This window comes from Athene noctua, chromosome 2, assembly GCF_965140245.1.
Source record: "Athene noctua chromosome 2, bAthNoc1.hap1.1, whole genome shotgun sequence".
Classification (NCBI taxonomy): Eukaryota; Metazoa; Chordata; class Aves; order Strigiformes; family Strigidae; genus Athene; species Athene noctua.
The window spans coordinates 65,465,280-65,587,175 of record NC_134038.1 but is presented as its reverse complement, the minus strand read 5'-3'; the positions used below and the strand labels follow the sequence as shown (position 1 = coordinate 65,587,175).

At 37.6% G+C, this 121,896-nt stretch overlaps 1 protein-coding gene across 6 annotated transcripts; it reads right to left on the bottom strand.

Annotated features, from left to right (window-relative positions):
• Positions 1 to 620: 620 nt before the first annotated feature.
• ZNF236 (zinc finger protein 236) lies at positions 621 to 92,072 on the bottom strand. 6 transcript variants are annotated; one of them, XM_074899323.1, is made up of 34 exons: positions 84,497 to 84,644; positions 83,384 to 83,433; positions 80,282 to 80,424; positions 78,882 to 79,046; positions 74,446 to 74,624; positions 71,213 to 71,337; positions 61,411 to 61,583; positions 58,882 to 59,028; positions 56,889 to 56,960; positions 49,684 to 49,887; positions 47,964 to 48,192; positions 45,990 to 46,262; positions 43,639 to 43,842; positions 40,217 to 40,361; positions 37,181 to 37,441; positions 36,681 to 36,931; positions 35,886 to 35,987; positions 30,892 to 31,043; positions 29,629 to 29,732; positions 29,384 to 29,535; positions 29,057 to 29,269; positions 28,347 to 28,626; positions 27,835 to 27,938; positions 24,667 to 25,032; positions 22,612 to 22,757; positions 21,112 to 21,355; positions 20,475 to 20,654; positions 19,068 to 19,220; positions 18,283 to 18,473; positions 16,502 to 16,633; positions 10,812 to 11,009; positions 6,231 to 6,360; positions 2,805 to 2,981; positions 621 to 2,371 (listed from the first exon to the last, which is right to left on the bottom strand). In XM_074899323.1, the coding sequence occupies exons 3-34, from the start codon at positions 80,306 to 80,308 to the stop codon at positions 2,244 to 2,246; spliced, it is 5,607 nt and encodes a 1,868-aa protein (XP_074755424.1). In that variant the 5' UTR covers positions 80,309 to 80,424; positions 83,384 to 83,433; positions 84,497 to 84,644; the 3' UTR covers positions 621 to 2,243. The 6 variants fall into 6 exon arrangements, with proteins under 6 accessions (XP_074755424.1, XP_074755421.1, XP_074755422.1 ...); XM_074899320.1 differs by lacking the exons at positions 83,384 to 83,433; positions 84,497 to 84,644 and adding an exon at positions 91,814 to 92,072; XM_074899321.1 differs by lacking the exons at positions 83,384 to 83,433; positions 84,497 to 84,644 and adding an exon at positions 91,814 to 92,072 and having other exon boundaries at positions 22,612 to 22,727.
• Positions 92,073 to 121,896: the final 29,824 nt, after the last annotated feature.

Genomic DNA, 121,896 nt, shown 5'->3' with positions numbered 1-121,896 from the left:
ATGAAGCCCCTGAGAAGCAGCAAGGCTTTGATGAGAAACAGGTCTTGGCAGAAAAATAAACTGCCGAGTTGTGACAAGGTGGCAGGGAAAAACAATGGATAGCTGCAACACTGAACTGGGAGAAGTTACTGCTGCGTGAACAGCACGTGAACGAGAAGCTGGTTGGTCTGCACAGCGTGGTCTTATGCTGACAGGAAAAAAAGGTAGATAGTTGTCTAATTGCTGATTTGCTAATTATGAAGAGCTTTAACCACTGCATAAGTACATAATATTGTAATAATAAAGGGCCTTTCCTTTTGCACTTCATGAAGAGTCCATGTCTCAATTGCCACACACATGGTACATGCAACAGGACATTTTACTGCATTATTACAGATAAACAGAGTGCTATGCCATGAGGCCACTATGCCTTCAGACAACTGTGAAATATAATGTCTTTCTTAAACAGCTGAAACACTAACAGGCTGTCCAGAAGGAAAGGCACTGCTGGAAGAACTTCACATACATTCTTTACATATTATACCGAGACACGCCATATTGAGACACGCAATATTCTGGTGAAAGGAGTTTTTAGAATTTCCTAGTCAAATGCTTAAAAAATACACGAAACAGAATTTGGAAAAAAGTAGTATTATTTAACATGTTTTTGAATTAAATATTCCACATAACAAAAGTGTTATTTTCATGTCACCAGCTATATTACTTATATACATATGCCAAAGAGTTAACAAAAGAATTAAGAGATGCCCTATCAAAACCAACAGTGACTTCTTGCTTCAGCAATCTGAAATAACTAGTTTGTATCATAGACAAAGTATAGACAATATTTACAGAAAAGGGCTTTTTGGATCGGAGAGCAATTATCTTTCAGAAGGTAAATTAAAATCCAGCTCTGTATTATAGTACAATAAATCCACCACTGATCTAGAAGTACTTACGGCAAGCCAAAAAGATGAACTTCCTGCAACTGGGATTAGTATTTACAAAATATACTGATCAGCCACACAGAGGCTCATATAACTTTAAATATACATATACATACAAGCACACATATATATATATCTATATATATGTAACATATAAATAAAATTCAAAAGAACACGGTAAAAAAAAGAGCTTCTGTCTTTGGAATGTCTAAAAGATGACTATGTTTTTACTCCAGTGTTTCTTTGTTATGAATATACTTAACAAGTGGCACCTTTCAAAGTATTACTTAGTCAACTAGGTAGTTTTTCTGAAACAATGACTTAAACAGCAACAAATAAAAGTAACATATTTCCAAAATTCACAAATAATGAAGAATTTACAGTTTTAAAATGATAACTGTTTATAGCACTGGGGAATATTGTATATTATAGGTGACCTAGTGTGCATCTAAATTTCTCACTGCTAACACAAAATTGTAGGTTTTACTTCCCAGATTTAGTATATGGCTGCATTTCCCACAGATACTGAGAGATGTACCTGCTGATCCAATACAGCAAACATGAAAGGAGGCTTTCGTTGGAACCTCTTCTAATTGGGATTCTCTTTAAATAATTATTGCTGAGGTTAAAACCTCAGACTTTTAATGTAAAAACTAACAACTAACTGCCTTTACGGTTGGAATGGAAATGAACATGCTCCCTCTCATAAGTTTAACTCAAGAAAAGCCGTAAGTTCACGGCATTTTATTTTTTTCGACAAAATTTCAAAATGTACGAAAAAAAGCTTAAAACAGAAATACAGAGCTTTCCTGTGCCTTGTAAAAACCCCCAAACTATCTTATACTGCATGCATCTACTCTGTAACAGTTTGTATCCAACCTCAATTATTTCTCTAAGCACATTAAAAAGAAAGCTGACTGACAGTTTCATGGTTTTCCCACAAAGTTATTCTTCACCTCCTTTAAAAATGGGAATCATTCTAGTCTGATATAAAGTTCCAGTTTATTTTTCAAATAGATATACTGGCTGTGAATTAGAAGTTGAAACTGTATACAGTATTACCTGAGTTCACTGATTCACAGACAACTTAGCACACATTAAATGATGTTTTCCCAATATTCTTCTACAAGCTTAAAAAAAGAATGATTCTTTTACATTATTTTTGTAAATAATTAAAAAAACTATAATATATTATTCTATTGTTAATATTTTCAATTCTTGAAGCTTTAACTGTAAAAGCTATCTTTTACTTTTCTGAAAACTTGTTTTGAGAAATTTGAGTCCCAGAAACATTTTTAGTTTTCAAATTTTCAGGTGTCATCGAAAAACATTGCCTATACTTTGCCATTCATTTGAAGATTCTTGTACCACTTCTTCTAAATTCAAAGCACGACTAATATCTTCCCCTTCTTGTTCTTGATGACTAGCAGGCTCTTGTACAGGACCTACCAAAGTACAAGAGAAAAAGATAAGTGAGTATGATATGATGTATAGTCTAAGAAAAATGCAAACACAGCACTTGGGAATAAAGGAATCATGATGGGAAAGGTATTACAAAACTACTTCAGATTCTGTAAATTCGCGAGACACACTTTAAAAAATTTGTTTTAAAATATCTAATTATAATTGATTGTTTTTCCTTTAATAGGTTTTGAACTTTGTTTTTCTGTAGTACAGAGCCCCACATAGAAAACAAGGAACCAGAAACAGTAACCAGTCTCTGTTTCAACCTGCTTTTTGGATTGTATGTGCAACTACTAGCTCTTCAACTTGGCTATTAGTGCCTAATTCCTCAATAACTTAAGGGAACTGCTTTGTGCTTTCCTAGTAAAGCATACGGTTCCCTGCACTCATCATTACTATCATTATGCTACATACCAGTATAACCATGAGCCCGCTTCATATGCAGTTTCATATTGCTTTTCTGTGTAAATCCCATTGCACAGTAATCACATTTATAAGGCCTCTCCCCTGTGTGCTTTTTCATGTGGACTTGAAGAGCACTCTTCTGGTTAAAAGCCTTTTCACATAGCATGCAATGAAATGGCCGTTCACCTTATAAAGAGAAAAATGTATTTAATAATTTCTCATTTCAACATAAAAATCATCAAGATGACCTAGAAGTTAAGTAGACATGATCTTTTTCCTTGAGACTTTCTCAAAACAGTGCTATGGCTCCATCATCCCAAATTAAATATCAGATTATTTACAAAAGTCATAAACCACTTATATTGTTATCTTTCCTATCCAATTTATTATCAAAGTAAATTATTTAATAGAGTTGCAAAAATCAGTTTACCAGGTTCACTTTTCTGACCCAAGGGAACCATCACCTTTTTAGATCATTCAGAATAATGTAGATAAAGCAATATTCTAGAATTAACAAAGCTGATGTCTGTAAGAAACTATACAGTCAAATGTGTTGAAAAAGTTCTGGTAATTCTGCATGGGACCCGTGGCCTCCTGTGCCAATAGCTACTAGTGATTCCTGTATCTTACCAAAGCAGGCCTGCTGTTCCTAATCTGCCAGAAGACTAATACTTTCTAAATAAAACCTCAGGAACATATTCATTATAAAAATATTTAAAATTCAAAAATGCCTACTTTGCAAAACCAGACTTTTGCTTCAACACTCAACACCACAACCCTCTGACATCAACAGAAGACACACGGCTGCATGTCATCAAGGACTTCTAAAAGCATCTGCTGAACTTACAAATACACTTTGTTATTAGTTAGCACCATAAAGCACATACGGGAGTATAAATACTTTTCCAATTTTCCTTAAAGAACCGATTTCTCTCTTCCTTCATTAACTGTATGTTAGTGTCACCACACGCATTGTAGCCTCCATGCTAAAATCAACTTCTCAGACAATCAATAAAAGGTCCTTTAAAGCACAGAAATGTTCTTTTGATTTTTGTTAACAATGATTTCACTAGTTTGAAGTGAAATCTACGTTTCCTCAGATACTTTTGACTCCAGGTTTTCTACTCCGTTAAGATGAACAGCCTTTTTGGTGGTATGTAATAAATTACCACATGTTCTTTTTGTAGAACTGGAAGAATCTGCTTCCCTCTAATTTCAGCAACATTTCTCCAAACTGCTCTTCACTGCTAAATCTGAATGTACAAGATATTTAGAGCTATTAAGAGACATAACGTGTTTTCCTTCTGGCCACTGACTTAGTAGGTATTGACCATTATAAATCGTTAAAAATGTTTAATCATGATAGAAATCACAAACACTTTCTCACAGACAAGGGACACACATTTAGGAAAGCGAATCAGTTCAGACTTACATTAGCATTTTCTATCACCATTTATGTAAGAGAACCCATCTAAAAACTTTTGCACAGCACATTTTCACTCTTTTGGTTTTAAGGCATTTTTAAAAGAACATTCTCTTCTGAAAGAATGACTATCACATGGATTGATTTGCTGTTTCAATAACATCAGACAACAGTAATATAAAAATGAATTTAGCAAGGATTGTAACAGTTTGTGGGCATTACTAGCACATGAGCACCCAAGTACAAGAGATCCAAAAACATCTGAGGATTTACTGTGTAAATTACAAGTTATTCCAAAATACAAATAATTTTTCCTATGATGGTGCAGATTTATGAGAAACAGATGCATAAATGGACTCTGCTCTGCTCTCAGCTTTCCCAAAGTGCTCTGTGTCTATTACAAGGAGCAGCATCAATCAAAGCAGGGAAAAGGGAAACTGGCCTTCTTTTGTACTTTCAGATTATTTTGTTGAATTCTTAACTAGAACACTGCCATTCTTTAAAGTCTGTATTATTTAAATCAGTTATGCAGAAAGCAAATTACTGGGGAATTCTAAAGACTTTTAAACTCCTTGGATCGTAACTTCTGCCTCTTTTCCTGCCCCCAGTATAACCCGAATGTTCTTTTCTACCACAGTAACCACAAAGCAGCTCTGTTCCCCTTCTTCAGTTTTACTCTGAAGAAGAGCAATCACCATTCCTCTTGGGGCAGAGGGTCAAGGGAAGAGAAGCATATACATACAACCCATCAGATGAGAATACACAGGGTCAGCAGAGACCCCTAACCCATAAAAACAGCCCTAGTAAATCAGATCAAAGTTTCTTCCCATGCTTAGATGAGAAACCACCTTCAACCAGTTGGTATGAACACCCCTTATAAAACATGCCTATACGTACACCCATCGTATGGTAATTGCAACTAGCAATTAGTTGCAATAGACTACTGTCTATCCATGCCTTCCCATTGCAACATGTCTAAACCTGTTCTTATGATTCCCAAATCTCAGAATTTCCTTAGCAAAGAGCTTGCCTGAATCCTCTCTATCCAACCTCCTATCTTCTCCTGCTAGAGAGTTCTCAGCCACTGAATGAAATCTAAAAAAAGTCAGGGCCTGGACCTGCGACCTCTCTGGCTTTCAGCTGCTGAGCAAACCCTAACACGTCAAAGCTCAAACACTCATGTGAAATAAGGTGCTCCTGAAATTACTGTTCCTACTTTACCTTTGACGGTATACAAACCGTGTGCTGAATTAGGCAACCAAAATGAGGCAAGTTCATTTTACCAGAGCAAATCAAAAAATGCCACAGTAGGCTGCACACTGTATGGACCTGATCTAATTCATTCACATTTAGAATCACTGAATAATTATTCTCTAATTCTTCTTTTTTTCCACGGTAAAACAAGTATCAGACTACATTAATTTCTTTGCAAACCTTGACTAGCTGTCTCAGTATCTGCTTATGTGCAATGGTCAGTATGAACTAATTTAACCCTAATGGAAGACAGACTCATTCATCACCAAAGAGAGACTTCTATATGGCCACTGCTATATGGGACATTAAAGCAGTTTCCTAGACTGTGACAATCTTAAAATGTTTTCAGCCGCATCTACTTTTTTTTTTTCCTGTCTTCCCTGGAAAGCCTTTTATCATTTATTATTCATAACATCACAGTACACAGCCTTAGACACAGACAGAAACTCTACCATATTAACTGCTTCATGAAAACTGAGCAGAGAGACAGACCCTACCTTTAAGAATGTGCCATAAGCATAATGTAAGAGAAAATAAATTAACTGATACACTAGTATATAAGGACATATTAAGATAATGTAAATTATCAAGACATCAACAGCCTATCAGATGTCATATAGACACACAAAACTTGTGGGTTTTTTAAGCTCATGTTGGTATTTAAATGCAGTTACCTGAAACCCTCAGCAAGGAATCCAAACATAATACCCTTTTATTCATAAGAAAATCTTGCAAGAAAAAATAATTTCTGGTGTTACCTGTGTGAATGCGACTATGTCTCTCCAGCTGACTTGGCTTAGCGAAAGCTTTTTCACAAGTATCACACTTAAACACTCTAGGCTTCTGTGAACTCAGTGAAGGTCCAGCCTGATGGGTTTGCATGTGTTCCTAAGCCAGTATAGAAAAAAAATACATTTCAGACCATTTAAAAGAACTTCAGTATTTAACATTAAAATGTATTCACACTTTGAAGACAAAAACATAGGATCTTAGTCACCAGCAGACAAGCTGGAGGAAGATGGAAGCCTGCAGGTTTTTTTCTTTTAAATGAGAGATTGCTTTTATATATCAACTCTTTATAAGGTTGATGCATCAGTACCTTTAAATTTCTGAAAATCTCTGTCAATAACTGTATGCATTTCTTTTTTTGCTTACATTAGTCCCTTCACTAATTATCTGAAGCAAAATAAAATTCAAAAATACCCCAAACCAGAGCTCTTGAAATGCTCACTTACAAACATGGATTTTGAACAACTGTGCACACTGTAAGTTAATGTTGGACTTTTTCCCTCCCCTCTGCAGTATCCATCTCCCCTCCCCTTGCCTCATACATACATAATTCGTACTCAGCACCTGAGTAAGTATCATTGTAAAACTGTACAGGCCTCAGAGGGGACTATCGCAATATACACACAGGCAGCTGCACAATGTCAAAGGGCAAATAGAACCACTTCACAATGAACTCAAATTAATAATATTTTTTTTAAAAATCACTAAGGTCCTTGCAGGTAAGAAAGCAGAATGAGGGTATGACATGTTTTACCTTTATGAAGAAGCACTGGTAACAGTTCTAACTTCAGTGTTTTTAATTCACTGATGCTGGGCCCAGAAGTTTTGCAAATTTAGAGCATCTTATGTTATCTATTAACTTCTTAATTTAAATCTCATTAGTAATACCAAGATAAAATTCAAATTAGAAAAGAAAGGAAATGTAAACATATTTAATTTTAAAAACTAATCAAGAACTGTATGTGGAACAGTACTGTGAGTGCTTGTCCCCTTTCTAAAATGCATGTGGATATTCTTTTCTAGTCTATTCATTACAGACTAGACTATTAATTAGTCTTTACTACATCTAAACAATAAGCCTTTTTGATGTTGGTGAAGTCCTATTCCTCACTCCATAAACTGAAGTAAATTGTGTCTGCAGAATTTGTTTTCATTGGTAAACCAGCAAGACAGTTACAGGGAAGAATATTATTATCATAGTAATTACAATAATATAGTATTATTAGGAAATAATAAAAGGTCTTCTAAGAAAATCACAGAGGAATCATAAACTACAGCTTAGCTGGAGATGAAAATCTTTGCTTTTATCTTGTTCATTATCTCCTGAAGCACTGAAATGGTAGAAGCAGGCTACAACCTACTCCAGAAAAATTACCTGAAACTGGCTGCTTTTTTCTGACCACTACAATAAAACCCCAATCCAAAATAACAACACCCCCCACCCCCCCCAAACTCTAACAACACCTCATGCTCCATTTTGTACTTGAAAGTAAACAGGAGAGCATTCAGATAGCTGTTATAAAATTTTCTCTCCCATCTTTCTCTGAAGAAACAGTTTCTGATGCAATTCTGTTCAACTGATCTGCCAATCCCTTAAACCTTTCCTGAAAAATATATGCTTTTGAAAATATTTCATGGGAATACAATGCGCTGAAGAGCAAGCACTTCTTTATAGACACCCTTAGTATTTCTTTGCTTGTTCATTTGATATTTTACAAGTTTATTTGTGTAATTCTCATATTTTTCAGACTGGAATTATCTTGGGGTCCCAAACGATCATTAAAAATAGGAAATGTTTGGAAGGGCCCTTTACCCCCCAACTCATGTACTGGTATGCGACTCTTATGCCCCACCAGTCTTGAAACATTAATTATAACCACCTCTGACAGTTGGCACTAAAACGTTTCATTCCAATGTTTTAATAAGATTGCAACCTCATTCTATTTTCATTTTAGAATGATGTCCGTGCTTTATGTACTATCTGAAGTCTTGCAGGTATTTCCACTACCTAATGATATGGAATTGGACTGTTTATTGTAACTGTGGATGTCTTAAGAATCTCCTCTCCAAAGCTCTAAAATCAGGACAGTCACCAACATCAGAAGGGGAACCAAAGATACTGCACAGGGCTGGGGCAGGTGGTGGGGGTGTTCATACATAATTTCTAAAGAAGCTTTTCTTGTGGATGATTGTGAAATTGCTGGTGCTGATGCCTTTCGAGAAAACAAATACAGTTAAGTATTGTCATTTAAACATTGGTACACTTCTCTCCTATTGGGTTTTTCTAGAAAGCCTGAAATTTGGCAGTGCTCTTAACATTTTTGGTGGTCTCCAGAATACCATCAGTACAAAATGAAGACCTTGAATAAGAGATCACTGAACATTGAACGCTTCCCCAAACCCTAAGCCCTAAACCCTAAAATGAAACCAATGTTTTCATTTATCTTTGTTGAACTTCCTGTTAAAGGCTGCTCACAGCTGTGAAGAGACCGACACCCACCTTGCTACAACCTCCTTTCAGGTAGTTTCAGAGAATAAGTCTTCCCTGAGCCTCCTTTTCTCCAGACTAAACAACCCCAGTTCCCTCGGGTGCTCCTCATACGACTGGTGCTCTAAACCCTTCACAAGCTTCACTGCTCTTCTCTGGACTCACTCCAGTAATTCAATGTCCCTTTTGTAGTGAGGGGCCCAAACTGAACCCAGTATTCAAGGTGCGGCCTCACCAGTGCTGAGCAAAGGGGGATGATTACTTCCTTGTCCCTGCTGGCCACACTATTTCTGATACAAGCCAGGATGCCATTGGCCTTCTTGGCCACCTGGGCACATTGCTGGCTGAAATTCAGCAGACTATCAATCACCACTCTTAGGTCCCTTTCTGCCAGGCAGCCTTCCAGCCACTTTTCCTCGAACCTGTAGCACTGCATGTGGTTGGTGTGACCAAAGTTCAGGACCCAGCACTTCACGTTGTTGAACCTCAACACAGTTGGCCTCAGCCCATCAATCCAGCCTGTCCAGATTCCTCTGTAGAGTCTTTCTACCCTCTAGCAGAATAACACTCCCACCTAACTTCACAGAATCACAGAATCATCAAGGTTGGAAAAGACCTTGAAGATCATCCAAGTCCAACCATTAACCTAACACTGACAGTTCCCAACTACACCAGATCCCTCAGCACGATGTCAATGTGACTGTAAAACACCTCCAGGGATGGGGACTCCACCACCTCCCTGGGCAGCCCATTCCAACACCTAACAACCCGTTCTGTAAAGAAATGCTTCCTAATATCCAGTCTAAACCTTCCCTGGCACAACCTGAGGCCATTACCTCTTGTCTCATCACTTGTTACTTCATTAAGGAGACTCATCCCCATCTCTCTGCAACCTCCTTTCAGGTAGGGCTGTAGCAGGATAGGAAGTTACCTTGTATCTTTAACCTGGGCCCAATATATAATGGAAGTTAAGGTTTAATTACGAACAAAATGTAATACCAGCTAGTTCTAAAAAAACAAATTGGAGAGACACTGATATTTACATTTTGTTATCATTGCTTACGGAAAACAAGTATCAATATTTCACTTTTTTTTCTTTTTTTCTCCTGGAAAATTTCTCCTAAACCAGAGGCTAACAGTTTCATAACACCACATTTTATGACAGTTTCCCCAAGGACCAAGAGTCTGGTTGACACACATGATCACTCCAAGGGGGTGAACTTCACACACCAGGCATATTTCCTCAAAATATGATACTAGAGTGAAAGGAAATCTATTGAAAAACTCTCCTAAGAGCTACTTAATATAAAGACATTGCCTCTGGCTCCAGAAATTTCCTGCTATAAATTCTGGGAAGCTGGCAAAATTCTGGACAAGTTATATGTTCACTTTCCATAAAGTATTTCTTCAAAACACTACCTCTTAGTATCTCTCAGAGATAGCCTACTGGCCTGGACATACTACTTGTCTAGTAGAGCCCAATATTCCTAACATGAACATTCTATAATCTCATTAAAAAATTAAACACACCATTGATTTTTTTAAAAAGACTTGGAAGTATCAGGTTGTTTGTAATCTAGAGAAAACTACATCAAAAATATCACTAAACAGCAGCAATAATAGAAGGATATTTAAAACAAATGCTTCCTCTGCAGACATCACTTGTACTCACAAGACAGAGCATCTAAAAATCAAGTGACAGAGTGCAAAGCAAATAGCTACTATAATTCAAAAAGCTTGTCTAGAAATCAGGACTAGCAGTGATGACATTCATAAGTAAATAAAGTAATTGAAATCTTTTTCTGGCACTGTTGTTTGCATGACAGGCATTCACATTTTTCATTCTGTGGTCAATATATGCATTAAAACCCTTTCCATGCTCCAGGAGAGAGTCCTCTATCTGTATACGTTATCACTTCGACTCCCTCTCTCAGATGCACACCCTTCACACTGTAAAAGGAAAGGAAAGGTAAAGGGATAATAGGTACCTTTCATAAATATAATGAAAAGTCCAAAACGAAAGAAGGAGTTAACAGAACAATCAACTGTTATTACCAAATACCTTGAGATGTGTGGCCCGCTTAAAGGCTTTATTGCAGACATGGCAAACATGTATTCTCTCCTTGCCATGAACCTCTTTACTATGGTGCATCAACATGGTGGCTGAAGAAAAGGTCTGACTACACTCAAAACACTGGTGTACGCGACCTTCTTTTTCTGTTTGACTGCTTTTAGTCACATTGGGAGAAACCTCTGTCACCTGTAACAATTTACAAAAACACTATCAAATAATTTCATAGGCACATCCACAACAGTGATTTATTTTTCAAATTCTACCCCAATATGACCAATTTTTGGAGAGTACTTGTAGGCAATTTACCAACACAACAGAAATGAGTAAGTTGTATGTAAATATGATCATGTATTTCATTGATCTTAAGAACAACACATATATGTATTTTAAGAAAACAGAAATATTATCATAACTACGATCAAATTCATTTACACATTATAAATAGAATGTGTCTGTATCAATATTTTCCTACATCCAGTTTTATATTCCTGACCATCTCAGATGATTCTCACATTTCTCACTGAATAAAATTCAAAGCCAAAAACATTTCAGACAAAAAAAGAAAGTATCTCTGATTTTACAGAGGAGATGAATATTTTCTATTTATTTAATTTTCATAAGGAAGTAAAGCTCTGAGCTACCAATACAAAGTTCCAGAAGTACTGAAACACAATAAAAAGTTGATAGACTTTGGATGGAGTTGTGCCGCAGTTTTGTTTTCCTTTAATCAATTTGAAAATTTCCCTTTCTTCAAATAAAATAGCACAAATTTCCTTCAACTTTACAGATACAAAAGAATCTTAAATACAATAACTTATAGAAAGAAACAAATGAAGATGAAGAAAAGATAAAGGAAGCAGTACTCTAAATGAATTATTCAGGATGAACTAAAAAGACACAGAACACAGTAGGATATTATCCATACTAGAAAAGAAAGATGCAATATAAGGCACACTGAATGAAAAAAATCCTGTGTGTGCACACGTCCATGTGTTTAGTTTCCAACTAGTTGGAACCTCTCAGGAAAAGGGTGAAATGTTGAAGGTCAATCAACGTAGTCGTCATGATTAAATAAAACACACAGGGAATGATAGAAAACTAGTGTTACATCTTGACTGTTATTACAGTAGTGCTACTCAGACATAGTCACACTTTACAAGTGACTTTAATGAGTCTTATGAAATGGCACCCTGATTTGTAAGAGAATATAAATTGAATGACACAAAAACTCTAATTTTAAATTCAGAAGAGTAAGAAAATATGTTCATAATAAATTTTAAAACACCCATTTTCAGAGAGTATTTGAACACTAAAATTGTTAAAAACTCACGCTCATAAGCATCTGCAAGTGTAAAAATCATATGCACAAGATGTTATTAGAAACAGAATAGTTCAAATTGGACGGGATGGCTTGAGATTGTCTAGTCCAATGTCCCTTGAGCACACTCAGGGCCATATCCAGACACATTTTGAATGTCACCAAGTATGGAGACTCTATAAGCTCTCTGGACAACCTCTTCCAGGGTTCAACCACCCTCACAGTGAAACAGGGTTTCTTTGTGCTCAGATGGAATTGTTTTAATTCGTACCCATTACCTCTTGTCCTTTCACTGGGGGCTCTGTCTGCTTTACTTCCTCATATCGGGCACATATGGACATTGATAAAAAAAACCAACCCAGAGCCTGCTCTCTTTTAAAATGAACAGTCACAACTCTCTCAGCCTCTCCTTCTATGCTGGATGCTCCAACTCCTTAATCATCTTTGTAGCCCTCTACCGCACTCACTCCTGTATATCCACGTCTTTCGTACTGGGGGCCCCAGGACCAGACACAGCACACCAGATGACGTGTTCTCACTACCACTGAGGGGAGGATCAACCCTCTTGACCAGCTGGCAACGCTCTTCCTAATGCATCCCAAGATGCTGTGGCCGCCTTTGCCACATTGCTGGCTCATGGTCAACTAACTACCTGTCCACCAGTGCCCTCTGGTCCATCTTTGAAAAGCTGCCTTCCTGCTGCCCTCCGTGCGCACTAGTGCATGGGGTTGTCCTTCACCAGGGGACGGGACTTTGTAGGTCCCTTTGCTGATCTTCATGAGGTTCCTGTCAACCCGGTTCTCCAGTCTGTTGAGGTCCCTCTGCATGGCAGCACACCCATGCAGTCTGTTAACTACCTCCAGTTTTCTATCACCTGTAAACCTGCTGAACATGCACTGTATCATGCATATCACTTAATGAAGAATATCAGTTAACAGTACTAGCCCCAGTATTTGAATCTGGGCGTAACACCACTAAGGACTGGCCTTGAGATGGACTTTGTTCCGTGGAACATCCCTTTTGAGACCAGCAGTTCAGCTAGTTTTCAATCCAACTCACTGTTCCATTTTGCTAACCCATACTTCATCAGCTTGCCTAATGAGTAAGTTATGGGAGACAACATCAGAAGTCTAACTGAAGTCAAGACAAACCACATCCACTGCTCCCCTCATCCACCAAGCCAGCTGAATCTCCTCATGGAAGGTTCTCAGGTTAATTAGGCATGATTTCCGATCCATAAATCCCGGCTGATTACTCCAAATAACTTTCTTGTCCTTCATGTGTTTGCAAATGCTTTCCAGGATTATTTACTCCATCACCTTCCCAGGGACTGAGGTGAAGGTGACTGACCTGTACTTGCCCAGGTTCTCCACCCTGCCCTTCTTGAAGGCAGGAGTAACTTTTGCTTTCCCCCAGTCCTCAGGAACCTCTTCCAATCACCCTCACCTTTCAAAGTTAACAGACAGGGGTCTCATGACAATATCAACCAGCTCCCTTAGCACTCATGAGTGTATCCCATCACCAATGGATTTGTGTATGAACCTACTATACTAAGGGCAAGTATTCAATGCTCCACCCATTGCCACTGATCCTGGTGATCTGGGATTGCAGAAGACAAATCTTACCAATAAAAATGAAGCAAAGAAACACTCAGTACATTGGCCCTTTCCAAATCTCCTGTCATGAGGTCCTTTGCCCTAATCTGTAGCAAGCCAGCTCATCTTCCTTTTGCTGCTGATATCCTTGTAAAAGCCTGTCTTATGACATTTTATGTCCCTTTAAGCTCCAACCCCAGGTGGGCTTTACGTTTCCCTAACTCATCCCTATCTCCTTGAATGATGTCTCTGTAGTCCTTCAAGGTCACTTGATCCTGCTTCCAGTAATGCATGCTGCTTTTCTGTCTTAGTTTTGTCAGGAGCTTCTTGTTCCTTCACACTGATCTCCTGTCACCTCTGACTTCCTACACATTGGGCCTGATGATTCTTGAGCTTGGAGGAGAACAACATTTAAAATCAACCAGCTCTCCTGGTCCTCCTTCTCTCCAGGTCCACTTACCATATGATTATTTCAAGCTGTACTGGGTTTGCAGAGCAGAGAAGCCCATGGCAAAGACCATGGTGGGACAGGCTGTCCCCTGCAGCCCATGGAGGTCTATGGTGGAGCAGATACCCACCTGTAGTCAGGCAGGTGGATGCCTGAAGGAGGCTGTCACCATGTGGGAAGCTCATGCTGGAGCAGGCTCCTGGTGGGACCTCTGGACCCATGGGGAGAGAAGAACCCACGCTAGAGCAGGTTTGCCAGCAGGACTTGAGACCTAGTGGGGGACCCACGCTGGAACAGTCTGTTCCTGAAGGAATGCACCCCGTGGAAGGGACCCATGCTGAAGCAGAGGAAGAGTGTGAGGAGTCCTCCCCCTGAGGAGGGAGTGGCAGAAACAATGTGGGATGAACTGACTGCAACCCCCATTCCCCATCCCCCTGTGCCACTCAGAGGGAGAAGGTACAGAAATCAGGAGTAAAGCTGAGCCTGGGAAGAAGGGAGGGGTGGGAAGAAGATGTTTTAAGATTTAGTTTTTATTTCTCACTATCCTACTCTGATTTGACCAGTAATAAATTAAGCTTCCCCAAGTCGAGTCCATTTTGCCTGTGAAGATAACTGATGAGTAAACTCTCCCTGTCCTTATCACAACCCATGAGCTTTTCAATATATTTTCTCTCCCCTGTCCAACTGAGGCGGCGAGTGATAGAGCAGCTTTGGTGGGCACCTGGCATCCAGCCAGGGTCAACCCACCACTTAAGTAGATCCCTGAACAGACCAAAGTCTGCTTTCCTGATGCCCAAGGTTGTGATCCTGCTGTTTGCCTTACATTTCTTCCCTCGGGATCCTGAGCTCCACAATCTCATGGTCACTGCAACAAAGTACGTCCCTGACCTTCACATTCCAAATCAGTTCTTCCTTGTTTGCAATTATCAGGCCCAGAACACCCCCTCCACTTCTGACTTCTTAGTCATTTGTATCACGAGTTTATCGTCAATGCACTCCAGAAACTTCCCAGATTCCTTGTATCCTGCTTGTTGCCCTTCCAACAGATCTTCGGCAGGTTGAACCCATGCAGACCAGGGACTGCAAATCACAAATTTGTTTAGGTTGCAAAGAACCTCTTGAGATCATCTAGTCCAACTTGTCTACTCCAGAAGGGTCAGCTAGGGCAGGCTGCCAAGAACAAGGTGAAAGCTTCATCTTCTATTTCTTCCTGATCAGGCGATCTGTAGCAGATGGTTAGTACTCACAAATGTCACCCACGTTGGTCTGCTTGCCAACCCTTACCCATAAGGTCTCAGCTGGCTCACCATCCAGGCAGAGCTCCATGCATTCCCACTGCTGTCGTGCCAGTCTGTCCTTCCTAAAGATCCTAATTCAGCCATGGCAGCGCTTCATTTGTGTGAGCTGTAGCACCTTCTCTCTCTGATTCCAATGAGATCGCAGCCCTGCAACTGCATGCAGACATCGAATTCCTCCTGTTCATTCCCCATGCTGCGTGCATCAGTGTACAGGCACTTCAGAGACACCCAGTTGTGACAATTTTTCCAAGAACGGTGTTGATGTTTCTTCTATTATATTGTTGTCTCAGCACCTTTACTGATACGAATACACTTAGGTGGGCACCCTCCCTTCAGTCCTTATTATTTTTGAGGTTTCTCATGCCCGTTATCAGCCATGACTTGCCCACATCTTGTCCTTTGCTTGCCAGTCCAGTCCACCACTTCTTCACTTGATTGTGGGTCACCATCTGACTCATTTTTCCTATTTTAGAGCTTTCATTACCAGGTTGGTTGAAAACATTCATTTTGCCTTCAACAAGGGAAGTCTGAACTACTTTTTCTAATACTAATACTGTTACATATGTAAAAGTTTCTATTGAAATTCAGATACACAGGAAGTTGAAGGGACTTTGAAATGCATCACTATTAAAGCAATTTGGTTACAAAAAGAGAATGGAAAAGGGGTAGCAATAGGTGTTATTTTTTTTCCACAGCTCTCAACTTTGTCTATTTTTATTATCTAATGACAAATTTACTTGGAAATTTTTGGAGCAGTCTGTGTTGAGAGCAGGACTATGTAATTTGTAGAAAGAAACACATTATTAGTTGCATTTCTTTTTTTTATATGAAAAAGTGTTTTTAAGTCAAAACTTAAAACAGAGTCTGGGTGACTAGGAAATCACAATGAACCTCTTCCCAATACTCTTATTTGGGAGTGATATCAGCATTCCTGCTTCAGGATAAAGAGGAATCATTCCAGTATTTTGATTAAATAATGTCCTTTACCTACAAAAGATACAGAAATATATTGTATCTACCTGATATGTTATTTCATCGGAGTTTGCAGACGCTGAATGGGGTGTATGGCTCACCAGTATGACTTGCTGTGAGCCTGACCCACTTTGGCTAGCAAGACTGGAATCTGTGAGTATAGCAGGGAATTGCTGACCCTGTTGGGGGAAGAAAATAAAAAAAAGGTAGAATAACTACATTTAAACAACTAACTGTAGATCTTTAAATTATTTTTACACCTCAAAAATATATTTTTTTTTCCCTTGCAAAATACCTTTCCAGAATCCTATCTGAACAAATGCCACTGTTTTCTCCTTTCATCTAAGTCTAACAATTTAAGGGTAACAACAACTGGAAGTCTGTAAGAGTAAAGATTCATTTCTGATTCATTTTTCCCAGCAATGCATCAACTGCTGAAAGTTTCAGTCTTTCCTTTATCTCTCCAGCTGGTACTTTCCTTAACCCATATATTCTGCTTTCCTGTATAGTCTTCCCACAATATTTTCCTTTTTTAAAATTTTTTCATTAAATCTAATTTAAAACCACATAAAATCAAGGCACAAAATTACTACTTAAGATATAAGATTGCTAATATGATACTGCTACTTCTATTTCTACGTTATTGCAAAAGACTTTTCAATTTCCCCAGGCAATGAAGTATCTTCATTTACTACCTGTCTATTCATCACGATTCCTATAACACAGACTGTGTTTTTATAATGCCCAAAACAATGTTTTGTTTTTATTTATGCCTGCCTTAACATTAGGCACAGTGTCTTATTAATAAATACCAACACACCCGAATGTATTTGCTTAAATTATTACAAAGTCTGAAATGAAACAACATGTTACTTTGTTACTCTGTGATGCCCGAAATCACAAATGTGTCATAAATCCATTTAAGAAGTCTTTTCTTTCCCTCCCCACAGCAAAACTGCAGAGGGAAGCATATAATCATCCTCATATACTTTGTCTATCATATGGTGTGATTTAAACCTGATGAAGCAATCTCATTCATATACATTTACTCATTGTAATTCAGGTCAAAAATTAAGTAAAAATCAATCTAAAGCTATTTAAGCTAAGAAAGGAGAAGAAACAGCCCAAGTTTTCAGATGTAAAATCTACGCTGAAATGCCAGTGACACAATGACCCTTAATTTTCACTTTCCAGTCTTCTATAATTATTTGTTTTCCTTCTCCCCACTCCATACATTCTATTTGCCGATACGTTTCTGGATCTTGATGACACCACAAAAGTCTTAAATTATACTAAAAATTAATCTAATTCTAAAGCTACTAGGGAGATTATAGTCCATAAGCACTATTCTTATAAAATTTCTTATAATGCTACCTGTTATTAAAGTAGTCAATTTAGTTTAAATTCCATCCTTATTTGCTGCAAAAGAAACTGTTGCAATTGCTCCTCAACTCTCATGTTCACAAGGAGGAAAAGAAAAATTTACCATAATAAACAAGTTTAGGAATACTAAACTGTATTACTGAATAGTAATGATGAAGTACACAGTTTAGTTTATCACTAAAATTTGATCTCAAACATTTGAAACAGCAGAACCAATCTGTTCACTGAAAAAACCACCCTGCAAAATGTACCTGTATTTCTGTTTAAATAGTTTATGCTTCTAGATGCCAGCGTGTACACAATTGGCAGAAAGAGGGAAAGTTAACTGAATTTTCAGATACTATGTATTTCTAGGACAAAATTATTTTCTAAGCAAAATCTCCCACTCCTGCCCTGTAAAACAGTAACATAAACGGATCTGTCAGTTCAGAAAAGCATTTCTTACCTGTGAAGTGATATTAAGTGTAACTGCATCAAGACCACCTGACAACATTCCCTGAGTGTCAGCAAGAGTCAAAGTGACACTACCATCTCCTCCAACTCCTGATGAAGACATTACCAAATTCTGGGCAGAAACTGTAGATTGAGATATGGGTGTTGTTGAAGGAAGGTTTGTTCCACCTGTTGTACTAAGTTCTGAAAAAATGCAAAATAGTAAAAATAATAAACTGTTATACATAAACTCCCAGCTGTGAAGTTATTTTAATTGAACTTAATTTCTCATTTGCTAGGCCTTTCTGTTTCGGAAGCAAATAAATTGGTGAGACAGCTGATCACATGTGAAACAGCTGATCACATGTCAAAGTCAGAATCAGATGATAAAATTGGAAAAACTACATCTAAATGTAGCTTGATGGTCATTATACTGTAAAGCAGTAACTCTGTAAAACAGGACATGGGAAATGACTCATTGCTGAAAAGACACATGAAGATTTTAGATATGTCTTCTTGTTTTCTTTTTTTTTTTTTAGCATGTGGAGTAAAGTTCATTTAACTTGGCATAACAATTTAAAGCTAGTGAGAAAACACATAAAGCCATGCAGTTGCTGAATCATAATGCGTAAGACTATACTATTTTGTATTTAGTTACCTGTTCTAATGTTTATTTATATAGTATTATAATTAATATATTATAAATAAATAATATTTATATATATAAACAATACTTGTTCTAATAATATTTTAACAAAATGTTATTATTTTTAATTAGAAAAATTACTGTATGCATACCTGGAGCATTTAGTGAAGTGCCCTGAGAAAGAAGCTGGTCGTTGCTTATAGTTAATGTAGCACCTGAAGTCTGACTGTTGATGGTTGGTGCTGTCAGCCTTAAGCCATTATTCAGATCACTGCTTCCAGAATTATGCTGAATAAGATCTTGGCCTGAATAGAAATTAGTCCTGTTATAACTGGAAATGTCTCAATGTTATTCTGTTACTGTACTTTGAATTATAAACAAGTGATCATAAAATAATAAAAAGGAGCAAATACAACCAAAATACAAATGTAATTTCTACACATGCCAATTTTTATGCAGAGGTTTGGCAAGTTTTTAATATAGTTGTGTTTATGCATATCTAGATACTAACAGCAGAGAATACCTGAGATTATTAATATTAATTTAGATAAATATTGAACTTACTTATCTAGATTCAAGGAACCAACTTTATGAAACTACAAAAATCCAGCAAACTAAAGGCTAATGGTTAAAAATGTGATTTTTTTCAATCTACTATATGGATAATGAATTGCAAAGAACCTGTCCTCTTTTGGAGAAACATCATATGCTGTTACTTTTGTGGAACGGTCAACATAAAGAAAATGAAAACAGATTCTCTCAGTTGTTGGACACATACTCCATTTTTCTTAGATGAGTGAACATCCATTAACAAGCAGAAAAACAGAGGTGGGGGACCCTGACACCCTAACACAGACATTATTGTCATGACACATAAAAACACTGAACACGTTATAAAAAATGGAAAAAAAGATAAATTAATAAAGAAGAAAAAAGAAAGAGAAGACCACTAAATATTATACTGAATCAATCAAATAAATGCTATGATACAAAATACAAACTGTCTTTGGGGGAAATAGGAAGATATTGATATTGTATATAGGATCGGTCTATTAGAGGCAGTAAGAAAGTCAGTCTAATTTATTCAGAGACCCGAAGTATTAATTACGTATTATAAAGACTGTATACCTCAAAGAATGATCAGAATATCTATTAGAACACTGTTCCACCGGCATTTAAAGAAAACTAGATTATAAAAGCTCATCACCAGTGCCTGCCCTGCTTGTTCCCGTCCCAGGAGTTGAACTGCCCCAAGTGAAGGGGTAGGTACAGCAAGGAAATAAGAACTGGTTATAGGGGTTTGCCACTGAGATAAACATCTGCTGACTCAAGGCTATGAATAGGGAACCAACCTAACATGAGTCCTCAAAGCAAATGTATTTGGTTTTCAAAAGCAGATTTGTGGAATATCTTTTAAAGCTGATGAATATAGAAAATACACCTTGGGAAAGCTGTGGGCTGTGAAAATACCCTCAAAATGCTACTGTAATGTTACCTTATAAATGCTACTTTATAAAAATGGAGATCTGGTACCATTAAAGATCATTAAAAGTACCAACCAGATATAGTAAGAGTGATTTCTTGAGGACTTCCTGATGAACTTGTAGTAGTAGAACCTGAAGCATGAGCTAGAACTTGACTCAAACTGGAATTATTTATGGTCAACATTATCTCATGTTGTCCATTTGAAGATGATACCATACCCTGTGAAGTCATGACCTGAGAGATGTCCTGTGCACCTAAATATAAGCAGAACAAAAAAAATTCATGAAGATCCTTTCTTTATAATAGACACAGCTTTTTAAAGCAATTAATACATTATTTTCTGAACTACTATAAAAGATGTAGCCACAGTATGATGCTAGAACTTCTACTCTAAAGAAACAATTATTTTCGTATCGAATTTACTCCTCTGCAGGTTAAGACCTTCAGAACAAAGATTTTTTATTTTTCTAAAAACTCTAAACATTCTTCAATATTTTCTGAAAAAAAATATATTAAAAAAGGTTACGCAAAGTTCTATTATATTAAAAAATGGTAACACAAAGTTGTAAAATTCGCTGAAGATGCTGTATGCACATTTTATTAAATGAGATATTTGATGAGGGGGGATTGGGGGCAGGATTTTCTCACTGTGGGTAGTACCATAAGTAAAACTAAGAAATTCAGCACAATACAATTACTGACACTGCTTACCACTAGCGTTGGTTGTCAACACAGACTCTTGATCAGATAGGGATCCTATTGTCATATTAGCAGATGATGTTACTGTAGGCTGCAAAGACAAGCCTGATATAGGCTGAATAACTACATTAGCTGGCACTGCATTTTCTGTTGCCTGGAGGGAGGGATTCTGTGGAGCCATATTGGGATCTCCAGTTAGCTGCTGAGCAAGTAAATTACTCTGCTGTAACGTCTGCTGTAGAATACTTGGATCGATCTGAAAAGCAAGTGATCAATCTGAAGTGAACAAATGCAGATTATGGGAATATTTTTAACATAAGAATTCATATTCATTGCCCATGTATATATATATAAAATATTTACACTTTATAATTAACAATTTTGAACTTAAATTTAAAGTATCTGTATATAGCCAGTCTCCAAAGTCACTACGTAAGCAGTCTATTAAGCTTCACCTGTAGATTCGTCCCTTACTTCCCTCAGCAAAATGTTTGGGAACCCATGATTGTAGTTATATATGAGCATGCTGGGCACCACCTACCCATGCTGCTGGAATTCTGTACTGTCCTACTGTTGCATGTAGTGCTTATCACTATCTTCAGGTCTTTGAAAGTGAAAAGGCATGGAGCAGAGAGAAGACTGATATGAGAAATTATCTATTTTTTTCAGCTCCTAGGGCTCATTAAGGTCCCAGTTCACAGTCAAACAGCTGTTCTTGAGAGTTAAAAGACAGACATTTTACTCTTTAGGGATGATTGGTGATTGGGGAAAACAAAACTGAACTATAGTTTTCTTTGTTTTACCCAAAAACTTCTTGAGTAAAGAACCTCTGAGCAGCCCAATGCAACTCTGAAGACGTCCCTTCCCTGATCATGGGGTTGGACCTGATGACCTCTAGAGGTCTCCTCCAACCTCGGTAGTTCTATGAAACTAATCAAACACAACCAAGACCATGAAAATCATTCTTTTACATAATTTCAAATACAAATTTTTATCTTATTTTTATTTGATTTCTTTTCATGTCACCTTTTTTTGTCATGCATTTTACACGCTCAATGGGAATTTAAGTTGTGAATCCAAATATTAGAAGCTTGCCAAATAACACAGGTGTCTTATGTTAAGGAAAATAACATTCTGTGCAATAATTTGGGTTTATTTCTAAAGAGGGGCTTCTTCTGGGGGGGATGGGTGGGGAGCCTAAAATGCTTTTGGAGTAAAAAGACAAAATGTAATTAAAAGAAAAAAACCTCAGATTTTAAAGCAATCTGTAAAAATCCTAGAGGGGTGAAAAACCCTGAAAAGATGAAAAGGAAAGAGACCAAACCAGAAAAAACAAACAAACAAACCACTGTACGGCTATTCTTCAAGTCTTGTAACTTATATAGCATGGCACTGCTGTATGCCTCACTTGACTCAAGGGATCTCTTTAAGAATTATCTATGCATCTTAAACTTCCTTCAGTCCTCAAAGTGGGTCTATAAAATTAAAAGGAAGAAACTGTGAGCAACCTACCTGTAACGTTATGTTGTTAATACTGGTGGCATCTATTCCAGAAATTTGAACATTTTGTCCAACCAGATTAGCAGCAAGTTGTAACTGTATTCCTTCAAGAGTGGCCAAGCTACCATCTGTCAAGGACACAGTTAAGTCACCTCCAGCTACCAAAGAAAACAGTTATATTATAATGTTTTTCTTTATTATTACTGACTGCCTCTTTTAGCTTATTTTTATAAATTAAATCAATACAAAAGCTATACACACACACAATTTATGCCAAGAAAAATAATTTTAAGTAGATGACTGCCTATTTTAAAGCTTCATAAACTCTATGTAATTTAAGGATTATAATTAGCATCTTACAAAACAAGAACCACTCCAGAGTAGCTTTAGAAACCTGGAGAAATTTGTATAAATTTCCTTGAAGAATGCGCCATGTGTAAATACTAGAAGCACTCACACATGCTATGTATATTCTGACTCTGAACGTACACATGAAAGATACTGCCACATTTTTGCACAGCACAAATAAGAAGGTATCAAAGTTCATCCTATGTACTCAGGTGGGTGGAAATAAAGGTACATTAGCATTTGAATTCCAAAAATCTTTATAACTTAGAAAGCTCCTCATTTCAAAAGCTGAATAGACCATCTCTACATCTTGAGGCACTATAAGGGAAAAGTCACTTTGCATTTGACGTACCTTCTCCAAACAACTTCAGTATGATCAACCAGTTTCCTTTGGTTGATGCTTCAAAAACATCTATATAATCTTCCCCTCTCCAAAATCCTTTAGTATAATAAATCTGGTTTACAATGCACCCAAGAAATACCTGCTCAGGACAAAACCCATACCACTGATCTCAATTTAAGAAGGTTCCCACCCCTTTCTAGGACATCTGAACATGCTAAAGGCTCCTCCTTACTGGCTTCACTCAAAAATCCAAGCAAACATCAGACGGTTTTTAATCACAAATTTATCACTAACTGTGCCTGTCAAACAACATTTACCAGTATCTTCCAAACAACAACAGTTTGTTGGTTTTAGACAACAGGTTAGGTCAAATCAGATATGCTGGAATGGCTACGGTTAAATATGAGACTGATACATTACTGTGAATGTGCAGGCATACCTTCAAAAATCACAGACGTAATGAAAAAGTGCCAAACAAAATCAAAGTCTCCCTTTCAGACGTGTCAGACAGATAGTCCAAGACCCGCAATTTAAGTAGTAAATTTATCAGTACCAGGGAACACTTCCAGACACCTGAACACTATTTGCCTCTTAAAACCATCCCTGTCCCAACTTTGCCTAAGGACAGCTAGCACTTAAACAAACAATTCCCGAAAGCGATTTAGAAATTTGCGAGAATCATTCTCAAACGGTCATTTTCTTGCCACATGAAGCATGTGGAGTATACTGTGCCAGTTGGCCTCAAAGAACAGTCTGTGGCACATTTAATGAGCTAATGCAGCTGTAGTCACTGTCAACTGTTAAGACTTCATATCCTAGGTGTTTAATTACTTAATATACATGCTGACAGTAGCAGTCTTTTGTATCGCTAAAGTGTTTTCTGGTTGGGTTTCTTGGGGGTGTTTTATTTTGGACTATTAACTACACACACACAGCAGAGCATGTGCACTGAAAACACAGTCTTCATTATTCATGTAAATAGTGTAGACAAACTCTTTTTTGCAAAGTACGTCTTATGGAATGGAAAGCTTACAAAATAACTGATTTGCTTCTCTCTTTTTAAAGAAAAGGCAACAGAGTATTACCAAAAAGAATGCAAGTACTCCATCTACTTGTTATCCGTATTTTCTTCTTTTCTGCAGTGTAACACCACAGCAGAACTGAAGAGATCTTTCTAGGTGAATTGCATACATGTTCCCCTTCATTCTTAAATAAATAAATTTCCATTTATGTCACCACCGTGCATTGAATCATGAATTCAGTACAACTCTTACCTGTTTGGAAGTAGTGTTTGGCATAATTTTCTGAAACTCTAATAAAAAGCAAAGTTCAGCACTTGATCTCAACACCACCACCAAAAAGCCATCCATCTTTACCTGACACTGAAGCAGGCAGGATAGCCTGGCCCACAAGTCCTTGCTGAAGTAAATTTTGATCAAACTGACTTGTCAAAACGGAGTTATTCATGATGAAAACATTAGGATCTGTTGAGGATGAATTAAGAAGACTGACTGGTTGTAGTCCCTCAGCTGAAGTACGAGCAACAGGCTTCCTAACTTTCTTTGTCTCTGGTTTGTAATGACACTGTATGTGGGTTTTTCTGCGCCCTGAAGTACGAAACCGTAAATCACAGTGTGGACATTTAAAGGGCTTTGCTCCTGTATGCAGACGCATGTGGACTTTTAGACTCCCTTTTGTAGAAAAAGAATTACTGCATACATGACAACTGAAGAGCTTCTGGCCTGGAAAAGTTTCAAAAACAGAAAGATAAGTGATAAAATCTCTAAAAATCAATAGCATTGTACCAACAATTTAAAAAAATACAGATCCTAAACTAATTTGAACAAAATAAATTTGAAGTAACTAGCCCTTTTCTTTGTAATTTTGGCTGTTTTTCAAATGAATTAAGGATCTCATTGAAGGGTATCTTAATTTTTTCCTTTTTCTAAAACTCAGTATGGTGTTAAAAACTTTCATGACAAAACTTACTTGGGTCACCTTGATGCCTCTGTCCTCCTCATCATCTCACCTTCCTGACTAATGAAGCTGTTTCAACTACACAGCTCATAAAAGTGGAGAATTAAGTTTCATCTCGACCTCTTCAGCACTTGGCTTCTCCTTATTTAACCACTTATTTCCTTTTTAATTCCAGCAGCTTTATTCTTCAGTTTTAGACTCTGCCTCAATACTGACTAGTATCAATGGATTACAAATAGGAAATTAATAGAATTCATAAGCAAGAAAATATTCTAAACCAAAATACCAATCATGTCAAAGTAATCTAGAAATACATAAATCTGGTCTATACACATACAGGCCTCTTTCTCTGCTCTCATATTAGATTGCACATCATTTGAAAAAAATCCTTGGTCTCAAGTGGAATTTTTAATGTACTACAAATAACAGCAATTAACTATAGAGTTCGTTTCATTAACCATATGCACAATTGTACAATTGTGCAGGGACACCTTCAACTACATCAGGTTGCTCAAAGCCCCGTCCAACCTGGCTTTGAACACTTCCCGGGAGGAGGCAGCCACAACCTCTCTGGGCAACCTGCTCCAGTGTCTCACCACCCTCACAGGTAAGAATTTCTTCCTTATGTCTAATCTACATCTACCCTCTTTCAGTTTGAAACCGTTACCCCTCGTCCTATCCCTACACTCCCTGAGAGAGTCCCTTCCCGCCTTTCCTGTAGGCCCCCTTTAAGTACTGGAAGGCTACATAAGGTCTCTCAGGAGCCTTCTCTAGGCTGAACAACCCCAACTCTCTCAGCCTGTCCTCTTAAGGGAGATGCTCCAGACTCCTGATCATCTTCATGGCCTCCTCTGGACCCACTCAAGCAGGTCCGTGTCTTTCTTACATTGAGGGCCCCAGAGCTGGACACAGCACTGCAGGTGAGATCTCACAAGAGCAGAATAGAGGGGGAAAATCACCTCCCTTGACCTACTGGCAACACTTCTCTTGATGCAGCCCAAAACACAGTTGGCTTGCTGGGCTGAGTGCACATTGCTGGCTCATAGTCAGTTTTCATCCACTAATAGCCCCAAGTCCTTCTCCACAGGCCTGCTCTCAATCCACTGTCCTTTCACGAATTAAAAATAGTTATAAAACTGAAAACAAAAGGTAGGATTATATGGACAAATTTTCATAAGACTGGAAGTCAGCAAGGGAGTTATTTAAGCACCCAAGGACCCAAGTTAGTCAATACTGTAATATAGATAATGTGGAAGAGGGGATGAACAACAGGTTGGAAAAATCCGTTAAAATTACACACTTCTGTTACAAAGTTCTGGTTTATATTATTAAAAAGTGTAAAATCATTAAAAGTTTGGAAAAAGAAAGATGAGGAACAATTTCTCATTGTTTCTCAAACAAAAGAACTAGTGGGCTTAGGAACAAAATCATCAGATGGCACACTGAAAACCGAATTTGCAACAGGAAATTTATTGCTACTGGATGTACTGAAGGGCATTTATTTTTACCCAGTTTTTCTGGGTTCAAAAAACAACTGGATAAAACTAATGTAAAATATTCCATTACAGGTAGTGAGCAAAAAGATACAATCTCTAGTTCAGTGTCCCACAACTTGCAAACTGCTTGAACCTGGAGGAACATCATCAAATCTCTACTTTGTTCTCCTCATTATCCTTAGCATCTGCTACTATCTGAGACAAGATACTAATCTACACAGATCTGGTGTAACACAAGAGCGTAGTATTTCTTACTAAACAGCAGTAGAAAGTACAAATACACTGAATTGGAAGGGGCGCTTCCAACATCAAACTAATTATATAATTACAGCATTAAAAGCATTCTTTTTTTTTTTTTTCCATTTTTGAAAAAGCTTATAACACACCTTCGCAAAACTGTAGCCAGTTTTAGAAATTATTTAATTTAGGACGGGGTTTAGTACAGAAGTTCAGTGGTAAGACGAAAGTAAGTATGAAAGATGTAAAAAGGTTTTTCTTGCATTTACACAAAACTGGGGTTGAAAAATACTACTATTAAAATCTCTCAAGAATACAAAGAAACTACTGTAGAAACCTAAATATTAGAGAAATTAGGTTTATATTCAACTTGCATGATTCAAATAGCTGAACGGTCAAATTTTTTGTACTCTTGTTTTTCAATTACTTGTCAGCACAAACATTAATGTTTTTTTTCTTTAACTTATTTTTATAAAATCCTCCAACTCCACCCTCTTGCTCAGGAAAATCATTTAGCATTGAAATGCTACAGCAGATCTGAAATTAAAATATTAAGATACACACATAGTTTTTCCATGAGCTAAGACTATGACTGCTTTACAAGCCTACTAATACAGCAGGCTGTAATAATATGGTTTATTCAAAATACCATATCATTCGATGATGCCATAAGTACCAAATTTCACTTCGCACTGTCATTCAAAAGTAGAGATTTGATGATGTTCCTCCAGATCATAGTGAAACATACCATTCCTTGCAAAATCTTTGCTGCAAAAAACAGCCACTCAAGAAAGCAACTAGTTTCTAAACAAAGACATTAAAAATCTTACTGACCTGTGTGTGTTTTAACATGACAATCCAGAGTGGATTTTACAGTGAAACTTTTTCCACATTCTTCACACTTATACGGCTTCTCTCCAGTATGGATACGAACATGCCTAATATTTCCAGAATACATGTATAGGTGAATTTCTACTTTTATGTCAGTTCGTAGAAATATTTATGCTGTATCTTAATAATTTTAGAATTAATTGCATACTTATATTAACATTAAACAGAACTAGTAAAACTGATTTTTACATGTTTTTAATATGCAAGTCCTATAGCAAGAAAAAAAAATTCTAAAACTTCATAATGATCATTTTAATGCTGCTAGAAAAGAAATAGGAAAAGGCTGGTTTAGTCATATTCAGAATATATAACATTTTGACACATATTTTTAAACCATACTGAAAAGAATAACGTATGTAAGTATGAGTCAAACTTTAGCTTAGGCATATAAATGTTATATGAAACTGTTACTGCTAAGTTTTTTGAAACTGAAAATAAGCAAAACACTTCCTTACCTGACTAAATCACTGGGTTTTTTAAAGCTTTTGGGGCAATAACTACAACAGTTGGCATATTTGGGCTCTGCTTCCAGTTCTGCTTGCTTATCTTTGATTTCACTAATTCTGTCTTTCTCTGCAGCAGATTGAACAAGAACTTTTTCTGAGACAGTAGCACTTTCTCGAGGTCTAATCTTTGCCAGTTCTGCTGTTTCTTCTTCTGTGAAAGTTATGACACCAGGACGAGATTTTCTGGAAGTTCTCTCAGAGTTTTCATCATCGTCTTCAACACATGCAACTATTTAAAAACAAACAAACAAACAAACAAAAAAACCCCGCATCTGTTTAGTTTAATCGGTCAGCTGAAATTACAAAAATAGCTACTCATGTCTATACTACTTTTAAATAAAGCTGGATTTATAATTCTTATTTTTACAATAATTAAATATAGGTATAAGTAATTTAGGACAAAAATTGTTCTACTTCAGTGACACACTAAAATAACTATGTAACATACAATACCTTGAATATACTGGACAGACCCCTCGAAAATTGATTTCTTTAAACAATTCAGATAACAGAGCAATGTCAGTGGCTCTGGACATTAGAGATTGTTCATGCTGGAAGGCTAATTTGTAACATTACTGTTATAGCATTCATGTAATCCACTGAAACATCTGTACTTCTTATGTAGTAAGGACTGTAAGAGTAAAAATGAAATAATTTACCTCCCCCTCCTGCTTCTGTAGCTGCTGCTACAGCTGAGGAGACTGCCTGATGTTTTTTCATATGTTTTTTGCAGTGAACAGTTGTTCGAAAGCTTTCATCACAGAATGGGCACTTGTAAGGCTTCATGCTCATGTGAGTTGCCATGTGCCTGGTAAGGCTGCCATTAGTTGTGAAGGAGGTATTGCAAATGCTACAGCTGAATGCTTTAACTCCTTAAAGTAACAGAAACAAATAAGTAGCAAGCCATTTGTTTAAGTTTAGTTATGAGGACATTTACAAAACCCAAATGTGAGTTAAGATAACATAGAGATGGTATACTCTGTTACCTGTATGAGTCTTTTCATGCGACTTAAGAACTCCTGAGGAAACAAAGCCACGGCCACAGAGCTGGCATTTATAAGGTTTCTCACCAGTATGTGATCGTACATGTTGTTTCAAATGGCTGGATTTCTTAAAGCCCTTGTTGCAATATTCACATCTATTAGAAGAAAATTGTTTTCGTTAGTTGCATGTAATTACGAGCATAAAAGATTCAGGAAATTCTGTAACAGAACCTAAAAGCATAACAAACCTATACGAACGCCTGCTTTGATCTTCATTATCCTCAAGAAAATGAGGCCGTTGGGTATGCAATTCAAGTTCTTGTGATGACTGATCTTGGATCAAGCGAGTAGTCTAGAAATCAAAGCCTCAAGTAAATTTCAATAAACAATACTGAAATAAAATCACACAAACAGGCAAGAAAAAATTACAGCATTTACAGTCAACACAAGTAATCAAATGTATGCTTTCAAAAATTACCGACAAGAAATTAAGAGTGTAATACAATACCTCACTCTTTCATAGTGAGAAGGAAAGCAGCACAATGTGTACCTGCTGAATGGGAATACATAACGTGGTGCACTTACACCTCCCTGTGAATCTAGACAAAAACATGTCTAGAGTCTTGTAGATTTTTCTGGTGTTTGAGGGGTTAAATTAAACACTAAAGCAACTATGTCAAACAGTATGAGCCCCAAACTGACTAGCAAAATGCACAGTAGTGCTTGACAGACTTCACTACTTTCTGAACAGATTTTTCCTCTAAGCAAAAACACCACAGAATAATCCTTGAGAATGACAGCATGTTTTAAGATCTGAAGACAAGAAAACTCCAAGGCCTGTAGGCTGAAACTACTTAAACTCTTCCAATCCTAAAACCCACCTCAGTTCTCCGACTGACATTTGCCCTTTGCAAACAGGCATGAAGGGACAATAATTCATGCAGCTCATTATGGTAGACACATGACTACTGATGGTCTTCATTCTAAGTACTGATACCATCATAGAAAGTTATATTTAAACTGTCAGCAATTGAGCTCTTTTACAAATTTAACCAGATGAGAAACACAAAAGAACATCATACATTGCAATATGCAATCTCCATGAATGATCGTGACACATTTGTAATTTTATTTTTATTGTTTGATCAGATCTGTATCTATAGAAATTTTAAAAATTAGGACAGAATATAGTGCAATAATGTATAACTATTTTATAACATTAGGTACTTTCCTTTGTTTTAGACTTACAATCCAACCTTATAGCACTATATTGTTTTTTAAGCCTAGAGCATCAAAACTTACTTTTTTTTTTCCCCCCCCCCGAAACATGTAGCCAGGTCACTTACCCTCCCCCTGCCCTTTTATTTTCCAGTTGTTAAACACAAACATGCAAGAAAAAAAAATAATGACATTTTTCTGACTTCTCAGTCTACCTAATCACCAATAACATAGTTCAAAGAAACTCAGCACTGAACACAGAACCATTATCTCTGCCTTCTAGCAGTACTTACTACGTTAATAGTGTCTGTACTTGGAACCTGAAGAAGGGCTGGTGGATGGTAACTTGTTGAAAGAGCCTGAGATTCAAGTGTGCTTGAATCCTGCAGCTGCTGTACAGCTGGAAATTGAGTCTGTTGATTGTAGCTGTCATTCACTGCAAAACCTGCCGAAAATTGAACAGTCACAAACATGGAAAATACACTGAAATGGACTTTGAATAACACCACACTATTTTGAAGACTATCTTCAAAAGAGATTAAGTAGTATTACCATATAGTAATACTCATTTTATACTCTTCACTGTTGAAAACCAAAATACACAAATGTTTCTGGCATCTATGTAACATGCATAATAGGGTTACTTACCATTAGCTGGAATTCTATTGGAAAATCTCCTCCACAGAAAAACACTGTTTGAAGTTTCTTCGGGGTGCCACAATTACCTTAGAGCCATTGAAATTTTGAATTTCTTGTATGTAAGCATGCATGTGTCAAACAGGTTGACCCATCTCCCTTTATCCACGTTGGTACCACGCTCCCTTAACTACACTGGAAGCCGATCACAAGGATGCAAAGCTCAGTGGGGAGGATGGCGGGTGAGTGGAGGAGATGACCCAATAGGAGAACTCCAGTTTCTGATAAAGTAACCCCATTTTCTCCTACTTTGGATCTCCTCCACATATTCCCACTCTTTAGATAATAGTAAAGTAGAGCCTCTCAAAGGCAAACTGCAAAGTAAAAAATAGACATATTTTTATTCACATTTCCAGTATAAAGACCTGCAATTTGTATTCAGTTTTGTTCTTCTGAAATATCAGATCTTAATCACCTCCTTTTCTAAATGAATGAATGAAATGATAGAATCAATGATCCAGAGCCAGGGAAGTATAGCTCATTGCAGGGTTTTTTAATGCTATTAGAGATGTCCTTTATCTTATCAACCCCTCTAAGCCCTAATACTTCTAACAGGAAAAAATAAAAAAAATTTTAAAATCAATGTTATTTGGAAAAAAAATGAAACCACAAGTATCAGTAATTAAGGTAAGGACAGCAATTTTACTATTTCCGTGCAGTTTGCCTTTAGTGGACAAAAAGGGTGAAGATTATGAAAACAGGGTAGAAACAAATCCACATCAGATGTTCACAGCATCAAAGGCCAAAAAGCAATGCTTAAAGAATGTCTTGAATTACATTATATCAAAAACTGGGATGTGTTAAGTTTAAGTAGAAATTTTCCCAAAGACACTTTTCACAGTAGAAGAATACTGTTACACATATAGGAAAAAAACCTACTTGTATGCTATTGCTTACAGCACAGAATGAAAACTAACAAATGCAAACAAATCTTGAAAGCTTCATTAGTCTGTTTGTAATTTATCACCAAACCTAATGCCGCAACTGGTACATTAATTTCTCTCCTAGAACTACCAAGATTCCAAGAAAAAAAAGATTCAACAACTTGAACTTGCACCTCAATTACTCTTAGTGAAATGAAAAAAAAGTAGCCTGAAGAACAGCGATGCAAAGCTTTATGGTGGTAAGAGGGCTGCTAATTCAAATACATTTTAAAAGCACCTTTATGGAAAAATGGTATTCCGACTACACTTGATGAGAACACAAAAAACCAAGCCTCAAGAAACTGAAGCAAAAGTGATGTCACTTCCATGCCCTACATATAAAAAAAAAAAAGGACATGACTATTAAATGTACAAAGAAACAGCTATCTAAAAGAACTGAAACTTTCTTTAATCGAAAAGTAATTTTTACTAGCTAAGAACAGGAAAAGAAATTACTGTACCATGACCTATTTCACTTCACAGTGTTTTAATAAAAACAAGTATCGACATACTGAAAAATTTCCCAGGATCATGCCACAAAGTGCTCAGGAAGAACAGTTCTGAACTTAGAGATATTTTGGGACAAACTGAAGAAAGAAATACAACTTCTGAAAGTAGTTCTGGAATAAATGTAAACCAATGCCATAACAAGATTATACATGATGCAAATCCATTTTGCTCAATACCTAGTATGAAGGTAAACTTCTACCCGAAATTTTAGAAAGATCTGACAATTTTGAGCATGCTAAAGGCATTTGCTAACACCATACTATTTCTACAGAACAGTATTAAAAAAAACCCACAACACCAAACACCAGAAACCAGACATTCAGTCTGAGAAAGAGACAGAATTAAATTCCAGGACACATTTTCTGCTTGTTTTCATCATTATATATTGTTTTCCACAAGCTTTTGCTTAATCTTCAAAGAACAGAGAGCATTTTAAGCTCTGTATAATAAGGGGAGTCTCTTATTACTTACTACTCTTAAACTGTCATTAGATTTTGTGTTATTTCAGTACAAGTAATCATTTGCATTGCTTGGTTTTTTTTGGCTTTAGGACATAACCTATTCTCTTCTAGCTTATCAAAACATACTGAAAAAAATAGAAGACTCTGGAAATCGGTTTACTAGTGAAAAGATGTGTCTGACACATGAGAATGAGAAAACAACAGTATGATAGTTCATAGCAAATACAGTATTTTAGCTTAGACAAAACCTGAAGTCTTTACTGACAGATCATTTGAATTCTAACATTACAAACACATCTACATGCACATGTGGATGTCAGTAGGGGTCAGTGCCTAGCAATTAAATGTTCTGCAGGTTTGCTTCCTAGGTAACTTTTGGAACCAGATGAACAGTACTGACTGGAATCAATGTGTAAATAGGTACTGAAAGAATTGGAATTCCGAGTCCTGAGAATTCTTAGGAAAGCAAAACAGCAGTCTGGTAGCAAGGCCATATTTGCATGGGCTACGGAATAACAGTATTTGGACTTTTTTCAAGATCACTCTCCTATCACCACTAATTGAATTATTAACATTCAACCATGCTTACAGGAAGACTTTAAAGGAAGAAAAGGTATATGAATCTACATGAAAACACATTTCATGACAGATGATATTCAATAACCCAAAGACATTTTCTGATAAAAGATCCATTCGGTTGTTCTGATCACCCTAAAAAGTCTTGAAATGAAGACGCCTGAATATGTAAACTACAAAGAACGCTGAAGTCCTTTTTCTCAGTCTTCAAATCTAGCTCAGAAGAATAACAGATTATGATACAACAGTACCCTCATAAGATCTGCACTTCTTCACATGTCTGAACATATCAAGAAGAAAATCTATCTGAACAAACCAGAAATTCTGTGGAAGTATTACAAACAAACCTGAAAGAATAAACAAAGTTCTGATAAGGCCTGTGAAGACCTAGAGATCAGCCTCATCTGTCTGAAATGCAAAGATTTCCTTTTTTTCTTAAAAAAAGGAAAAAGAAAAATAAAAAAACCTATCGAAGATATTTTTAAAAACTCCTACATTGTTTTATTAATAAACACTGAGCCAAAATATTTTAACATTACAGTCTATGAATATCAAGGATAAAAAAGACATAGTGTTTTAGGCTTGAATGTTTTGCCTAGCTGATAGGAAAAAGAAATTAGGAGCATGAAGCACAGATGCAGACATAGGGAGAGGGTCGACCAATTTAACGCATGCATCCGCGCAAATGCTTACCTACCTGAAATTCAAAAATTTTGAAGGGCTCCAGGATCTTCAAGGAAACTTCAAAGAGTTGGGAATCTGTGGATGAGATTCCAAGTAGAATAGGAGACATCTTATACAAATGAGACTTTAAAAAAGCCACACCACAGTTCTGATTCTCTGTACCAATTCTATAATGTACCGATGATCAGCCTAGATTTCTGATGATGAAAGAATTGTTTTGTGAGATCTACAAGAGTCTCCCTCCGCCCCAAGAAATCACTCAGCATTCAATATTTATTTAATGGAGAAAGATACACATACATAGAAACAGAAGTCTAAATAAGACAACAAAACAAGGTTTACTATTGGATTTTCAAATCCTAAGGAGCTGTAAAAATCCAAACAAAAAACACCACCACTCTTGAGAGTAACACAGAGTGAAAGATTGCACTTTTTTTTTTCTGTAGTCTCTTTTCATTCATTTGGAAAACTGTAAAAGGTAACCAATGAAAATAATCCACAGGGTTTTAACAGAATCTGCTTCAAACTTGTTTAATAAAGGCGGAGACTTTAGGCTTTTTTCTCAGTTACACAGAAAGCATCACAACCTAGAGAATTAAAATCGGCAACAAATCATACTATTTCTTCACAGTGTCATGCAACTTAGCACAGTCAATTACGTTTTTACAAAAGGCACTATGCAATTAAACAGGGAATGAAATTAAGAACAGAGGAGTTTAAGCATATGGAATACCAATTACTGGTTACAAGTTATATAAATATGAAGCTATTTGGTGAAGTCAGAAACAAGGAGGAAGAGATCACCTGGTTAGCCAGTGAGGTCCGCTTCCCAGCCAAAACATATGAAAACCCCTTGAACATACACCCCTTCCCTGCTCGCCCCCTTCCCCCACCACTCCCCACCTTCCCCCCAAAAAAAACCACAAAACAACAAAACTACTAGCTTCATATCAAGCAACAAATTCCAGCAGTGAAAAGCAAACTGCTGCAGTTAGGTGAAAATATGATTTTTACATGATTATATTTTGCATTGTCTTTTTTTAATAATGAATCCCAACAGCTACTCAGTCAAATTTTAGGCCATGATTCTGTTCATCTCAGGTTATGAGCGCCTATATTTAAGGGGAAAGTTGTATAAACTGCCTACTGCCACAGCAATTTCAAACACAATCAAGGAAAGAATATGAAATGCCTGACTATAAACTCCATACTGTAATGACTAAACATTGGCTCATAAAAGCACAATTCATTTATATTTTAAGTATTGAAAATATGCTACCAAATATAGTTTCAAAATAGTAATTTAAGAAACAGTTTTTGCAAGCTCTCTGCATTGCAGTTACTTTGACTGTGGCTGCCCACTTTTGAAATGCTTTATGACTGCTATGCTGTAAAACCAGATTTATAAAAACGACTTTAAAAACCTTTATTACTAACCTTGTGATAAGCCCTGTTGATCAAATGGCTGCTGTGTTATAGCTTGCTGTTCAAATTGAGTGATATTTTCCTGTAAAGCATGCTGAGATGTCACAAATCTATCTGAAATGGGGAAAGGAAGAGGAGAAAAACAAAAACAAAAGAAAAACAGGAGAAGATATAATTAACTGGATAATTCAGCTGTTCCTAAAACCCTACATTTTATAGTCATCTGAATTTACTGCATTAAAAATAAATTATTATTTTTAATTTAAAAATTATTACCTGAATAGGTTATTTAAATCTTTGCTTTTCGTAGGCTTTATTTACATTTCTCTGAAGTACTTGCTAACTCATTACATCACGAAAAGAAGAAACAAGCAAAACCAAAATACTTTGTTCCACTATTATTAATAGAATAAGTACATGAAACATTTTGTATTCTCCCACCTCAAAAGACAGGTATTACTTCTCAAGCAGACTATTTAGCAGTGCTTTTTGTAAATAACAGAGGTGATTTGGTAAAGTTTTGTATGCATAGTACTATTTTCTGTAGGTAGGTTTAGTAGTTTTGTTTGATACAACTAAATGGTGTAAACCTTAATATTTTTATATTTTTAACAGTAAACCTAAAGACCAATGAATGAAAGAAATTGTACAATATACTTTAAGGAGTTATCTTTTACTCTATGCATTTTTCTAGCTGTTTACTTGCATTGTCTTGAAACCCAAATCACTGACATTTGTGAAGAAAAAGTGATTTGAGAACTTCTAAACTTACCTCATTATAAACCTTACGATATTTCAAATACTCACCCTCATCTTGCTCTAAAGGCTGATCAGTCAATTGTTGTTCTAGTGCTGTTTCTTCTGTGCCTACTACAGGCTGCTGGTCTAATTCTAAAATAGCCTGCTGATCTGTTGCAACAGCTTCTGACTGCTGTAGCTCATCACTTTCAATCTCCACTTGCATCTGCGTAGAAACATGAATGCTCTGCTGATCTACCGTAGAATCATCTATTGAAGCAGACTGCTGATGCTGCTGAAGTTGCTGTGCAAGTTCGTATCTGCAAAGAAAGGTAAGAAGGTCTTTCTATGGCTTCAGTTAGACAATTATCCTAACTATTTACAGAATTTTTTGATTATACACCATAATTTACCTTCAGAGTAAAGCTATCCAAGTGTTTGCTACCCATAAATAAATACACTTATTCAATTATCAGTATTTGCTACAGGGCAAAGATGCCTTTCCAAGTATCTTTAAGGAAGGGCTACTGAAATACATTGAAGGATTCATATAAAAATTGTAAACATACCTGTGGGTCTTCATGTGTTTTTTACAGTTTAGTGATGTTTTGAATGTTTTTTGACAATATGGACACATATACGGTCGAAGGTCATTATGGATCCCCATATGTCGCCTGAGGCTACCACCAGTAGTGAAGGCCCCATTGCATATAAGACACTTAAAAGCTTTCAATCCAGTGTGTGTTCTAATATGTGCTTTCAGAACTCCAGCTGACACAAAACCTCTTCCACACTGAGAGCACTTAAATGGCTTTTCACCAGTATGTGACCTTTTTAAGAGAAAGCAGAAGTTAAATCTACTTTAACAGCCTGACTTACAAACTTATTAAAAGACTGTATTTTAAAATGAGCAAAATAAACCCCATTAAGGCAACTGCTGTATGGATGGAAGAGGCCTCAGTGAAAATCCAGACATAAAAGCTTTAACAAATTACAAACAACCTGCATGTCAACAGTGACAGGGCTAGAAGCAATACTGTCTGACAGTTTTAATTATGTTCTACAGTCCCATCAAACCAATATTTGGGTTGAATTTTTCCATGCCAGATAATATACTATCTTTCTTCAGACTAGTATATTATCATTCACATGTATTTTCCACAATTCAGCTAAAGAAAAAGTTTGGAGAAAAATATACAGTCTTCCTCATATTACATAATGCTACTACATTTAATTACGAAATTTCTGGAAAAAGAACTGTGTCCATCCTGAATACCTCCTGAACAAGGCACAGTACAACCAGTCTTTCAGGTCTGTTGAAAACAATATTCAAGTGGGGAAACTCCCTCACGTATGCTACCAACATGTCCTACTCACTATGTATCTCTCATTCCAGAAGTGTTAGAGGAAATATTTATAAAGCAGACTGAAGGATGGGTTAGGAAATAGAGCAGAGTGAAATGAGAATTTTAAGGGTTATGACCATAGCATCCCCAGAGTAAGAGCTAGGAGGAAGGCAATGTGAATGCTAGGAAATGGAAGATAAAGGAAGAAGGATTCAACAAAACTGGGAAAAGGTAAGGATAGCTTATGATTATAGTAACCTTAGAAGCCTATGAACACTCTATCAGATTCCATAATAAAGAAGTGTGACTGAGATCAAGATTACTGTTTTGCTACCAATACACATCTATGGAAATCAGCACTAGGGTATCCCAACCTTTCCTTGGTGTGCCTGGGAGAATCTGACATACTATTCAGTCACTGCTCTACCGAAAATACCCCTACTACAAGCTTTCAAAGAGGGAAACAAGCTTTGTAAGCAATGATCAGCATCATTCCATGAAGACAGACTGACCACACAAGTGTCAAGTCTAGTAGTTTAGGTATAGCAATACCAACTTAGGAAGAATAAACATGGAAAAAGGGAAAAGTTTCCAATTCCTCTACAAAACCCCTAATGAAGGCTTCACTCAGCACTGTTGCAAAGATCAATCAGAAGCAGCACAGTGGCAAGTGACTGGTACCCCCATCACATCTTTATATTTTCAGTATAGGAGAAGAAAAATACAGATGCACATAAGTAACAGGGATTTTAAAGATGGTTTATCCTGAGCTGGAGTACCTGTATACCTAGCAGCAGAATGAATTCAAGCACAGGTATCTGAAGAACAGAATTTTCAAACACAAAATGTATTCTGACAAGAAAAAAAGTAACTGTATTCAGTGCATGTACACCAAGTGTTTACTTAAGAGCTGTTCATGTTCTGTGTAACTAAACACTTTCAATTTCCATTCCAAGATTTCTGGCAAAACTGAAACAAAAATGAACTAGGCCAATCAATCAAGTACATTTCTCTAAAACAAATGAAAGATGAAAAACTACAAATCTAAATAAAACTGTAAACTACATAAATGCTTCCATAAAGCATGCATAAATTTAGCTTATATTTAGGCTAAATAAGGCCTTCTTTAGTGGCAACTAACTTTTTAATGGTAACTATTGACAGTTACACTCTAAGAAAATAGAGACAACTGTGAAACACAATTAAAATTAACTACTACAATGAAGGTGGTAATGACGCAAACCAGCAACATTTACTAATTTAAAATTATTTTGATTTCAATCAATCCAGCTTGATTGTGTCTACAAATGACAGTGAGAAATCTAGGTAGAATACTACAAAAGGAAAAGATGTGATATTGCAAGGCTTCCTCCTCTCCCATTGAGACAGCATATAGAAACCAAGAACTGTTTCAGTCAGTTTGAGAACCTACCAATACTAAACTTGATTTCTAAGGAGAACATGAGGAACTCACCATGATCTGAACTAGAGAAAGTGAGAAAACGGTACAGAGCTTACATTGCAGGAACAAGCAGATTGCCACTTGCTTGGGGTTTTTTTTTTTCATATTTTGTCCTCCAGTTATTCACAGTTTATAAATCAGGGAGCAGTGTTTGGTAACTTGACTAAATGTCAAAACTCACTGACTATAAAACTCAATCTGACTTTGAAGCTACTCTTTCTTCTGAAAACAAGATTGGATTAATTACCTCCAGTGGTTCCCTCCAACATAAATTTTTCTGTGACTCCATGACCTTATGGTTGTAACAAACATCCAGTATATGGAACTTGAACCAAACTTCAATGAACAAAATGATCCCCAAGAACTCAATTACAATGTAAGCCTAAATTCTTTTAGGTTTAGTACACAGAAAAGAGCACACAGAATAAAAAGCTCGTTTCCTTCTCAAAAACCCGAAGTTGCATAAAAAGCAGATGATCTGGACTATGTAATTACAAAATTACAACAAGAATTCCCATGTAATATTTGCTATTTATATACGTAGTTTAGGAAAAAAGAGTCCAAGTGTTAATAAGCTAAACTGCACACTAAAAACCACCACTTGTACTGCTAGGACTGCACATACATATAAATTAGTCCAAAGCCTCCTCCAATTTTACCAGCAAAAACCAATTACCACTGGTTCACTGTTTAAGAGACAGTAAATAAAGTTCTGTCAGTGAATATTATATAAATGGCACGCTTTTCTATAAATTTGTTTTTACATACATTTATTTTCTCCTTTGTATTTATTTTACCTGATGTGTTGTTTAAGATGACAAGATTTTTTATAGGCTCGATGGCAATAAAAACATTTGTATGGTCTGTCTGCATCATTCACAAAATTATTGTTAAAATAATTTTGGAAGAACTGGCTGTTCCTTGGGATTGGCTGGATAAGACCTGCACACATAAACACACAAACACAAAAAGGAAAAATTAATTGGTAAAGTTATTCCAAAGTTATAGCAGTCTCAAGAGCTAGTATTTGAAAAAAAAAAAAAAGTGACTAAACTCTTAGTATACAAGAATATAAAGAAAACAAGCATGTTTTCAGCACTTATTTAAAATTATGCATGCATCTATTTAGCATTATAAATATTACATTACACATGTTATCTGTTTTAGTGATAGCTCTTCTTTTATCCATAGGTCCACCTCATTATATTAAGCATGAATTATGTCCAAAATAAGCATTAACTTTAAAAAAAGCTGGCAGTCATTAATTCACTGCTAATCAAATAATATTTTGTTCTTCCAAACTCCACCTTAACCAAATGATATTTAATCAGTGTAGCCCAGATATACAGTGTAACTTGACAAATATGTAATATGCATTTTGTGAAAAGTATAAAACACCATGATATACATCTGCTCTTACTTAAAAGGATAAAAAAGTCCATTAAAAATTCTTGTATTGGCACATCACCTACTTTGGTTAATCAGTCAGTTTTGCTAATTCTCTGGGCACATCCAAAAATCTATTGGAAAAAAACCAAAGCCAAAACCTCAGACCAACTTATTAAAACAAATGTTCTTTATACACTGGTTCCTGAAGTCAGTCAAGTGTCATTCTGGAAAATCAGTTATAAGTTCCTGCTACTATATGTCCAACTGGTGATGCAAGAGTATGCTGTCTCAGAAGCAGCTAACAGAAAGGAGTGACAGAATGAGAACACTAGCAGACTTCTCAAGTAAAAAAACCTAATCATCATTCACATATCTGTGAACTCAAAAGTGCTCATCACAATACTAATGTACATGGTTGAAGGAGTGATGCAAATATGCAAAAGACTCTTTTATGGTCCTAAATATTCACCACAAAAGCCTTTTATGCTGTCTTTTCCTTCTTCAGACTGCTTCATCTAGCATGCTTATGTTTCATATTAAGAAAGGAAAGCCTGAAGGGTTTCTGCTGACTTCCAAATGTAATTGAAAAGGGCAGAAGACAAGGAGAGGGAATTCTCTCAATTTTGAGAAGAGATGGCAACAATGAAAAAAGAAGTTTATCTGTCTCAGAAAAAGTTTATATATATATACATATATATATATATATATATATGTATGTTATACACACATATATTTATAAATACATATACGCCAAAACCTCCTTCACCTACCCCAACTAACTCAGCTGGTCTAGAAAACATTTTCTCTTTAAAACAAAAAAAAAAAAACAAAAACAACAAAACCAAAAAACAACACCCCACCCCCCAAGAAAAACCCCAAACCAAACAACAAAACCCCAAACCAAACCCAACCAAAGAACCCACCAAAACCACAACCCTACTTTCTAAATTCCTTCTGGCATTCTTCTGTGATGATAATTAGTAGCAGTGTACAGAACATGACAAAGTCTTCCAAATCAGAGAAGGAACTTCGTATGACAAATATTTACTCTCAGTTATTTTTGATCATATAAAAGCAGAATATGGTTAATTCTTAGAAAGAATGATAGCTGACTAACTTGTGAGCATATCCCAGGTTACAATGGTTCTGGTCTGCAGAAGCACTGCAGAAATTCCTAGTAACATACATGACAGAACAGAAATAATGGCAATTCCTAATAGAACACTTCCAAACTATCTACTCAATCTGTTCAACTTGGATAAGTGAAACCTTTCTCCAAACGGCTGGAACAGTTAAAGGTGGCTCTATAGTGGATATAGCAAGTCAGCAAAACAGTTCTCAGTAGGAACATTCTATAAAAACATTATTTCTTCTCCCATTAGTTCCACTTTTGGAAGCACAGTACACACTAGAAAAATTAAATTTTTTTTTTTCATTTTCTAGTCAATAAACACCAACAACTAATGCAAGAAAATGAATTGTAACAGGTAGAGAACAATTTGAGAACTTTTTTAATAGACTTTTAGAATACCTTAGATTTTATTAAAATGCAAAATATAAACTTTTTTTTCATCAAAGGTGCCACTCAGAAATTAACACTAGTACAGAGCAACAGTATTAGCAACTTGACATCTCTAAATGCAGCAGGATTTTTTTTCTGGGAATGGTGGAAACATTGTTAATGGGTTGAAAAAACATAACATCTTCTAGACAAATGGTGGAAATCCTTATTTTTACATTGAATATTTCAGTATTAGCACAGTTCACGTGTTATCAGTACCTGTAGGAAACCATTTTTATAGTCTTTCTTCTTTGTTAATATTAACTTTTTTCCCAAAATTGGAATTTCACTGCACAGATCTTAATTGTGTTGAATCACCTTTTTCTTTAAAATCGGGAAATAGGACTGTACCTGTTTCCAGGGTTCACTCAAGAAAGAAATATTGTGTGATCTGAATATCTGAAGCCATTAGCTAAGTTTTGTGGCTACTCTGAAAATTTAAGTTTCTTATACCTGATGCCAAAATAACTATCTCTTGCATACAGTAATTCTTGGAAGCAGTGAAAGCAAAAGGATTTTTAGAGACTGGTAAAGATTTTAGGCTAAAAAGATATTACCAGTATCATATTCTACTATACAAAGATGATTACACAACAGACAAGGCATGGGTTAGCAGACTAGCAAGTCAAACAACAATGGAGAGTAAACACCTTGCCCACTACATTGACCTCTATGTGACAACCTATATATTGTCTTGATTGTGCTGTACTACAACTTACCTTCTTCCAAAAAGTGGTTTTATGTCATGTTGTAACAATTATTCTACAGTAGAATTAAAATAACTGTATAAATATTCTATAGTACATTCCAGAATTATTCTGCCCTTTTTTGAAATATTACCACTAATTCAGTTGAGGTTACAATTATAGCAAATACACTAAAATCATACAACAACACCAACTCATTAATATATGTAATCTGAATAAACATGATCATCTTAAGAAGAATCTAGTTCATGAACTCTCTGTCATCTTTTCTATACCAACAGTCTAACAATAGTTAAACTCCTAACCTAATGTAAAAAATGCACACACTTTTTTCTGGTAAGGATTATAGAATTTCTCTGTAAATAAAAAAAGACTCTTATTAATTCTAGTACAAGCAAACTATAAAATACAGCACTTTTCTGAAGCGTGATCATTTCTGATTACTTATTTCAAAGTGCATCTTTCTGAATAGGCCATAAATGTGTTTGCTCTATTAAACTGTGACCTCTGTTTTCCAGTGAAATCCAAATTTCAAGAGAGCACAGATTTACTCGCTCTTTACCTAAATCAGTTATGAGTATGGGCTCTTGTAAAGGAATGTCTGGTACTGGAACACTTGTCTTTCCTACTCGAACTTTTGCAGGTTTACGTTGATGCCGCAGCTTTCTTAGTTCAGTATGTTTAAAATGTGAAGCAATGTGAGTTTTCCGGTGGCCCGATGTTCTAAACTTTTTGTCACAGTGAGGACAAGCAAAAGGTCTAACACCTGCAAAAGATTTAAAATAATGTTAGTTTGTAATTTTATTTCCACAGCCCTGGAAATGTAGCTTTGGAATAGATTCTCTTTTCTGCATTTTCCTTTTTGTTTTCTATTTTCTATATCTTATTGTTAAAATAGATTTTCAAAACAGATCCATAAAATCCAATCAAAAGTAAATATGAAATTGCTGAACTACTAACTGGTTGTAACACATCACTTTAAGCAAGCTCATCATCAGGAAACTGGATGATGAAAAAGTGACAGCAATTTTCAAAGGGTTCCAGCAGCTATCCTAAGAACTGCAGATAGCAAGTCAAATGTCCTTCCAAAACAAACTGCTAAAAAACTGTGAGAAAAAAGAATTAGCAAAAACACAGACAAATGATATATAATAGGATAAAACAGAGGAACAGTGATGTGAAAAAGTTTAAAGAAATTAGTCTAGATCAGTCTCTGAAAACATCAACACTGTTTGATGGCAGTCAAAAAAGCATGCCAACAGGTATTATTAAAGACAGACTTTTGCAATGCAAAATCCAGTAGATATCTCTCCTTGGAAAGGACACTGGAGAACCTAGTAAGCTACAGAGACAGGTGAAGCTGATGAACTTTCGGCTTTTTTTCAAGGGGAAATCCTGGACTTGGAAGTCTAGGAAACATGACTGTGTATTATGAAGAAAGCTCTGTAAAATCACAGGTGGAACAAATGAACAAGAATAAGAATGAACCATTCCTCACAACACAGTAACTAAAACATTACCTGAAACTACTGAGCAGAATATTTAAAGCAACAGAAAGCACTTCACTAGACATGCAGTTCAACATTTGAACTCATTGTGTTAGGTTGTTCTAGTAGTAAGTTCACATGGTTTCAAATTCAATTAGCTAAGTTCTTTGGAACAAAAATCTACAAAGAGCTGCTTAGTGCAGAGGTAGAGTCTGCTTCATAAAGCCCTCAACCCAAAGATTAGTGGAAGCTAGTTGTACGCTGCTAAGAAGGCATTACTGTAGGCTTCCCCTTTTCCACACACTGCTATCAGAGACAGAATATGGGGTTAGCTGAACCTGTAACCTGACCCAGTAAGCCTAACCTGCTAGACAGAGGAAGAAGCGAACATCTCTGACAGGAAAAATATGCATGCCGAACAGCGGCTAACTACATGCTGGAATTCCACAAACACTGGACTACTTATTTTTCAAGCCACCTAGTGCTTTTGCCACTTTCAATGAGTTTGACTTCTTAATTAAAGTAAGGGTGACTTTAAAGTAACAGAAAAAATACTGGTTTACAACTTCAAAAATAACAGAGTGAAAAACTTTCTGCAGACAAATCCAACATTGCTATTTCATGGATTAAAGGCATCTGACTATAAAACATATTGAACACCAAATACACATAGCCAATGAAACATACTTTTGCAGAATGTAAATACATAAACAGGAGTGAAAGGAAAGAGCAGCACATTTACGAGCTTATTTTACTGAAAACTTATTTACCTGCAAGAGCAAAGAAAGAAAACTGGAAAACAACCAGGTAGTCCACCAAGAGTGGAGAATTCATTTTTCTCTACGCAGAGGACAGAAGTTCAGGCACAGAAAAACAGGTATTGAAGACATCATATATGATGTAAACAAAGACCATACGAACAGAGGAGTTTTAGGGTATGCAGTGTGAGACACTGAAAACACGTATACTGGTGAAAACACCAAGCAACACCTTATTGTTGAAGATAAAAAGGAAAGTAACCAAGTTGTCCTGAGTGATACAGTGAAATTATCAAAAAGTGTGGGGGGAGGGAAGATGCAGAATCAATACAAGAGATGACTGGGGAAAAGTAAAATCCGAACTCAAATCCTAAGAGTATGAAGCTTGAGAAAGCACAGTTAAATGCACTCACAACAGCAATATTAAAAAGGAGTAAGAGCTGACTCATCATAAGAAATCTGAATGTCCATGGCTTTTCTAAGAGCCCAAAGTTTCAAAGCCATAAAACACTAGAAAGTTGATCGTGCAAGGCATTAAAACCAGTTCATTCTGATAGGTATCAATGATATAATGGACATATCTAAAGTTTAAGCGCTTCACATTGTCTTTTTTCATTTGAGGTTTCACCCCCATCATGGAAAATACAAAAGCAATTTTGAGGCCTTACCTGTATGTAGACGAATGTGAACTTTTAAACTCCCTGAGGTGGAAAAGCATTTCATACAAAATTGGCACTTGAAAGCTTTAATGCCAGTATGTGTTTTTATGTGTGCTGTGAGAGTACTCTTAACAGCAAAGGCGCGGAAACACTGGGGACACTTGAACGGCTTCTCATGAGTATGAATGCGAATGTGGCGCACTAGATCACTTGGTTTTTTAAATTCTTTAGAGCAATATGGACAAACATGCCACCTTATTCCATTTTCTTCACGTATAGAACCTAAAACAAGGAACAACATCAAAATGACTGATGAATGTGTTTGAAACATTTTAACAGTTCTTCAAAAATTCCATTACACTGATACCGTTATACAAAGCAATCAAAACATTTTGTGAAATAGATGCGATTACAACACACTTTGTAGACAATTAACTTCTCTAGCAGATACATTTTACTTCACAAAAATAGTGATGGGCTAGAATGATAAAAACAAAACCCAAGAGAATCCTGTTGAAATTCAAACATTTTTATGCTACTGAGAAGGAAGAAGATAAAAAAAATGAAGACAAAAGCCAAGAAATGTCTGACTTCACAAAGTAGATAGAATGTAGTTTGTATGCCACTTAGAAACACAGAATGTAGTTGTAATGCAATGTAATATACCAGTTAACTTATAAATATCATATTGAACACAAAATTATTCAACCATTAATGTAACTCCTCAACCATACCCACACCAAATTAAGTACTAAACACTTACCTAACTAACTGGAGAACTGGAGAAGATACTTTATATGGCCCTCTCTTCTACAAATTCAGACTTAAATTACATTTTATGAAACTTTAAAGCAGCAAAACTTCATAGTTCTTCTGAAAGATTTACAATTTAAGGCTACTTTTTCACAAAAGTTGTTTTATGATCCAACCTTAAGCTCTGACCTAAAGCAACAGCATACCTTTTCTCAACAAAAATGACAAAAGCACATTCTAAACCCTATCCAGGCTTTTTATTCATACATATTGTTCAATGTCAGATATGCACTCATTTAAATCAGTTCACATAAGTGTTTTTTTCTGTAAACCACGTCCATACACTGAGGTTATGTTATCAAAAAATAAAGGAGGTTGTGTTTGACTGTACAGCAGTGACCTTTTATTTTTATTTGCAGTCAGAGTTAGACAGTTGTTACTGTTACACACCAGGAACAAAACAGTTATTATTCCCAGAGGAACAAGTTAATGTTGATTTTTAGCACAGTTATGCTAGACAAGATGAGTTTTTGACTTTGGATCAATTTATGCATTCCTTGCAAGGAAAAAAGCAATGGATCTATGAAGCTTTTATGGACAGAGCTCAATGACTGCTTACGATAGAGCTGTCTCCACCAGGCCAGTCATTAAAAGTATGATGGCTATACTTGGAACAAATCACTTCTAGCAACCTTAAAGCTTGAGTAACTTTAACACTAAAGTAGCATTTAAGCACACACACCACAATGCCAACCATCATCCTTCCCTACATGGTCTAGATCAGTGAAGATCTGCACGAGGCAGCAGCACTGCACTTCTGCCTCTGCAAGGCCTCATTTCCAAAGAGGAAGAGTAGAGCTTGCAAGAACCTTCTGCTCCAGGACACACCATGAAATTCCAATCCTCCTCAGAGAAGGATGATGAGAAAAAGAGGGAATTTTTTTTTTTTTTTTTTTTTTTTGTCCTCCTCTAAAAACTTCACCAATCTATATCCAGAAGATTTAACAGTGTAACTTCACTTAATGCCACTCTGACACATTTTGGTATCAGTATAACAAAAATTATAAATGCTACTATCATAACTTATATACATACTGTGTTTTAGATAAAGTAGATGAAGACAGTAACTGATCCACAATATTTTGGAAAATCCCTTTATAAAGCCATCAACACACCCACAAAGACTGCAGTCCTTACAGCACAAAAAGTAACAAGCAGTGGCAACATTACCAGGTAAAAACGGTGATTTTTTCTTAATAACCTTTTTTTCTTTTTTATCCAGTTTATCTGTACTCTCTTGCTCCTTGTTTTGTTCTGCATTATTAGAGTCAGCCTGATGATTTGAGAGATTCTGGACATCTGGGTTCTGATCCTGGGCCCCAGGAGTCTTAGTCTGGCTGCAGTCAGTAGTATGTGCAGAGACGGGAATCGAAGACAATCCACTATTCTCTAAAGCTTGCTAAAAGGGAACAAAAACTTCCAGATTAAGAAGGAAACATTCCACAGTTGCTCAAACTTTTCTCAAGAACTACTGTGAAGATATAATGCAAATATAATTAAAGGAATTAAATGTCTGATCCTCCCAGAATTTCTGCTGCATTTCAAACTTGCAAAAACATTCTCACACAACACTGCCTTCTGATTGTCTGTGAGATTTTAAGTTGAATTTCCTGCACTAATACATGTGCCAACAACTGCCTTTTTGAAAACTGCCAAATGTTTCTACAGAATCAAGCATTTGCCAGGAATATATAGCTATCTCTTATGCCTACTACATGAGAGCATAGTTCCCCATAAAAGAACAAATTTGAAGCCCACAGGCTTGTGGAGAAGCCATAGATGATTTAAAGAAAAAGGAAGAATGCTAGCCAAAGGCAGGCTTGGAAAAGCTCAAAAGCCTCTCTTAACAAACTGCTGGTAATCATCGGACCGAGGCAAAGGCTATGCACTCATTTTTATGTACACCTGGAAGGGACTGAAGTGTAGGCACTTTTATGGATACTATTGTGCCTGAAAAGGCTTTGGATCAAAGACCTTAAACACAGATTAAGTAAGAGTGTGCAGATATTCTACGGTTTGGAAGAAAACTTTGTTTTATATTTATTTTGTACAACAATATGGCTAGTGATGCTCATACAATGACTAAAGAACCAACGTCAAAAATGGATTTTTTTAAATTTTTTTTTTTTAATAGCATTGCATTCCCAACATTAGAAAACTCAGAACAAGTAACAGGTAAACCAGCACGTTGCTACATGTAACATTCAGGTCTTCCAAAAATAAATTTATACAGTACTTAAAAGACTAGAGAAGAAAAAATAGCTTAAAGATTATCAGGCTACCACCAATACTAAAAAAGTATATTCTCTGCCCTGTTCCCTTATGCGGTGAAGGCTGCAGAACAAGCACAGACAGTTGAATCACTGCCTGCATCTCTTCTGTTACATAGCATCTCCTACTGCCAGTATCAAGGACAGAATAATGGTTTAGACAAAACATTGGTCTAACCCAGGACGGAATTTTCTTTGCACCAATAGGAAGTATTCAAATAGCTCTTATTAATTAGAACGCCTCTTAAATGTCATCATGTTTTAAGCACAGCATAACTTAAGGAAGTGCCACAAGCTGCTTTCAGGCAACAGAAAAAAAAAAGCCGAAGGGATCAATAAAATGTCCCATGTATGGGTCTGCAGACATGGCCTCCTTCTAGGTCATGTAATCAATATCTATAATGTTGCTTCTGTATTATAAAACTATACAAAAAGCTATCCTGGTGTGTTCCACAGTTCCACGTTCATTCAGTAGATCCTTATAAACCTTTCTTGACTAATAAATCATTTAGAAATGCAGAAGGAATGCTGTCATTGAAAATACTGAGAACAAATTTCACTAAAATAAAAACAAGAAAGAACCACTGAAATGTAAAGCTGTTGTCACACACAGCTCTTACCTGCAAAATATCTCTATTGATTCCCACTGCAATGTTGAGTTGTTGACCAGGTTGTTGAGGCTGGTTATTTTCTACAGGCCCTGGTTCTGATAACTCAAGGAGCTGCTGGATGACATCAGTTACAGCCTGCTGACCCTGATGAGCAGTAGCAGAAGACACCTGGTTTTCTGTCTGTTGAAGAAGCGGAGACCGAAAATGTGTGGCCTGAAATATACAGCGGTACATATGTAAAGCAAGATGAAAAGTATATATCAACCGATCTGGCTGGCTCCGTTATCTGAAATGTCTGTTAACTGTTCACTACAAGGATATCCACCTGTATAAGATAAAGGATTATACAGAGCTGTCATTCAAGGTCTTCTCAGTCCACTGAAGAATTGCTTCTGTATATGCCTTTCCTGAAGTTCTTCCCAAGTTGCGTAACTGTAAACTTACAGCTTGAATTAAGTTTATCGTAACTACTAAACCTTCAACCAGTTTACAAAACACAGGGATCACTTACTGAATTCCACATGTAAAGGCCAGGTGAAAAACAATTCCAAAACAAACAAACAGCAATGACATTGTTATCTTTTTAAAGGTCACATTTAACTAAAGCAAGTCCTTTGGAAAAATAAACTTCTGTTAGTTGAGATTGTTTTGTATGAAAATATTTTGTGCTGTGACATCAAAGCCTTTCAGAACAACCAAACTACCTTTTCCCTTCATCTTTCAATCTTCTAAATCTCTTATCTTTAGAAAAAGCTCTTTATAGTCTAAAAATTCAAATATACATAGAGCTGTGTCAAAATACTAAAAAATTTTAAAGTCTAAAAATCAAATTTCTTAATCTTTGATTTGATAATTGTATCTTAGGCAACGTTAGTAACAAATATGAAGAAAAAAAGTGATAAAAAGCCTTGGTATTTCTTTTTAAAATCAGAAATAAAGACTCCTTCTGTTCTCCTTTATTTATAAAGTTCTCTTCATTATAACAAATAGACTCCATAAGTATACTATTACTGAAGCAACTGCTTTGAATCATTTATTTTATTGCAGAAAAGAGAAATATATATTTATATAATGGCTATCCCCATAATTCTGTTTATTAGAATACACTGGATATTTGCTTCTAATATTCAGTCATACTCTCTAAAAATAATCACTTGCAAATGCACACACACACATACATATAAACACATATACATGAAACGTTATCTTCTTTCAGATGATTTTTAGCAAAGAATAATCCTAGGCTCCACGTGTGTAATATTTCTTCCAATCTGAAAACTCTTGAGATTTTCTTCATACTGACACATTACACTGGACAATTAAAATGACACTGTCACCAGATTTAAGGATGGTTAGGAAGAAATATATTAAGAAAATTTAGCTTGACTCGAGTTATATCCTGTGAATTTGATGAAGAGACGATATGAAACAAACCCTTACCTCATTTCTCTTGCATGCATGCAAGAACAGCATTTGCTCTTTTGCTGATTTAACCATTATTACTTTGTCGTTTTTCACCTCAACAGTGGGACAGATGGAAAAGACTCAATCTCTTCAGATTCCAATTTAGCAAAAGTGCTATAAACATTTCAATATGTATTTTACAAAATAAAAGATGCTATATGCCATTATCATTGCAATAAACAGGAACTGAAGCAAACCATTTCACTAAAAAGTGTAATAGCTCTTTATGGATGGAGACCATTAATTTTCTTGCAACAGAATGCAGAGAAGCACTTTAGTAGAGCAGGAAAGCCTACACTAAAAAGTCTGTAAAATTCTTCCAGGCTTTAGCAAGGGGAAAAAAAAATTGTTATTGACGGAACTGCTCAACATCACCTTTGACGTGAAAATTACTACATGTAACTTGCTAGTGTGTTCACGTATTATACAGCAGTCTAAATAGAGTCTCATGGAGGCCATCTTTTCTGAATAATAATATATATATATATATATGCACACATATAAAGTTTGTTACCATTAAGATACCCTTATTATAAAAAGTTTCAGAGGTCTCTTTGAGGGTCTCACTTCAAAACCAGATTTTAAAAATAGCATAGAGAATGAAGTGTTTTATTATTACTTTGTAATTCCATATTTGTTCAATTATAATAGTGGACCTTGTGATCACCCTTAGTCTGTCTGATCTGCTGCGTAACACAGACCATGTGACTGCTCTGAGTGAATTACTTCTTCAAGTAAAGTAACTGTACAGAAATTATATAAGTTCTTTAATTTATTGTGGTAACTTTTTCTGTTGCTATCCATCTTCAAGAACTTCTTCCAACAGTAAATTACCCACGCTAAAATTCCATACGTTATTTCAAAGTGTGAATTTGTTTAGCTGCAACCCTCAAAACTTTCTCTTCTCTGTTAAAAGAGATTACATATTTTTCCCTTTTCTTCAAAACAGCAGATCATGACATCCTTAAATATTTTATCTGATGGGCAAAATATATATAATAAACCTTGAATGTTTTCAATAAAAAAATACATCGTATCATACTTTAAGAATTCTACTGGCTCTGATTCCTCCTGTATCTTTGAATACAGTTCATAAATACTGAACACTATAAACAGACAACCAATAAACAAAGCTCTTGATTTCTATGTGAAGTTTCTTCTCTAAATAAAAAGACCAAAACTAATCTTTCCAGGCAAAGAAAACCTAACTTTTAGCTGATACATCAATTATTACCTCTTCCACCCCTATTTATAAGGGGAATTTAAAATCCTTGAAAACTCCTATCCTGTGAATATGGCCTACTTTTGCTATATGTGATATTATTCTTGGCCATGTCAGAACATATGTTGCTTAGTGCACCCAGCTCACCAAGAAATCCAGATCACTCTGTATCAGTGATTTGTCCTCTTCATAAATTATCTCAATCTTTGTATCATCTTGATCAGTGATGATTTTATATTTTCTTCCAGGTCACTGATAAAATGTTAAGTAATATAAGGTCAAGAATGAATTTCCAAGGGACTCTATCAGAAACACAGTAACAGTGGTGATTCCTTGTGCACCTCTTTTACAAGTTCTCTCAGAAAGTTTTAAAAAAATCATTAATGACTCCTCACATGAATTTCAGTCATTCTACTTGAAAATACAAAAACATATCTCTGCTTTTTATTACCTTTTCATACCTTAATGAAGATTCGTTAAGGATGCAATTAGTTCTACTTACCCAAAAAGCAAATATTAAATAAAAGTACCTATACATTTTCTTGAAACCATGTGTGATACATGGTGCAGTCCCATGGAGGAATCTGAACATATATCCTAGTTCAACAAATGAACAACAATGCCCATAAACAATCAGGCTGTGCATCTGCAGGCACAGAAACAAGCACGTAGCACATCAACAGAGGAGTATCTGAAAACATGTAACAAAACTGCTGCTGATTCACCTTAGCATTGAGGTCTGTCTGTATTAATTCTAAGGTGATGCCACATATTCCTTTCCCACAAGATTCCCATACGTGTTAAGAGTATATAGTTGCTGCAGTAAAAATAGAAGGTACCCTAGCAAGCAGAAGAATTGAGGTTTCTGCTCTAACTGCTAAACTAGTAAAGTCAGGCTTCTCCTTGCTTGGTTTCCTAGATCCACCACATGTAAGCTGAAGTTGACTTTGTAAAGGTTCACACTTAAAAATGCTTAGTGGCCCAGCAGTCACGAAGTATTTCTCTGGAGAAGAAACAGTTTTGAAGATGCTAGGAGTAAGGATGAAACTTTACTGGTTATCTCAGTTGCTAGGCAAGAGTACCAGGCAATTCTGGGAAGATGGGGCAATAGGATCCATTGCTCCCAAATGACACTTCTCACTGGGGGAAAGCCTGATATTTTGCATTGTAGAATCATAAAATGATTTGCGTTGGAAGGGATCTTAAAGACCATCTAGTTCCACCCCCCTGCCATGGGCAGGGACACCTTCCACTAGACCAGGTTGCTCAAAGCCCCGTCCAGCCTGGCCTTGAACACTGCCAGGGAGGGGGGAGCCACAACCTCTCTAGCCAACCTGTGCCAGTGCCTCACCACCCTCACAGGAAAGAATTTCTTCCTTATGTCTTATCTAAATCTACCCTCTTACAGTTTAAAACCATTACCCCTTGTCCTATCATTATACTCCCTGATAAAGAGTCCCTCCCCACCTTCCCTGTAGGCCCCCTTTAAGCACTGGAAGGCCGCTATAAGGTCTCCCAGGAGCCTTCTCTTCTCCAGGCCGAACAACCTCAACTCTCTCAGCCTGTCCTCATAAGGAAGGTGCTGTAGCACACTGATCATCTCTGTGGCCTCCTCTGGACCCACTTGAGCAGGTCCGTGTCTTTCTTACATTGGCGGCCCCAGAACTGGACACAGCACTGCAAGTGGGGCCTCATGAAAGCAGCAGAGAGGGGAAAAATCACCTCCCTAGACCTCCTGGCCCCACTTCTTTTGATACAGTCCAGCAGGATACAGTTGGCTTTCTGGGTTGAGTGCACATTGCCGGCTCATATTCAGTTTTCCATCCACTACTACTCCCAAGTCCTTCTCCATGGGGCTGCTCTTAATCCAGTCATGACCCATCTTGGATTTGGGATTGCCCTGTCCCATGTGCAGGACCTTGCCCTTGGCCTTTTTGAATTTCATGAGATTTGCACCGGCGCACCTCTCAAATCTGTCCAGGTCCCTCTGGATGGCCATCCCTTTCCTCCAGCATGTCAACAGCACCACACAGCTTGGTGATGTTCACAAACTTGCTGAGGGTCCTCACTCAATCCCATTGTCCATGTCACCAAAGAAAGATGTTAAACAGCACTGCTCCCAACACCGACCCCTAAGAAACACCATTCATCAGTGCTCTCCACTTGGACATCGAGCTGTTGACCACAACTCTTTGTGACCACCCAGCCAATCCCTTATCCACCAAGTGGTCCACCTGTCAAATCCATGTCTCTCTAGCTTAGAGACAAGGATGTCGTGTGCAACAGTGTCAAATGCTTTGCCCAAGTCCACACAGTGATGTCAGTTGCTTTTCTCTTATCCACCAACTCTGTAACCCCGTCATAGAAGGCTACCAAATTTATCAGGCACAATTTGCCTTTAGTGAAGCCATGCTGGCTGTCAGCAATCACCTCCTTGTTTTTCATGTGCCCTAGCAGTTTCCAAGAGCAATCGCTACCTGATCTTGCCAGGCACAAAGGTGAAACTAACTGGCCTACAGTTGCCCAGGTCTTCCCTTTTTTTAAAAAGAGGGTTATGTTTCTCCTTTTCCAGTCAGGAGAACTTCACTGGACTGCTATGGTTTCTCAAATACGATGGATAGTGGCTTAGCCACTTTATTCACCCGTTCCCTCAGGGCATGCCCATGCATCTCATCAGGTCCCATGCACTTGTGCACCTTCAGGTTCCTTAGATGGTCTCGAACCTGATCTTCTTCTATGGTGGGCAGTTCTTCATTCTCCCAGGCCCTGGCTTTGCCTTCTGTGTCTTGGGTGATGTGGAAGGAGCACAAGCTGTTGAGTACCTCAGTCTTACTATATCCTGGGTAACCAGGTCTCCTGTTTCCTTCCAGAGACAGTCTGCTTTTTCCTTAGTTTTCCTTTTGTCACCTATGTACCTATAAAAGCTTTTCTGGTTGTCCTTGACATCCCTGGCCAGAATTAATTCTGTCACGGCTTTGGCCTTTCTAACCTGATCCCTGGCTGCTCAGACCATTTCTCTGTATCCCTCCCAAGCTACCTGCCCTTGCTTCCACCCTCTGTAGGCTTTCTTTTTGTGTTTGGGCTGGTCCAGGTGCTCCTTGTTCAGCCAGGCAGGCCTCCTGGAGTTCCTTACCTGATTTCCTCTTTGTTGGGATGCATCACGCCTGAGCTTGGATGATGTGACCCTTTGAATATTAACCCACTTTCTTGGGCCCCTATTCCCTTCAGGGCTTTATCCCATTCTACTCTGCCAAGTAGATCCCTGAAGAGGTCAAAGTCTGCTCTTCTGAAGATCAGTGTAGCGAGCTTGCTGTGTGCCCTCCTCACCACTCTAATGATCCTGGACTCCACTATTTCATGGTCAGTGCAACCAAGTTACCCTTGAGCTTCACACTCCCCACCAGCCCCTCCTTGTTGGTGAGAACAAGGTCCAGCATAGCACCTCTCCTCATGGCTATTACTTGGAGGAGGAAGTTATCATCAATGCATTCCAGGAACTCCTGGATTGCCTATGTGATGCAGTGTTGTCCCTCCAACAGATATCAGTAGTTGAGGTCTCCCATGAGGACCAGGGCTTGTGAACATGAGGCTGGTCCTATCTGTCCATAGAGGGCCTTATCTGCTTCCTGGTCAGGTGACCTGTAGCAGACCTCCACTATAACATCTCCTGTCCCTGCCCTCCCTTTAATCCTGATCCATAAGCTCTTGGTCAGCTCCTCATCCATCCCCAGGTGGAGCTCCATGCACTCCAGCTGGTCACTGACATAGAGGGTGACACCTCCTCCTTGTCTCCCCTGCCTGTCCTTCCTAAAGAGCCTGTCTCCTTCCATTCCAACACTCCAGTCACAGGACTCAAACCACCATGTGTCCATGATGCCAATAAGATCACAGCCCTGCAGGCACATGCATATCTCTAGCTCCTCTTGTTTATTCCTGATGTTATGCGTATCTGCATAGAGGCATTTAAGTTGGGCCCCAAATGAAGCTGACTCACTGGCTGGAATCCTTTTGTGCTGCTCTTCTGTACATCAAGACTGCTTGCTACCCGGTTCCACAAAGCCAGCCCTGCATCACCCTTTCCCAGCTCCACAAGCTCCTCCTGAGTCTCATGGCTCCGTTGCTGCCTCAGTTCCAACTAACTCAACCAGCATGAACACAGCTCTCTCCACCCAAACCATGGTGTCCCTGAGAAGTAAAGTTGGAGGGGCAGAATAATCCAGTATATTTAAGAGTTCTTACTCTCCTTTGGTCTTTTTTATAGAGGAGAGTATTTGCCTCCATTTTAAAGAACAGAATTATATGCAAAATCATAAGTGTAATAACAAATGAGAGAATATAATCCATTCAAGACCTGTTCCATTCCTAAATAACCAGCTGCATTCACCACGAAGCTTGCCTTCTGATCAACTTATCATAGAAGAATGTTGCATATCCTTTTTCACCAGTTAAATGAAAGTTTACAAAATTCTGTAATGTTTCTCCCATTTTTAATCTTGACACAAAAATATGACAAGAATTCTATACTTACATTCTTCCATTTGTTATCAACCGGTTGCAAAAGATTAGCAGGGGATGTTGTTAAAGGCTGGGTGACAGAGTCCTGCAAAGAAATGAAAATAAATATTTTAAGCCTCTATACAAGAAGAAGAAAAATGCAGCTAATAACACACAGAAAAATAGCAGAGTTCATTTTCCCACAGTATGGAGACAAGAAAAAATGAGACTATGGGAGAGATGCAAATGTACACAGAATCACTAACATTGCTTCATAGTTTATATACATTATATAAATACAAGTTATAGAAACCAAGACCTTAGCTATAAGCACTGATGCAGCAAAAGACAAATAACAGCCTTACAGTAAGTATATTTTACAAGATTTACTCATATATCACACAAGAATCCATTCTTCAGTAGCACAGCACTTCAGGAAACTTCAACTTTTAGAAAGCATATTTATTAAGGACATAATCATTGTTTATTCCCAGGTACACAACAAGGAATGACAGACACTAATCTCAAACCTCAGAACAGAACTATTATACTGGATATTTGTTGTTAAAGCAGCTCTGCAAGTTTTGCACAGAATGAAGAAGTCAGTTCTAATCTAAGAATGCTAGTGCTAATCGAAGAATGTACCATCTTCCTACAGCTATAAAAAAATACCAATCATTAAATATCTGTAGTTTCAGATATAAAATAAAAAATAAAAAGCGCAGCACTTTTAATATGCAACTGACGTATCAGTTACATTTGTTCTTCCTTGTTAAACTTCTTGGTTTCTGTTTTCAGAAAGAACTTTTTTTCTCCCATTTTGCTTATACTATTGTATAGAGGTATTCTTTTGCACTTTTTTATTCATGCAGAGAAGTATGCATGCAGCAAAGATAACGACACACTGCTATAACATCAATATGAGCTGCAAATGCAAAATACTCAAGCAAACCAAAACAAGAAAAATAGAGCTGGCCAGGGAAAGCAAACATGAGGTAGTATGAAAGAATTCTCTTCCACCCTGCTTTTAAGATTAGGCTTGTGAATGTAGAAATGTACAAAAATATACAGAGATTTTATGTACATGCAAGCAAATAGGACACATTAGTCTTTTTTATTAAGCTGAAGACACAAATAGTATCTACCATTCAAAAAACCCTATGAAATCAAAAAGAAAAGTTCTCCAAACAACACTGCTAGACACTTGTTCTCAGAAAGATACACCTGCATAATGGAGTTCATACTTTAAATTTTAACCCTCCTCTTCAAAGTCTGGTATTATTTGTCATTCATTGAACACTAAAGCATAATAGTTGGAAATTGTGCAAAACAAAGTGGAGTAAAGGTAGTTCTATTCAAATTAAAAAAAAAAAAAAGTACTATGATATGTTAAATTTGCACTGGCTCAAAAAATAAAATAGTTTTATCAAACCAGAAGCATTTTCTGAATTTTAGCTCTTTCTTGTATCTTGGTAAAGAAAAGCATTCAGTGCTTCCAATAAAGCAAAGATTTTTCCCTTATGAAATGTCAAATAAGAAGCTAACATTTAAAATAAGTTATCAGAAATACTCAGAAGAATAATTCACTATGTGTTTATATGGACTAGAATTATAAAAACAATTAATTTCTGAAAATGAGTTTAAACTAATATATAATTTGAATAGTTCTAAATGTCATTGTTCCAAAAAAACTCCACAATTATTTTTATGTTATCTGGGAGGAAACCTCTCGTCCCCACACAACCTCTAAGGACCAGAATTATATTTTACTTAGTTAAAGAATTAAATTGTCATATTTTCAACCAAACCCTCAAATTGTAAGTCCTTTTTTGCATATACTTGACCAATTTACATTCTGTCAATATTCAATCATGCAAATCAATTCCAGAAATGATGCAAAATCTTAAAATCACAAAAGACAGCTACAAGTCTTTTAGTTCTAACCTATCCGAAGGATTACTGGAATTAAAATACAGACCTAATTAAACTCTTAGAGGCATTTTCACAATATACCAAGCATAGCTTACCGCCGTAACATGAGATACATCTGCTGAAGCACTCGCAGAATTCTGTGGACCACCCATGTGCATCTTGCTGATATGTGTATTTAAACTACCCAAGCTTTTGAAGACACAGCTACATTCTGTACAGTTGTACGTAGGGCCATTCTTGACCTTCAGTAAAACAAAGAAATTAAGTAAATTTTCGCTACTTCTACCAAATAGTGGTTTTCATTATTTATCCACATAACAAATATGCTATGGGATTATGAGAGCTAAAATGGTTTATTTTTCCAAGTTACTGATATCCAGTTATGGAATCTGGAATCTCTCAGATATCACATCAACTGTAATCTACGTGCATGACTGTCAACTCCTATTATCACTTCTCAACATTGGGAAGCACCAGAAAGCAAAACAAATGTCATCTGGCAAACAAGGCCTCGGACTTTTCCCTTCTTAAAATGTCCTAACATTACACACTTAGAAACAAAACAGAATTGTAACTTTATCTCTTATGTAGATGTGCCTGAAGACGTAAAATCATACATAACACAAATGGAAGTTTGGAAATAATAAGAAAAAAAAAAGCAAATAATTTATCTTCGAATTTTGGCTTTCTTCTGTTTACTTTTGAAAAAATATCTTTTAGAAATTTCCAAGAAAAAATAAAAACCATTTTTCAGGTAGAAGTAGAATGAAGGCAATAGACTGTCCCAAAAGCCATAGGGACTGGATGAAAAAACAAACAAACAAACAAAACAAAACACACCAAAAAAACCAACATGGTGAAAGGCAGGGAAGTTTAATACATAGTTTGAACTGAATTTGAACACACAAGATGATAAAGTGATCAGTAGCAACTTATTGGGGACTTTCATGGCAAGGGACTGAGGTAATTACAGTAGCTAAATTTGTGGATTCCAACCATTCTCACTTCCCCCTCCTCTCCAGTCTATCACATAGCAGTAACATCCAGTGCAGTACTTTCAATATATATAGGGAACAACAAAGTCTTCAAGAGCAAACATGCTGCGCTGCTTGCAATATAGTATGGAATTTTGTATCTTCTGACATTAGCTTAAACTGTTAACAAAACATTCAGAAAGAGGTATCAACTGATAAAATACTGGTACGACTAAATAGTGATATACGAAGTGAGAATCAGTATGTTTCATTATCACCTGTAATGCTATTTTGTGACTGTCTCATGTTAAAATGAAGAGTTAACAGAGTTCTGCATTCAGTCTTGAAGGAAACATAATGACAGCAAGAAAAAAAAACACACAAATGATCCAAAGCAATCACTAAAATGTAAGCTCAGGATCATGAAACACATTATAAGATGTGATCAAAAGGTAGCATTTATTTAAACTTACAGAAAATTTATATAACTTACAGAAAAACAGAGTAACAGAAAAAAGTGACAAGTATTTTTGGCTTGATCCCCAATGACCTTGTAATATTGAAAAAAATCAACATAAATGATGACATTAACGTTGGTACATTTTTTTATGTAACAAAATCTATCATATATAGGGAGCTGTGAACAGTAAGGAAAGACTAGTCACACAAAGTTGTATGAAACATATGACTTAATATAATTAAACATAATACAAACCACTAAGACATATTCATATACTAAGATGTTTCCTAAAAGTAAGAAACCAATGCACTAAAAGGGTCCTTAGTTAAAAAAAAAAATCCAATAACATCTATCATTGTAACACAAAAATGGAAAACAGGAAAACAAATTTCAGACAGTTAGGAGAAAGTGAGAGCAGAGACGATATTCTGCATGCAGGGAAAAAAAAAGCTGCCTCTATCACTTCATACCTTCCAAATCAAAACTAGGTCTCTTTTCTATGGGTATTTCCAACCACAAATCACTGAAGTCAGCAAGGAAATTACTGAACAAAGTTGCATAGCCAATGTTGCTCAGAAGATTATATTACATTATCATAGCAGTACCTTTTGAATCTTAAAAATTGTCTGTCACAAAGGAGAAGGAAAAATCGGGATAAAGATGTCTGAGACAGCAATGTTTTTTATCTTATTTTCTCATTTTCTTCTACCTGTAACTGCAAAACCTCTGAAAAAGGCTGTATGATACATACTTCAAGGACAAATTGCAAGTATGCTCTATGATGGAGTTAGTGGATTGCTGTTTGGCCTTGAAATTTTTCACCATTTTCTGCTTTGCTGATTTTGGCTTACTTTCATCTGATTCTAGCCCTTATTCTCCCGAGACTGACATAGGTACATCTTTAGATACCTAAAATCACTAATAATTTATTAATCTATCAATGTACTGAAAAGACAATGGTAAATTAAGGTTTTGCTACTTATCCTAAGTATACACTTATTCAGAATAAGCTATTTTAGCAAAGCTTGCAGATAAAAACCAACAAATTAGAATCTATACTACAGCAGTAAATCTATATTGGCTACAGAAAGCACCAGAGAGCATAGGAATAGCAAACAGGAAAATTTAAATACTGAAAATGAAATAAGCAGTATATTAGCACCAACCACTTTATGAATAATTGTATTTACCTCTGAATGAACTCTCTGTATGTGTGACTGAAGATTGCCTTTCTGAGAAAAGGCTGCAGGACAAAAGGCACAAGCATGGGGTTTTTCACCAGTGTGCTTGATCATATGGGTCTGCAATGCCCCCTTCTGGTTAAAGGCTTTTCCACATTCACTGCATTTGAAAGGTCTTTCACCTGAAGGAAAAAAGGAGGATGTGGGGGGAAAGGGGCTTTAAATAAACACTGCCAGCTTCCTGTATCTAAACGAAAAATCTTATCAGCTAAAATAAACTATTGCATGTAGGTATCTGTACACACACAGAGACACACACGTTATTAGGCATTTTGACAATTAAATTGTTTATCTGAACCACAAATCTCAGCATCTACTTTGATGAAGATGTAGCTTTGTGAAAAAGTTTTATGACCTAGCTGATGATTATCAGTTAATATGGGTAAAATAGATGAAACCTGTATGAAACAATTATTTAGAACAGTGTCCCTCAACTTGTGGTTTGGAAGATCCTAGAAGTTCCTACGTAAAACCACACGAAGAAAAGAAAAAGTGGAAAAGAAAAACCAAAACCACATACATCACTGTTTTACAGCAAATTCTATAAAATGCATATACCTGCACAGAAACAAACAGCGGAGCAGAGGGTAGAATGGACAGTAATAAATAACTAACAGTCAAATATTTAATCTTTTATTTATCTAAAATCATAAAGTCTTACAGCAACACTGCAGAAGATGGCTATGGCTCCTGCTCCCCAATGAGTATTAACAGACATACATTCTTTACTACCACCTATTGAAAAAGTGCAATAAAATAATGTTTTTATTACATGAGACATTGCACTGCCCTGCTCAAAAAATAACTTTTAAACCTTGATTACTCATGTTACTACTGAACATTAAAGAATAAGTAGGCAATACTGTCACAGGAATGCTCTGTCTTTATTTCCCAATTTTGGTGTTCTCAGTGCTGTGCGTACTTAAAATGTACTTATTTGTCCATTAACAGATGAAGCATGAAAAACTGTAGAAACTGTAAGTGACAAAACACAACACAACTACATAAACATATTACAAAGCTACATATTCTAAACACACAGATACTAAGAACAAAGTTCAGTTTCTTACAACCATGTGTCTTAACTGACTAGTGGAAATCTTGATGAACAACTCAGTATTATCCTTTTTTTTTCCTGTAGTGAAATAGTTTAGCTGTGATAACTCCAGGACCTTGAAAACATTTAACACACTACTTTTGCACATTTCTATAGCAAAACCACTATGAGCATATGTCCTGGGTTTGCCTGGGATAGAGTGAATTTTCACAACAGGCTGGGAGGGGACACAGCCAGGATGGCTGACCTGAACTAGCCAAGGGGATACCATATGATCTCATGTTCAGTATATAAACAGGGGGAGCTGGGATTGTGGCATGGAAACAGGCTGAGTGTCAGGTTCTGGGTGGTGAGCAATTACATTGTGCATCACTTGCTTTATATATTCTTTTATTAGTAAAGGCAGTATTTCCTCTCTCCTTATGTCGTACTATTAAACTGTCCTTATCTTAATGATAAGGACTCCTGTGAGTTTTTACCTTTCTCTTCTGATTTTCCTCCCCATTCCACCACGGGTGAGGAGTGAGTGGCTGCATTGTGCTTAGTTGCTGGCTGGGTCTAAACCACAACAGTCCTTTTTGGCACCCAACACGGGGTCCAAAGGGTTGAGATAACAACAGATCTTACCAGAGCGTGTTAAAATAAATTTGTTATACACATTTCTTACATTAGTTCAATAGTTATTGGTCACAATGTTTGTTCACATGGTGGTGTTTTTTAAATTCTTATACATACTATGTATTCCCTGTAGTGATATTTATCCCCTCCGGGAGAGACTCTCATTTTGTTGTACTGGGTAATGTTGACTTACAATATGATTACAGCATTGGTCATGAGGTGATGCTGGTATTTGTATGTGGCACTATTGTCAATCCCATACCTCAGGTGCCTTCTCTCAGAATTTGTTAGTAATCACACCCAGTCTATGGGGAAGATGAAGGGAATACTTTTTCCTGCTCTTTCACCTTTCCTTTCTCCTTCAGGCTAATTACAGCAGCTTTTGAGAATTCTGAATATCCTTGGGATGTTTAAGACAGCATGCTCTTAGTGCTATGTCTCCTGAATATGTTTCAAGTCTAGGTTTAGGGTTACACACAAATTTTTTAAGAATACCACCCAGAGTGGTATATGACTATCCAAGGCTGGGTAGTCATGGGTGGCATGGTATGTGTAAGAGAATATGGGCCCATATCTAGAGAACTTCTCAGCTCCAGTGGTTTGGAACTTTACTCCTGAAAACCTACAGAACCCTGATGAAGTGATAGAAGCCTTGAAAGGAAAATACTGTAGCTATTCCAAAGAGGCACAACTTACGACACTGTGCTGGGCCCTGGCCAGTATCTACCAAACACTGCTTGGTACGATGCAGCACCCGCAGGAGGAAGGGTGGTAAAACAAACCAACAGGCACTGAGGCTACTCCAACTCTCATAACAACACTGCAGCTACTCAAATGCTGGCAACAGGCACAGCAGCTGAACCAGAGAAACAACCTGTGTCAGTATCAGTCACCCCTATACAGAAGCAGAAATATATAAATAAAAAAAAAAAAAAATCAGCTCGCTCAGTGAGGGATGAAAATGAACCAAACAAGAACAGGAGGAAGAGGCAGAACCTGAGATAATCACCTGATCCCTATCCCTGAGTGAACCGTGAGATATGTGAAAGGCTTTCAGCCACCATTGTCACCTGGCTGCTCTGATGCTGGGATAACCAGGCCCATAGCTTGGAATCAGAGGGTAGGAAAGCCAAGCAGCTGGGATATCTGTCTAGGGAAGGGAGCATTCTCAAGTTGACTTAAAAAAGACACAAGCCCTCGGCCTCTGGGAGTGACTTCTGTCAGACACGAAGGAAAGGTACCACTTTCAAAGGAGATGTTAATGTCACCCAGGCAAGTGGATCACTGAAGGAATTAGCCATGCTGAAGTTGATCTATAATGATCCAGATGAAATCCAATGCACACAACCCATGTGGTGGATTTTTCTATGAAGTGTGCCACCATCATACGCCAACTTGTTGGCAATAATGTCCTGGAAAGAAGGCAAGGGACAAACGGTGGATGAAGTGTCCAGTAAACTCCAGAATAAGACGGAAGTCTTGCTTCTTCCCTGTGGGCCTGCATCTTGGCTGTGGAGAAACTGCCAGACATGCCAGCCAAGAAACTGTCCTGAGAAATCAAAGAATTTGAGAGTAAGTTCCACTCTCAACCTGTACGGGCCCATATCTCAGCTATTAGGAGCAAGAGTTCCTCTGCTCAAAACCACAGAGTGCCCTGTGGTTTCATTTGCATGACCATGGAAAAGACGTGACAAAGCACTTAGGAATATGGTGTAGTTGAGAACAGTCAGTGTTAGGTTAATGGTTAGACTAGGTGATCTTCAAGGTCTCTTCCAATCAAGATGATTCTGTGATATGGGATGGAAAACCTTCCTCGACACTAGAGGCACGAGTACTCGAGTTGCATGGAAAAACAATCACAAAACGGGGTTCTCCCTGGAAAAATGCTGCTCCAGTTTCCAGCAGGCAGTTACACAGAGTAGAAGGACTGATGTCACTTCTGATCCTCTTGAAAGGACTTCTGATTCACGTTTACAACAAATACTGTGACCAGGACCAGAGGTGCCCTGCCTCCAACCAAGAGGAGGAAGGGGACAACCAGGTTTACTGGACTGTGTGGATTCAATAGCCTGGCATGTCAGACCCACAGGAGTATAAGGCTCTGGTGGACACTGGTGCACAGTGCACCCTAATGCCATCAAGCTATAAAGGGGACAAACCCATCTGTATTTCTGGAGTGACAGAGGGATCCCAACAGCTAACTGTACTGGAGGCAGAAGTAAGCCTGACTGGGAATGAGTGGCAAAAGCACCCCATTGTGACTGGCCCAGAGGCTCCGTGCATCCTTGGCACAGATCACCTCAGGAGAGGGTATTTCAAGCACCCAAAAGGGTATTGGTGGGCCTTTGGTATAGCTGCCCTGGAGACAGAGGAAATTAAACAGTTGTCCACCTTGCCCAGTCTCTCAGAGGATCCTTCTGTTGTGGGGCTGCTGAGGGTTGAAGAACAATGGGTGCCAATCACTACCACAACAGTGCACCCGCAGCAATATCGCACCCGCAGCAATATCGCACCCGCAGCAATATCGCACCCGCAGCAATATCGCACCCGCAGCAATATCGCACCCGCAGCAATATCGCACCAGCTGAGACTCCCCAGTTCCCATCCGTAAGCTGATTAGTTGACTGGAGAGCCAAGAGGTGATCAGCAAAACTCGCTCATCCTTTGACAGTCCCATATGGCCAATGCAAAAGTCTAATGGAGAATGGAGACCAACAGTAGGCTACCGTGGCCTGAATGAAGTCACATCACCACTGAGTGCTGCTGTACTAGATATGCTAGAACTTCAACAAGAACTGCAGTCAAAGGCAACCAAGTGGTACACCTCCACTGATATTGATAACGCATTTTTCTCAATCCCTTTGGCAGCAGAGTGAGTGCCACAGTTTGCTTTCACTTGGAGAAGCATCCAATTGCCCCGGGGTGGAAACACAGCCCTCCCATTTGCCATGGGCTGATCCAGACTGCAATGGAACAGGGTGAAGCTCCAGAATACCTGCAATACACTGATGACATTATCATATGGGGCAACACAACAGAAGAAGTTTTTGAGATTATAAATGGGACCCGGAGCAACAAGCCTTTGAACAAAATAAACAGGAGATTTTTCACGCAGAGATTTTTCATCCTTGGGCCAGTCTGAACAAGACAAGATGTAAAAAATATGCTCCACACTGCAGTCAGGGAGAATGGCCCTACTTGGAGTCTCTGACAGAAAGCACCAGGGGAGACCCAAGTCTGACCCTCAGGGTTTTGGAGTTGGGGATACAGAGGAATCAAGGACTGCTACACTCCAACTGAAAAGGAGATCTTGGCAGCATATGAAGGGGTTCGAGCTGCTTCGGAAGTGGTTGGTATTGAAGCACAGATCCTCCTGGCACCCTGACTGCAGATGCTGGGATGGATGATCAAAGGGAAGGTCTTCTCTACACATCATGCAACTGATGCTGCATGGAGTAAGTGGGTCTCACTGATCACACAGTGAGCTTGAATAGGAAACCCCAGTCACCCAGGAATCTTGGAAGTGATCATGGACTGGCCGGAAGACAAAGATTTCAGAATATCACCAGAGCAGAGAAGGAGGTGACATGTGCTGAAGAGGTCCCACGGTGTAGTAAACTGCCAGATAAATAATGAAAACAATATGTCTCGTTCACTGATGGGTCCTGTTGCACTGTAGGAAAGCATCAGAGGTGGAAGGCTGCTGTATGGAGTCTTACATGACAAGTCACAGAAACCCCTGAAGGAGAAGGTGAATCCAGCCAATTTGCAGAAGTGAAAGCCATCCAGCGGGCTTTAGACATTGCTGACTGATGAAAATGGCCAGTGCTCTGTCTCTATACCGACCCGTGGACAGGGGCAAATGCCCTGTGGGGGTGGCTGCAGCAATGGAAGCAGAGCAACTGGCAGCACAGAGGCAAATCCATCTGGGCTGCCCCTGCCCCACTGTGCCAAGATACTACTGCTCAGCTAGCGATGGTTATAAGAGTACATCACATCGATGACCATGTACCTGAGAGTTGGGCCACTGAAGAACATCAAAACAACCAACCAGCAGGTGGATCAGGCTGCTAAGATTGAAGTGACTCAGGTGGATCTCAACTGACACCATAAGGGTGAATTATTTATAGCTTAGTAGGCCCATGACACCTCAGGCCTTCAGGGAAGGGGTGCAACATATAGATGGGTTTGTGATCGAGGGTGGACTTGACCATGGACACTATTGCACAGGTTGTCCATGAATGCAAAACCTGTGCGGGAATCAAGCAAGCCAAGCAGCTAAAGTCTCTTTGGTCTGGAGGACAATGGCTGAAATATAAATATGGGGAGGCCTGGCAGCTTGACTGTATCACACTCCCACAAACCCGCCAAGGCAAACGCCATGTGCTTACAATGGTGGAAGCAACCACTAGATGGGTGGAGACATACCCGGTGCCCCATGCCACTGCCCAGAACTTGAAAAACAAGTCTTATGGTGACATGGCACCCTAGAAAGAACTGAGATAACAGTACTCATTTCTGAAACAACCTCATAACACCTGGGCCAAAGGGCACGGCACTGAGCGGGTATATCACATCCCTCATCATGCACCAGCCTCTGGGAAAACTGAATGATACAATGGACTGCTAAAAACTACACCGAGAGCAACGGTGGTGGGACCTCCAAACACTGGGATACACATTCAGCAAAAGCCACCTGGTTAGTTAACACTAGAGGATCTACCAATTGAGCTGGCCCTGCCCAATCAAAACTTCCCAGGCACTGTAGAAGGGGATAAAGTTCCCACAGTGCACATGAAGAATATGCTGGGGAGACAGTCTCGGTTATTCCTGCCTCAGGCAAAGGCAAACTCGTCCATAGGATTATTTTGGCTCAAGGATCTGGGTGCACTTTGTGGGTGATGCAGGAGGATGGGGAAGTTCAATATGTACCTCAAGGGCATTTGAGTTTGAATGAAAACAGCCAGTGAATTAAACTGTATGATGTTAATTGCAAAACAGCCCTGTCACTGTATGTCATCACCACTACAGTTGCTGTGTGCCGTATCAATGGTATTACAGTGAGAATCACCCAAATCGATGAAGGATGGACTTTGATGAAATCAAGCAAAGTTCAGCGGTGATGGAATTTGAACTGACTTCAGCAGCTGATGCCCAGCAACTTCCGCAAGATCAACATTTCCAACCCACAGATCGTGGGCATGGGCCACACCAAACACCCCACCCACAAGCTCCAGATGCAGCATGCACCAATCCAACATCACACACCATCTCTCCTGCCCTGAAAGACTGGTATGACAGATGGAGCCCCAAAGTCAGGGATTAGATGAACTCAATGGACACATCAGAGGGATGTCCCACAGACTAAGGGAGTGGTATCTGTGTATATACAAATCTATATCTATCAAAGACAGGGACAGTGGTGGCGATTCACTGGGAAGTCTAGGATCTGGGCATGATGTAGACAATGCAGAATAAGGGGTGGATAATTTCCTGGATTCGGCTGGAATGGAGTTAATTTTCATGGGAGGCTGGGAGGGGACACAGCCAGGATAGCTAACAAGAACTAGCCAAGGGGATATTCCATAACATATGACATCATGGTCAGTATACAAATGGGGGGCAGGGGGGGAGGTGGGCAAGGAGGGATTACTGCTCTGAAATGGGCTGAGCACTGAATTCCAGGTGGTGAGCAATCGCATTGTGCATCACTTGCTTTACACGTTTTATTATTTCTTCTCTCCTTGTGTTGTCCTATTAACCTGTCCTTATCTCAACCCACTAGTTTTTACCTTTTTCTTCCGATTCTTCTCCCTATCCCACCAGGGCAGGGAGCAGTGAGCAAGTGGCCACGTGGTGCTTAGTTGCCAGCTGGGCCTAAACCATGACAGCATGCTATACATTATGTCTGCTACACCAGTAAGTATAGAATACACTAAATATTATGCACACTAAAGCAGTTTGAATGAATATTTGTGTATTACTTTTAAATATATAGCTGTAATTACATCTAGTTTAAAATTATTAATTCTTAATTAAATTCACATTGTTTGAAAAAAACCCAGCCATTTTCTGAAATAGATTACAAGCACATAACTCAGTATCAATTGAAGGAATGTACATTTTCTGCTCTGCTGCTTATGGCTTCTGAAGATGTTTTAAGATCTGTGGGGTTTAACTGTATATTTTTATATAGATTAAAATACAGAACACTGATTCAGGTCTTTTTGAAATACAGTGACAAAATTCATACTGGGCTTTCATAGGTAAAGGCCTAGCTTCCACTAATAGCTGTCAGTAGACACACAGAAGTATTGCTTCAGGTTAAGTTTCCCTATTTAAGTGAATGACATTATAAAAACTAAATCTTAATTCTAGTGTGGAAATGTTGAATTTCTGTATTTCTTAAGTATAACTTAATAAAATACAGATTTGGGAGTGGGAATGGGAGGTTCATTACCTAGTTATTAATATGGGAATTGCAATTCCCAAGTCTTTTTTTTTTTTCCCCAAATGGTGTAAGTGCTTGAAATTAATAGCTATGAACAAAAAATTTATTGCAATTAAGACACTAACAAATGCTGTACACGTAGCACAGACACGCTCTTTTAACAATTAAAGACTTAAGTATTCTAAATTCTTTGGTGTTCTTCTTTCCTACTTATTTTACAGTCCCTCAAGCAACTGGATGCCAGATAGATTGTCTGCAGATTTAACGCTTTACAAATTAAATGAGTATTCGCTAGCTACTTGGAACTTAAAATGACCTACTGTCATGTGCAGACTGGGATTACATTTTTTTGTCTCTCTTTTCCCAATAGACAAAGGTCTTCAAAAGAACTATAAATGCTCTTGAACTTTCTGAAGCTTTATGAAAGAGTACTCTACCAACTATAATCTTGTTTCTTTAATTCTGACAAGAATAAACTGAAATAATATATCGAATAGATACAAAATTCTAAAATAAGAAATATTATTTTTGTATATTACTTTGAGGCAACTTTTAAAAAAGGTACAAGGGTGACCTCTTGTGTTACTATTTTACAATTAAATTATAAAACTTAAGATTCCTAAGAAAGAGTCATGCAGCGGGATTTTTACTTCTCCCTTGGCAAACGAAGTATGTACGTGGCAACTTGTCATGTCACCATCTGAACAGCCTGCTAATACAAACAACATTGCACACTTTAATAATTTACTACTTTAATTAGGTAAAAACTAGACAAAACAATTTATTCACAAGATGGATATATACTGAACATCACTGAAGCCCTTTCAATGAAAGTTTTGTTTAAAGACAAACTTACACTATATTATGCTATATTTGTCTGGTTATTCTTACAGTTCTGTGTACACTTCAAAAACTTTTGTATTATTTTATTCTTAGCATTTTTTCAGTTATTTCAGTTGCCTAAGGATTAAACAAATACATGTTTATTACAGTAATTTTGCAAAAACCATCTGCTACTCATTCTGCAAAACTGAACAGTCACTCACTATACCTCAAGTATCAAAATTATAATCTAGGTTTATCACCTCCCAAGTTCACTTTGAACATGATGAAAAATGGCAGTTACAGTAAGTACAGAAGATCTATGGCAGTAACTTTAAAAATAACAATCTAAAAACAAAAGCAAGGCCACTATGTTCATAATATTATTCATTCTCATGTGTTTCAACCCTTTTTGTGATTGTAAATTTTAGAACCTGTTCTCTAGAGTATGTAAGACCTTATTTAGAGTACCTGACTGGCCCTTATCTAGGTATTTCAATTTTAGGGTCCATTGAAACTTTAAGTACCAAAACCGATATTCTGTAACAAATGAAACCTGTAAAGTAGTTAAAATTTCCAGATGATTATCATTAGAAATAGTTAACAAGGTTTTCAGAAGCATATCAATTTCCTAAGTGAAGAAATTACATAAAGGGTGTTTTAAACCAACAGGTAACAGCATCTAATGACCCAGGTGTATTAACACTATTTCAAGTCCCAACCAGAAGAAAAATATTTATCATTTCACAGATTAACTTTTGTAAAACAAACGTAAACTAAAATAATTAATTCCACAGTCTTACCTGTGTGTATCCTAACATGTCGTGTTAACTGACTCGGCTTCTGGAACGTCTTTCCACAGTGAGGACAGGAATAGGTAAACCCACTTCTGTCAATATTTCTGTTATAAGATCTGGTATTTGATACCCTGTCATTTAAAAAATAATAATAATTTAAATAAAATCCTCTTAATCCTAATATTAAGCATTATTTTGAAGAAGCTGATTTTACCCCATTTTTCACATACAGTGTAAATTTGATGACAATGTATAGTATGACCTGTGACAGTTAAACTCTTTAATGATACTCAAAGAATAATGTAAACGGAACACTTTTCTAAGAGCCTATAAACACGAAGAATTTTAGCTATTTCTTAGAGGTTCTCTAAAGACATTTTCACTGTATATTCTGCTAGAAGTACACAGTGACTTCACAACTACTATTTTGGAGAGAATTTTTACCTCTCTGCAACTTTAGCTTTTTCCTGAACACAGCAAGGCTTTCGTTCTTAACTAGAATAGAAAGATCTCATGAAGTAGGGCACAAATGCATTTGCTGAGATCTAACAAAAACAGGTTAAGAATTTAACAACCCAAACATTCACCACTGCTCCTCAAATACAAATCACAATCTCCACAGAGATACGGTAACAGATGATATAAACTCCCATAATTAATTTCTCTACAAATAAAACTAATTAGCTCAAATGACTGCTGAAAAACAGCAACATGGAAAAAAAAACTGATTTTATGCTGGAAAAGAGAAAAAACTAAAACCTAGGGGATATTAAAAGACCATTACAACAACTCAGATAAAAGAAGGTGAAACCACAAGGCAGCAGGGTATCTACAGCATTTCACATTTCCCGTAGTGCCCGAGTATTTACCCCTATACAGTAATCCAGCTTGTCAGTACTGCTTAAAGCTAACTGAAATTACACAAATTTAAATACCTGGTGTTTTTCTGAACAACTGAGAAATAAGAAATGTGGAGCAGATGTGCAAAATACACCACCACCTTGAAACACAGGCTGGTATAACAATATAAAAACTAGCACTGCTAAGTAACAGTCCATGCATAACATAGGAAATCATTAAACTTCTGCTCAAATGAGGCATCTTTCTACTCTAAAAGAACACAGATAGTCAATGTACATTTAAAGGAAAGCACATTTTCCCTCACAGTTACTTGAAATATTACATGTGTTTTTAAAATCTTTTTATACTCTTGCAGAGAGAGCACAGAGTTTGGGTAATATATTTTATTTTTACATATTAATTATATCTACCAAAATTTACTGAAGTATTCACAGTAAAATCAACTGAAGATTGAAGAGTAGGAGACAGAACAGCACAGATGTTACAACCAATTCATCTCTCGGGACAGATCTATCAGTCTGACTGTCAGAATATGCTCTCTGATGAGCAACATCTGTTTCAACTACAGCTGTGATATTTTAATAAATGAAATAATACCCAATTTGGAGACAATTGTAGGGACAGACCTTTAAGCTCAGGTCACCTTCTAAAATAGTTAATCATTTTGATTTATAATGACCATTTTTGTTTTAGCAAAAGGTAGATATCAAATTTAAATTATCACTTCATAACAGATCTCCATTCAAATGTTTCAAAGACAAAATAAACACCTTTTTGGGAAGGAAAAGTACTTTATGAGAAAAACTTAATAGAACAAGGCTTTTCATAATTTTAAATAGTAAAAATTTTTTGAAGCTTATTTTACAATGAAAAGCAGAGATCAAATAGTAAGATTTTTAACGAATGATGCATGTATTTGAACTTTTTATAGTCAAATAGTTTAAGTCAAATATTGTTTTCATAATTCATCTGAACAATATGAGAGGATTCTGCCAAATAATAAATTTTTTTTAAAAATCAGAATGTCCACATTTTTCCTTTCAAAATAATTTTTACTAAAACACAGAGAGTGGAGCGGGATCGCTTATGCAATTCATTAACCTGGGTCACATATTTCAGTTGTATTGGTATTACTGGTGAAAGGACAGTAAAGTACCATTATGCACAGTAGTTTCTTGAATACAAATGCAACATGTTTCTAATCTGAACTGATAAATAAGGTGTATCTCAGATAAGGAAGCTCTGAATCCAGAAATAATTCATGTTTATGAAAATAAACAAATTATCACAGAGCATTTATGACTCGTTTATATCTGAACGTAGCATGTAAATACTCTCTCAGAATCCCAGCATCCCAGCCATTATATTAGATTCACTCATCCATTCTTTATTTATTCATCCTTACACAGATGTCCACAACAAGAACATCTTTTGTGTGTAATATTACAGAACTCAATAGAAACCTAAAAACTTTACCTCAATTTTCAGTTTGCAACTGGAAATCTACAACACTTTAAAAAAAAAAACCAAAACAACTTCTGAAACACAACTATTAAGATCTCTCAAGCTGCATCATCTGCTAATAAAAGTAATCAGAAATACATTATGTTTCTCATTTTTAAATACATATTTTTCCCATCTGTTTTTTACAGAAACAGAGTAAAGATTAAACAGTGATCACCTGTCAAAAACCTTAGGCTTTCTTAACGTACAAACTAAACCCACAGAAGCAAGTTTTTCCTTCTGCTAACTTAAAAGTAATTTTCACCTTCCTAAAAGTAAACTAGAGAGCCAAAAGAAAGGGCAGAACAAATTTTATCCAAAAGAACAGTATTTAGTAGGCATGTTTTTTCCCTTCATTATTTGTTTTTTTCTGATTTACAAGAAACTCATAGCAGGCTGTGGTGAGGACTCCTTGCAAAAGATGATTAAACTGCAAGGAACAACTTCTTTCTTTGCAGAAGGTAAGTATTAGGATTTTTGAAATTACAGTAACTGGTATGTAAAATTAATATAGATTTGCTTCAATGTACTGCCATTAGCCTTTAAAATCACACAGAAACACACTTCAAAGATCACTCTGTATCGGAAAAACTTAACCTGTGCTTACAAATAGCTAGCAGATGGAACTATGCTTAGTATGAGTGCCTGAATATAAAAGCAGAAAAAAAAAAAAAAAAAAAAAGGCCTCCAAAAATAACCACCTACATTAGGGAGGTTTTAAAAAACAAATGCCATTTCGTAATAGCATACCAAAGAAAAGAAACAATCTGCATAGATCATGGCACTTCACTGACTGGAAACGCTACTCTTGCTTTCCCCAGCTATCATCATAAAAGTAACATCTGCTCATTTTGTTACAATCCTGTGATTGTCACCTTATTTTATAGTGAGTTTTCATATGCTCCTTTAGCTGTGAGGAGGTTTCAAATTCCTTTTTGCAAGACTTGCAGCTGTGGATCCTACTGCCTGCCAATTCTTGACGATGTTCTTCCATGTGTATGGACAGCTGACTCTGTAAAGTAAATTCATCTCCACACTCCGAACAGATAAGATTCTGAAAGAGATAATGAGGACTGATTTTTCAAAAGATTCTCAAACAGCTGTACACGTGCATCAGCTCTGCTCAAGTAGATGAATGTATCCTTCTACGGACATCAGCAGCTGGAAATAAGCAGCAATAAATGTATAAAAGCAAAAAAAAAAAAGTTCATGAGCCCCATAATATAAATCATGAACAACAATCACTGCAAGCTTATGGTAATATTTACATTTTAACAAACTCCACTGAAACCGAATTCTGAAAAAGTTCCTATGGTAGCAGAAACTAGCAGTTCAGTACAATCACCACCACTCCCTATTTCCTTGGTATGCTAGTTCAAGATACAGAGACTTACCTCAGTGCCATTACACTATGGTCTACCTAAAGATTTGTAAAAAATGCTAGCTTCTAACCAAAAACTTCTTAACTATAGATTCAGGGATTTTACACTTCTACTGGTTAAGATGATACAGATTGTCATTTACTTTCTAACAGTAATCCCACCAGTTACTATTGACTTTTCTTAAACTATCTTCACAGAAAAGATGACAGAAATAAATAGGGACACATAATGTTTTTGACAGACATCACTCCAACCCATTAATTTTACAGCAGTGTTAAACATACCACTTGCCATTTTTATTGGTATTCCACGTCATTTAGAATAGAAATTATACTCATGAAGTTTAATGCAAAAGCACTGCCATTTCTCTGAAAGAGGAAGAATCAAAGTCATTGTTTAAATGAAAACTAAGGGTTCTGCATTTATTTGATTCCTTTCGCTTTTCAAAACCATTAATTACTCAGCGTATCTTTATTTTTCAAAATCTAAGCAGAGAGTTAAGATTAAAAGGCTAAAAATGTTCACCCATCTCTTTGGCAATACATCTGTTACACGTTCCTTATTGGTGTGCATAAGAAACATCAGGTTTTGTTCCAGTTAATTTTTCAGTAATTGTGATTATCACTGGAAATGGAAATGTTTTTTACCCTCCCCCCCTTTTTTTTTCCTCCTTCAATCATCAACAAAAGGGGGGGGGGGGGAGGGAAACAGTGTTCATATAAAGATATTGACAAAAACGTTTCAATCATGAGGAACAAAAATATGCAGTGCTATTTTTAAAATTATTTTACAATGTATTTGTTCCCTAAGTCTGAAAAAAACAAAAATTCTGCAGTATCACCAGACAACATTTACACATGAAAACTTAAAAATCTGAAGTTCTTTAATGAAATTAAATACTACCTCAAAAATTACTTGTTAATCTAATCTACAGATCATTATTACTCAACTCAAGTTACAGTGTGGGACAATAATTAAATAAGCATTACTTTCTTTTCCAAGATCCACATTAAAATCTGAATAAGAATACTTTCTGTTTGTTGAAAAATGTTCTTATACAACAAATTCCTTTAATGATGATCCTTTTGTATAAGTGGGGAAAAGTTACCTAAAGATAAACTTACAATGTATGCTTTATCAAGCTCATGGTTCGCAAAACTGAGTCTGTCAAATGCTTCTCATCATTTTTCAGTCACACATTATCTATGACATTAAGTTGCTATTACACATATTCTATGAAGCAACTACTACAAACAAAAGAATAGCCTAAGAGGTATTTTAGGCAACGAAAGTTTATGTATTTTTATTCATTCCTTTACAATTTGCTGTAGAAAAGTAAGGACATGGTAAAATACAGAAACTGTACAAAAATCCAGCAATGTATCAAGCCTAATGGCCCCTCTCTGGAATAGGCAGTACCAGATTTATTTTTTTGCCCTGAAGCAAACAAGAAATCCCCGACCACACACAGAACAAGTAATTGCACATTGTTAACCTCACTAAGGTTAAACCCACCTTCTAACATTGAACAAAAGGGGCTGTTGTACATTGCTAAATAAAAATCCTAAACTCAGAAATAATTTTATAAAGCTTCACTCATCTAATTCCACCTGTATTAACTACCTTTATATTATCAGGTGCAATACCTGAACAATGTGAAACTCACCATCTTCACCTGCTTAGTATCACTGACTATAAATGAAAAAGTGCAAACAAAATCTTGAGATCATTGCTCCCAAATTATGACAGGACAAATCAAATACAGTAAACATTATTTTAAAAAAGAGAAAAAAAAACAACAAAAAAAAAACCCACACCCCAGGATTTTTTACTTACCAAGTTTTCACTTTATGTCCACCAAGTATTAGTTTTAACTTTTTGAACATATTAAAGTTTTCCAAAAGCCCAAGAAAACCTCTTGCTCATGGAGAAAGACGACATATTAGCAGTTTTAGTGCAATACATTAAACATTTTCAGTGTGTATTCAGCAGGTCAAAAAGTAGCAGTGGATATATCACTGTCCATTTCCACTAAGGAAACAGACAAACCCAAGAATCCTCTACAATGTTGGGCATATTTACAAAAGGTATGTTCTTTATGACTTCTTAAAAGAAAGCTACCTTAAAGTGATGGATTTCAAATGCGTTTTTTTTCTGTTACCACTTTTTCCACAAACAAATCACCAGAGAACTGAGAAGAAAAGTTAGTCTCTTGAAAGCTCAACTTCAATAGCCCAGGAAATTCCTTATGGAACCTCTCACAGGAGGAATCAATCATTAAAATCTGCATTTCAACACAGACAGGCTTTCCCAAACTTAACTGGAGAGCTCAAAAAGCTAATCGCACTAGTTTCTTGTTACTGCCCTTCTGCACTAATCTGTAGATAAAACTGGCTGATGCAGCACAAAACTGTTATCCAACCCTCAGCTCTGTGCAGCAATCTTCTCAACTGCTACCTATGCTCCCCAAGTGAGCATATATCTTTGCTCTGTTTTCAGATTTTCAACCAACCCTTCTAACAGCAAAATCAGAATAGCAAACAGGAGGGAGATTGTACTCTGCTTATAACTTAACTTCTTACCCTGCACATTAAAAACTCCTGATGACAGCTAGTGCCATGTCAAGACCCTCTTCTTCAAGTTCAAGTTCCAGCTCTCCTACAGGTCCTGTGTATAATTACTGAGAAAGCCATTCTTGCAATTCCTGTGAATTGTTATGCTCATGTCTGGTTTATCACAGAATTATAGCGTGTTTTAAGAATACACTCATTAGCAATTGAAAGGTGTTCATATTTTTATAAATTTAATTTTCAAGCTGCAGATTGAATTCTAAACTGGAAGGCATCACACAACCTATTCTTCTGACATCTGCACCAAGTATCAAAATCAGAGCTACTGAAGTGGATAAAAAAATCACTTAGTGACAGAAATGAATACTAACAATCAATCTTTGGCATCTTTCTCAATGCTCAGTTTCCTTATTCTAATGGTTTTAGCAATTCATAAGTCACGTTTCCTCAAAAAATACCCATTAAGCTATGTATCGTTACAGATACATTAACATGCAACAATACTGTTCTCAAGTCCTCTCCCTTTTAACTTGGTTGTGTACTGATAAAACATGAACTGATAATGAGATTAAAGGAATACATTCTCTACGGACAGCATTCCCTGCCTGATTTAGGGAAAAATGCAAATAGGTCTACCATCCCAAAACTACTGCTCAAAACTGCTGTAAGCTGTCTGCAGTTGGTATGGAGAAACATACAATTGTTACATTTACGATTAGAAGGCTGGCAATAAAAGCGCATACTTTACTACTCAGCTTCAATTCTCCAATGCAAAGCGCAATTTTAAAAAAGCCTTCACAGAAGGAAGAATTATATGATTGACAGGTTGGTATTTCAGGCAGTACAATCAACTCTGGCAACTGAAGCAACACAGTAATGACTGTAAAGTGTCATATTACTATGACTTAACTGTTTGCTAAGAATTTAACCAATATCTTATAAAAATGGAACATGAAATTTTCAGAGGGAAAGGAACAGTAAGTCCTCTCAAGAGAAAAGAACCACTCAAAAGAAGAGGTGGGAGTTCTAGATAAGGGAACAGCTTCATGATGCAAGAAATAGATGGTGAGAGTGCCTCACCATGCCATCACCATGTATTACATGTTGGTTTATCTTCAAAATAACATTATTTGCAAATAACTAATTAGTTAGTAAAGACAGGATGGGAATGCTTGCTTATGTCCAGTGTATTAATTTCTGCTACTGTTATTAAAATAAACACCCCACTAGAAGCTTTATATTTCTTCTGAATGAGACCATTTATTCAATCCTCCAATCTAAGGCATATAGGTAAGGGATTAAGTACAAACCTTATGACACGTCTTTTCAAAATTTAAATTATGAGGTTTAATTAATTACCTCTTCTTTCTCATGCAGCATTATATGAGCTTTCAGACTGGCTACTCTGGAGAATTTCTTGTTGCACACAGGACACGTAGGATCTTCACCATTGTGAGTACATTTATGAAGTGTCAAGTTGAATTCAACATTAAATGACATCGGACACTGGTCACATCGGTGAGGCTGTTTGTTAAAAACACAAAAATAAAGACAAAATTGAATCTTCCCAGAAGTTACATATACCCTAAGTGACATATAGATATAACCATACAAATCAAAATGTTTTAAACAAAAAAAGAGCAATTCAAGTACCTACATACGATAAAGATCCTTAATAATACTAGTCAATTATTTTATCTTCTTTGCATCTCACTACTGAAAATACAAATACAGCATTTCAGGAGCATATGGTGAAAGAAGACAGGGGAACTGAAGAAAGCAGAGACTCAAAATTGAGACTGTCCAAGGAGAGAAAAATGAGCAAGAGACAGAAATAAATTTTTCTATAACTGAGATCATGAACTCGCCTAAAAGCTAAATTAATAATCGAACCAGCAAAGAGTTTAGTTTATGCTAGGATTGATTGCTCTTCAGTTGGCATCTGCACAATCAATTTTCAATTCTAAGTGTACCTTCAGTTTACACAAGTGTGCAACAGCATGGTTTTAACAATACCATCTTTTATAAATCACCTTTACAATGTTGAAACTTGTGTAAGTAATTCTTTGCATACGTGAATTACCATGTCAAAGTCCTACATTTTGTAAAAATTAATCTGTGTCTACAGCTACCTCAAACAGCAATGAACTTATTGTTCCATCACATGTAGTTTTAGCTTTCTGAAATAGAAAGCAAGGAACAGAAATTAAATGCTTCAGATTACAGATTAAACCTGTGGCAAAAGCTTAATTTAAAAAGTCAGTCCAGTTGTAATCACATATCTGTATTTTTCTCGTTCTTTCCCAGATTTGATTTGCAAGCAGGTAGAGTCATGACTAATACATAAATACTAATTAGGTTTCTTGACATTATTGAAAAGACACTAGCGGGTCCAGTTAATCAACATAAGCATTATTTTTTCATTATTGCTAATGTGTAGAAACAGTTTGCAAATTCCATTAAAAGAAACCCACACATTTTCTCATCTACCTGAATATTTTACAAATCAAAGAAAATGGCTAAAATTAAAACGTACTGAACTGGAAACAACAATCTAACTAAATGGCATCAAAGTAAGGTCCTATCTCAAAAGGAAACATGAAAGAGAAACGTCATAAAACTCTGAGATCCCCCAGTAGTAATTATTAGTGATGTGATTAAAAAAAAACCCTGAAAATTGTGTTAGCTTTACTTGTCAGTGTATGAAAATAACAATGTACACTGGTATTTTGTAAGTTTTTATCTACTAAAATTCATACCTTATCATTTTGCTCATGATCCCTCATATGGCGCTGGAACTGGGTCTCTTTTGGAAAAGACAGCAAACAGATCTCACACTTATGGAAGTTAGGTACTTGGTAGGGAAAATTACTGTTCTCTATATTCGGTGTCAGAACATCATCTACAAAACAGTCATCGAAACATCTGTTAAGTCACATTTAATTTACTTATAATTTATTGTAAAGATCAGAATTCTTTGAAGCAGGAACTATTAAAACTCCCGTAAGATTTTGACTTATACAAGATTTGAGCTTCACTGGATCTTTAAGATCTTCAGGGATAAACATTACTGCTTCCATTGACACAGGATCCAAGAAATCCATCCCTCTAACTGCCGATCACTATAAATAATCACCTTTTCCTAGTAATTTGAAAATAAATTCTTTCTGTGCTTCATAATCACCCATCAAATTTGCAAAAAAATAAAATGCTGCCAAATACACTAGGTATGAGTCAAGATACTGTCAGGGGTTACTTTTAATATTACATCACGTGTTTCTAAAAAAACCTTTTTCATATGACATACTCAGCAGTTCTGACTATACAGGTTTACTGTCCACCTCTTCTCCTTCCTCTTTTTTTTTTTTTCTTGAAGAAAAATTTAGCCATCATTTCTTACTTCTACTTCTGGCAATGCAAAACCTTTATCAGCTACCTTCACAGTTGTAAAACCAACACCAACATCTCGAATAGCTGAGATATGCAGTAAACTGCAAGTCAAACTGTGTACACATGCAATCAATGGAGAAAAAGAAATTTTTTTGATAGACCTAGTCTAAGCCCATACAGTTTTCTTGTTTTTAACTCCCACAGTCACGCAACTTTTGACATACAAGCTGAAAGCTTCTATATCCTTTTCCTCAAACGGCTGAAGTCAGTCCTATTAATATTTTCCTTATTATCTTAAATATTTATCATTATTATCTTAAATATTATCCATTTTAAACTTGAGAAGATACTATATTACTAAGGAATTTATCCTTATTTAAGAAAAAAATTATAAATTCCTTACTAATACAGTATCTTCTCAAACTTTAAGAAAAGCAATTGGCAGGAGGGGTTAAAATATCTAAGAACATTCAGAGTAGTATTAATAAAACAACAATAAAAAGCAACTGACTCATGCTGCAGATTAAGGACACTAAAGAGAAAAAAAAAACAACATAGAACTCAGTTTCAAAAATTGTCACAACTCAACAAAGTGCATCAACATAATGCAACGGGATGCAAAAAAGAGGGACAGTGTCCCTTAAGTGTCCTTGTGATAAATATACCTGAGTAGAATAAAGGACACAAAATCATTTCCTATAGATACTGGCATGAGAAGGAAAAGAGAGGAGAAAAAAAAAAATCTACTATAGTACTTGGACTATATGAAAACTTAATGCAAGAAGCCTTCATTTCCCCTAGTAAAAGGCGTAATTGTTCAACCCCATGAAGGCCTGACCTCTCACTTTAAATTGACAACTGAAAAATGATCTAATCTATGACTTCAGAAAGGCCTTTAAACCTTCTCCATTAACCAAAGAGATTATTATCTTTAAACATTCACTCTCAAGATCAAAGACACCGGACAACATACAAAAACAATGCCCAAGTAATTGAAGAAGCAAAACTCTAATTTTGAAATAATCCAAGGTGCTAACTTCTCTACCATTTGAAACACAGAAAAAAGCAACATGCTCACTAGTGTCTGAATAATATTACTAAGCGACTTAAATTTTAGGTCAATAACATTTCTATATATAATTTTTATCAAAATGTGTATCCTATCTGTATCAACCACAATACTGATTAATCTACATGCTATTTATTCTAGAATTCAAAAAGGACTTTATATGTTAATGAAAATTTAAATATCTTTGTGATGTTTCAACAAAAATTGGTAAGTGTATGAAATCATACCACCTGATGCAGAGATATACTGGAAGAAGATATTTCAGCTATTCTTTAAGAAGGAAATGATCACCACTAAAATAAACATAAAAGGGTAACAAAAGCATAATCTTAAACTATTTCACAGGAAAGAGCAGAGAAACAGCCTAAACTTCGGCAAATGAGTTGAGCACATCGCACCCTGTATGAGGAGTTTCTCAAGACTCATGAGTGATTATAAATCCTAAAATGCCTGCAAGCCTTTCCACCTTCCTAACGGCCCTCAGACCCCAAGGAAGAAGAAACGGATGGCATGCATTTAGAAAATTTGTGGCTTATGTCTGTATCATCTTAAGCATTGCTCTTTCAAAGAAAACCTTTGTAACTCCTTGCAAAGCCAAATCTTATGCTGTACAGGCAAGCTTCAAGAAGGCTGCTCGGCAGAGGACTTTTACTGCAGAAACACATCTAAAGGCCTTTAAGGATAAGGCACAGCAGATCAATTCAGGCTAGATTCTAGAAATCTTTGAAGGCTCCACTACTGGAAGATCAGGCTGAAAACTGCTCTGAGTACTTACAGCCGGTACGAATAGAAAAACAGTCCAGTTTGGATTTAAAAGAACCCTGAAAATTCAGTTGCTTCACTCAAAGGGCGGGATTGAGGTCTAACACAAATTAAAATTAAAGCACAAATTCATTTATTCATTAACACTGTGTCTGAACTAGCAAAAGGGAAAAATTAGACTATGGTAACCTTTTTTCACTTATATTCTCACTAAAATACAATTTGGTCCTCTATTACCAGCCAAATACTGGGTGATACTGAGAGTTGCATGGCTCACTTTTATTAAAGATGCAGGAAGTGACTTTCTATTTTATTTTTCCAGTAGTGACAAGGAGAGATTATTCAGAATAATATCTTTATTGAAATCAAGCAATTGGCTAACAGAAAGGACAAAACTTTTATATTGTGTTTAGAATTGAGAAAACAGAAAATATATTGTCCATTTAAAAAGTAACAAGCAAGTGAGCTGTATTTTAACTTTTCAGGCAGCTGTCAGACTCAAAGTATGACTTGGATCTGTCTTCATTTCAGTTAAAAATAAGTTTAACAAAGTTTTTTGTTAGAAGAATTAATAACCAGATGACACTATTTACACTGATACCTCTATATCATAGCAAGTCAAAGTAATAACCTACATTACCATATTTCCAGGAAATCAGCAATAAAACCCAGTTGTGCAATCATCTTTCCCTGTATCGGAGAAAAAACACTTTCAGACACATCGGCTTGGATCATGAAACAAGCCAAACACCGCAAAATACTGAATCGAGCTTAAAGGCCAGTATTTTTGAATACCAAAAGCACGCAGATGATGCCAATTCAAGAAGTTGGCAGTGGGGTATGGATCCTGTACTTTTAAATTAACAAACTTCTCAGTGCTTTAAAAAAAAAAAAAAAAAAAAAACAAAACAAAACAAAACAAAAAACCCACAACTCTAAACACTCCTTGCATACCAAAGGGAAACAAAACAAAAATACTGACATACATGACATAGCATTTGATGGTCACCATTCATTATTTATCAGATTAGCAACCCTATCATAAATAGCTAATATGGTGCCTATGCTCACAGAAAAATATAAATACTAGGTACACAGATTAAGCAAAGTATTTGTCAGATATACTCTGTCCAGATGAAAACACAGGTCTGCTGTCTGTTAATAAACTAACAGAATGCCATTCAAGTCAACAACACAGAATTAGAAGTTTGAGTTTTAGTTAGAGAAGACATTAACTGACTAAGCATATCACATCAAGAAAATCACATGAAAAACTGGCATGCTCTTACTAGAGAGAACTACATTCACAAACACACAAAGAGAGAAAACAGAATGACTATTAGAGTAACAATTCCTCTGAAAAGTGATTCTTTCAAGTCTGCACACTACAAAAAATTATAAACCTCACTGAACAGCTGCAAGTTTAAAACACTGCCATTTATTAATATTAACTGCATGAAAACAGTGCAAAAAGCCTGCTTTTTTTTTTTTCTATTTGCATGTTTGTCTCATTGCAACACAAATCAACCCTATTCCATCACAGCTTGAGAGAGACAGTCAAGTATCAATACAATTAAACTACACAGGGAGCACTTAGCTTATTATGCAACTGTCAAACATATGTTTTGTCTGTATTCTTACACTTTGTCCAAAGTGCCCCAAAATATCAGATTCAGATTTGCAAAGTACCTATCAGTGATAATAAACTTTCAGTTTAAAGATAGACTGATTTAAACACTCTCCATGTTACAACCTTTAAGTTCTTTTCAAATTAATTGTCCCTCACGAGCAGCAGCAACCAAGCTTCAGGTCAACTTAGCTACAGATTTCTGTGATTCGGCCTTCATGAAAACTTGACCTCGGGAGTTGAGTCAGCAAGCAGGTGCTCTCTGCGAGAAGCCACTGATGACAACTCAATGTGGAAGGAGGAAGACAGAATTAGAGCACCCCCAACCATTCCTTCCTTCCTTATGTAAGCAGCACTGTGCCTGACGGCAGCCTGCAGTCCTCTCCGCAAGGCGCAGATGGACTCATTCAGCTGTGAATGCAGCACAGCCGTATTGGATCTCTAATAGCCTACTCGCACCCGACTGAGAGGACGCTGCGAATACAACACTGAAGCTTGCAGAATTCATGGATGAAAACTTGTCAGATGAAGTTAAATGGCAGCTGGCAAGTCCAGGGACAAAAGGGTCTGACCCTATCAAGACGTATTTACTAATTTATGGGTGGAAAGAAAGTGGTAGGACAAGAGAACAAAACAGGGATGGCAATGTTGACATTTCCTCATACTACACTTGAAGTCAAGAACATAAATGATAATGAATCCTTGAAACACTTTGCTTAGTTCTGCAATCATAAAAGAATCAGGTTGGTTTAAACCTAGCTCAGCACTCAAACAAAAACAACAGTGAGAGAAGCAGGAGAAAAAAATCAACTCTCAAGTCCAGCATATCGGACCAAAATCCAGAAATCAAACAAGATTCGCTCATATAAGACAAGGTAGTTTTATTACGCTTTGGTCAATGCTCAGTCTGGAATTTAAACCAATCCAAACACTTAGCTTGCAGGAGTACACTACCGGGATGGATGTCCAGGTGCCAGTTGCTCAGCATTTGCCAACACAAAGCAGCTGCACTCCTTTCAGGACCACAGATGACTCCAGAAGTTGCCCAGCTACACTGATGCACTGCAGGCATCGGAGAAGCCTGACAACACACAGAATTAATAGCTCCACTGTAGCTGGTTAGATGCTAAAATAGATTGTACTGGCTCTGGCTGGGATGGAGTTAACTTTCTTCATTACAGCCTGTGTGGTGCCATGTTTTAAATTTGTGGCTAAAACAATGCTGATAACACACCAATGTTTTAGCTATTGCTGCACAGCACTTCTCCGGCATGAAGGCCTTCTCTGTTTCTCACAATGAGTAGGCGGAGGGTGGGAGAGAGTTTGGAGGGAACAGCTGACACACATTAACCAAAAGGATATTCTGTGCTGTACAACATGGTGCTCAGCAATACAAACCTGGAGGTAGTCCCCCCAACGTAGTCTTTGCTCAGGGACTGACAGAGCATCACTCTGCTTGTGAGAGGTGGTGAATGTTTGCCTTTGCATCACTTGGTTGGGGTTTTTGGTTGGTTGGGGTTTGGGTGGGCTTTTTAAATGTTTTTCTTCAGTTACTAAACGGTCTTCATCTCAACCCACAAGCTTTTTCTTGCTTTTGCGATTCCAGTTCCTTCTCCCACTCTACTGCAGGAGGAAAGCAAGTGGCCGGAGGGTGCTTACTTGCTGGTCAACCCATCATATAGATATACCACCCACATCATCTTTATCTACACAGATAACTGAAAACTAGCATTTCCTTAACCAACTCCGATATATCGATATTTACCCTATTTTCAGATGAGTCTGTCTATTGCTAAATACTCCGAAACAGGAGTTACACTTTTTTTGACAACTGCATATGAATATATCAAGCTAGCCTTTTTCAGCTGTTTGTTTTTACATGATTTGCATGTCTCATGCTTGAGACCTTGACCCTCATCTATGCCCACCCACTATACCGTTAAGAGAAACTTCAGAATTAACTGATTTGCTACATGATCTTCCCTCTCCCCAAGAGCGAACACAATCCAACTACAGCAGAAAAACCCCAAAGAAAAAGACATGAGAGGCCTCAAACAAATTTAATTATATTTGGAAGCACTTAACGCATAGGAATGAATGAGGTATGAAGGTATGAGCGCAACTGCAATAGGGAATAAAACAACGAGGACCCGCCAATTGGCAGAAAGCTATGGAGAAGGGACAGAACAAGGGCTGAAGTTATCACACAGCCAGAACTGTAAACACCAGTTATTTAACTGCATAGATTACTGGGGAAAACGCATAGAAGTATTTCAAACATAAGGAAGAACTAATGTGGAATTAAAAGCACACCAGCATAATCCACCTTCTTCTCGTTGAGACCCAACACATCTCTCATACATAAACTTAAGATTCTGTTACTGCAGAACAGTGAGATGACCAGAAGTATCACTATTAAAGCCTAAAGATTATCCTTTTCTAAGGCTAATGTTTGAGCAGTTGTCCCTCCTGTGTGTTTTAAAAATGAATTACCTATACCTATCATATATAAAAGATATAACCCACATCACAGAAGCAGTACCACAATCTCTTAATTCTTGTCTACACAACATCACTTACCTATTCTTCTCTTGTCAGTTGGAGGTCACCAACATAAAATCCTAGTGCACTACTACTAAAATAATCTACATAATATAAATTCAGGGAAGACTTAACCAGTGAGTTCAAACTGCATTTTTTTTCAAGAATACAAAATTGGAATGTAAAGCCTCAGAACTGACTCTTCCCTAATTCAATACATCTGCACCCTAACTGATGCTGGGGGACTGACAGCCAGCAAACAAATACAAACAGCTCTGCAGAGGCAAACTTAAAGCTACAGTGCCTTCTCTGTGTTTCTTATCTTTGTGTATTTAATGTTTACCACTCTTCATATATGAATTCTGGCCCTCTGAAGGCACAAAATACTCTTTTTTTTTAACGCTCTCATAAAGGAATTCAGTTTAAACTTGTGTAAAAGTAGCCTTTGGGTTTAAATATTGGACATACATTCTAGGCTTAAAACAGCTCCAGTACAGCCAGCAAATATTTCACTTTGCTCTTCAAAGAATTCCTCTTCTGCTATTTGAAAATGATGACAGTCATTAAAGTCAAAACTGCTCATTTCATATTGCTGCTATTCTAACAGTGATAAGCAGCACTTGTACAAATAGAAAGGACCTTCACTATGGAGAAGGAAAATTTAGGGGAAGACGACAGAGAGCGCAAAACACTAACAGAATCCTCAAACTCCTTCTCATACACCTGAAGTAACAACAAAAATAGTAAAACAGTGAGTATCAACTCATGGTAACAACTACATATTTTATTGGGACAAAATGGAATCTCTCACCAATTAGCAGAAAGAACCAGCAGCAAAGTCTCAAGTTTTCACAGGACCTACAGAAAACCTTTATCCACTACAGCAGCTCGTGAAATAGCCATAAGCATGCAAAATGTTGCTCTGGATCCATAACAAACACATCTTTAAACGCTGTATTTTCATTAGCTATCTAACTGAACAGTAAAAGCCTGGTATTTCTTTTAATTCCACCTTAATAGCAACTCTTCATGGGTAAATTCTAAACAAAACAAAGAGTTAATTAAGATTTTTCAAAATAACAGCCTTACAATATGAGGCCTACCATATTTTTAAAAACTTTTCTCAAAGCAAAATCGTACCACACCTTCTGAAACACTTGCGTTTCAAGGCTTTTTCTTTTAGATTTTTAGGCATTTCTCCCAAGCTCTACAAATATTTAAAATTATCATCTTCTAATATGCCAATATCTTAAAGAAACCATTAAAATAATACTTTAAGTCAGTCAGTAAAATTAAAATCAGAGTTTAACAGTTTGAGGGATTATTACAAGCAAGTATGGCCAAGATATGCAAGCTTAAATCAGAGAAATACATTCAGAATGAGGCATGAGAAAACATATACCAATATAAATATAACACCATAAATGTTCCCCTGTGTGTTTTCTTTGTGCTGCCTTAGCTGCACAATAGCACTGGAAATCACTTTCCAGTGTCTTACAGAGACTCCCAAGGGAACAGAGTCAACAGACTACAGAAAATTCACATGGCCTAAAACTCTTGACAGTTGAAACGTTGTAATGTGGGTTACTCAGAATCACAGCAGGCACCCTGGAAACTCTGAGGCCACACACATAATAATTCTCTTTTAACTTCCTTCTCAGGTTAGAGGCAGTCACAAGAACCTGTGCAAATGTGTTATTAGTGCGTTAACACCAATTATGTGTTACAAGATGCTTCTGCTTTTCCTTCTTTAAAAACATCCGCATGGAGTAGCACTTTTTCTAATGCATTCTTCTTGTTTCATGTATATTCAAGGTCTCATCCTGAAATTTTCAGAATGGCATGAGCCAAGGACCCGCTGCACCTCTGTAAAAGGATTTGCTATACAATCATTGCTGAGCAGCCAGAGCAAGAATCAAGGAGCAGCAAAATCCCGTATCACAGAAGATTAGCTCTTTTCAGCTTCTTGAGAATCGTACCCTATAGTTCTGCCACCTCAGAGGAGAATCACAGAATGGTTAAGGTTGGAAGGGACCTCTGGATGTCATCTTGTCCAACCCCTCTGCTCAAGCAGGGCCACCTAGAGCCAGTTGCCCGGTATTGCATATAGATGAGTTTTGAGTATCTCTATGGAAGGAGACTCCACAACTTCCTTGTGTAAACAATGCCAGCACTCAGTCACCCTCACAGTAAAAAAGTGTTTTCCTTTTGCTCAGACAGAACGTCCTGTGTTTCAGTTCATGCCCAAAGGGATCAACTTGTACAGTTCAATGAAGTTTAAAAAAAAAAAATAAAAAATCACAATCCAAGTTTTTGGGAAAACTCTACCAATGCAAAAAAAAAAAAACATTCTAGAATTCAGGTTTTTATCTAACATGTTTAATTTTCCTAGAATAAAGAACATGTTCTAGTATTTGACATGCATGGTAGTTAAAGAAGTCTAAGGAAGCTGCACAACAAAACATTACTGATTCACCTTTATTTTCTTTCAAAGCTGTATTACCATAAGCATACAGACTGTACAACCACAGAGAGCAACACTTCTCTTCCACGAAAGACAAGCATACCAGAGTTGTAGGAATTCTGAAGGTCAGACTAAACATTAACAACACCTAAAAACATACAGTTTCCTAAGTAAAAGATATGAATTTTATTTCTGTAAATAGCTATTTTCTAAATAAAATTCCTCCTGCTAAAAGTGAAGCCTAAGGAGCTCACAGTCAAAGTCTGTCAGGCTGTATCTGAATGGGACAAACAGCCAAATGTCCTGAGAACATAAATTTCCAGGATTCAAGCTGTCCTGCTCAGCCAGAACTTCTCCATTCATGACCTTTTAGTCACATACAAGGGTAGAAAAAAGGTGACACTTGTCAACACTGACTTTGCAGTTTTCCCAAACTGCTGAAATCTCGAGGACTGAAGACTCCAGAACCCACAATATTTGCCTATACAGGGCAGGGCCCTCGCAACTGCAGACTACAGAAGTCTCTGAATCCCTCTAGTAGCCCAAGACCCTGTAATTCTAAACTGCTGTCTAAAATCAAACTACCTCTATGAAACAGTTTCATTAATAAATTAGAAAATTTCTTTTTAAAAAATTAAATACATGAAAAACACAAAACATGATCAAACTCACAGTAAGTACTGTCAGCCAAACCTCTTACCATAGGAAGGATCTAAGATCAAGATCCAACTACAAGCAAAAGGGATACAGCTATTAGGCACTTTTTCTGGACAGTTTGTCTCAGTCTTGATCTTTTTCTCATTCATACATCGTGCCATTATTACATGCACGTGATACAAGTGTCTCCTTGCAGGAACTACTAGAGAATTAAGTAGACATGTTAGTTAAAATAAACCTTTAAAAAAGCATCAGCTTCCAAAACTAATAGCCAATAGCCCTTCTTTATATACTTATTAGTGTTCAAAAGCTGAGATCAATGGCTCCACCAAAAAAAAAAAAAAAGAGTAAAAACTTCTGGTAGGAACCTGTGGCCCAATTGCCTTTCTATACTAGAGAAAGCTTTTTACCCAACTTCCCAACACTCAGGTAACAGCACAGCATCATTCTTTTTTCCTGACAGCATGCTTCAATTCTACAAAAAGTATTCTACAGAAGGCTCACCTACACACTCCTCTTGAAGAGCCGCAGCTCATCTGCAAGCATTCAGAAAAAGACGTTCTAAATATATACTGAAAATATCAATTAGTTGTCTTTTCATTACTTAAATAACCATGGTATTTTCACGTTTTATGAAATCTCTCCCTATCTTATCTAGAAAAAATTTTTTTAAATCTACTGCTACATGCTTGTGCTAAAAGAGAAGTCACTGACAAGGGTTTCAGGTCGACTCGAAATGCAGTATTTGTGCAGATTGTAGGCTTTATTCAGATACTGCTCACAGATCCTCAGTGACATCAGCAGAAATGAACTACACAAAAGAGCTATAAAACTCACTAGCTAAAAATTGCTGTCAAAAAACCTCAAGCCCATCAAACCAATCCTGCCCTGAAGTATCCTCTAGCCAGCGACAACGCTAAACGCAAGTAAAAATTCAAAAACTGAAGCATGAGCCAGATTAATATATGCTTGGGAATTTTTTTTTTTTAACATATATTCACAAAGAAAACAACAACAAACGTGTTTCACAACTCCTCAAAAAAAAGGAAGACCTCCTTCTTGTAATCAGACAGATGGAAGAGTTGAATCTGTTTTTCACCCGTTTATCATCCTTTATTCGAAGCTCTTATTAATTTGGCCCTGGGGGAGGGGAGGCAGTGCGAGGGGAAGAAAAAGAGCGGCGGAAGGACCGGGGATCCCTCCTGCGCCGGCTGCCGCAAGCCCACCCGGGCTCTTCTCCGGCCCTCACCAGCTCCAGCCAGCCCGGCGCCGGCATCTGCCCTCGCAGCGCCCGCACCGCGGCCGGAGGCGCGCCGGGAGGAACAGGAAGGCAAGGCCGCTGCCCTGGGCCGAGAAACGCTTCTCCGCCGGCAGCCTCACCGCCGCCCCACGACGGGGCCGCAAGCGAAGGCAACGGCCGCGCCGCCGCCGGCTCCCCTGGGCGGGTGAGAGGCCATTACAGCCGCCGCTCCCCGAGAGGGAGGCGACAGGCTGCTGGCGGGCGGCAGGGCCTGACGCGCCGGTCCGGCTCCCCCCGCCGCTGCCGCCGCCGCGCCGTGTGGGGCGGCGGGCGCTGCCGGCTCGGTATCATTCCGCAGGGCCGGGCCAGGCTCCCTCCCCTCCCCTCCGCCCTCTCGCCTATACACTCGCACAATAGACCCGGCCTTCCTCCCCCATATCCGGGGACTATATGCGGAGCCCGCGGAGGCTTTTCGCCTTCTCGCGGCTCCCGCGCTTCCACCCCCGGGCGCGGATCGCGCTCGCCCGGCCGCGCTGTTTACCTGACTCGGTGCCGGCCTCGCTAGTCTCCCTGCTGGGTTTGGGAGGCCGCCCCCTCGGCATGGCTGCCCCCTCCCTCCCCTCCCCTCCCCCTCCCGCCCCACGCGCACACACACACACACTTGGCAACGGCGGAGGAAGCGGCGGTTGGTGAAGGGGAACGAGGGGGCGGGAACGAGAGCGCCAACCCGGCCCTACACACGGGCCGCCGGGGACGCGGCGGGAGCGGGACGGGACGGGACGGAGGCTGGCGCAGGCGCACACGGGCCCGCGGTGCGGTGCGGGGCTGGGGGGGGCGGCGGCGGCGGCGGAGGAGAAGGGCGAGCGGGGAAGAGGCGAACTCACGGCAAGGCCGGGCGGCGCAGGCGCAGTGAGCGCGGGGGGGGGGGCAGCGCGGCGGAGTGGAAGAGGTCGCGGAGGGGCGGTGGCGGGGGGCTGGGTGCGCATGCGCGGGCGGCGGATGAGGGGCGCGCCCGGGCCGGCGGGGAGGGCCCGGCCATGCGGGGAGGGCCGCGCATGCGCGGTGGGCGGCGGAGGGGCCGGCTCAGGAGGGAGTGATGCGCTGGGCCTTGGCGGAGCGGGGCAGTGCCCAGCTTTTTTGGTGCCCTCGGCCCCTCCGACCGTGCGAAGCGGTGTGGTGGGTCTGCGTGCGCGTCGCTCCAGCAGGACGGCTGAAGTTTCCCTTTCAGAGCCCAGGAACAGGCGGGGCGGCCTCAGGCCGGTCTCGGCCAAAGCGGCGGCGGCGCCGTTCCCGCGGGGCGATCGTTCTCTGCCTCTTCTCCTCCTACGCCCTCCGTGAATCCCGGTTTGAGCCCGAGAGGTGCATAACGTGTGCAGGGCGGACGTGGGGCTCACCCCGGCCTCGGAAAGGGGTTTGCCTCCAGCACGCAGCCCGGTCAGGGCTGGCGGGTTTTGCTGCCTGAGCACCGACCGGTGTGTGACCTTCCTGAGCCACCTACGGCGGGGAGTGCGGTGGGGTGTGTCATGGATCATTTAATAGCGGTTTGGGGATATCATAAGCCATAATACTTTATTCTGTCACCTGTAACTTGTGTGTGGTGGAAGTGAGCCCTCTGAAAAGGTGTCAGTGAAGATGGAGGTGTTTTATTGATAGCTTGTTCCAGTGCTTTGCGGCTTTCACTGCCTCCAAAGGCACTGCTGTGTCATCTTTGAATTCATACGGCTTCAGCTTCTAAAATGAGATTTTTATTACACCTCTTTCTTGCTAAATAAAAACGACTTGCAATGAGAAACACTTGCTTTTGATTAATCTTTTTTCATTATTGCAATAGTTTGACCTATTTTAAGATTCCAGACCTTTCTACATTTTCTTTCTGTGCCTTTTAATTTTTAAATACCCTTTCAAAATACGTGTATTTCTATATGAAGGGAACTGCTATGAGAATACAGTGATCAAACTATCTTTTTTTCTTTTGTCTTTCACCCAAAGCTTGATCCATAGCCCACTTGCTAAACCAGGTTGCAGCTGCTTAGTTGCTCAACTATTAAAATGCTGAAGTTCTCTCTGCTTTCCAGGATATCCATTTTTCCCTCACCCCATCCCATACGGGTAGCACCTGGCCGGTTTCTTTATTTCAAACCATATATAGTGTTTCAGTAGCCTGTATTGAAACGCATTTAGTACGATGTAGGCTTAGTTAAGGAAGCTGGATGACCCTGTCCTCATTTATTACTTTAATGTCACTTTATGTAGTCTCTGCAAATAGCATTAAGCCGGTACTTCAGGTCACTGATCAAAACAGTAGGACAGGCTGGGTACTGATACCTGTAAGCTATAGTAGCAGAACATTAGTTAATAGTTTTCTCGTCGTTGAATGTTAATTATCACTTTGTTAATTCATTTATCTTGTCTTGTGCAAATGTTTGGAGCTATTTTTTTCAGCAGTTCTAAGTTAAATGCCTGTCAGATACTTAATTAAACTACATCTAAAAACTTGCCTTTAGCTACCAAATTTAATCATATCAAAGAGTGAGATCAGGTTTTTGGAATGCAAGGTTTCATTTCTTCCCGAAGGCTAAGGTTGGGTAAGCAATATTTAGATAATTTCTTATTCTGTCTGCCAGTGAAAAGTTTATTTAATTTTCTCTGCAGAAGTGTATCATTGGAGATAAATATGGAAAGGAGGACTGAATCTGCTGTGACCCTTGCCCGGGGCTCCAGTGAGCTGACTGCTCTCTACAGCCCAGCTACAGGCAGGAAAAAGACAAAGAACAGCAGTGGCCTCTGGTGGTTATAAGCTAGTTGTGTGCTGAAAATTAAGGTTGCCGGTCATTTCAGCAGTGAACTGCAGCCTATAAGTAGATGGGACAAGGTCACAGCTGTTCACGTGATATCAGGTAGACCCTAGGGACAGGACTCAAAGAACCCAACCGAATGAGTATCTAGAAAAACTTTGCAGAAGCTCATTATTTAACTGCTTGTCTTAATTCTCTTCTAGCTTTGTTATCAGGATTATCTGTAATTTTTGTTGATGTCTTCTGCTTTAGGATTAAGAACTTTCAGTCTTGTTTCAGTTTTGAAAATAATTGATGTACGCTTTGCAGGAATGTAGTTGGGATTGTATGTGCAGGCAACTTCTGTCTGTGCTGATAGTAATGAAAATTGTACCTAATTTTTCAAGTCTAATGTACAAGCCAACTTTAATTTTTATTTTAGCTTTTCAACATTATTGTTCCCTGCATGTCTTTCAGTGTCTAGCAGCAGTACATACAACCATGGTTAATTTTGCACTGCAAATATCTGTACATTATCTGTTCTAAATTTGTGGTATGTTTGTTGTTGCCTATCATCTACCAACACTTATGCATCACTCTTACGCTGTCCAAAACTAGCTCTGCATAAAAGACTTCAGATCCTTAAGGAGCCTGTGATACTGGGAGACAAATAACATTTCATGAAGAATATATGGAATAGGTCTTGAAAAGCATATGAAAATAACATTAATAAGGAAATCCAGTGGTAAATCATGTGGTTAAAATATTGTCCTTACTATTACAGCCATTTTCAATCTATCAAAGCTGTTTAATCTCTGTAATTTCTCTTCTTTGTCTATGTGATTGATGTAGTATTTTTCGCCTGCCTTTTGCAACTCCTGGAAGACAGGTACTGCATGCATAGCCAGAACTTGTTGCTCTACTTGGAGACTGAATCGTCTCCATTTGCAGAGATGCCAATATTTCAAATTATTTAAAATTTGTTGTATTTTGTAAATAAGAAAATAATCTATTACAGTCTTTCTGTAAAGCCTCTGGCATTACTCTAGAGGAGCTACACAGGAAAGTTCTCAGTTGTGCGGTGTGCCTCGACATTGCAAGCCAGTGCCTTCTCAGGTGAGAGCCTAACAGACCATTAGTCATGCTCTGCTGTTCATGCAAAGGAAACATGTGTCTGTTCCCCAGATGGAATCTGTAACATAATACAGAGAGTGCTAGATGATTAGCCTTTAACTCTTTCTATCATAAATTTTATCTGGTGTCACTAATTTCTAGGAAGAAAAGCAGCTATAGTGGCAGCCCTTAAAATATGCAACATTAAAAGTTACACTTGTTTTTTATCTGCAGATGAGGAATACGGTGACAGAGAAAGGTTAATGCAAGGCCACAGAGCAAACTGAATTCTAGGTTTTACTACCAACTACTAGTACTGGATGTTCTAATAAATTTTAAGGCAAACTAATAAAATCCAGTGAACCACTTCAGTAAAGCTACTTACTAAATAGGATACTATTTGCTGTAGAGTTGTCAGACCCTTACTGTTCTGTTTTCAGTTGCTTATGGCTTTGCCGCACTTGAACTCTTTGGACTAAAATTCCCATGCCAGCTGTCTAACTTCAGTTTGGGTTTGGTTGATTTGAACAGACTGCTTCTATCTGTCAGATTACATTCAACCTTTTTTTTTTTTTTTTTTTTTTAAGAGGGCGCATAAAATTATTTGTTGCACTCGCCAATGAAACGAGTGATTGAAAATTTTGACACTAGCATGAATTTTAATTAACTCAGGATGAGTCTGTCACTTTCTCCAGTAAAACTGAAAATTTATTCTTTTTGTATATGTTTCAAATAAGAAATTGCCAGAATGTGCTGGTTTGTTTTTGGTTGGGGGTTTTTTTCATTCATAAGAAACTGGGTTGTATAATGGCTCTCTGTCCATGTTTTTGAGGCAGCACAGTGTTTTCCCTGAGTTAAAGCTGTAGGTCTGTAATAGTCCATGTTGGGAAATCCCTCTACAATTTGCTTAAAATCATGACACTTAAATAAACACAACACCTTCTGAATTCTCATTTTTTACCTTTTGCATGTCTGAATGCTTGTGAGCTAGAAATAAACGTACTTCTAATGAATGCATCGTGGTTTGAATTTAGGCAATGGTATTTTAAGAAAAAAGTGGCAGTTTTCTCAGCATGATGGAAATACTGATACACCAAATTAGTTCTGTGTTCAGCCAGAGGTGAGAGAAAGAAAGGCTATCTCAATATCCTGCATAGACAGTATAGCCAGGCCTCCATAGAAGGGTGATTCAATAGATGTACCAGCACATTTGCCTACTGTAGGCGCAAAACAGTAAATACACTTAGGACTGATTTATACCTGTTGCCAAAATGAAATAAGCTGTACCAGGAAGAGCAACTTTATGCTTCTAGGATGTAATCTGAACTGGAACCTGCAGTAATGTGAAAATGTCGATAAAAGGAGCAGTATTCTCTCATATTACTACAATACCAAAAGCTAGAATAGACCTGGTGTATATTCAGCATGTATGTAATTGTTAAAATTACATGTTGTGAGTACTGCAGTATACATTTTGTATGAAGGAATTCACGAAAGTAGTTTTCCAATGTTGACATACTAATTTCCGAGGAAAGATAAATGTTTTCTGCTTTGCTGGGTTGGTTTGTTCATTTACCAAAGAAAGGAGCCTCCTACTCTTTCTTGATTTGCTTTTGTGTGGCTAAAGGACTTGGATTTCCAGCCCTGTCAGCTTGCTTCTAAAGGTGCTGTTCCAGTGGAGAATAGTATTTTGATGAAAAAAATAATCCTCTATAAAAATCTAGTGTTTACACTCGTTACAAAAAATATTTAATGATTGAAAAATTTTAATACTGCTAGCCACTTGAATAATATCCATAAAAGTCTCATTGGCAGCCATAAGGCTGCATGTACAGTATTTTAGAGAAAATTCAGCACAGTGAGGTAGTGTACTGTGATACTGTAGTATATAGATGTGTTAAAGGTGAAAGTATATTTTGAGACAAGGACCACTAATCCAGTAAGAACAGCACTGGGTCTAGCAGCTTCTTCTAATATATGCTACAGAACTTAGATATTTGATGCCAGTGTGACTTTTACCTGCTGCCAGCTGGGCACTAACACAAACCGATCATCTGAAGGATAGAAAATACTTTTGTTATATGTGTTAGAGTTCTAATTGGATTGCTATGAATTCCTACAAAACCATGTTATTTAGGATGGCTCCTACACTGTGATCTAACGGCTCACTCCACATATAAAACAAAACAGGTATCACAATTTTCTTGTGCAGCTTTCCTAAACATGCAGTTATTACTATCACATTGATCAGTTTGAGGCTGTATGAGTAGAGCTGTGTCTTTTCTATTGCATTTTATTCTCTCATTTTTCTTCTCTTTATGTAACATATACTCTGTGGTGCAGGTACTCCACCAGCTGAACTGTATTTTCTGTTTGTGGGTGTAACGTGCCTGGAAGACGTTCCAGTCCTTCAAATATAACCTGATAATCTTACCACAGCTTTGCTGCAGGGATGTCTTGGTGTATTATCTGCTCTAGACAGTATGGGGTGCTTTGCTTTTGAATCTGTTTTAAATAATTTGTCAGAAATTTAATAATAAGTTTCATGATTTCTTTTAGTGGCATTAGTTTCTGTCTTGTCTGTACTACCTGAAATCGCAGCCTCTAAGCTTTCTCTGTATGTTTTCTTTGTGGATCCTTTTTTTTTGGGGGGGTGGGGTGTGCGTAATTACATGATCCTTGTGGTTTTATGATCATGCATTATATAATTTTAATCTGCCTCTTTGTGGTTGCAATTTTGCTCTATTCTCAAGTAATAATATATTAGAGTCTTCATAATCTACTAGGTTCACTGATGCTTTACTGTGTACTTGGCATTTAATTTCCTGTTTGTATGCTGCCTCGTCTTGATGTCTTATGATAGGCTGGGGTTTATGTTTTCTGTTTTATGTTGCCTTTTTTTTCCCTTCTGCCTTCCTCCTCCCCTCTTTCCTCTCCCTGTCCCTCTCCTTTTTTCCTTTTCCCTTGTCTACAGTTTTGGCATGATAATTTCTTCTGCTACAAAGTGTGTGATCCCAAACAAAAGGTGTGTCCATCATCTTGTTTTTCTTCATAGTACACCATGAGCAATTTTATGTGATCTTGTAATTTGCTTTTTTTGTCTGCTCTGTATTGCTTTCTGATAGTTTTTAGTGTTGGGGGTGGCTTCTTGGGCAGACTTTTTGCCATGTTTCTGGTCTTTTCCTATGTTACATGCTAAATTATCTCTGAGACTCCTCTGCTGGAGAGCTGCTGTCCATATTGCACTTGTCTGTATCTCTTCATAATGTTAACATGGAGCTTTTGCATATTTTCATTCAACCTCCTGCAGCTTCATTGCTGTTTCTAATTTATGAGGATTTTAATCCGACAATTACAGAATTCAGCTATTTTATATAATTCAGAAAAGTATTGGTCTCTTGCTCCCCCAGATTCTTGTCCACAGTTGTTTTTTTAAAAAAAATCTTTCATTAGTTCATGAGAGAATGTAAAATCCTAGAAGCTCTCTAAAAGCATGAACTTTCCTGGTCTTCTCTTGCTACATTCAGATGCTGTTGGAATATGTAGTAGTCTTTACAAGTAATAATCAAGATATGCCTTTTCCACTGCATTCCTACAGCCATAAAGAATACCCAGTTACTAAATATATTATCTTTGCATCTACAGTGAATTCATGGTTTCATGTCTATGCAAGAGTAAACTTGTTTCTGACATGTGCATATTTCAAATGTTGAAAGAAAGAGTACAGGCTCAGGACTTCAATATATACATATAAAGACCTCTCCTACAAAGCAGTTTTTGAAATCAGCCTTTCCGTTCATAGAAATTACACTTTAAATAGTTTTTTTTCACTATGAAGAGTATGTTTGGAAAATCAGTCATACTGTACTTGCTTGTATTTGGACATGCTACCAAGCCCTGGTATCTGGATGCGGCATAGACTGTAGAAGCTTGACAACTCAAGTGCACAGGAATTATTTTTCCCCAGAAATTTTCAATGGAAACAAATTTACAGACTTTAGAGCTAGATTATGCATAGGAGTTACCCTGAGATAGGAATTTAGGCTAAAAACTTCAATCCTGAAGTTTTCCAGCTTCATTCAGGAAGAGGGGAGATCTTAGCTGCTGTAATCCATACTTTATTTAGATAAGTAACTAAGGGATTTTTATAATGTCACAAGCACATATTTTTCCTACTTGTTGGTGGGAGTCTTTCACGCTGTATCACACACACAGGTGTTTATTGTTATAAATGAGCCCACAGTGAGAAAGCATGAAAAGAAGTGAGTCTGTGCTTGCAAGGAACGTGAGCAAGCGATTATGCTTCCTTGAACAACAGAAATATGTTGCATGTATTAGAAAAATCTGATAAAAGTATTTCTGTTTTAAACTTAAGCCTGACCTTTTCTAGGTCAATGTAAGTATCTGAATGTTCATGTTCATTGCCTAGTAATTTTGGAAACTCATGTGATAGCAAACAATACAATATAATTAATGGGTTTGTGGTTTTATAGTGTTAATTAATGTGAAGGAACATTACTGTATAGAGTCCTTCTGGGGATGCAGGGGTACCTGGTGAAATATTTGGTGACTGTTCTCAGTTAGGAATTCCCTCCCTACCCCTCTCTCTTTGATTTTTCCTCTCTCCACAGCTTGTCACCCGTGGCTGTGCTGGCATGGTTGTCAGCACAGGGCGGGGAGGTGCAGCATGCCATACTTGAAGTAGATCATGTAACCAACCCCATTTTAAAGAGCGTTCACAGCTTTTGGCAAGCACAGTAACACTGGTGCCAAACAGAAATGACAGCACCTCAGCCAGATATTAAAGCTGCAACAATCGAGGAGTAAGATTTACTGGGAATTAGGAACAGCCAGGCCATGTGAGAGGGTTCATAAGGGAACTGGGCTTCTGGCACTTAAGATCAGGAGTATCATGAGTGAGCTTGCAAGGGAAGAAGTGGTGAGAAAGCCAGTAGGTGCAGAAGAACATGTGGTTTGAGATGGAACTTGTGGTACAGGTAATGCTATGGGAGTTCAGATACCTTGGTCAGAGGGGAAAAAAATCAAATAGGCTGCCAGTTAAAGAAGAAAACGGGGCAGAAACAAGCGCTTGGAACCTAAGATCCAGGATGAGGGAAACAAATCTGGCCCTAAGTGAAAGAAGTGGCATAGTACATGATTCACAGAAGCTTGACAGAAGGTAATCCACAGCAGATTGTAACACCGAAACAAAAAATTTGGTGATGAAGGTGAAAGATGAAGTAGGCCTTCTTGGTGGTGATGTAGTGTGACACATTTTTTAAAAATTAGAACCTGATGAAGAATCTCTACAGTTCATCAAGCAACCTTATGAATCCACATGGACTGAAATTTGAAGCCTAAATAGAAAAAATTGTTTTGTATAACTAGCCAGCAAGAATGGTAATACTGGTTTCAGTATCCTAAGACCATTAAAGAAGCAGCCAAAGCTGGAAATAGAATAATCATGGGTCTCCTCAGTTACCTGCAGTGATTGGACAAATACTACATCAGACCATAACACAGAGATCACCATCGGTAGCTGTGTCATGGGGTAGCTGGTCAGGGAGAGCCCAGGAGGGTCTGCAGCCTGTGAGCTGCTTCAGAGCAGCACCCAGGGGCTGCCTCAGAATCACAGAGCTGAAGAGTTGTTTGGCAGCAGCTGCCATAGCATGCTCTGCTTCGATAATTTTCCGGGAACAACTGCACTTGGGCTCTCTCAGAAAGGGGAACTGTGCAAAAGAAGCACCTTGTTAAAAAGGTCAGCTAAGATAATTAAATCTTCTTACTTCACCTGTAATTTATTTAGGTCACCACCACATTGGAAGCATGGGGCCAACACACCTTGCTTATGAAGAAAAGTATGGGAAAAAGCAAAAGAAAACCCACATAGCTAAGGAGCAAGTGATAAGCTTCATGAAAGCAAGGGGACACTTTTCAAAAAATGATGTCAATATCAAAACAATAAAATTGTAAATTCTGACAGGTAACATGTAAATGCAAATAAGAATTTTGAGGAGCAATTAGCAGAAGGATTCACAAGTAACAATAAATCTTTCTTCAAATATAAGTGGGAAGTAAATCAGGGTTTGAAGGGCCAGGATGATAATCATGGTATAAAGAGAGCACTCAGGGGAGGGTTGGGTGATTGCAGAGGAGCTAAATTAATCATTTGCATCAGCACTTGCCACACAAGAAATGGGGCAGGTTCTGATCTAAAGTCTTTGTGAGACTCCTCAGACAACCTACGTGGAGAGGAAGTGACTACAGAAAACAACACATGGAGCAAATAGAGCACACACAGAGCAGCACATCACTAGGACAACACAAGAGAGTTCAAAAGGAATTTAAGTCTGTAGACTGCAGACTTGACAGTGGTAACTTGTGCAAAGCTGCTTTGGCACCCAAGGAGCAATAACAGTTGAAATTCTGACAACAATCTTACAAGTTTTGAGAGGAGACCTGGGGAACTACAGAGCTTTTAAGCATGACATCTGCACCATGCAGGTTAGCTAGCAGGAACAGAATTACTGAATTTACTGAAGTTACTGATAAAATTATCTTTTTGGGAAAAACTATGTTGGCTTTTCTGAAGTCTTACAACAGTTATGTGGGTAACTGAGGTAGTTGCCATAGCTTATTTGTTTTTTTAAAGGCTTTTGAGAAGTGTCTTATTAGAGGCTTTTAGGGAAACAGCACCATGTCATGAGAGGGAAGATCCTTGTATGGTTGAATGGTGAGAAGACAGGAATAAATGGTTAGTTTTGGCAGTGGAAGCTGGTGACAGATGAGGTTCCATAAGATCTATGCTAGGTAGGACCTTTGTTCTTCAACATGCTCATAAATGACTTTAAAAAGCATGTTAGTGGTGAGGTAATCAAATTTGATGATATTAATTTATTCAGGGTAGTAAAACTTAGTGACTGAGCAATAAAATGACAGCTGAAATTCCGTGTAGATAAATGTACAGTGATGTACATAAGGGAAGAAATCCTGATTTTACTTACATGAGCTCTGAGCTGACTGGAGTGAGAGTTGGGAGTTATGATAGATAGTTACACAGAAACATCACTCAGTGCTCAGTAGTGTTCAAAAGAGTAAATCAATTATTAGGAGCCATTAGGGGAAGAATGAAGAACAAAAGAGAGAGAATGTCATTCTGCCATTATGTAAATCTGTGGTTTCACCATACCTGTAATATGTTGTGCAGTTCTGTCCTTGTCCTTCCCTATGACCTCAAAAAAATACAGGGGACTGGAGAATATTTAGTTAAGGTCAACAACAATGATCAGAGATAATAGAACAACTGCTATGTGATAAATGACTTAAGCTACAACTGTTTAGACTGAAAGGAGATGTTTTCAATGGCAAGGGGTAAACTACAAAAAAAGGAACCAGGAAGAAACCAAATTATCATTAGGGCACAACAAATAATATCATCATCATTAAAAAAAAGAGAGTTGAAGGAAACATCAAAGGGTAAAAAACATAAAAATAGGAAAATAAAGATACTAAGATACTAAGCAGAATACCTCATGATAGCACCTGGTGGTCCCTGAGAGCGTTCAAAGACTTAGTGAATGCAGCAGTTCTGTGCACAGAGACATTGCAAGACATATGACCACAACTGAATGCAAAATACTGGGCTGAATATTTTTTTTTAATCAAATACAATTATCTCAGTGCTTGTTTACATTTGCAATTTTTCAGCCAGTGTATGCTTTTTTCTCCCTTTTAACTATTTTGTTGAAATGCAAATTATAAACACATATCTTTTAATGGATTTCAGAGTCCAACTCCACACAAAGCTTTTGGATGACCGTCTGTGACTCTAAACTAAACAAAACCTGTAATAAGTTCCAACTGACATCAGGAGGACAGCCATATGAATTAATTTTTTTCTGTAATCTTTATCAGTATTTCAAGAATATACCAGCTAAAAATTACATTGGTCAGCAACATAACAAATCTTTATTTTATTATTATTCCTTATTTAAGTACAGAAAAGAAACCAATTGTTCATCTATTTTCTATGTCGAAACCCCATAGGACTAAGACAACCAGATAGTTTCCAACCAGTTTATGACTGCTGGTCTAATGTAGACCATTAGTGGCTAAATTACCATAGGCTGTGATTAAAATCACTGCAGGTGTTCTACTTAACAAAGTGTTAGTTAGGTGGCAGATGACCATAAAACATCAGGGTTGTGGGAGTTGTCAGTACTGGAGAAGAAAAGGTAAATGCCAAGCTCTGTTACATCAAAGAAAAATGAGGATGATTACCCTTTACTGATGTTAACATTGTATGTAGTCTTTGCTACACTCAGCATCTGCTGACCTGGGCCAAAATGTAGTTGTCAGTGTATATGTGGAAAGCTCTGTAAGTACTGTAGACAGCAAAGGCAGGTGGGTTTACTGAATTTTCAAAAATCATCCAGAAAACTAGGGGCAAAGTCAGAGTTAGAAACCCAAACTTCCTGATTCTAGATTCTCTGAGAGGGGCTGAGGAGATGAATGAAGTGTAAAATCATGCTAATTAAAAGACAAACAATAATTTCATATGTAGCAGATAAGCACTCAAAACTATCAGTTTTAGGGATGCCAGGAATTTAAAACATAATTTCTTTTATGAAGGGTGTTTCAGAATTGTTGCTTTAACTCATCCTATGTAACATGAATCGGGTAGTATCATTTCTATGAGAAGAACAAATGATTTTGTGATATGATATGCCTGGACTCAGTTTCCAGGTATGAAGTCAACTGTACAGAAACCTTATGCTGACTTTCATCGGGGGAGGTTAGAACAACTGCAGGCTCATCTTCCATGTGAGTTAACTGCCGACTGTCTAGGTCGTTGGCACAGAACTTCATCATTATTTTATTACCAAAGAAGTAACGAAAATGGATTATAATTTTTGAGGACGCATGAATAGAAAGAGATGGAAAATTACAACAGTTTGCCTCATCATTATTTACTTAAGAGCGGAGAAGTGTCAAGACTTTGGAGTTGTGATTTAAATACTTCAGTATTTAAATGCCTGTTGCCTCCTATCCTCCTCCCTAGTATTTCCTTCTTTTTTTCTTGTTAATACTCGTTCTTTTTTTCAGTGCTCACTGGCATTGCATGTCGTATCGAATTTCTTCTTCTCTTTCATACACCCCATTGCTACACCTGTCCACATCATCCTACCTACTTTGTCAGTGTTTGCCTTCCCCAGCTGTCTTTTTCTCACTCCTGGTGATTTGTCAGAGGTAAAAGCAAGTAGAGTCTTCAAAGCTGTTGGATACAAAATTGTAATACCTTTCCACTTACATTGATGTGTATGTCTGATTTTTCTGGGACTCATAGCTTGGCTGAGTATGGATGCCTTTCTAGGGAACTTCAGCAAGTGAAATTCTGCTAATTTTCAAGTTCTTGTTTCAAAGGATGCAGATAACTTATTTTTTAAAATGAAGTAGCTGAGAGTCCATACAAGGTAAGCAAGCTGTTATACCCCACGTAATTCTTGAAAATCACAAAAACATTTCATGTCATGGGAAACACTGACTCTCTCTTTTTTCCTTTGATTTAAATCTGAAAATGACACTTGTCCCAGAAAAGATCAGCCCACATGGTTAAATTGGTAGTGAAATTGAAAATGGTCTTAGAATGGGAAAAGTTAGGCAATCTTAACAGCAGGTGTCAGTGTGAGCTCTGCCTGTGTAATTAGGGTAAAACCAATCTGATTAAGAAGTTTCAGTGCCATCACATGATATGCTCAGTTGTGGATCTCAAATGCTTCTTTATTATTCAAAAGTACTTTCCAAATATTGGTATTTCACATGTCCAATATATAACAAATAGTTATAATATCATAATCAGGGTGGTTTTTGGTCTTGTCAGCAATTTTCACTAGCAGCAGCACCATAATGAAAACTTTGAAATCACACCCCTAAAAGCAGCAGCCATATATGTAAATATTTGATGTCATATCTATTATATTTGCTTTATACAAGAATGTGCTACATAAGTGATAAGGTTGACTGAAAAGACAGACTAAACTCTGACAAGACTGAAACAAAATATAATTTTGGAGAGATTTGAAGAACTGTATAGTCAGTGGAAAAAAAGTCTAGTGTAGAAAGACACTGAGGCATGTATAATAAAAATCAATTGTCTGCAGAGCTGGCTGAACAAGTTGTAAGAAGTTAATGAAATGAATTAAATTAGAAACACCTGGTAACTAGTAAAGTGGGGTGTGTGTGTGTGTGTGTTAGGGTGGAAGAAATGAACACTTATTGTTATCCTGAAATACATTTTAAGTATTCCCTCTTCCCTTCTGCTTCTAGCCAATACCTTTACGCTTGTATTTCCATGCTAGGTGCAAAAAAATATTTTCTGTTTCTGCAGATCTTTGGAGTGCCTACCTATATTTCTTCTCCAGTACAAGTATTCCAGGCATTACACTGTTGGGATATTTAGTCTTTATTTTTGTGAGAAGAGAGGCATATAAATTTTTGTCAAATGATTGCTTAACAAATCTGGTTTGTGTGAAAGCTGAGGGTAATCACAGATCAAGCAGCTGCAGGTTTGTTCTATACTAGACATGGTATAAGATAAAAATCATAGTCAATCTAGAAGACATACGGAAGATAATTATTCCTTTAAAAGTTCTGCTATCCATATATATATATATATATACATGCAGAGGAGCAAGGCTGGAAGGCAGCCAGGTTCTCCCAGCTGAGAATTCCCCTGGCACTGGGGGACTCAGCTGGCACCCAGCCTCCTCCTCTGGCTCCTGCTCTGCTCTGCTCCTGTGTCACAGAGCTGCAAGTACCTTGCCCTTCAGCTATACTCAGCTGGTGTATATGAAGAAGTTTTCATGAGGATTTAGGACAGTGTGAGTCTGTCCTGAGAATCAGTGATCCATCACTGCCTCCGTCGTTCAGCCCCCTCTGCACCACCAAAGGTATTTCATCTTTTTGGTTGTGTGTTTTGTATGGCTCCCATGGTGTATTGCCCGAGTGACTCCAAAATGGAAATGTATTATCTGCCTGATCCCTGTAAGGTAGAAAAGTTCTGCTACTACCCATATTACCCATTCTACCAACTTTGAAATCTGTGTTTGAATTCAAAGAGCCAAGTGGCTTGAGCTATGTCTGTCTGGCCCGGAGGACCAGGAGTTCAGGTACAAGCCAGCCCTGCTGTCTGCCTCAGATTTATTTTATGGAGAGGCACCTTGATTTTCCAGATGAGAATCAAAGTGATAGTAAACATGCAGGCATTCCCCAGGGTACCTTGACTCTGGCTCCAAGTAACAAGATGGGGTAATTACAGCAGAGACCTGAAAGCCAGAACTATTACAGTGATAAGATGTCCATAATTTCAGCACAGCACAGCTAAATTTTATGAAATTGGAACTCAAGAGTGGAATCCAAAGCCCCCAATTTGGGGACTAGATAAAGTTAGGATAACCCAAAAATGTCATTTAAGGAGCCACTTAAAATTATCCAAAAGGTATTGGTAATACGTAGGCTTGTCTGAAAACTCACTGTCTTTGGGTCTTGAGTATCTATTTCAAGACTGCAAGGTAAGAATCTAAATTTCCTCTCAAAGTACTTAGAAATAAGAATGGAGAAAGTAAAGTTTGGTTGTATTGTACCTTCTATCCTAATGGCTAGATCATTCAGCCTGCAAATGGGAGGCACTGGCTCTTCCATTTTATGTCTCTTCAGCTGGAAGAATTTAAAATAAGCATTTCTTTAGGATTGCCTTAACCATTAGGGTACTTTGTGTTCTGCTTTGGGGCATCATCATCTTATTGCAGGCTTAAATGACTTGTATTGGAATCAGAGAGGAAGCATAACCCAATAGCCTAACAGTTTAGACATTATAGACTGGGCTGTAAACAATTTGCCCAAAACAAGATAGGAACTCTGCGCAGGAGCAAGAATTAATGCTCTGGTCTCTTGGCTTCCAATATGGTACTTTAGGTGGCGGGCACTCTTTTCTCATTACTTAGAATATTGAATATTGACATACTCTGCCTTTAAATTTAACTCCAGCCTGACATACTGCATGGGATTAATCAAGATAGAGAAAAAGCAAGCTGCACCTCAAACTGTGTCTGACTTCAGCTGAATGTTGTGTTACCTTTGTTGCAGTGGGATTAAAATAACAGGGGAAGGTGGCTTGTTAAAAAAAAAATTTAAAAACCCATCCTTGTGTCTCGGGCTATCGAAAGAAATCCCAACTGAATGTAACTTTACTGATTTGGTCCTTACTTTCCTGAAGCCTCATACTTGTCCTCAACACTAGTGGGAAAGGGGTATTATACTAGCAAATAAAACCATTCCCAAGAATACTCCCAGACACGGAGGCCAACTGGCATGGACTGACTTGCAAGTACACCAGTAAACAAACAGAGCCAGCCTCCAAAACAGAGTGTCTGGATGCAAATCCTTGGGCGGTAATGGTCTGTAGGATGTTCTAACTCCCAAACCATGCCTGGAAATTGCTTGGGAGACTGCTAGTTGGTACAGGCCAAAAGCATGCCAGGGACCGCTTTAATAATTTCAGAGCAGTCATATTCCAGTGTCTGGGAATGCTCACAAGCGCTGTTTAATTCACTGGCATAGACATAGCCTTAGGTTCACTGGTGTATTCCACAAATGCTTTTCGACAGCACAAAGATGATAAAAACTGGTCATTATTGGTGAGGAAACATTTCGAATGAAATCCTTTCTCAAATACCTGTTTTGTTGTGAACATTTTCACTCTTGAGAGATACAAATTTATAGTTTGGTTCTGGATTTCTGGTCTTGGTAGTGCAACCAACCTTTTAATGACTCATAGTAACATAAAATATCTTGAAGATTCTGTGACCTTTAGGGCAAATTTAATAGATGACAATTTGAAGTGCTTTGTGTCATTCTTACTATACAGAAGCAGGCTTGTGTGCAGGATCTTCTCTCCAAACTCCTATTGTTGTCTTCGATGCCAGTTACTTATTGAGAAGATGATATCATTTTAAAACTACCATTAAAGAGGCTTAATTTGGGGCACTGGATAGCATATTATCTATAACTGTCATTAATACCTGTAGCTAAAAGCATGATTTGGTTCTGTAATGGTACTAGGCTGGAAAAAAATCAAAGAAAACAGATATTTTTGAAAGACTTTCAGGTTTTGCAAAACGCTGCTTAGTTTTCTTGTGCAATTAACTGTGCTTATTATATAGGAATTGAGTGAAATTATAACCGTGTTCCATATTAACTTGATACAGAAAAATTGTGGCAATGATTAGGTGTGAACAGAGATTGCCTATCTGAATTATCTTAATTTGTTATCACAGTTTTAAATCTTAATTCCTACTTCCTGCTGCTCACTAAAATTGTTTGTTGTACCCTATGTTAAATTAGCTAAAAAGGAACAGATAATCCTCCATAAATTTTAAAATCTATTTGTAAGCACCTAACACATGAAAAATAACAGATTAGCCTTTACATTGAATTTAACTCCTTTTCCTGATTCTTACAGTCCTTTGATTGCAGATGAGAGAAAAAAGGTTGGGTTTTTACCCCATCAAATATTCTTTTATCTTGGAAAAGAAAATCAACTCAGCATAAAGAAAGCACAAAGAATTCAGCTTTAACCTGAATAAAATGGTTCCCTTTTCTCCAAGTTATTTATTCATTCAAGTATCTTTATCTGAATTGCTCTTTACTTACAGAACTAATTTAAATCCCCTGAGCCCACAAAAGGTCAGACAAAAGCTTCTGTCACAGCCCTAATGCCCTTCATGAGTCACTTTGTATTTTTATGGAAGTTTTTTCAAATCATGATGATAAAGGAGCAGGGCCCTAAGAGGATCACTCTGAGGATCCTCTGGTCAGTATATTATAGGATATTGTCATACTTTTTTGTGATGAAATTATGTTTGCATATTTCAAAGACTAAGATTTACAGAAAATTAGCACATAAAACTGTGGTAAGGCAACATAAAGAAGTCAGAACAGAAAGAAAATGGCAGCTTTTATTCTTATATTCTTAAAGGGCCTTTTGGTAGCCAACTGTTGGAACTGCAGCATGAGATCAGATGGTGTCATTGTGCAGGGTTGCATTTACTAATACACAAAAAGGATGGAGTAAATATGAATTAATACAAAAATTTTCATTATAAAAGAAAAGTGAAGCTAAATAAGCAAGCAATAAAAAGCATTATTCTTCAGTTATGCTATATCTTACTGTCAGCTGAAAAAAAATTTTAAAACTCTTCCTTCTGCATCACTAATTCATCTAAATCCTTCCTGCTTCTACAAATAACGTTGTCATCATGTTGTGACATGATATTCTAGTGCTATTCCAAAATATTACAAGACTATTAATATAAAGGTAGTGAAAAGACACATAAAATTATGTAGCAAATGAAACTAGGAATGATGGTTAGAAGACTCAATTTTTAGATGTTTTATCTTCGTCTGCATTATCATCGAACTACCTGTTCTAAAAATAAAAGTCTATAAATATGGGTTGGGAGAACGTGATGTGTGAACTTTTTGTATTTTATTTTATTGTGGTAAACATATTATGCATAAATCAAATATTATGATTGCCAGTTTTCATGAGAAAAGCAGTTCAATAAATAGATCTTTAGGACTGGGAGTGACTCAAGGTAAATAGATTTGTTTAAAGTACAACATGAGCAGAAGACTGCAGTCTGTCCTCAGTGTGTGAAATCTGAAGTTTGGTGTTTTCTTGTAGTCTTATGACTCTGAGAACTGGCACATTAAAGAAAAACACCAAATACCGTGAAAATCATGACATAATGATGAGTTCACAGCACTAGAAATTTCTTGCCACATCTCAAACCAGCTATATCAGTTCTAGCTACTTGGTCACATTAAATCTTCTCAGTTTAGGGAACTTCAACTAATACCAAAAGTTGTGGTATGTTCTCTCAGTTGCCCACTTAATTTCAAATCAAAGACAAGGTTGCAACGGTTGGTGATAGTTGGCTTGGTTAGAGTCTGTGGGATCTGTGGTTTGCTGCAGTTTGTCGTTCACAGTCTTCTCCAGGGAGCTGAGTAACTAACACAGCATGCAGCTGAGCCAGCTGAAGCTTTCTGCTTTTAATCACAGCTGATGGACAGTTAACTGCTGAGCTTTAACAATGGAAGTAGCCAATGTTGAGGAAAGTCCAGGGACTATAAAAGCGAAGAAATAAAGAGCATTAAAAAAATGTTTTTATAGGGTGAGATGAAGGAAGTACAATTTTCTCTTTAAATTTAGGGAAATTTGATCTGAATTGATCTCTTACTCACAGAACTTATTTAAACACCACATGCCTTTAAAAGGTCAGGCAAAATCATCTTTCACAAACTTGATAGTCTTCATAAGTTACTATATATTTTCATGTCCCCACAGATTGTTGTTGACTCAATATGACACATCAAAAAAAACCCCTCCACAATCTATTAAAAACAGACAAGGGACAGAGAAATACAGTTTCTTTAATGCATAAAATCTGACTAAAAAAAATGGGACTGGCATGAAAAGGACTTGATGCAGAAGCTGTAGGTTATTTTCTAATCTTGAATAGGTACCTGATGGAAATTACCTACTGATGAAGTGTTGCCAGACAGAAGAAAAGATCTGAGGATTAGCACTGCAGCTGGAAGATTGGTGAAAGAACGATATGAAAATAGAGGGCAAAGTAAGGGAGAGAGGAGGCTGAGCAGGCACTTGAAATTTATAGACACCTATTAAATGAGATGACATAGAAAAGAAATGCTTAAATGAGTTGGATGACCCAAACCCCCCATATGTCAATAGGTCAAAATGGAGGAAGAGATCACTAGTGGAAGAGGAGGAGAGCTGAAAAGAGGTTTAAATCGTTGAAAACATGGGCAAAGAACAGACAGAAATAGAAGACTTGTGTTCTGGAAAGAACAGGAGTTACATCTCTAGAAAAGGGGCAAAATGGAGATAGCCAGGGAAAGCAGCAGGAGAGATAACAATGTAATATAGGAGACTGAATTACAGAAATATAAACATGTTGGTTGGAGGGACCCCTGAAAATCACCCAGTCCACCTGCCTAATTGAAGGAGGACTTTTCTACAGCTGATCAGCTCAGCAGTGGTTTTGTCTAGCTGAGTCTTGAAAACCTCCAAGGATGGAGTCAGTCTCTCTGTCCCAGTGCAACACCATGCTCTCAATGAAGACATCTTTTGTAATGTCCAGTTGGAACTTCTCGCACTGAACATCACTGCTATTGCCCCTTGCAAAAACTACCACAAAAAGTCTCTGTCATCTCTGTATTATCCCTTCAAATAGTTGCAGGCCACTATTAGCTCACACCATATTCTCTTCTTCACCAAAGCAAACCGATTTCTCCCCACATATGTAAGGAGCTATGCCTGTGGCTCCTTTCTGCCTTCATACCACTTTATTGGTCTCAGGTTTCTCAACATCCCTTCTGAGCCAGGGAGTGGGTGAAGCAGGACACTATATTCCAGGTACAGCCTCACTAGCAACAACTAAATGGGAATAACAACTTGCCTTTATTTTTTAGCCACTCATATGCTAATACGGCTCAGTATGCTATTTGTTCTATTTGTGATGGGAGTGTACTGTTGTCTCTTCTGTGAAGGCAGCTCTGTCACCCTGGGATGGCATCTTACAGAGTGACCTAGCATCTATTCAGAAAGGGCTGAAGATTAATGCTAACACCAGGGAGAGGCAGGTCGACATGAGTGAAATTTCCTTTTTAACACAAAAGAGTCACAAGAGTAGGCCTGGGAAAAAAGCAACCATTCCCCAAGACAAAGGAGTTAAGATGCTAGGAGGGAAGAATCTCTTTATCATCTTTTAGAACACATAATACTAGTAGACTGTTTCATACATTTCCAAAGGATTACAAAGGCAAGGTAGAATTGCAAATTTGGATTATGTTAGAACCACAGACTAATTTAGATTGGAAGTGACCTCTGGAGGTCATCTGGCCCGTACTCTGCTCAAAGCAGGGCCAACTTTGAAGTTAGATCCAACTTGGAAGTTCTATCAGGTTTCTCATGCCTTGTCCAGTCAAGTTTTGAATAGCTTCAGAGATAGAGATTCCACAATTTACATAGGCAAGCTGTTTCAGTATTTGACCACTCTTTCAGTGAAAGCATTTTTTATAAGATTCAATGAAAATTTCTGTAGCTGGTCACTTAGGACCATTGCCTCTTACTTTTTCACTGTGTACTGAGTAGAAACTGTCCCTGTCATCTTACAATAGCAGAAGAGCCCCCATTAGACTTCCCTTGTACAGCTGAACAAACAAGGCTCCATCACCTCCTTGTGTGTGATGCGTTCCAACCTCCTAGTCATCTTGGTGTCTCACCAGTGCATTCATTCTGGTATGCCCACGTCGTTATTTTAGTGGAAATTCCTAAACTGGACACAGTATGTCAGATGTGGTCTCATAAGCACAAAATAAAAGAGAAAAACCACTTCATTTGAGTTGCTGTCTACACTTTTCTCAATACAATGCAAGATGTGGTTAGCCTTGATCACTGCAAGGACAGAGGGAAATCTCTCTGATCCTTTGAGAGGAAAGGCAGTGGTGTGTGAAAGCAACTAAAGTCAAACAGATTTTAAATGCTGGTTTTGGAAGAAAGTTTTGGTTATGAGGGCTCAGTCACAGTCGCTGAGAATTTTTTATGAGAAGAGCAATCTCTGAAAATGGACTCAACTGTTGGAGTGCTGTGCTGCTCAACTAAGGAATTTTAAAATAAAAGCTTTAAACTGTTCTCATATTTACATCACTGTTTAAAATGTAGTGTAGCTGTACATAAATTACTTCACATCTTGGAAGCAGCCTGACCGCAGCAGTATGGAGTACAAGATAGATTTGCTTATTCAGTTCAACCTGATGTTTAGAAATTGCTTGCATGGCAGAGGAAGACTGACATGGAGATTCATGTTAATTTCCACACTTGGCAAAAGTACAGAGGAAGAAGAAAATTAGTAAAATAAAAGCACTGCGGTGGTTAGAACTAAAATTAAATCACATCTTCATCTAATATCCTTCCATTCGATTTTCAGTAATTTAAAGTTTTCAATACTTTACTATTATATTGTAATTGCCTGGGAAAGTACAAAATAAAACACAGATTGAGGTTAAACAAATAAATGTCTCAGAAAATGGGTTCTTCATTGCCTTATCTCTCCGTCCTCTGCACTCCCTTCAGATTTGAAGCATTTGACTGCTGCTCTGGGATGGTAGAGATAGTCAGTATCTCTGCAGTGTCTTTCCCAATGTGTTCTGGGTTCCCTTTGCCTATTGGTTCCTGTGTGAACAATATGTGCAAAGACTTGTTTCCAACCACAAGCACGAAGAGCAGAAGTTCTCAGAGCAAAAATTTTTGCTGTTAGTCGTTAAGCACAGCACCTTGCGTTTTAAGCTGTTACATTTAATCTGATGGATATTTTCCCACTGCTTAAAATGATATGTCTATATAATATTCCAGTCCTAGTTTGTATTGTTGATGTATCCCAAGTATGCAGCGTCAACACGTTCATACTGCTTATGTCATGACCATTAAAGAAAAATAGTAACTAACATTGATCAGAAGTACAGGCAATGATGGATTCTACCCTGGTACTGGTGTTTTACCTACCTTACTAATCACTGTGACATACATGTATAAGAAGGAGAGAAAAACATGAGGGTGAGAAAAGAGCTGTTCAGCGAAGGGACAATGCTGGCAGAATAACAAATACCTGTGAAGTGACCATAATTAAATTTAAGCCGTGGATTTAAAATCAGGATTCTGACCGTTGGAGGTGTGTTGTTTTGGAACTGCATCTCAGCAGACTTAATGGAGGGGGAAAAAAAGACAACTTCTTTTAAAATGATACTGTTCTGTTCAGGTAATAGAACTCTGGACTTAGTGTAGCACAAAAGGCACTTGAAATGGAAGGTCTTTTGGTATTTCTACATCCATTTTTTTTAAATATGAATATAAATATCACTGTCTCCTTGAAACTATCTCATTTTCATCTTAAAACAACAAGAAAACAGCAAAGCAAGATTTCCTGTTTAGTTTTAGTCCTGAAGGGAGGTAGGTAAGGTGGGCTTACAGCTGTCCTTGTTTTTTCTGGAAAGAGGGTGAGTACTTTTCCATGTCTGTTTCAAACACAGCATGGTTGTCACTTTCCCAAAAAAATTGTGTTTGGGGGAAAAGCTAATCAGATTATGAGTAATTTTTCAGACAGAGTAAACCATTTTGGATGAAATGCCCAAAGGTATCTAGACTGGGTCCTGAAAGTAGTTAGTATGACAGATTTTTAAAAGGCATAGAATTAAATTACTACAAAACAAAGTTATTACATCACAGTTGAAACTGTTAATATATAGTCATCATGATCTTTTTTCACTTTAGAGGGGTGATTGTTTCATTGATTTTTAAACAGTGACCTCGAAAAACTGAATCATGGTTCATTTTTTTAATAAAACTTAAACAGTCAACCTTCAGGGTTTAACATCTTCATGCAAATCTCACATGTCAACACACTTTGGAACCTCATGACAAAAAAATCTGTTTTATTGTACTGTAAAATATGCAAATGTTACTGTGATCATAGTTCTCTAAAAGCTTGAAAGGTAAATTCTCAGTTTTGCACTTACAGAAGAAATTTATTGCCTTTGGTAGGAGTGGTTAGCCAATATTTAGAGCCTCTCTGCATTAGGAAGAGAAATGGAGAATAGACCAGTACTGACAGTCCTGGTAATTTACAAGCATGTATGCAGCATCCAGTTTTCTAGGAAATAGTCAAAATAATCACTATGAGGCAGCTTGTTTGTTCAAATATAAAAATCTGCCTGGCTTTCCAGAAATTTTGCTCCAAATAACCCTGCATGTCTTGCTCACATAGGTATGCCCTTGACATCTCTTGCTTTCTTCTGGGTTTTTACTTCTCTCATATGTATGCATCGGTAATCAGTCTCCCAGCACCCTGGGGACCTTCTCCATCTCTCTCATCTTCTTGAATTGCAACCTATTTAGTTAGTTACTTAGTTACCACTCCCCAAAGGGGCCCTTACTTGCTCCTTCCAGTCAGTCTGTTGAAAACCTAGTTTCTATTGCCCTTTTGTTTTTGCTTGTCTATAAATTAGAGAAAGCATCTATTCTCAGCATCTGAAGTACTAAAATACTGCATTTTAAAAACTGATCTGTGATCTATTGTTTATTGTTCTCATATTTGCATTGGAGCCACTGTTAGCCCAGTCCTAAGTGCTGGAGCAGAATGGGGATAGAGCACCCATTCATTCCTCATTTATATGAGTGCTAGCTAACGAACTTACTCAGTTGCATGGTAAACATGCCAGCTCTATGGCTGCTGAGCTTTCTTCATTTGGCAAGGGGGATGAGCTCATTAAATAAAAGGGACTAGAAAAATTTAAGAAGGATAGGTCCACTGCTATTTTAAATACAGTAGACCCAAAGAAAACTCTGATGCAGGATCTCCCTGGAAATGCAGAGAACATTCCTGTGAAAGATTGCTCTACACTTGATCTGTTTCTGATGCTGTCTTCCTAAGCAACCATTTTGACTTTCTGTCATGGGCCTAGATGGATTTTTGAGTTGCCTGATTATGGCAATTCCAGTACTTATATAGAGGCAGGAAAAGAGGATGGATTGTACCTGGAAGAGAATACCAGAAGCACTCAAAGTAGAAATTAAGTGAACTAACGTTTCAAATAGCTTATGAGGAAATGTTGTTATTCTTCATTCCCTTCACTTTTGAGGTCCAATTCAGCAAAATATGCAAGTTTCTATTGGACAATCAATGACATGTTAAGAGGTCTTTCAAATTGTCTTTAAGTGTTGTGCTTTATGATGGGATGCCTTTCTTGATATGTAATCTAGATCAAAAAGTTGTTGAGATCACTCTAGAAATTACTTAGTGAAACTGGCTGCCTAGTGCTCTGCAGGATATTATATCAGGTAATCCTAATAGAACCTTTGCATTTGAACTCTTATGGATACATAGGAAATATGAACAAATTACTGGGAGATAGTAAATTGCCATGTTGAATTCTCTGTGTGCATTCTCTTACCTTGAGTCAAAGTGAAGTAGCCTGTCCTTTAAATGAGACAAAAATTACCTATGATTATATTGCATTTGTAGGAAAGGAAGAATGTGTATATGGGCAATCACCTCACAGGAGCTGACACATGGTAATTCATTACCCCATGGTACCTTCTTGGTATGTGGAAGCTTTATGACTTCAAACTGATATTTTGTTACATTTTACTCATTAGTTCTCTGCATTGAACAGACCATATATTCCTGTCTTGAAGTCACTGAGAGACCCAAACATAGAATGCTGACCTCTTGAGATTTTGACTGCTGGAAGAATTATGAGAGCTTATAATTATTTAGTGTATGATGAAAGTTGCAACAGAACTGACCTATATATACTCTTGACAGGGCATAATTTCTGTAAAGCTTGTGTCCACCAATGCTGTCATGCATTTAGCTCCGTATTTAGCTGCATGTCATTTTTGTCCAGCATTTCTTTTTGCCTAAAACATTTTTTAGTTTTTATTAGCGCCCTGCAAATACGATGCACAAAATCAGTCATGGTCACAGTAAGTCCTGGCTTTGAAATCTTTTGAAATAAAACTTCATGCTGCTTAGTATAAATGCTTTTAATAAAAGCTTGCAAGCAGAAGATACCACAGTGATACTACCATGCCAAAGCAATCAGTATTTTATAGCTGATCAAAGTACCACTCATATCTAAGAAGTTCCTGATTAAACAGAAAGCTGACACATCCTCATCTCCCATATTCTACCACATTATCGTTAGTATTGTCATAAATAATACTCTTGGCAAACAGTTTCATATTAATATTACTTTATGCTTACATGAAGTATGGGAATGAAGGCAATGAATTAAGGGTACCTTTATTAATCAGTGTCAGGAGGAATGACAGACCACTTAGTGGTCAAGTACATGATATTGAATAGTAAACTCTTGTCTTTTACTATAGTTCATGTTTCTAACAAAATAATCAAGAAAAGAATCAAGAGAGAAGAAAAAAAAATATACAAACGAAGCTGGAAGCTGAAAAGAAATGTCAGCAGAAAACATGCAGCAAACACAAAATTATTTATATAGGTGGATTAGCAAGTGGTAGGTCAGAAAAAGGACTGCCCAACAGGCTTGACACAACAACTCATTGACCCAATGTAATTTCAAGGCCACTCTCAATAATCTTGGAAAGGTCATGACAACTGGAAGAAGTTTCTGAGGACTGGAAGAAAGCAAATGTCACTCTTGTCTTAAGGAAGGGCAAGTTGCAGGATCAGGGAGCTACAGGTAAGTCAGCCTCACTTCGATCCCTAGGAAGGTGATCGAGCAAATAATCCTGGAAAGTATTTCCAAACACATGAAGGATAAGAAAGTTATTTAGAGTAGTCAGCAGGGATTTATGGAGGGGAAATAATGCTTAACTGACTTGAGAGCCTTCCATGAGGAGATGACTGGCATGGTGGATGAGGGGAGCAGTGGATGTGGTTTGTCTTGACTTTAGTAAGGCTTTTGATGTTGTCTACCGTTATCTTCTCGTAGGCAAGCTGATGAAGTATGGGCTAGTGAAATGGAACAGTGAGGTGGATTGAAAACTATCTGAACTGCTAGTCTCAAAAGGGTTGTGATCTGTGGAAGAAAGTCCATCTCAAGGCCAGTCATTAGTGTGTGGTGTACTCCAAGGTTCATTACTGGAGCCAGTACTGTCTACTAATGTTCTTCATTAATGACCTTCATGAATTGAACAGAGTGCATGTTCAGCAAGTTGGCAGATGATACAAAACTGAGGGGAGTGGTGGATTCACTAGGGGACCTTGACAGGCTGGAGATCTGGGACAACAGAAACCTCATGAAGTCCAGCAAAGGTAGATGCAAAGTCCTGTCCCTGATGAAGAATAGCCCATGCACTAGTACATGCTGGGGGCCAACTGCCTGGAAAGCAACTTTTCAGAGAACGACCTGGGGATGCTGGTGGACAAACTGACCATGAGCCAGCAAAGTGCTCCTGCAGAAAAGAAGGCCAGCAGTGTCCTGGGATGCATTAGAAGAGCATTGTCAGCAGGTCAAAAGGGCTGATTGTTCCCCTCTACTGAGCACCAGTGGGTGCCATGTCCATTCCCAGGCTCCCCAGTACAGAGAGACATGGATATACAGCAGTGAGTGCAGTAAAGGGCTACAAAGATGATTAAGGGATTGGAGCATCCAACATAGAAGAGGCTAAGAGAGCTGGGACTGTTGGGGGGTTCATATCAATGTGTGTAAACATCTGATGAGTGAGAGTAAGGAATATGGAGCCAGAGACTTCTCAGAGGTACCCTGTGAAAGGACAAGAGGCAATGAGACAAGATGAAATACAGGAAACTCAATTTGAACATAAGAAAATATCTTTTACTGTGAGAATAGTTGAACCTTGGAAGAGGCTTTCCAGAGAGGTTGTGGAGTTATTGTATTGCAAAATAACTCAAAAGCCAACGGGGTGCAGTCTTGAATAACCTGTTCTAGTTGCCCCTGATTTGGGCGGGGGAGGGGTGGTTCAGTCCCTTCCCACCTGAACTGGTCTGAGATTCTGTGGCTCAGCAACATCATGAGGTTTTTGAAGATCTCCATCAGTGAATGAATGTAATGGGCACAATTTTCCTAACACTAAAACTGATATCCTAACTGGAGAAATAAACCAAAACACATAAAGCAAAGAACTAATGAGTAATGGCATAGATGAAAGAATAAAAGGTGCTTGAGAGAAATAGTCTGGAAGACAACATAAGCTTTAAAAAAACTCTGAGGCCACACTTGTGGCCCTAATCACAGAGTTTAAAAAGGGTTTTGATGAACATAAAATTGCTAAAAGGACAGATTTAAGGAACACAGCATTGATTGTCTTCTCCTACTAAAAGATTCTGACATGCTGAATAACTACAAGGAGCACCATGTATCCTGTTCTGTGAAATGCAACTCATCTGTGTTGTATTTGTATGCCTGTTTAGAAGGTCAATGCAAGAGAAGAAGCTGTAGAGAATAAATAACTGTAAAATAAAGAAAAAGTCCTAGGGAAATAAATGTGACATGTGAAGCCCACAATAAACATGAATGGGGACCATAAAAAACAGTAACATGAGCTTTTAGTATTTAATTCAGTGTTTGCTGAAAATTTGATGTAATTGTTAATGTTAGGTCAAAATATGTTAAAATCTGAGATAAGAGTTAATGTTCAGTCTGTTGAGTAGGCAATTCTTAAATGCTCTTCATTCTAAGGATCTTAACAAAACCACTAAGGACTTATTTTGTAAAAGAAATATAAACTGGAGATGCATCAAATGTAATTGCTATTGGCATGGTTGATGCAATTGCAGGGGAAAACATGATTAATAGTGATGAAATATATGGTTAGATTAAAAATAAAATATAACACATAGAGAGGGACCACAAATGAAGCTAATTGTATTAATATGAAAATAGGCATATGAAAGTAAAAATCTGTAGCAGTGGAGAGCCCAAATATAGTTCCTTTTAATTGTGGAGGGATAAATATTACCTCTAAAGTTGTGAGAAAAGAGAATCTAGTTTAAAAGAGAAAACACATTTGTTGAATGCACAAAAAGAGAATTTGCTGTTAGAAATCTGTCTGTTTTACTACTGACTTAAGAAGTAATGATTCTAGCATACACACAAAAAGCATTTCAAGCAAATTGAGAGCCAGGCATTGAGCGTGGTCCCAAGGCAAATTTCACAAGACTTTGCTCTGTGTTCCTCGTGTCACCACCCAGCAGTCAGTCACTACAACAGGCTTTCTGGATATCTTGATTTAATGGAGCCAGAAGAGTCAGGCACTACAGACTGCCCTGTGTCTTAAAGAATGGAGCTATCATTTTATTTTTGTACATGCAAAGGAGCTTAGAGAGTCCAAAACCGTCACTGTCTTTAGACACCAGTGGAGGGAGAGCGTGAGATTTCCACTATTTGCAAATTAGGTGTATTTACTTACAGAAATTCTGGGAATTCTTTACATTGTTCAGGAAAGAAAGAGTATGAAGTATATATTTAAGCTGCATAATGAAACACATAAGGGTCTTCTTCAAGCAACCTGTGAACCTGAAGTGCATGAGACATAGACTTGATGATGGAGATAGTAAATGTGGATTGAATACAGGCAATGGACTAAAATAATGCCAATAAATGCTGTATGCAATCTACTGTGCCATAAATGTGCATACACAATATCTGAAACTGTCCAAACTGAGTAAAAGAAAGGCAAAACCAAAGTGTGGCCTGAGGCAAGCTGCTTTCTTTCATCTGCATTAGGAATGTTCCAGTAAGGGAGACTGTAGAAAGCGAGCTAAAGCAACCAGGCACCCTAATGCTTGGCCTTATTTACATCTGTTCAAATTATGTCTCATTGCTACAGTTTAAAAAAAAAAAAAAAAAATCCTGCTTTTGTTAACACTCGTCAATTTTTTTTTTCCTAAACAGATAAGGAAAACTGTATCAAGGATAAAACTCAACACTACATAAACATTGCTGTAATAAAGGAAGCAATACAGGGCAAAGAGGAAAACGCAAGGAAGTTCAGAAGAATATTTCACATTCAGATCTCATATAAAGATGTAACTCTTTCGAAAAGACTGGAATTGTATCAGTCCTCCAAGGTTACATGAAGAGAAACATTTTGGTAAATTGTTTGTGGGATGGACAAAATATTACTGCCCCTGTTCGGGAAGCTTGTAGTAAATACACCCACAGATAGGAATCCACAAATACTTAATTTATAACGACCATTCCAACCTGTACAAATGCATACTTAATTACTTGTTTATATATTTTGCCTAGCATCACTCAATAAGATTTTATGTTCTTCTTTCAAACCAAATACCCAAGTAGAATGTAAATAAGAGGAGTTTTGTCATTCAGATAGATAATATATATGTCATATGGACATCTAAATCCCATCACATTGTAATGAAATTTTGAAGGAAATCAAAAGATGCTCTTTTTTCTTCTTTGTTCTTTTCAGCTTCTTTCATTGCAGCTTTGTTAATGCTTAGTCAAAACCTCCCTGTATGGCATCTTTGATACTTCCCTACACATACATTTCAGTAAATGTTATGGGCTTTAGTCCAAATTTTGATTCCTTTCCCTTTTGTTGTTCAAAACAGTTGACATCAAACTGAAACATGAAAGAGGTTGTAGAAAAGGTTGTTTTCCCTATGTGAAGAAGCACAGCATTTTTTTACATTTTCCACACCAATACAATTATTGTTCATCTCTTACTCACACATTGCACCCTACATTTGAATTCTGGCAGGTAAAGTTACACTACCTGAGCTTGCTAATGCTGTTTCCAATAACAAACAGCACTGTAATCTTTGTTACTGTCCACTAGACACTTCCCACTTAAATCCTTTTTAAGATCAGTTTTCTGGAGTCCCATCTGGCATTTTCAGACCCCTGTTACAACTATGTTTTGCTGTTGCACTTCTGGGCTGCGCTGTAGCCTGTGAGAGTCTGTGTTTTCTTACATACATACAGCAACAGAAGTGCTTTGTGTTTATACTCCTCTGCATGTAATCTATAATCTAATTTCAAACATGTTAATGCTAAAGTAAGACTTCTAACTACTACTTCTATTTATACACTTAAAGCTTTCTCAATCCTAGCTTTATTGGCTAAAGAA

Bases quoted from the DNA above. Each gene is read 5' to 3' on its own strand.
- ZNF236 (XM_074899320.1), bottom strand. From the start codon at position 91,874: ATGCCGAGGGGGCGGCCTCCCAAACCCAGCAGGGAGACTAGCGAGGCC. The intron at 37,442-40,216 runs GTAAAATAAATA...TCTCTTAAAAAG, and splicing joins CATCTTAAACAACACATCAG to GTCACATACTGGTGAAAAGC. The intron at 31,044-35,885 runs GTTAGTAATAAA...AATTTTCGGCAG, and splicing joins TCAACAGGGCTTATCACAAG to GTTTTGCAGTGAATGACAGC.